This window comes from Thalia democratica, chromosome 3, assembly GCF_965202585.1.
Source record: "Thalia democratica chromosome 3, ktThaDemo2.hap1.1, whole genome shotgun sequence".
Classification (NCBI taxonomy): domain Eukaryota; kingdom Metazoa; phylum Chordata; class Thaliacea; order Salpida; family Salpidae; genus Thalia; species Thalia democratica.
In genome coordinates this window covers 42783032-42922237 of record NC_139167.1, presented here as the reverse complement: position 1 = coordinate 42922237, position 139206 = coordinate 42783032, and the positions used below count along the sequence as shown (strand labels likewise).

Sequence of the window (139206 nt, the reverse complement as noted above, 5' to 3'; positions counted from 1 at the left end):
TTTTTATATTGCTTTACTCTCGTGCAAAATTGACACTTCGTGCAAAAGTGACCCTTCGTGAAAAATTATCTTGGTACATATTTGATTCGTTCTCATTAAAAGCGAGTGTGTTTTGTATTCATGTGAAAGAAAAATGAAAGGTGAGAAAGCGCCAAGGTATTACTTGAAAAAGAATCGTCGGTTTTGTGCACAGTTGTTTGAAATATCATGTCTTTTGTTTAGTAATTCTAACTACCTTCTGCTGCAATTGCCATTAGTTCAAGGTTGTACATTTGGTAGATTTTACTCTCACCACCGATGTTGCTGTTGGTGTGGTAAAGGATGCTCCATTCCATTTATGGTTTGGTAGCACAAATGTCAAAATATAGCCAAACGAAGTCTGACAATATTGTGCTGTTCTTTGTACTTACTTGCTTAAAAGTATATTTTTGTTTAGTGTTCCTATCTTTTAAATGACCTCCCGTCGAACCGATGTAAATTCTGTATTTTTTTATAATTACTTTTATTGTTATCATCACTAACATTACATTTTATAGGGAGCTGATTATTTCTAACCAGATCATTTCTACCCCGATCATTTCTAACCCGATTATTTCTAACCCGATTACTTCTAACCCGATCATTACAAACCCGATCACTTCTAACCCGATCATTTCTGACTCAATCAGAAAAGTTATTTTGGTTTTTAGATTTCTTTATCAAAATTTACTTTTAAAACAAACCAAACTTTACATAAAAGCTCATTTGTTGAAATTTAAGTTTTTTTGTCTTGAACAAAACTTAGTGTTTATTATGTTCTACTTAAAATATACTTTTAATATTAGTTTCATTTCCATTTATTATATTTACAAATTTTTTTTTTAATTTTTACTTTTTTCGTGTTATCTTTTTATATCGAACTTTTGTATTTGAATATAAGATTTACTACACGACAATCAATCTAAAATAAGGTAAAATCAGGGTCTTCATGCTTAAAAATTTTTATCTTAATCTAAACTTAATTACAAATAAAAATAGCTGTGTTAAAGATATTTAAAATGTAGAGCTTTTTTTTGGTATGATACGCAAACTATGAACCACAAAAGGGTCTAAATGTTTTTTTAGTTCCCGTAAAGCTAAAAAAGTTGTATTTAGCTTTTTTTTTCTAGTTTTACTAATATTATCGTGGTTCGTCAGTGAAACTAGATTTTCTTTTTTTTTTGACTAAGTAAGAAGACCCTACATATAAAGACAAAAGATTACAAAACCAAAATTTGCCAACATCCCAATAAATATTAAGTTTATATAAAAACAAAAACACTTACTATTGTAGTTAGTTCACTGAAAAATATTTCAAGGAAAATTAGTAAAAATTTTTATGCATTTTTTAAAATATGCTACTCAGACTAAAAAAGCCAAAATTTCTTACTTTTTCTATGGGCTCATTACCGACCCAATAAACCCGAAATCGAAAAAAGAAAACGTAGTTTCTTTTAGCTGTATCATGTTGCTATTAAGTTCTGAAAAAATATACTTTAAGAACAAAGAAACTGTTGTGTGTTGAAATTTTGAAGTCAAGAAAATAGTTATAATATCTATCTACCTAGCTAGATCTAGAGCAAAAAAAAATCAATGACACTTAAACAGACTTGTTTATTAACACAACAAGTACGAGGATGATCAAATCTCGTCTTGTAAATCTTCTTTAAAATTTTCATATAAGTTTATATAATATATGAAAAGTATTATCATTTGATTCACTTAAATTGTTTTAAGTACAACTAATTTAAAACTTATGTTGATATATTTATTATTTGTTATTTAATTTATTTAAAAGATTTAAAAAACGTAAGCACAAACAAAATAACAACGAAAAAAAAGCACTTTATATAATTAAAAAATTAAAAATACTTGTAGTTAAAATAATTATAATTACAATCAAAAGATCGTAAAAACTCTTTCTATAAAGTTAATGTAATTTAAAAAATTTAAATACATCAAATTAAGTACTAATTCAAGTCGTAATTAAAGTATTTTGGATGTTATATAAACTTAAGTAAACGTTTAATTGAAGACTAACTAGACGAAATTTGATAACCCTCGGACTTTTTACATTAATAAAGAAATCCGTTTAAGTGGTTTTATCTAAAAATAATGAATTTCCATTAAATAAAAAAACGAAAGTGTTTTAAATCGTTTATTGTATGTTTTAGTTACATTACTTAAACAGGTCTTTGCAACAATTTAGTAACTTTTTAAACTTTAAGTGGAAATTTACAGACTATAAAGTGGTGATAAATTAGTCAACTACTAAACAACGCTTACGCTAGGCTTAAAACAAAGCTTATAGACTGTAGTATGAAAATCTTTGTTTCTGAATATTACATTAGTAACAGTTTAATTTTTTAAATTTCTTCTGTTTAAATAATATTCTAGTTATCTAAACTAGACAAACCACTTTGTAAACTTAATTTTGTAAAACAAATGTCATTTAATCAACTTTACCCCTTTTTTAACCTTTGAAACTAAGTATTTGCTAGACATTTCGTGAAAAGTAATAACTATACATACAAAAACTTTTACTTGTTTGTCGCTACCAAAGTTTCTTTAAACCACTGGAGTTCCCATAAATTAAATACTTTTTGCGCAATGTCTCCAAAGAATGAATTATCTAGAATTCTAGATGTTAGAGTTTATTAGGCAATTTTTTTTGTATTTCAAACCATGGTAATCTTTTGATTATCAAAAAATACTTCCCTTCAACTGAAACTCAATAGCCTCATTCTGAAGGTGTTTTGAGACCGGGTGATCGAGCTTAAGTACACTGGTAGGACTATAGCGTATCTGGTGATTTCTTATCAAAGAGTGAAACGCAAGATCAAAAACTTGGTCGATCATAAACCAGTAAAGTAAATCGGTGGAATTTTGTTGATAAATGAAGCTTATGATTTAAATCAGGGTTTCCCAAACTTTTTTGCAAATGGCCCCCTTTAAAGAATTTGAAAAAGCAATGGCCCCATTCAACAAGATTACTCATAAACACATAAGACCTTTTTTTTTTTGCTCGTCATCTGCAACTCAAGAATATCTAGTGTAAGTTTCAAGTTATGGCCTCATGCCCCCCCCCCCCCTGTGGCTCCTTTGCTGCTCATTCCACCTTTGCTGCTCGTGGCCCCCTGAGTATCTGTCATGGCCCCCTAGGGGGCCACTTGGCCCACTTTGGGAAATCCTGATTTAAATGCAATTACTTGAAAATAAGTTGCAAAATAAACAGGTAATGATAAAGCGCTTTAGACCGTGTCTAGATGTATAGAAGAATGTAGTACTTAAAAAAGAAAAATCTTTGTCAACTTATTTTAATTATAATAATTGTTTGTATCTAAGTGAAAGAGTCATGCTCTAAAAGGACAAAGTGATAGTACCCTTTAGTTTTTGGTCCAGTATTCTAAATAAACTGCGTTCTAGGCATCAAGGAGTGTCGCTATTTAAAATCGTGCAGAACAAGTTGCATTTTAGCCGATTATCACACGGTACGAAAAATGTTTTAAAGCTAAATGTCAATCGTGCAATTATAACTCAGTGGCTCTGAAACAAACTCAACGTTAATTAAAATCCGGCGTTAACGGGGAAAGAACCTCGGAAAACAGTAGATGACAAAGTCTATACTCTATAGAATGTTTGAGTAAGCAAAGAAGTTTTCTAATACAGTAATCTTCCTTTTGAGTAACTTTTTTTAGCTTCTTACTTTCCCTAATGTACGCACTTTTAAACCAAAAACGTGATGACAAAAATATTTTTTTTACTAAAATTTTTTTTTTAATTCTATTAGTATAGAAAAATAAGCTTCATGTTTTTTAAAACCAATTTAAAAAATAAATAAAATGAAGAAAATGCTAATAAAGAAGAAGAAGATTCCTAAAAAATTAAGAATAAAGATGTTTACATCTAAGAGGACCATGATTTAATTAAAATCAAAAATAGTTACAGACTTTAAAACTTAGATATATTAGTAAACAACAAACACTTTTTTTCACATTAACATCATTTATGATTGGAATATCAGTATAAAAACTGTCTAGAACGTTATATTTCAACACAAACATTTTATGTTGTTAATAGTTTGTAAAACATTTTGAAAATTAAAAGTAACTTTTATTATTTTTTACCAACAGGACCTTTAACTTCTATTGAATATATCATTCGTTATAAAACCGAAAATTTAGTGTATATGTGAAACTACTAGATTTTATTTACAGTACCAACATCCACTGGTTTAACTTAGTATGATAATTTTTTTAGTTAGCTATCAAGGGCTAGCAATGTTAAAAAAGTTAAAGATAAAATTAGGAATTTGACCATTAAAAGTTAAACCTTAACACGTTTTTATTAAAAAAATTTTTAATCAAACTTACTCAAAAAGTTAAATTGCAAGTTTTCTTGTTCTAAAACTTTTAAATGTTATATACTTAAAGTATTTAAATATAAGCCTTTAACAATTTTAATTTATTTAGTTATTTAAATTCTCTTTTATAAAACTTGAGTTTATATTACATAGTTAACAATATTTTTTTTAATTCTTTAAGTAAATAAATAACTCAACAAATTTAGCCTTAAAAAAACCTCTTATAGACATTTTTAAAATATAATTTTGTTTTGATTATTTTATATGATTTCACAGCGTTAGTGACTTTAAAATTTGTGCAAACTTGTCTTTCATTTAAGAAAAACTCACCAGGACTTCATGAGTACGTACTTTTGGGCTGCTTTCAAAGTGTTTATTTAAGAGGAAGATTACTGTACTAAGTTTTTGTTAAAACTCAACTTTGTTTAGGCTTTTTATAAAAAAGAGTTATTAAAGCTTTTCGAATAAGATTTTGTGTTGAAATTTATAGTCTAATTATGTTAGAATTTTGTCAATATTTCTTGAGTTAATTATGTTTCTTTTTTCACTCGCTGCCTCTAAATAAAATCTTTTTTTAATAAGCTAGGAAATGAACAGTAGGGTTCTTATAAAAAATGGCAATGTTTGAATTTTTAGCTAAAAAAATTTACATTTAAAAATTATCACAAAAACTTTCTGTAATAACTCTGTAAAACTTTTAAATAAGTTGAAGAAACGTTGATAGAAGCTAAATTAATTTTTCTGAAAACAGCCCAAATGTAAAATATATGGGATCTAAAAAATTCAACAAGTACTTGGCTGAAAATTGTTTTACATTTAACAATTATCACAAAAACACAGTTCGCGAAATTTAAGAAGATTTAAAGAAAGTTTCATCGAAGCTTTTTTGATTTTCTGTATTTTTTTTATTTTTCATCAATTTCAAGTTTATTTACTAAGGAGGTACTTTTTTTCCTTGAAATGCTTAAAGGTTGTTTTTTTAAGGTCCCATACAGTTTACATTGGGGTAGTAGAAAACTAAATTAACCTCTATCTACATTTCTTTCATTTATCTAATAGTTTTCACTGAATGTTTTTTTTAACATTTGCTAAATTTATACTTATTTCTAGCTAAAAGTTCGCCCTTTGGTATATGCATCCTAATGAACAATTTTTCTTAAACATTTATAATAACAGATTGATCATTGTTTATAAACAAAATAATTATATTATGATAAGCAGTTGTTATTCAATTTAAGTCTAGATATAGGGCAAACAAATTAGGTTGACCTAATGAAAATAATTCTAACTTGTTTTTTAAATAATTGAAACTAATAAAATAAATAAAAGCTTATATTTTAAACTAGATTACTTTCTTGATATCCAACTGAATTTTGTGTCGTTTTCGGTAAAAAGATTACTAGCTTAACTTAATCATGTTTAATATTGACTAATTTTAGTCACTTTTGATAATTTTTAAGCTATACTTTATTAAAAAAATTATGTTCCTTGATAAAACTGGTGGTAATTAATCTAGATTACTTAAACTACCTAGAAAAGCTCTTTATTTAAAATGATACTATATAAAATGGAAAAGTTGAGGTTGAGACTTGGCAAAAAATATAGCTTATTATAAAAAATTATCTAATGAAACAAAAACAATTAAGCTTTATTAAAAACAATATCAGTATATGTAACTTGAAAAAAAAAAATTTCAAACTAATTTTAAAGTTAGCAAGTTTTAAGTTGTTAAATTGTTTTTAATTAATCTTAACTTTAAGTAAAAAGTACTAAAACAAAAGCTAAATTTTCAGGCTGCGATGTGCAACATTACAACGTTAACTGTAAAACACAGAGAAGCCGGATTTTGAATGACGTTTGCAATAAATCGATAGCTAAATTAGTTCACTTTAACTTTCTTTTCATTTATAAAAACGTTTAATCTCCCGTTGATTTGATTAGCAGTTTTTATTGTCACAGAATTGATCATAAAACTTTTAATAAAAACTTAATGGCATATATTTTATTTTTTTTTACTTTTATATAACTTTTAATTATATATTTTACTTTGTTTATATTTATTAACAACAGATTTATCAGTAAAAAACGTTCCAAAGTTTGTGGTAGAAAACAATTAAGTCTTTTAAAATGCTTCTATTTTTATTTTTTAGAAATTAAAATCTTATAAAATACTTAGCCTTCTTTAGTTGGTAACATATATGTTTAGTGTGAACAAGATTCGATTTGTTTTGAAAAATATAGAACTAGTTGTTCATTTAAAATAGTTTTAAAAATTTGATTTTAATACTTATATAACAACACTATATAGTTTTTTTCAACTGAAATTAGCTTATTTATTTGTATTTATTTTTTTTGATGTAAGAGCAAAACTACAACTCAAATAAAATGAACAATTAAAATTGAAATATTTAGTTATATTTATACTTGTTAAGTTGTGTATACTAAATTTTTTAAAAGACTTCCAGTAGTATAAAAAGATATTCTAAAAGACTAGATAAGAGACTAATCTAGCAAAAAAAAATTAAAATAAGTTGTGCTTCTTTAAATCGATTAAACCGTCGAGTTTAAAAAAATAAATATCGAAAACTAAAAAAGTTTATTCGTAATTTTTTGAAACTATTTAGCAATAAGTTAATTTTCACATTTTATTTAGTTAAGTTCATGTGAATGATCCAATACTTTGTAAAAGTTTTAGATTAAATTTATTTTTGATTAAGTGATCAGATCTTACTTAAAAATATAAAGATAGTTATTTATTGTTGTTAATTTTTTATTACTATACCTTTTGTTTAAAGTTTTGAGTTCCCAAGTAAAATATAAGTTTTTAACTAATGTAGTTTTAAGTACAGCTTATTAAAATTAAACTTTGTTATCTAATAACTTACTATTGCACTAGAAGAGAAGGAAGAATGATTTTACAACAAAAAGGTACTATACTCTTTTACTGAAGTATCACTTATCTTACCTTAAAAAATACAAGTAATAAACACTTTATGTGTATGTAAAAGTTAAATGTTTTTTTTTTTTAAGTTACGTACATTTTACATAAATAAGTCGATTACTTAAAACAAAAAAAAAGTTACTGTTTTACGTTAAAAAAACTTTATGGTACTGTTAATCAAAACTTTTAATTTATCCATTTTTAACCTTTTGAAATTGAAGTATTATAATTATTTTAAGTATTCATATGTATATTACATCAATCTTATAATTTAGGAGAATACGTAAACCTAGAAATAGTATTAACATAATGGTTTATGTAAACTTTTACTTTTTGAATAAGTAACTTGGTAATCTCTAAAAATAAAAAAATCAAGTTTTGATTGCTAATTATCTGTATTATAATTGATCTTTAAACGTTTTTCTATAGTAAGTATAACATTCAAAACAGCACAACTAATTATTGCTAAAATATCGATATTTTAGAAAATAAAAGTTAGGAGCAAATATAGAGAATTCCAGATGCAGTACGTATGTTAGAACATCTTTATGATAAGAACATGTCTTTAAGATTCTAAAAATAAAAGAAGTATCATTTGTATTATGATTTCAACTTATTAGGATAAATACTGTTGAAGATAAACTATGGAATTATTATTTAATTAAAAAAAATTAAATATAATAACTACAATAATAATAACAATATTTCGTTTTTATAATTAAAGAATTAACAGGAGATTATTTTACGTATTAGTTATACAAACACCAAGAAAATATAGTTGAAAAATTTGATAATTAGTAGAATTGTTCTGAAATTAGAGTCGAGTTTTCGTAAAATATTATTTCTTAAGGCACAGGGACGTAGCAAACTCAAAAAAAATCAGGTACGGACACATGGTGACTTCATAGGGAGTACAGAGCAATCTAAACTATTTTAAATATTATTGTATTTTATGTTAAAGTAAGAATTTGTTTTAAAATTTCAAAAATTAATGAATTGTTGAATTAAGAGATATAACTGTATAACAGACAATCTATGTTACTCCGCACCCCCTGTGACTCGTAACGTGTTGCCAGACATTAATTTATTAAAACTAATTTCGCTTTAAATAAAAAAAAATCATATTTTTTTATGAAAGTAGGTCGAGGAGGCTTAGAATTTTCATAAAAATTTAACCGTTTTTTAAGTTATTTTATGAAAATTGTTGCTTTTTTTGGATATAAATGATAAGTTTTCTAGGATGTTAGTACATAATAAATGAATTATCTAAATTAGAGTTCAACATACGTACATATTTAAAAAATCTGAAGATTTTCAGCAAAATTAGCTTAGCTTTTTTTTAGCAAAAATATTTTACTTTTATCAAAAATTATATTGTAAAATGTCTTATTAAGTTTTATTACTAGTTTTTTTGGTTACATAAAAAAAAACGACTGTAAAAATTAAAAATTTACCTGTAAAAACGAAAATAAACTGTTTTTACGAGATCTAATCTATTAAGAGTCCGATAAATAATTAAGAAACCTTTTTTAAAGCAAAGATTGATTAATATCAACACAAAAATGAAAGTAAATAAAAAGGTATAATTATATACTTTCAATTTTAATAACATAAAATATAAAAATAAACCAAAGCTAAAGTTGTTCATGTTAAACTTTATGTAAAAAATGGTAAAGTATAAAAACAAAGAAAGTTTTATACATATTTTCTGCAGAATCTTTTTAATTTATAAAACGACTGGGCGTTCCATATCTCTGTTTAAAATTTTGTAGTATATAATCAAAGTGAAACTTCATATTTAACAAACAATCTTTTAGACACTTTTTTTCAAAAGTTTAATGGGGTCCAGTAGACCCAAAAAACTATAACTTTTTAACTTTTCAAAACTTCTGTTACGAATCAAAAAATAGTTAACAATCAACGTTTTGTACCCTAGTTATTATTTTAAAAGTCCTCACATTTTATAAAGTAGTAAATATTTTGGTAGATTTTTATTGCTAGAATGTTTAAATAAATGTTTCATTAATTGAAATCTTGAAAGAGTTTTAAGATAAAAAAAAACAACTTAAAACTAACTCTTTCGTTTGACACTTCTTTGACACGTTTGTTTTGACATTTAAGACTCTTGTATGAACTAAACGCTTTGTGTTATATTACAACAAATGCACTGCATGTGTTTTAGTTTTCTACTAAGATAAGAAAAAGTATTTTATGGCATAAATAAAAGGAACTTATGTTAAGCTGTTTATTATAGTTATTTTAGTTTATTGAACGACAAAAATAAAAGGTACTGAAAATATTTGGTCCTAGGACCTAGTGCATAAAGAATCTTTTGGTGTATATAAAAGCTAACATTTTGTTAAAGAAAGGACCAAAGGTTTTTACAAAATTATTTATTTAAACCGTTAGTTTTAATATGTTCTTTAATAAAATATTATAAAAACACCATTTATTTTTAATAAAAACATACAACACATACTGTTTTTCACACTATGGTGTTATATTCAAAATAAAATAGATTCTTAAAAAAAATCTTTTATTTAAAACCATATTAAAGTATGAAATCTTGTAGATAATACAATGAACTTAACAACGGAGAAAAACATTATCAATTTCTTAAACACCTGTGGAAGCTTAAAGTGTGATGACATTAAACTCACTGAATGTTGTTACAGTTCAAATCTTTGGCAAGGATACTACAACTTGTATTGTTGTCACAGAGAGCACAAACTAATGTTAGCGGTTTTTTTGTATTTATTAAATGTACTATAACTAACTAAAAATGAAAAATTCGTAGTAACTCTAATATGTCCTTATTCATTTGGTTCTTTTGAAAAACCTAAATAAATTTAATAAAAATCGATTAAAAGTTTTGGTTTTAAATTCAAACTTTAAGATGCTTTGATATAAATAAAAAATACAGCTGATAGAATTATACAATCTTGAATTAAATATCTTATTTGTTATACAACTAAATGTAATTTATAAATAATATTTTCATTCAATATATTAAAACTAAAAGTATTGAGAAAAATACTGAATAAGTTTTACTAAACTTGAAGAAAACTAAACATTCAACAAATAACTAACATTTACTAGTAGTATTGTAATAAGAAACATAACATAAAATTAACAAAAGAGTTGATCATGCCAATTCGATCATCAGACCACAAGTCTCGGTAGACTGAGACCAGTCTACCGAGACTTGTGGTCTGATGATCAAATTGGCATGATCAACTCTTTTGTAAAATTTGAGCTTGTCTCACGGCAAACGAAAATCCGGACTTCAGTTCTGCAGACTTTCGCCGATATTTTTTGTTGATAGTATAAAATTAATTTAGAGCGTTAACTTAGCTCGATAAGCATTTTTTTGCAATTTTTAAAAATGTCCAAACTTTAGATCCAATTATTTTCTTTATATTTAAAGTCAACTAAGAATTTTTTTCTAAAGCACGCTCCTTTGCCTTTAGTTTAAAAATATATATATTTGGGTTGGGGTTGACTTTTTGAATGGGGCCCCTTAGAAAAATTTTTTTTTCGGATGTTTTTCTTTTTTGAGGGATTTCATGTTCAAATAATGATAATTTTAGTAAAACGTGCATGGGTCATGTCTTACATATATCAGTTTAGATATTAAAAAACTCGCACCATTTAAAATAATCTTAATTAAGTGTATTAAAAAAAATAATTTATTTTTTTTGCTTCAGTGACCGTTGGAAAATTGAGGGTCTTTGAAATTTACGTTTGGGCATATTTGTATATTTTATAAAAAAATTAGAAGTTTGAAAAAAAACACCCACCCTCGAAAACACAACAAAGTAAGAATATTAAAAAAAATAAAATAACAATAATATTTTCTGGCTAAAACATCGGTTGGAGTAAAAATATCCGAAAATTTTTTTTTTCTAAATGATGGATCAAAAAAGTCAAACCCAATCCAATGGTTTTTTTAATTAAAGGCAAAAAAGCGTTCTCTAGAATAAAAAAATCTTAGTTAGCTTTAAAGATAAGGAAAATAATTTGATCTAAAGTTTGGACACTTTTTCAAATTTGGAAAATAATGCTAATTGAGCTAAGTTAACACTCGTAATTAATTAAAGGGATGGTATATTTATAGACGATTTAAAACTCATACAACTAGACAATAAAGAAAATTTAGCACTTAAACTTTAAAACAAACGTTTTTATATGTTTTTAACTTTGCAAAAATATCTTACAATAGGCTTGCGAAGCAATTAAAAAAACTTTGTAAATACTTTTTAAGTAAATTGAATTTATTTTAAGAAATATAAATACTAGATATAGTATTAAACTTTTTAAGTTATAGATCTTAAAGAAGAAAAAAATAAATTAAAAAAACGGTAGTTGTTATAAGTTTAAATTAAAAAATTAAACCGAACTAAAATTGAGTAAACATACCAAGTTTATTTGAATAAATTAAAACTAATTATAATACGATGTCTAAAAGCTTCTAAATGTTAAAAAAAAATTAATGTAGTAATATAAACATAACTTTTGTTCATTTAGTTAATAGCGTACAGTAATAATGATTGGTACAAGAACTTTAATCGATATTGTTATTGATTATATATTTTAGAAAAATAGTGATATTTTGTAAAGTTAAAAATATGGGCTATAATAATAAAACATCTATAACACCAAAATTTTTTAAAACAGTTTGAAATAAAATAAAATAAAGCGTTACGCTATATTAGTAGTTCTAATAGAAAAGAGTTATATAGCTAATTTTGAGTGACGATCAGTAGTAAATTCGAAAAGACTAATGCATCAGTTAACCTTTATAGAGGCGATATTTCCTCTTCTCAGAAACCATGAACTAACATTTTTTGATACTTTATAAAGGTTAATGCAGATGACTTCACTAGTGATTGGTTGTTGGATATTTATTATACTTGGTTTTGGACTGTATAAATGTTTCAAGTACAAATGCCGTAAGTTTATTTTTTTGTTTCTAAAATTGCTTTAATGCTAGTTTAGATTTAACTTCTAAAAAACAATTTTTATTAATTTAGATTTATTTCTGTATATTTCTTACAAACTTATATTAAATTGAAAAAGAAAATTTGTTTAAACTAACTAGCAATTAAATGATGAAACAAACTTAAAAAACTATCTACAAAGTTAAGCTTATTGTTAATATTGTAAATATAACATTTAGGTTTGGTTTCATTAAAAAACTCATTTTTAGTAACTAGTTTTTAAATTGTTGATAATATTATAAAAAATCTTACATGTGTTTTTTTACAATTTATATTAGGTTTTGAAAAGTAAGCTAGTTTGCAAATATGATGTAGCTATTCGTTTTTTTTTAAACATAATGCTGTTAAAAATTATACGGACGCATTTAAAATTTATAAAAGTCTACAAAATAAGTATTAAAAGCTAAAAAATAAATATGCTTAAGAAACTATGTAATTCTGAAAAAAAAAAAAAAACAAAGTTTTTTAAAATTAATTTTTAGTTGTAACTTTATTATAGTTATATTAAGAGTTAGAATGTTTTTTTTTTAATTAAAAGTGGTGAGTGCGACGTGTAAGTAATAATTTTCAAAAAAATATTTTATCTCCAGTAAATAGCGAACTAATTGATCTGGGTATCATAAGTTGCTATCTAAAATACTTAGAATTGGCAAACTTATTATTTTTTATGACCAAAAGCATTTACAAGAAACTATATAGCAATTTCAACCTTAAATAATTTTGTTAAAGTAATTGAAAAAAAAACATTTAACCGTTTATATAGATTTTACGAAGTATAACACTTTCAAAGATCTTCAATTTATTTTTGGATAAGACCATTTCACAATGGCTTTTTCTGAGTTTGTTGAAGGAGTTATATCTAAATTTGATAAGGTTAAAGCCATATGTTCGATATTCAAGATATAAGTTATGCTTTTGATGGTGTGAAAGATAAATTTATATACGAAATACAGAATACTATGATATAATAGATTTTCCTTAGTGATTTTCAGAAAACCTTAGTGATTTTCAGGGGAATGAATCCACCTATTGAAGATTTTAAAATAGGTACCACGAAGTTTAACCTTAGACCATTATTGTTTTTGTTACAAACTAATGATTTGCAGTAAATTATTACTTTAGAGTAGGGATAGGCAAACTGCTACCTGCAACGCGAAAATCTCTACGGCTCGCAATATACTTTTTGGCTAAAAACATACTTTTTTAAAACAAAAAAAAATATAAGTACTTACAATTAATGCTTTTAATCTAATATTGAGTAATTACTTGTTACCTGTTGTAGCTTATTTTTTCACTTTTTTTAATTGTATCTTTTTATTGATTAACACATTTTTTTTAAACTTGGGTACGCGAGAGACTTTTTTCAATAAAGAACAACCAACAAGAAAACTTACTAAGAAAAGTTGACCCGTGAATTGTAAAATGCTACCAACTCCTGGTTTAGAGGTTTTTAGTTTTGCGGATGACACAATATTATATACAATATTAAAAAGTTATAAAACATAAGTCTACAAAACATTGCAAACCTTAGTTTAAACTTCAAAAAAAGATTTTTTACTAGATAAAGATATAAAAAATAACTATTTCACGAAAACTTAGAAACAGGATATGAATTAAACTGCGAGTAAACTATGGTGCTAATTAATAATTATATTTAAATTTAAATGTACTAAAACATATTAATGATACTTTTTATGTAAAAGTTTACAAAACTTAAACAGTCAGCAAAAGTTTATGTCAAACAAATCTGACGCGTTATGTTCAAAAAGCTATATACCTTTCCTAAGGACTAAAACAAGTTTAAAAATAGTACACAAAGACTAGTTTATTTAAACCTTCAAAACTTAAACAAATACAAAAAACAAAAACGAAAATTAGTGTGTCATGAAATATGCAAAGTTACAATAAATCAATGAACATGTTTTTATTGATTTTATTAAGCATAAAAACAAAAGTCAATTAAATGCAATTCGAATCTTGTCTTTAGAATTTTCAAAAAAAGTGTTTGTAAAGTTTATAGCAGGGAGAAAACACTTATAAAAGTTTCTAAACCTACAATATACATCGGTTTTGATTTGTAAAATTATCCAATTATGTGGGTTTTTCATGTTAGATATTTCATTGTGTTTTTTCAAGGATAAATGCTTAAGAATTTTAGTTAAGTTGATTATTTTGTTCCAAAATGTATATCAATTTTACTACTTATAAATAATTGGATTAGGATGTGAACCAAAAAGACTAGATCTGACCGAAACCGGTAGACCACTTATGCATAACTAATAAGTTACTATCAACTTCATAGAAACTTTGGTTTTTTAGACGGTGTGGTTTTTCTTAGTTCTTATTTTATAATTAGTTATAACAATACATCATAGCTAGTTATTTTTACAAAACGTAAAAAGAATATTATTAGAATAAAACTAATAAGAGTCAGTAGAATGTTAGAATGTTTTTATTTAGTCTAAATTTATATTAGAATTTAGTATTTCAGATATAACTTGCTGAATAATAAGTTAAAACTATAATCAGTGACAAATAGTTACTGACTAGAGCAGGCGCCGGCAACCTTGTAAACGTCGCGAGTGGGTCGGCTGCAGACTTTGGAAATGTTTACATTCATAACATTATGCAAACTTATGCAAATGAGGTAAGTTGATAATATATCAGAATATAAAGAACATTTATACCCTTATCCCTAAACTACCTTACCCAAAATTTTTAATCTACACCCATATCCCTAACCCACTTTACCCAAACATATAAAAAATATACCAAAAAAAAGTTTTATAACTTAAAACTTAAAATAAAAATAAGTAAAAAACTAGGCAATCAGAAGCGACCTTATAACGGCAGCCGACGCGTCGCGAGTAAATTTTTCTATAAAGATTTGTTCGCAGCTGCACCTTATGTAAAAAAGTCATCCACTGGCCGCAGTTATAGACAATAACTTTAGTAACCGATAAAACATAACTATTTTTAAAATAAAACGTCATGAAGTAAGCTATGATAAATCACAAGTAGTAATGAAAATATTAAATAGTTGATAAATAATATTAACTTACTTAAAAGCCTAAACAGTGAGTTTTTAAATAATTTTTTTTTGTTTTTAAAAAGTATGTTGGTAGCTAAAATACTTCGAGAACCGCAGATTTTTGGCTTGCACACCGTAGTTTGCCGACCCATGGAATACAAAAAAGACAGCAAGGATGCACGACAGTTTAAATTCTGACATTTAAAATCATTTTAATAATAACTTCTGAGTTATTGTAAGTTAATTCTTTAATTTCTTTAATAATTGTCTTATTCGGAATGTTTGTTTTTCATTATAATCTTATTAGCTAGAGCTTCAGGAATATTTTTTATATTTAAAACTTAAACTATTTTTTCAGGGCTAAAAGAAATTTTGTAATTTACTAAAATATGGTTAGTTTTAGTTTTTATAACTATTTTTTAAAGTTATTTTACCATCAATCTTTATTAATATGACCTTTAGGTACATTTTTTTGTAAGAACTTGATTTGTCGGAATTTGAACTGTCTTAATTTGAATTGTCATGTAACCAAAAACAAAGTTGTTAAAGTTTTAGGGTTCAAAACTAATCTTAGAATTTAAAAGTATTTAAAAAGCATAGTTGTATTAAGTTTGTATATAGTGTTTTTTTTTTAATTAAAAAAATAAAATTTAATGTAGCAAAAATTATTTTTTTAACTTTAAGTACTTATTAACAGTTAAGTTGAAAAAAAAAATTTTTAACTAACTATCACAACAAAATCTCAATTATCTAAAAATCAAACATCAAGTTTGTTTCCTAAAATAAAAAATAAAGCTTAATAAAAAAGTTATTTTTATGAAATAAACAAAAAGTTATAACAAAATGAGACTAAGAGTAATGAATTAAGAAGTAGGGCAACTGAACTACAGTAATTAATAAAAAAATGCTTTCTCACATGTTTAACACATGTCAAATTAGTGTATTTGACATATATCATAATCTAAGTCAGGAGTTCGCAGTTTTTTCTTTATTTCAGGCCGGTTAGGTAAAAAAAATTGCAGGCCGCCACATTTAATAAATTTTTTTTTATAAAATATACTAAAAGTTTAACGAAAAACTCTATGGTAAAAATGAAAATTATCTTAATTCATTTAAAAAAACTTTATTTTAAAACAAATTAAAAAAAAACTTTAATCAAAAATATTTTTAGTTTATTTTTGATTTATCGAACTTTTTAAGCTGACTGGTTTATTATTTTATTTGTTATTTATTAATTTGCAGTTTATGTTACTTTTATTGTTTTGGGAAATGAAATTTGTTGTACTTTTAACTGTTTACTGTTAGTACAAAAAAAATCAAATACTTCAAGCTAATAAAAAATAAGGGTTTTATATCAGCTTTCTATATGTACCTATACTTACATGCATTAGTAACATTTTTTATAAAGGTTAAGCTTTAAACGAACTATAAATTCATTGATAGTTTTTTTACCATTTCAAAATATAACTTTTGCATAAATACTTATGTATCTTTCAAAAAAATCAAACTTAACATATAACAATCGTAGCTACAGGTTTGTATAAAGTTAAAAAAACAACGTTAAAAAAATTCTTTACGTTAAACAGTAACACTGCATTCGATAGTTATTTTTATCAAAAGCTATTTCATAATTAATATTGCTACAATTAAATTTCTTGGCTAGAAAATTGACTAAAAATTGTTTTTTCTGAAATTAAAAATATATTCTATCGTAAGTAGTATATGTATATACATTAACTATTATGTTTTTTTTTTACACTAATACAAAATATTAAATACCAATAAGTTCTTCAAGCATTAAACAATATACAATTAACAGGAAATACTTTTAGACGGAGAGAAAGTTCTTCAAGCAATAATGGCGACACATTACACTTAGGTGAACACAAACTACCGACTTATGCAGAGCTTATGGAAAGAGATCAAGAGATATCCCAATTTCCATCTACAAGTGTAAAGAATGAAAAAGAAAAAGTTTTAACTATTCGAAAAAATTGCCAAGAGAAAACTTGTACGTCGTCAGATTATGCATGCGCAACCAATACTAATTTCAATGAGACTTCTTTGTCAGAAAACTCTGCTAAAGTTTACGTTGAAAAATAAAATTATGTTTTTTTTAAGTTTTCAGCTTTGAAATAGACTCTTTTACATATAAAAAAGTTACTTTGATTTTTTGAAGTGTTATATATAATAAAAAAAAAGTTTTTTGTAATTTTAACTTAATCTTTTAATTTAAGAATTTACTATTTAGTAAAAGCTGTAGGTTTTTTAGATTTCAGTTACAATTGTAGCACAAAAAAACTTTCCATATAGTATACAACTATTAAAACACACTATACTTAATGATATTTTGTTTTATTCATAGTTTAACGAAGACTTTAAAGCATAAAGCATTTAGTCGGAAGCATCTATTGTTTTGCTAATACCATTAATGTAAACTATATTTAATATTCTTTAAGCTGAGTTAACTTAATCGTTTTAAAACTGTAAAATCAAAAGGTATTTTATTACAATCAAAACTAATGTATGATAATGTTAATTTTTATTCAGCTAGCTATAGTATGACAAAATAATATATAATCAGCTCTCAATGAATCATTTCAAAATAAAACAACTATCACCGATTTTAAATTGAACTAGTTTCTACAAATAACTATTTTGCATCTGATAAGTTATAATTCTTTTTTTTCTGTTTTAACAAACTTTCAATCACTAAATTTCACAATTTTATGCTATCATATTCTATTTTACTATTAACAGATAACTTTTTAAACTTACAATTTACTTATAAATATATAAACTTAATTTTTTTTTGCAGATTAGCAAACACAGTCAATGTTTCACTCCTATAGTAATATATAATTTAATTTTTATCGAAATTAGTATTTATTATTAAGTTAGAGTTAGAAAAGTAAAAGTTCAAAATTGTTGCAATTAGAACTGATCGGCTCCCCTGGTCAACATCACCTTTAAGGAGTTTTCTCTTAATATTTCTTTTTTCAAAGTCTTCTGCAAAAAACTGAATGAAACAGTTTATAGAAATGAAGAAGCAGTTCGTATATAAGTCTAACACATTTAATTGACATGTAGCACAGTTTTTCAATTGAAAAAAACTTCACTTTAAATATTTAATTTTAAATAAACCTGTATAAAAGTTTATTTCGTTTAAAACTGCACATAGTGTACCAACTTATCAGTAGTAAAACAAAATAAACTAAGAAGTCAATTATAAAAATGTAAGACTAACTGAAAAACGCACAATGATAATTCAAATCTCATATAAATTTTTTTAAACCCGCGGGCCGCAGTTTGCCGACCCCTGAACTACAGTAATCTTTTAATCTGAAATTTTCTAAAAACGACCAGAAGTATTAAGTTTCAGGTTTTTTTTTGCTTTAATTTAAAAATTAGAGGTATTTCCTATTTCAAGATAAACTGGCCACTAGGGTGCATCTGTTGCCCATCCAAAATGAAAATTTTGGAATTTTGCATAGTCCATTATTTTTGTAGGTGGGAAACTACATAAACAGACAGCACAAAAACAAGCTTCCTAGCTTTAAGCCTGTTGGAGCTTATTACTTTTGAAAATTTTGCTTTATATCGGTATATATATTTTTTTTAATTTCGTTATTAAAAAACTTTTAGAATATATTATACTAAATTAAGAAAATAATTTTTTTAATGTGTTCAGATTGTTGTCGCTTAAAAAAATAACCACAAATGTTTGTTGAAAGTTAAACTCTTTTATTTAACTCGAAGTTAAAAAAAATGACAATATTATCTTTCTTGAACTATTCATAATTCTGAGGTTTGGTACTTGCTTCCTATCCTCCTCGATAGATTGTAGATTGTTTTGATACGTGTCTTCATTTCTCGACGAAATTTCAAAATCGCTGGATAATATAACACCTCTTTCGACAGCGTCATTGACTACACTCATGTAATTTACTATTTATTTTTGCCTCTATAGTCTTTGTCGCTAGTCCATTGTTCTAGCGGTTTATTAAGAAATGAATGACTGCAGTCTAGGACTAAAAAAAGAGCATGTAATTACTAAACAGGACAAATAGGTAACTCATTGTTTTTTCTAAATGTTTGGGACCTTTCCTGATTTATTTGATGATTTAAAGTAGGGGTGGGATCAACGTTTTTCAATCAAGGGGCCGGATCAGGAAAAATTAAGTCATTTGCGGGCCGGAGCATTTCGAATAAGTGATTTAACAGATCCAGTATCCAGCCGAAAAGTAACTTTTTAGATCCGAATCCGACTGAATACTAATTTTAAGCCAAGATCCGGACATGGTCGGATTCTAGTTTAAATAAAAGTTTCGAATCCGGCCGGAATCTAGTTTTATGGATACAGTTGATCAATTTTTTGAATCATTCAAACTCACAAAACTTTCACAAGTCTGACAACTTAAGATGTAGATTGAGACGTGTCAGATGTTTAAATAATGTCTATGAATAGAATTGACATTGTAATTGACAAAGGTATGTATGTAAAATATCGTACTTAAAAAACACTTTGCTTGGTATAATTTGACAAAAAGATATTCAAACTAAGTAAAAACAAGACAAGATATTTCGACAAAATGGAGTATTTATTAGTACACATTAATTTATAAAGTATTTTTTAGCATCTTTTTTAAAGTCATAAAAAGAGTGTAATTATGACCCGTAGCGGGCCTGTCACTTCGCTCGCGGGCCGGTAATTTTCATTTGCGAGCCGGATCCTATTAAAGTTTAACAAACGGTCGGGGGCTTGTCATTTTCACTCTGCGGGCCGTACGCTGCCCACCCCTAATTTAAAGCATCAGCAACCTTAGCTTTGACTGGTTAACTGGTATAATCATCAAACAAACTAAAGGAACAAGTTCTTCAACAAGATACCAGACATGGTTTTTCATAGCACCCAACGCAGAGGTTGCACATAATTTATTGTTATTTCTGTATTTTTGAAGTGTGATTAACAGACCAAAGTCATTGCCAGAAGCTGCAGAAGCTACAGTACAGTTGATCCAGTAGGGAAGGTAGCAGTTTATGCAGAAATCAACAAAACTTTTCAGATTTTTTTGACAAGTATAATTTATTGAACGAATAAAATACGTATTACGAATATTTGGTCCTTGGACCTGGTGAACAAAAAAACCTTTCAGTTATCGAGTCGCACACCACGGATACATTTTAACGTCTTGTCCAGGACATAGTGGTGTCTAAATTTGTTTTCAATGAGTTAAGTTGTGAAAACAAAACTATTTTAAGAGCGTAAATTAACTTGCTCATGCATCTAGCTTTAGGAACACCTCGAGGATGATGAAGAGTGATAGGGCTGAAATCTAATGTAAATTAAGGCTAGTTTGACAACCTCTTTATAATCATCCTGCAGACAAGACAATCGAAAACTTTGATATTTTTGACGAATTTTAGAAGAAATTTATAAATTCAAAACCTAAATTCCATCAAAGTATTGCAGGATATTTCGCCAATTTTTCTTAAACTTTTGAAGACTACTATCTCAGATGTTTTTGATTTTTTAATGGCTTAACAACTAAAACTTTATTTAGTAGCAGCTCTAGTACACGATGCCTGCAAGATAGCCAAAATAATGGGTTACCAAGACTCATTCGGAATGTCACACCTGAGTAATTCCCTGTATAAGAGTTAGTAGTGTCAAAAACCATACCATTAATGCTATTTACACAGTTCTACTCTTGAAAAAGACCATCACCTAATTACAAACTTTTTCGCCGTAAATATTTTTCAAGTTTACTCCTAATGAAGAAATTCCTAAAAGCTTATGCTGTTTTCCTGATACAGAAACAGACAAGCGTTTTTCCGTTGAACTACCATCCAATGTTTGAATAGTTTTGTCGTCCCAATGCACCAAAAAGTTTTTTGGAGCAGTCCAGTTTTTCTTAAAAGTGGAAGAATCTTTAAAAATTATTTTGTTATAATTTTTTCCAGTATATAAACAACTTAAACTAACAGAATCTTTATTCCCCGCTCCTATTTCTATTAAAACAGAAGCAATTGTAGATAATTCAGCCGGAGTAATTCTAGTTCTTCTTACAGCTCTAACTGACACGTCGTCTGTAAGAAAGTCTTCAGGTAAAAATAGTGATGTACCTTTTTTGAAAATATCTTTTGCGATCGTTTCTTAGGATGCTGGTTAATTGATTCCACTTCCAATTCTCAAATGCAAGAATCATCATCATGGGAAATGTCAGAAGTTTCTTGACCTTGCAGCACCACTGATGAGATGGAGCAAGATGGTTCTGAGATTTTCTTGGCTACTTTCTCCTTGCGTTTCTCAATTCTCTTAAAGCTTGATTTTTCTAAACAACTATAATAAGCTTTTCTGTCAGTTTTCATGCTTTGAAGAAACTGCAAGTCGATTTCGATGTTGTTTTTTTCTTCTTGAGATAGAAAAGGATTTGTAGCTTTTGTTTTATTTTTTTCTCATAATCTTTTGTCTATAGGGTTTTGTTGATTTCTATTCCTTTGCCTTAAGTACCTTAGTTAATGACGAGTGGTGTGATAGTATCTTTTCAAAATTATAACAAAATGCACCAAAATTTTTTGCATCAAAATTAGCCTTTTTATAATGTTCTGTTTTCTTCTTCTTAAACAATTTTAAAAGCTTGATGTTTTAAAGCATAGAATTTTGAGCTTTTCATTTTATATCTCAGTAGTTGTTTATTTGATTCATAACAAAGCAGTAATTGCAAATAAATTGGCAATTTTTAACCAGTTATACTTAGATAGGGCTGACTTGATGATGTACCATACAATGTTGGTATGTATTCCTGTGTCTTAAACTCATCATTGCTAACTTATAATAAAAAACCTAAAATGAACTGTCCTGAGTTATCTTGAGTATACTAAGTATGTGGAAACCCTGTACTGAAGTGTTACAATAAATAACTAACTTAGAGTGAATTAACTTTTTTTTTGATGGTATATTTTCATAGGTCCTTTTTCAAGAAACCGTTATTACTACTTTTTCATATTTTAAAAGGAAAATGTTGAGCTATTTTTTTCATTTCGACATTCAGCCAAATAAAATGCACTTGCACGCAAACAAGGAGTTTGCAACTATTTACTTCACAAAAATTAAATTTCATATATCTTGTAGGAGAAGATAAATTTTATACTAAGTAGTCTTTTTATTGCTGTTTTAGTTTGCTTCTAACCAATGAAAAACCAATGAAATTACATTCTTTAATGGTTTATATTTTGAAAATAAACTTGTTATTAAAAAACTGTAATAAGTAACGTATAGTTCGGATAAAGTTCTATAAAATAAAGCTAACTTAAAAAAAAGTGACCCCCTTGTTTATCTTCGAAAATAATGGCATAAAGCAAAATTTTCAAAAGTACTTAGCTCCAATAGGCTTAAAGCTAAGAAGCGATTTTTTTTGTACTGTCTATTTATGTGATTTCCCACCTTAAAAAAATTGACTATGCGAAATTCCAAGGTTTGGGCAATAGATGCACCCTACTGGCCACCCTGATTTTATAAAAAAAACTTCTATGTACGGTTATGTTTTTAAATTTAGTTATAAAATTCTTTTCAATTTAAAACAGATTGAACTAGAATTTTTTTAATGTAAGAAACACTTTTTGAAAATTCTAGGTTAATTGCTTAAAAAATGAAGGAGAACCTAGATCTTTAATTTATAGTTTAAAATTATGGAAAAATCATGAAACAGAATAAGAAAAAATATTAAACAAACTATAACTTATAAGTCATTAAAATTTTTTATGTTATTAGAAAGGCATTTAAAAACTATAATCTTAACTTTCAAGTAAGGGTTAAAGTAAATTTTTGTAAAAAAAGAAATTGGACCATGTTAACGTTACACAAACCAAACTTTTACATTAGCCAAATAAAACTACTATATTCTTTTTAAATTCAAGTCTGATATTCGTATACTATTTCTGAGTATAAAAATTATTAAAAAAAAAACACAAAGTTTAATCAAACTAATATTATTGTTTATTGAACGATAAAAAAAAGCGCTCAAAAGTTTGGTCTAAGGACCTGATGTACAAAGGAACCTTTCGGTTATCGAGTCGTACACCACATGCTTATAAAGTTTCTTACAAGGTATTACACATAGTTTTTTTATCATTTAAATATTTAAATCTTTACTAATAAAACAATCAGTTAAACGAAAAGAAAAATGAAGGAAAATAAAACCAAACGAAAATTAACTGAATTTTGTGTTTAATAATGTACTATGAATCTTGTTTAGTAACATATGAACTAAAAAACATATATAAAACTTTAAATAACTTTTAAAAGTATATAAACAACTTTAATAACAAACGTGTGAATACTTGAATTATAGGTTACAAAATCTTTAATAAAAGTAAAATGTTATACGCTGAAATTTTATACAAAATATTTTTTTTATAAGTATTTTGTTAAAAAGGTAATATTTATTTTATTTAATAATTTAACTTGAACAGTTAAAACAATTTTACATTTGAATAGTTAAATAAACTATTGTAAATTTTTTTTTAAAAATTTTAAAGTAGTGATTTTTACAATAACTGAAGTTAACTTTTATAAAATATGAAGATAAATACTGAAAATTTATGCTTTTAATAAGAAAAAAAAAAACTTTAATAATTTTAACAATTATGATATTAACAAAAACAAATTTCTTTCTATTTTGAAATATTCTTACTTTTTACTTTTTTTTTGAATACTTGTCCAAGTCTAAAACTGTAACAATAGAAAGCAAGAAAAATTTGCAAACATAAAAAAGAATATTTTTTTCTTTAGTTTCCTCACAAAAAAATAACTTAAGATTGCTTGGAACAGTTATCTTAGCTTACTATTTAAATACTTTATTTTCTGCTAAAGTAAAAACATCTATAACTACTTTTTTACATTTGCATAATAAAAAAGAATAAAAAAATTGTAAGCATAACAGATTTTTTTTTCTGTATTCTAAACTTAATTCAAAATAGTAATCTTAAAGAATAATCTTAAAATATAACCAGATAGAAAATGCTAAAACCTAGACTAAACCAATGTTAATATAACCAAACAAATCAACTTTTGAACAAAAAAAAATAAAAGTATGAAAGAATAAATAAAATTTTGAATATTAAATGACAAACACTATTAACTCCTTAAACAAAGTAAACAGACGAGTAGGAATGATCAATATTGACCTTGAGAATCACTATTTAAAAGATAATTTTTAAGTTCATACTGGAACTTTCCAAAATGACTTATATTTTTTAAACATAATGATAGCTTAGTCCATAACTCACTACCTTGGAAGGATAGTGATTTATGACCTATTTTGCTGTTGAGTCTAGGTAGGAAAAAAATTGTTTCTGAAGACCTGGTATGATAATTATGGACATTTTTACACTTTTACAGTAATTTTTAAAGTTATCTGGTAACAAGCTATTGTTAAACTTAAACAGACTTATTTCATATAGATACAGACTTTCAACATCTAATATTTTTTTTCTGAGTTGTTAATTCTCTTACACTACATCATATTTCTTATAATGTTACATTGATATCATTTATACATTTTTTATTTGCTCTTCCCCTGCACAACAAGCCATATCTAAAATTGCTGATAAGTAAAGAACTAAAGACTAAATACAATGCTTTTTGTTTAAGAAATGTCTTGTTTTATATAATACGCCTACTGTTTTTTGTAATTTAACTTTATTTAACAAATACATAGTTTTTGAAGGAAAGTTTAAAATAAAAACTAGTTTTAAATTCAATATAAAATATCAGTCTTATAAAAATAAAGTTCAAATTGTAGCGTTTTTAGTTTTGTTTATCAATGCTTGATCTTGAGCCATTTGCTCAGTGCTACAAGTTCTTAGTGTGTAATTTTTCTAATATTATACCTTACAATTTATATATTTAATTTTTCTTCATAACACTTCAAAATTCACATCATCAATTTTTGAAAAAAATTATATCTTTCTTATTTAAAAGTTAATGTTTATTTTGTAATAAAACTTTGAACTTTAGCCACTTTGAAAGTCAAGTTGCTGTAAAAATTACTTTAAAATTGTCTTATTACATAAGAAATTTTATTCTTTTGTAACTCAAAATTAAGGTAAATCTTTAAAATATAATTAAGAATGAGTTGTTACTTCAATAGTAAAACAATTAGTCTCTCTCTTTCCTTGTTTTTTTCTTTTCTCTCATTTTATAAAATTAAAGACTTTTGTGGACTTTTTTCAAAGAAATACTTTTTAGTTCGGAAGATCCATTAGGTTTATATAACTTATCTAGATAAAAATTAGAAGGATCTTATTCGTGGACACTTAAATACGCTTAAAATGATAAAGATAAAACTTATAGATAGTAAATGATAGTAAACTTATATATTGAAGTTATTCTCTATCAGTGAAAAACCAAGTACAAATGAATACTAAAAACTAAGAAAGCAAAGTCTTTTAAAGCTAAAGAACTGAAAAAAAGCGCTTTTATTGGAAAAAAATATGCGTTGTAGTTTTCTTTAAAAACATATTTTAATTTGAATAAAATTTGAGCAAACAACTTATTAACTTTTAACTTTTTAAATAAGTTTCATTAATTATGTTATAATAGACCCAATAGTATTTTTGTTATTTTAAGATTGCTTTCATAAATTTCTTTTGTCGATAATGTGTTGCAGGTTGTATACCTTGTTTATTTTAAAACTACCTCATAACAAAGAAAGCAGTTTGTATAGTTTTTGATTATAATTTCTAGTTAAAATGTAGACCTAACAATTTTAAAAGTCTATTAAGATTACAAACTAGTATAAAAAATTTCAAAAAAAATTGTAGTTGGGTATGCTAAAATTTAATAAGTTTAAAACCATATAACATAAAAAAAGAGTTTTGCTAATTAATCTAGCAGATTCAGATCTTTTGTAAAATCGAAACCTGGATTTACATATCTTTAAATTTTTTAATTAACTAATACTAAATTACACATTCGATATACTTTTTTTTGTTGTTTATACCTAATACTATGTTCTAGCTGGTAATTGAAATGATTTATATAAACAAATTTTGTTTTTTAAATCAATATTTTTACTATCTTATAGTGTAGGGTTGGACAACGTACGACCTGCTAGTAGGATCTAGCCAACAACTTATTTTATCAATTATTAAAACTGTACTAAAGAAATTAATTGAAAAAATTGTTAAAGAAAGTTACGCGTATGATATAAAGAAAATTTAGATTAAACTGTACTGCTAAATATTTAGTTTTACAGTTATAATTTGGTGCTTAAACAAATTAGGAGTTTACTTTTAGTACAACTTTACAGAAGTAAATTTACAGATGTAAAGTTACCCCGGAAAGTCTAATAAATAAATCATGTTTAAAAGAGTGCCTCATTTTTACCACCAACCAAAAAGTTTACTCGGCCTTATTAAAGATCTTTGAATAGTTTACAAAGATTAATATCTTTAACAATAAAAAAACTCAAAATTTAGAACAGAACGAAAAATAAAAGAATTAAACATTATTTGTCATAAAAAGGCGCAAACAAAATTATTATGAATCAATCAATCATGCTTTTGTATACACAACTATGAATAAAATGGCATAAACTGAAAGATGATAATATAACTATGTGTTTTTTATTTAATATCTTTGTAACTTTTATATCAACAAGATAATATTTATAAGCTTGTAAACTTACAATGTACAGTAGTAAAAAATCGTAAAAGTACCTTATACTGCGTATTTTTTTATGCTCAGTGGTTTACTTGTATCTTTTCAAGTTTTCATTGTAACAAATCTATTTTGATGGTTTTTTCTTTAAATAGGCGTACTGTTTTTTAAAGTTTTTTTTTTGCTTTATTTAATTAGTTTAGATCCGTTTCTACCTTCGAAACAAAAATCCGGACGGTTCAAAATAAAAAATCATGCTTTCTTCGTTAAGATCTCACCGGATCTGGCAGATTAAAACAAAGTAAAAATCAAATAAAAGTTATTTTCTTATTAAAAAAGAAAATAGGGACTATGGGTTTCGTTGTTTTTTAGGTAGAAACTTGGAAGCTCAATGTCTAAAACAAGGGTCAGCAGCATTTTGTAACTCGCGGCCCGCATTTTCTAGAAAAATCTTCGCAGGCCGTTGTTATAAAAAAAAATATTAATCAAACTAAATATACTGTTTTTAAGCAAAAATGTGATGAAGTAAGCAATAATAGGACACTAGTAGGATAAACTTAAGAGTCTATTTGTAATTTTTATTACCACAAATAAATTAATTTTTTTATTATGTATATTTTTAGCGGAAAAGTACCTTGCGGGCAGCAGATTGCTGACCACTGGTCTGAGTCATTGTAAGAATAGTCCACGCTCGTTTGACATGTTTTAAACAGTAGTTAGAGGTAGATTGTCTCGGGCCCTGATGGTCGTATGGTGAAGTTCATTGATTACTATTGACGGTGCGAAACATCTCAACTTTGTTATGATGGTTGAAATAAATACTGGTTTTTATATATTATATATTCAATTAGACTAAGTTATTGAAAACTTGGTAAAGAAAATGAGATTTTAATAATGCTTATTTTAAAACTAAAAATAAACCAAGGATTTTTTGTGCAACCGGATGTTAGTAGCTAGTTATGTCTGCCAACTTAAATTTGTTTGTTAGTTTATTATAAATTCTTGTTGTTATCACTCGTTGTAAAGCGGACTTACATGTGATTTTAAGAAATTTGTTTTATTTATGTTGTTTACTGAACGATAAAAAAGCCTCAACGTATTTGGTTTAAGGAGCTTGTGTACGGTAAAACATTTCGGTTGTAGAGTTTTTCACCACTTGGATACGGATTAAGGTCTTGTAAGCAGTTATAAACGAGCAAACTATTATAAGTCTAAGAGACATGGAATGGTACATTTGAGAATGCTTTATACGACTGACCCTATCTTTTTTAAGTCTAATTTATAAAACACATAAAATCATCTAGATTACTTTGAATTATGCTGTGAAATAATATTCAAATAAGAATCGAATGACTACGAAATTTAAGTTTTATGACCTTGAATATTTAATATTACTATTATCCACAGTTGTTTTAAGACTTTAAAAGTACCAAGTACATTATAAAATTGAAACAGTATATATATTGATGTCTATCAAATATGTTATTGAATTTAATCTACTTTTTTGGAGTGAAGTGAATTTAAACATTCTTTAATTTAAAATCTTGATAAAATTCTAAACAAGATTCAAGTAAGCATATTTAGTTTTCCTTACTATCTAAAACTTTTCTGTTGTCGGTGAAGCTTTCTGTAAACATAGTTCTAAGCACATTTTAAGAAACTCTTCACAGCTTAAGAATAATCCCAAGTATTTATAGACGAATTTGTAGGTGATTAAGAATCCGATAACAATTGTGTATTTAAACTTTTTGAAATTTATTATAAATTTATTTATTTACGAGGTATAAACTTACGTAATTTATGGATTTACTATCATTTAGATCAGTGGTCTCCACAAAGTGCACAGAAATTATTTACTGTACAAAAACATTTAGTAGATAAAAAAAAAATAATTATGTTTGTTTTTCTATTGAAAAGCTAACAATAAAATAAACTAATTATATTAACACGATATTGACTTATTAAAACACTAAAAACTTAAAAAAAAGTTAAAAAATATTTTAATATTTATAGTCAAGTGTGCACAGAATTATTTTTCAGTAATTTAGTGTGAACAGCTTTTAAAAGGTTCAAAACTACTGAAATAGATTGCAGTTAGTATAACTTTAAAAAAAACTACCTACGATTTAAACAGTAAATTTTATTTAGTTCACAAAAGTTAAACTCACAAGTATTTTTATCTTACGTTAACTATCCTTACAAGGTAAAAACCAAGGTAAGAAGCAAAAGCAAATTCTTCGTTTTCAAACACAAAATAATACTTATGTAGTTTCGCGACTGCTCATAATTTACAAACAAAAACTGTATTTGATAAATACAACTTTTACTGTGAAATATAAGCTCTTCTAAATGAATAATTAGTTCATAAACTATCATTCTAAAGAGGCAGTCAAAATATACTTTTGAAATTTTATTAGTATAAAATTACCAAGGTGCTATGTAGTTTTAAGTTTTAAAACTCTTATATGTTTCAACATTGATAATAAAAAATTAAAATGTAAAAAGAAAAATTAACTGTATGATCGAAAACATGACTTGCACGAAAACTAAAGTATTTCATAGTTTACAATTGCTTAACCTTAACTTTATTTATCTAAATACTTGTAAAAAAAACTCTTCCAAGTAAAAACATTATCTAAAAGTTTTTTATTATAACTTTTTTAAAGAAACACAGACACTTATTAAAAAACCAAGCTTTGGAATGAATTTATCAAGCAGCAGGTGTTCAGTGATAACAACTTAGATATAAATTAGGAAGAAATAACAGAAACAGCAGTTGGTTGCTGTTGGTTATTCTGGTTCCCTGCTGACATGGATTGGGTCTTTGTAGCAGATATTTGTTGTGGTTGTTGATCGAATCCACCGATAGCTGCAGATGTAGGTACATACTGCTGACAACTTTGTGCTACAGACTCGAACAGTCTGTAAAGCAAAAATATACATGATTGATGAGCTTATGCATAAAAAAACAATAACAAAAAAAAAACAAACTTTGTAATTTCAGGAGCACACTTAACAAAATCATGCTGCCAAAAGTTGAAGGTTGGGTTTTTAATAAGCTCAATGAACGTTATGAGAAGACCCCATGGATGAGGTCGGTTGACAATCAATCTTTCCAGGAGTACCCTTGATACAAAAATAATTCATCTTAATTAATAAATTACGTTCAAACTGGTACTACTAGCTTTCTTGGAGCATTTATTTTTCATAGATAGTAATTGTTGTTTAAAATAAAATCCATTTTAAATTAAAAAATAAACAAATTTTTAAATCGTAAAAAATAATATTAATAAGAATACCAAAGTTGCTTTCACTTTTAATTTCGAATGATAAAAAAATAGCCAGAACAATGTTTTAAACAAGAACAATAAAAAAAAACCTGGTTATTTGTTCTTGTATAACTTGAGAATTTGCTTCAGCAAACAAATACAAAAGCACACAGCTGAAATAGTGAGTGTGGGAGTTGGGATATCTTAACTGGTTCGCGATTGCATTTAAAAACAAATACCTACAAAAATTATTATTATAAGTACTTATATCACTACAATTTTTCTGTCTACCTTTTGAAAAACTTTCGGGAAAAATATTAATAAATGTTAAAATATTTTAAGAAAATTCGTTTTAGTTTAATGTAAATTTTATATTTGTCTTTTTTTTAAGGCTTAGAAACTGTTACAAATACTTATGATAAAAAAACATGAAATAGTAAGTTAATTATATAGGTTTTTTCAAACTAAATATTTACCTTCCTTCGTTGTCAAGGTCAACTGATAAAGACTGAAAAATGTCCATGTACGGAGTATGTGATATGTTACCTATGTTGGAAGCGATTCCTTTTGTACGAAGATCATCAAGTGCTTTAGTACCAACATATAGTACAAGGGCATTCATTAAAGGTAAGTTGTAACGTTCATTACCACTCGGTGACAACTGTTAAGTTTTTCGAGCTATTTAAAATATATAACAGAAATAAAAACAAATTATACAATAATCTTCCTTTATTCTACCAACATATGTTTCTGTGTGTCAACGAATCAACACACTTCACTAGGATCTTTTGTTAGCAAACAATTAAAACTATATTTTGAACAGTTATAACAGAAATAAAAATTTAGCTTTTTTATTCAAGTCAATTTTTAACTTGCCGAGTAGTAAGAAATATTTAACATGAGAACTATAGTAATAAAATAGAATACTATTTCTAATATGCACGTCAATTTAAAATCTGCTAAAACAGTGATCATTTAATTTTTAATTTGATTAAATATCAAGAATAACGATAACTGCTATAGATAAATTGTTTAAAAGTACATACTTGAAAAAAAAAAGTAGATTTTGCTTTTGCGTAAAACTCTTGAAGATAAATGCTAAAAAAATCCATAAGCTGATATTGCTTTACAAATTAACAGCTTAAATTTTAATTACAGCAATTAACTATAATTAAATCTTTTAATACTATTTTTAATTAGTTGTCAATAATATTTCAAGGTCCGAAAAAAACAGAAAATCAATTTTGTAAACAATCTAGTGCATATTAAAACTACCGGATCCTATTTTTTTTTTAAATCCAGATCCGGCCAAATCATAGCTGAGATTTGGCCAGATCCGGATCCAGTTAGTTTGGAAAGACTTTGTTTTCCGCGATCAGAAAAGCTTCTTTCAGTTTTATATACTTAGATTATTGTGTTTAGAATATTTAATATCTATAAAAATAGTCAAGCGAAACAGACTAATTAAAGTTTAGTTAAATCAATCATTTGTTGAAAACATACAAGTACAGACATCCATTAAAGTAAAAATACTGAATTGTTAATTTTCAGTATTACTTGAAGATTAGATACTTTTACCGACTCTATAATTTAGATCTATTTATAAACTTAAAATACTTTTTATTTTTTACTATAAAACATATATTTAAAATTGAATGTATTCAGGGTTGCCATGTTTTTTTTTTTTTTTTGGTTGCCATGTTTTTGGTAAATTTTCTCCAGTTTTATATAAGTAAAACTGTTTGGGTCTATTTTTAATTTAAAATTAAGTTTAAGGTAAGAAACTGTATTAATTAGTATCAAAACATTGAAAAGATACTGTTAAGCTACTTTAGATGTAATTGTTAATAAAAAAAATTTTGATGATGACAATTTTTTTATGTATATGATATATTTTTGTCTTTACAGTCTAATTTAACTATTTTATTCTCATTTAAATATATTAAATAATTTAAAAACTCTACAAATATAGATCATTTACTATTTGGTAACTATAACTTTAAATTAGAGTAATTGTTCAACAAATTTTTTTATTTTACAATTATTCATTTTACAAAATAAATTTCTTATTAGTCCTGGTTTAGATGAAAAATAGTATATAGTGGTATAAAATATTTCTGTGAAAAGTTTAAAACTCTATATAAAGTTATGAATATGATTGCTATGGACAACCAACCATTTTCAATTACTAGCGATCAATGCTTCATAGACCTGTTGGTGGCTTTATAGCTAAGTTACTTGATTCCGAGTACTAAGTACTTCACTGATATAATTAGTGCTTTTCATTGATAAAAATACAAACTGAGTTATCAGAAGCTTTGTTTTTGTCTTTTACAAACGTGACATATGGACAAATTCCAAGACAAAGATATCATATCTTTCTTTGACAGCGCATTAGTTAAATGAAAGCTTTCAGTACAAACACAGAATTTTGCACTGTAAGGAAATAGAAGGTTCTCACACTGGCTTTAATATTTGTGAAAACATAAAGGAGATGTTTGAAAATTGGGGTATCAATATAAATGTATGTAAACAGTTGCTTAAGAAGTTTTTGTTCATCTTATAGTTCAATTTTAAATAAAGGTATAATGTGAAGGTTATCATTAGAAAAAAAGTTCGTTATTTTTTAAGGATTGTAACATTTAATTTACTTCTCTTTTACGTCGTACAAGGTACAAAATTCAACTTAAGCCGTATTAAGTATCTTGAAATTTAACGTTTAAACTAAGATTGCATATAGGTAGTTTTTTTTACAATGTTATTTTATTAGTGTTCAAATAAAGTATTTAGACAATAACTTAAATTTTTTTGAAATTTTTTTTTTTAAACAATTTTTACTAATTAATGGTATTAAGATAACTAAATGTTATAAGTTTGTCCTCTATGGAACTACATAAGACTTAAAACATTTAGGATCCTAATCTAAAATTAAGATCCGAATCCGGTTTCAGTCGGATCTTAAATTAAAAAAAGATCCGGATAATAAATAGTGGATCCGGTGGATCACTAATTAAAACAACGTTCCTAAATTACAAAAAAAAAAGAAGTTTCCTTGTATTTTGATAACTAAGTTTTTATTTATATACATTTACCATTAATAAATAATTAAAAACTACTATTGTAAATACTCAAAAAAACGTAAAATAATGCGCTTTTTGTTCAAATCTGAACTACTAAATAAATCAACCAAGATGTATTTGTCATGAAATAAATTTGTTTAAAAATGCTTTTTTTTTTGGAATAATAAGTGTAAAAACATAAGCAATGTCTTCTAATGTTAGAATAAATACAAAATCTGCTAGCTAAGTTAATCATGCATTTAACAACCTGAAGTTGCGAAGTAATTTCTGGTGGAAAAGAAACAGGTGATCTTTTATCGAGGTAGTTTTGTAATTTGCTTTGAAACTCAGGAGTCATTGGAGCAGTGATAGATGTCAAGATGCGAGGAGGTTGCGTTATTTCGGGTAACATATTTACCTGATTAGTTTTTTAAAATTACAAATCATAAAACATAGTGCTATATTAAAATTATTTCAAGGGTAAGAGAGGTAGGTGTCTTGAAAACAACCTTAGTCACAGTTTTGTCTGTGAAGATCTTTAAAATAATATCAATGATTTATATTATTAACTCTACAAGTTATAAATCAAATACTTTAGGATTTTTGAAACTTTTCTTAATTAATTAATAAAACATACTTTCTAAGGTACTTGCAAAAAACTTGATAAAATGTGTTTAACTTTACTTGCTTAAAAATAAAAAAAATACATATATATAGATTTAAAACATTTGATCAAAAAGACTTCTTTTTTTTTCAATAAAAACCACATAATATAAATTTATATATAAAATAATTGTAACTTAACTATGAAAAAGTTAAGTTACAATTTATCACTTAATTTAATTGCAAATACTTGAAGAGCTATATTAAAATATAATTAATTTCAATCAAACCTACAATTAGAAAATGACTGGGAAATAAACAAGGAATTTTGTTTACTTAGTCATCAAAATGCTAAAATTATTAAGAAAAATTAAAAGTAAACATACAAAAAAAAAAAAGGAACACTTGGTTGTAATACTTTTACTACCTAATAATAAATAAAACAAAGCAATAAAAAGCTAAGTATTCTTATTAAAAAAAACTAATAAACTTTTAAATTTGGTGTAAAGGGGTCAGGAAGACGCATATGACGTGGAAAGGCGCTCAGTACCAAATTTCTAAGTTGCACGCAGTTTGCTGGTATGAAGTCACATAAAGAAAAGTGGTAGTCACACAAAAACTCAGGAAAGTCGTGCAACAAAATCAAAATAAGTCTTAGGCAACCCTGTAACAAAAGTAAACTATAAATATATATGAAACAACAAAACTAATTTTGATAAGCTAAAATATTTAATTTCGTTTAGTTATTTTGTTGGAAAAATAACAATTTTTACTTTTTTTTATCGTATTAATGCAGTGATATTCTGTATGAGACTGTAATAAAATAAATACACAGCTTAAATTTTGTGTAATATTTAGTTATTTCCTTTTATAAAACTAGTTTATATAGAATTTAGACTACATTTTTCAAAATTTTTATAATAAGTCAATTTATTATCAACTTTTAATGTTTACGTTTAACTACTAACAATTTTATTAGAGTTAAGGCCGTAGGGTGTTTAACTTTATTCTTCTACAATAATTTACATTAGCCCTTATATTCAATATACAACTATATGCTATAAGATACTTTTCACAGATTAAAAATATAACTTAACTTTTGAGATTTAGTCAGCTGCGTAAAAAGTTTCCAATACAAAGGTATGAAAAAACATTTTTTATTGCTAATTTACTAAGAATTTTTTTTTATCTACTTAGATATATATTCTTTATTTTTTGATCAATTAACCTTAAGTTTTACGAAATGTTTCTTGGACTAATAGAAAAATATTGTTGTACAACCTATAAATACATATAATAACCAAAAAAACTACAATAGAAATTTTTATCATTTAGTTAAGATTTAACTGAGAAAGTTTCAGAACGATTGCTTGAAAATTGTAAGAGAAGATATATTTTTAATTAATTGGTCTTTTTTCGCCATTTTACTTTGGTCCTTCCATAAGGAACCTATTGAGCTCTCCGTCTTTGTACCCTTAAATCTCAAAAAATACTTTGAATTTCACAAAACAGTAAAAAGCAACTGCTAGCTAAATTAACGATCTTAAATATAAGATCAAATGTTGAAAAATTCCTTAGCAACCTATGGCTTAAATTTTTTTGATACACTTTTAACTTGGCAGGTGTCAATTTAAATAACTAATAAAAAGCTATGCAGCCAAAGAAACAGCTGTTTACTTAGCTACATAAAACTTCAACAATTTTTTACACTGAAACATGTATCTTCGAAATATTAACATAAGTTGTATATATATATATATATATTTATCTTATTATATAAAAACTATAATTTATACATCTGTTTCATACACGAAATAAAAAGTTTCATGTACTCCTCAGTAAGCTAATAATTGTCTGCATGACTAATTTGTCGAGCACTATCAACCAGAACTTTTCATAAAACCTTTAATATATATATATAAAATAAGGTTAATGTTTAAACTTAAACACTTTCAACTGAGCCCACTTGAAGGGCTTTTAAATAATTTATTCAAATGGCGATTTTAAAAATTCTGGAACATATGTTTCACAAAGCTTTAATTTTTCATAAAGCTTTGATCAAGCTATATATATATATATATATATATGTATATAAAGGTTTATTTAAAGATGCAAAACTCAAAGGACTCGAGTTTCGTGCCTATGCACTCACCAGCTTCAAATAATATTAATAAAGCCCTTAAGGTGGGCTCAGTGTGAAAGATTTAATTTATCAAGTTAAATATCTTAATTCTATATATATATATATATATATTTATTAGTTGCGACACGTGGTATTTTTTTGAGGGTTGCAGAAAATTTAAGAGTTTTTAAAAGATCTTTAATTTGAAATTGTTTAAAAATAATTTAGTAAGACAAAAACATTACAATTACAATAAACCGATTGTAAACATAAGATTATGTTAAGGGCATAGGGGGGGGGGGGATAAGCACCCTTTTTTGGTTTTTGATCTTATTTTATATAGTTTTTACTAAGCTACAAGATGCTTTTTACAGATTTATAAAATTCAAAATAATTTTTGAGATATAGCCGGTCAAAGTCGGAGCCAACAATAGGTTTCTTATGGGAGGCGCAAACCAAAACGGCAAAAATTGACTATTTCACTAAAAATCTATCTTCTCCTACGTTTTTTGAGAAAACTACCTCAAAATTTCAGGAAGTGTTCCTTAATATATTTAGAAAATTATGTCGGAAGGAATTTAAAAAAAAATAAAAATCAAAAAAATTATATAAAAAAAAAACAGTTTTTTTATTATAAAATTTTTTTTTAATAATTTTTTTTAAATTCCTTCCGACAGAATTTTCTAAATACTGCAAGGAACATTTCCTGAAAATTTGAGGTAGTTATCTCAAAAAACGTAGGAGGAGATAGACTTTTAGTGATTTCTAGTTATTTGCCGTTTTAGTTTGCGCCTCCCATAAGGATCCTATTGTTGCCTCCGACTTTGACCGGCTATATCTCAAAAATTATTTTGAATTTTTTAAATCTGTAAAAAGCATGTTGTAGCTTAGTAAAAACTATATAAAATAAGATCAAAAACCAAAAAAGGGTGTTTACCCCCCCCCCTATGCCCTTAAATATAAAAACTAGATCAGTTTTATAAAACTATGACACGTTTTTTAGGTGGAGCATCTGCTCCACTCACGCGACGCCCATGATATTTATACATTTTTAAAGTATAGTAGTTAAGCGCTTAATTTTACTTTAAAAAATGACAACAGGGTTGCCAAATGTATTTTGGCAAACTTTCTTCAGGTTTCCAAAATATCTTCCAGGTTTATAAAATTACATGTTTTAGGGTCTATTTTTAGTTTAAAACTAAATTAAAGGTAAAAAATTGTGTTAAATAGTGTAACAACATTGAAAAGATATCTTTAAGCTTCTGTAAAAAATATATTTTCGATGATGACAAAATTTTTTATCTACATGATAGATTTTTCGTGTCAAATCGAAATTTTACTACTTAACATACAAAAGTTTTTTTTAGTTCCAAGTTCTTTAGTGATTTTTGTTCAAAATTCCAGATTTTTTTCAAAATTTCTCAAACTCCAGATTTTTTGGCAACCCTGTGACAATTAAGAAGGTTAAAAAATAATTTTGACATATTCTTTAGAATTAACACTAACTAGTTTAGATAGCTGTTTGCTATTTTACTGTAAAAGAGATTAATGTTTAGGGTAAAGCCAGTGAAACATCCATGTCTCGCTCTACTCACAAAATGGTTTACCTATACTTTATGTGAGTAGAGAAATAATATATTTACTTACAAATTGTGTACTTAGTAAATAAAGATGAGTATTTAAGTATTTTTAAGTCTACTCAAGACTTTATAAAATAGAAACACAAACTAATAAAAAACTAACTCGGTATAAACATTCAAAAGATCTTGGAATAGTGACATTTCTTAAAAATGGACCTATAAATTTAAACAAATCCAACAAAACTTGTGAGTACATTCCTCTCAGCTGAATCTATTAGATAAAAGATATCAAATTAAAATTTAAATATACTATAAGTTATAAATTGAAGGATATAGAATAATAACCCTAAGTAGCTTATGTAAAAGTTTTTTAGAGTTTTTACCTTTGGTCGGTTGTTTAAGATATCAAAAATTTAGTAAAAGTAAAAAATTCTAAGTTAATATGTGACAGAAATTTTTAATTATTTTCCAGTATTACAGCTGCTTTTGGTTAATTTTCTTATAGTTTAAAATACAGATTGTTTATAGTTGTATATTGTAAATAGATGGAAATTCTTAAAAAACAAATAGCTGACTATATTGTTATTAACTCCTTGTGCATTGTGTTCGTCGCCTCCAAGCATTTTTGATAGAAACCCGCGGTAGGATACTAATTCAAGCCAAGCAAACGCAAAACCTGGTAGCTTTTCAGGCCTCAATAGATGAAAAGCGTTTCTATAAAAATTTTTAGAAATTATCAATATTTTTTAACTAAAATGAATTTTTAACTTTCTTTTTTAACGTGTAGGTTAAACATTAGAATTCTTAGAACTTAATACTTTTTAACTACAAGAAATAAACTTACACAAAAGAAACCAAATATTGAAATGTTAGTGAGTCAATACCGCTGTTATTAGGTATTAATTTTATAAACAATATTTGAATAATTCTTTGATAAGGCATTTGATGAAAATCTGGTCCCTTAACTTCCTGATCTTGGTGCATGACTCCGATAATAACTCCTAAAATCTGTATAAAATTCAAACATGTAAGTACAAATACACATAATTGAAGTTTTTAATCTTAGTAGACAGTTAAGCTGAAGTAAACGTGGAAAGTAAAATTGTATAAAAACTTTTAATTCTAACAACTTACATAAAACTTCTATAAGAATTAAAAATTAATGTTATTTTATTTTTTACCTGATTTAAGCATGTTATACTTCTTTGATTGGTGTCTCCACCTGGAGGGTATTTAATAATCATAAAAATAAGTTCTACATAAGCATCAAGGAAATGGTAGCATTTATTGCGAGTCATTGATGGATTTATCATTGTATGGTTATTTGCCATTTCCTATTTAAAAAAGTAAATTAATTTTTTTTTTAGTTTTAATGATATTTATATATTATATTTAAAGTATCTAAGTTAATAATACGAACTAAATAATTTTATCTTAGCTTGTTTGATAACGTAACTTCAAAATATTTTTACAGTTTAAGGTTCAAACTTACAGGAAATTTAATTTTTTAAAGACTTTATCCAGTCTTGTACAAATTTATAATATCGCTTGTGTCTTAGTAAAGGTATTCATAATAATTCATAAATTTTAGTAACTAACTTGTAAAGTTTTGCATGCGTTAGAAACGAGATATTCTGTGCAAAATCTAAAAAACATAGTTATGTTGTCGTCGCTATCAAAAACTTTGTAAAGTTGAAGCTGTCTGACAAATCCTATGTATGCCTTCTGTAAATTTTCTTGCCCATAAACAATGTTTGACCACTCACTTATTTTACTCTCAACTATCCTGGAAAACCCAGGGCGATCGTCCATCTTTTTAGCCTGTAACAATTTAGCTTCAAGTAAGTAACGATAAACTTTTATACTTTATATTTAAGATATACATATGTATACATAAGATGTAACGTTAAAAGGCATTAAATCCTGGAGATCCTGATAAGCTAAGCTTATCGGAATATGTACCACAGATGTTTTTGTGTTAAAACTTTATTCCGACTAACGGCGTTTTTTTTTCTAAACTTTTAAACCATAAAGTTCGTTTTTAGTTACTAGTCACATAAACATTATACATAATTATACATGTATTTTTTTTTTTTGTTAACATTTTATAGACTCCGTATATCTGTTCTTAAATTTATTTGAGAGCAGTGAAACGCCGTTAGTCGGAATAAAGTTTTATCACAAAAACATCTGTGGTATGTATATATAATTAAAACTTCTACCTGATTTCTTGTAAAAAACTCTTTTATGCTGTTTCATTGCATTTACTTCTAAAACATCAGATTTTAAATCATAAATAACAATAAATTATTATAATTATTATCAACATGTTTTCTGATATACATGGTTTTCGTTTATTCATTAATCCATTGCTATTGTTTAATAAAAAATGTAACTTATGCTTTATAAGATAGTTTTTTATGAAATGACCTTTTTTTAATTTTTCGTGTTTTTTGTTTAAGTTACACTGGTTTTAATGCTTCTGTCGAGCTTTAGGCAATAAACAATTACAAGGTATACTTTAAATAGGAGCGGGTCTAATATTCTTGAAGGGACACACCAGAGTAGAAAATTGTAAAAAAAAATTGTAAAAAAAATGTTGTTTTAAAGAAAGAAAAAAGTTACCGACCGAGGGTAAGGGGTAACCGTGATAGGAAAACTTCATTAAATATACCTATCAAAATTTAGTTATAGAAAAAAAACAAGAAAAAAAATTCGACCAAGGGTTAGGGGCAATAGTGATTTAAAAAAAAGTTAAGTTGCAAAAGTGACCCTTCGATTATTTTTTCCATATTAGACTCATACCCACTTTAAATATTATATTTTATATAAGTTTACTTTATATGATCAATAAATTTACTTTTGCTCGGTCTAAACCAAGAAAACTGTGAAATTGGCTAACTCTACTTTCATGAGCTAAAATTTTATGGAGAGAGTTATGCATAACACGAGTGTAGATTTGTTTGCTTTCATTAATTTGTTGCGCTTCCAAAAACTTGCTTTTAATGCTTTCCATTAACTGATTAATTGTGGTCTTTGTCCTGTTAAATAATATTACGATCAACAATCGAGATCAAGTTGTCAAAGCAAAACGAACTGCATGCATAAACCAAAAGAGAAAATACAAAAATTATTTTATAGTATGTGTACAGTACATACACTTAACTAAATCTAGAACAGGATTTCCCTTTTTTTTTTTTTCAAAAAGCCCCTTTAAAAAAGCTATGGCCCCTCCAACAAAACTTCTCAATAAAATAAACATTAAAACTACCTAAGACCTTTTTTTTTGCTTTTCATCATTATTTCCAGAATATTTAGTGTAAGTTCCAAATAATGACCTCATGGCCCCCTAAATTTCTGTAACGGCCCACAAGGGGGCCACTTGGCACATTTGGGAAACCCTGTTCTAAAATGTTCCTTTAGTAGTTAACATTTTAGTAACCCAAAAAACTTGACTGTGTAAATCTAAAAATTCTTTATGTTACAATCTTTTAACATATATAGTCGAAAAAAATAGAAAAGTATTTGTTTCATTTAAATTTCATCAGAACAATTGTCTCAATTTCCGTCATTTACAATTTCAACAAGCTATAAATGTTTTAAGTATTGAAAACTGCCTTTAAAATAACTCATTAAGTTATTTACAAAATTTAGCACAATAACAAAATTTTATTTTTGCAAATAGTAAACAATACTAACTGTACATTTAGAATTCCTTCAACATTTATCAAGTTATTTAGAACTTCAATAGTGTGAGTAAAACTCATTTCACTAGGATTAGAAGGATTTGTAGTTTCTTCTAAAACAATAGAACTTAAAATCTTGATGGCTAATAATAAAAGTCTAATATTACTCTGCAAAATTCCTTGATCTACTGCAACTTTTATTTTCTGTAAGTAAGGTTAAAAGTATAGTCTTTTTGTCACTTTTTGTACTTAGACTAAAATCTAACTTAGTTTACGTAAATAGTATAATTTTTACTTTCTTGACAGAATTTCATGTCTTAAATAAAAGGTGTAGAAAATATACTTAACTTAACATTACCATAATTTTATTTTTTTATGTTAAGTATTAGGATTAATTTTGTAAACTAATTTAACTAATTGTTTGTTAACCTGTGCGATCAGTTGGTCTAAAGTTTTAGAATTTATTAAACGACACCGGACGATCAACAAGATAGTTTCAGTTGTAGCGTGATGAACTACTTGGTCAAAATGAATGACCAAATTTTTAGTTATTTCAGATTGAACAGTCTCTTCCCCGCATAACCGATCATCTTGTAACATTCTTAGCACATTGATGTAAGCCAACTTAAACTTGTGAACCACAGCCTTTAACAATATTAAACTTTCATTTAAAATCATATTTAGAGTGACACTCACTTTTAAGTATTGCAATTTAGAACAATTTTTTGTTAAAAACTTCTAGGAATCAATGAATCAATTTTGAGTTATACTTTTATGTTTTAATCAAGATAAAAAATAAACTTCAAAAACAACAAACACTTATTTTAAAATTTTTGTTTAATCAAACTTAATTATCTACAAAATATATACACAGCTATAAGTATAGTAGTAAAAAATTACCTCTGCCTCTTGTAAGTTTATAACCAAACCATCAAAACAAAAACTGAAAAACTCAGAGTATGCTGATATGTCTGTATAATTTCTGACTAATTTATTTAGATGTTCATATAATTGGTTAACTTTATAGGAAGCCGAACTATTTGAAATCAGCAAATTCTGTAATAATATTATTTAATTTAAATTCTTAACTTATTTGTTGTTACAATTTCAATTAAATGAAGTAAAATGTAAACTCAAGATATAGTAACAGTTTAATCTTTGAAATACATATAATCGAACAAATTTATTAAAACTTTGTAGACTTTAATAAACCTAATTTAACCAAAAATCTAATTTTAGATTTAGAATACGTTTTTAGTTAGTTAAAGTTTCAGTTATGCGCGGTACATAAGTTCATGTTTAATATTTTTCAAGTAAATCTTAATTTCGTTAAAATCAAGAAGTACATTTTAACATGAATATATAATTATATCAGAGATATGAAAAAAAAATTGTGAATTGCTTTCAGATTTTTTGAACTTCTTTCATTTAAAAAAAAACAAGTTTTTTGGTAGAAAATTTAATGCAAGTTAACGAACTGTCTTGAATATTGTATTAAAAAATTACTGTAAAGCTACTTTTAATGCTTTTTTTAAATAAAAAGTCAAATGATACACTTTTTTAATTTTTTCTGATAGATTTTTTTGTATTTCATCGAAATTTTGTTACTTTACATGTAAAAATAGTTTAGTTTTCCAGGTTTTTAAGTCTTTTAGTAAATTTGTTCAAAATTTCACACACTCCAGGTTTTTTCAAACTTTTTTTGTTAAAATTGTCAAATTCCAGGTGTTTCGGCAGCCGTTTTATACATTCTAAATCAAGTAAAAAAAGTCTACTTTAGACAAATTATGTAACTTTATGAATAAAAGAAATTTAAAACAAATTTTTGGTATATTTATCAATTAATAGATGTAAAAAAAGATACAGAATGAAATCTTAATACGGTTGTAAATGTTCCTTATCAATTTTTATAAACTATATAAGTATAAATTAAACTCATGAGCTTTACATCGTACAAAAGACTAGAGTTAAAATATATATTTTTGTAAAAAAAAAAACGCTCGATGTTAAGTTACTTATCGTTAAAAATTATGTTTAAGAACTAACCTGTTTAGTTGAATCCAATTCTGCAAACATCTGTTTAAACAAGTGGATAACTTCTTCGTTAACCTTTAAAATTTTTTAATTTTATACAGAGTTCTCAAAACTTGTACTAAGATTTATTTTCTATATATAATAGTCAAAATAAACTTATAATTTAAGAAAATTTTTATGTTTAATAAATTATTTTGGCAAATTAATTTACAATTTTCTATTCAAGTATATACAATACTTGCATTAAAACTGATTTAAACAGACAAAACAAGAACTTAAGGTTGCCATACATAAAAAAAATTGAATGCTTATCAAAATTTAATAAGGAAAAAATCTGACTTTTTCTCGGTTGATACTTTGTTATTATTTAGGTACATGTATTTTACTTAAGGAGAATTTAAGTTGTATAAAACACGCTAATGACTTTTTTATGGCTCAGGTCTGGGTTGTTTGCTCTTGCTATAAATTGTAACCAGTAAAATATATGTCCCTACTTTTATGTGTACTACATTTTTGATAAAAAAAAAAACGTTAAATTTTAAAAAGGTTTAAAAACAATGGCACATAGGCAAAAGTTTTGCAAAAATTTTGAAATAATAGACAATTTTACTTGTTATTCTATAATTTACTCACCTCTGCAAAACAAAAATATCAATATTTTGTATATATAAAAACAATAATTTTTAATGAATATATATTCTTAATAACTTAAACAACCTTAAAGTTAAACAACATACATTTTATTAAGATAAGATTTGAATGTTTTTAAGTCAATATTTGATATCAAAAAAGTATTCTAAAATCAATTTGTAAGTTCTTATTTTTACAAAGGAAAGGTTTAATATTGATTAAGTATTTTGCAATTTGAAAAATGTTTTTCTATAAGCTAACAGGAAAATATTTTATAAGAAGATTACTTTATTTAACGAAAAAACTTGTTAAGTTATTATTCTTTCAGTAAGTAAAAGAATATCTACAAAAAATACTTATGTAGATATAGAAAATTGTCAATATTAATTTGGCTAACCTACTAACTTATTAAAATTGAATATTTATGTCTTATATTTATCTTATACATAATTTCAATTTTGCTTTTTAAAAAATTTACAATTGCAATACTACCAGTGTTGCCATACTCTGTATTTAAGGCCATAGGGGAGGGGGTAATCCATGTTTTTTACAAGTTGATCATTTTTTATAGAGTTTTTTCTAAGCTTCAAGATGCTTTTTGTCGTTTTAAAAAATTCGAATTATATTTTTAGATATGACTAGTCAAAGTCGGACCGCATAAGAGGTTCCCTATAGGAAGGGAAAACTAAAACAGAGAAAAAAGACTACTTCATTTAAAATCTATCTACTCCTACATTTTTCAAGCAGTCTTCTTCAAACTTTCACAATCTAATCTTCATAAAATAACAAAAAAACGTTACTTTGGAATTAAAAAAATTGTAAAAATATTATTTATTTGAAAAAAAAAAACACTTTTTATTTTTTTATTTTTGTGATAAAATTTCTATTTTTTCAAATTATTAAAATTCATAAGTAATTTTTTTCCCTTTAATATAAGGAATATTTCCTGAAAATTTGAAAAAGATTGCTTGAAAAATGAAGGAAGAGATAGATTTTTAGTGAATTTTAAAATTTCCGAGAAAATTGACCCCGAAAAATTTGCTGTCCAAACGTTTGTATTGGAAACTTTAAAAAAAAATAAAATATCTCATAAGTTAAATGATATTTTTGAATTCTATAAAGACTGTCTTGTAGCTTGTATTTAAAGCTTTCATATAAAAGCCTAAGTTAATTTTTGTAAAAAAAGTGTTGGACCCCCCCCCCATATGGCCTTAAAATATAATACTAGCCTGCGTTAGCTTGAGTATGTGGCAACCCCAATAACAGTGATAAAATAATTATCGATACTGTTTTAGAATATTTAAAACGAAATGTAACATGATTAAAAAAAATTTCAAAACAATTCACAATTTAGTTGTAAATTTCATAAACTTTAAGCAAACTATTTCAAAATTTAGTATATTTTACTTAATGTTTATATGATGCTTAACTGAATTCAATTTTTTTCTGTTTTTTAACTTTTGGTGAAACTTAACCTAAAATTTCCGTTCAACGTTGAAGCTATTAAACTAAAAAACAAAGGAAAGACAAAAAATTTATATAGTTAGTACAAAATTATTATAAATTAAAATAAAGTTAATTTAACTTAAAAATTAAAACTAATTCTATAGTTAAAAGAAATAAATATTTCCGTGTTTTAGTTAAAAAAAACATATTTAGTTAAAGTTTATTTATAAATGTATGCTAGAATTCGACTTAAAATGTGAAATAATTGTACTAATTAAACAACACAGAGCTTTTGTATAAATAAAAAATATTTTAACGTAATTAACAGATAACTTCAACTTTAAGATTTTTTTATGTACTTTGAAAGGCAAAACAAAATCATTATATTTACATTAGAATTTAAATTAATGTTCAACCATCACTAATTTAGTTTAATTTACACTTTTATACTGTCGGTTTCATTCACTTATTAGGAAATTTTTTTTAATCATACAAATATATTTTTTATTTCATAATTAGTTAACTGTTATTAAGTAAGTACAATTTGAGTATGTACTATTAAGATATAAAAATTAACTCTGTACCTGTGGAATTGGTTTAATTGGGTTAACTTCAGGATTCGGAAAGTGCATACGCCGAACAGGATTAATAAAACCAGGAATTTGATTGAAAAATTGTTCGTACACTTTCTTTTGCTGGTTTGTTGGTCCACCAACCTTTAAGTATTAGGCTAAGTTTTTTTGTTTTTAATTCAACTAGCTCTAGGCTTACATTATACTAATGTTTATGTTTTTTATTTAAAATAACTACTCTAATTATTGACTGAAAAAATACGAGCATTTAAAAACTTTATAGAAATAGAAGTAAATATTTCAAACTTTACTTACACAACTTGACTAATAGTGTATATAGTTCAAGCTTCCTAGAAGTTTTTTGAAATTTTTCCAGGTTTTTAAAATCATGATTTTTTTTTCATATTTTTAGTATAAATTTTAATTAAAAAACTGTCTTACATATAAGTATTGAAAAGATACTGTAATGCTACTTTAAAAAAAAAACTAAAATAAAAATTTTTTTTAATGATACCCTAAAAAATTGTTGTGTATGATAGATTTTTAGTATCTAATAACATTTTTAAAACTTTACATGCAAAATTTGTTTTAAGTTCAAGGTTATTTTTGCCTATATTGCTAAATTCAAGGTTTTTCCAGGATTCCAGGTTTTTTTAAAACCCTGATATTTAGAAAACAAACAATAAAGCTGATTTTCACGACAATTTTTTCATGTGCTTATATTTTATTTACTAGATACAGAATTGCCATTCTTTGAAGCAAAAAAAAGCTAGCCAAAGTGACTAAAAACTAGCCTGACTTAAAAAATATTTTTGAAGTTTTGCGCCTCCACGGTAGTTGTTTTTTTTTTTGTTGTTACACTTATGTTTAATTTTTTCAAGATCGTGACTGTAAATACTTGATTTTTTACTCTTCGTTTATAAAAACTGTGAACAGTTTTTTTAAGACACATATACTTTATAAAACAAATATTTAATGTTTACAAAAATACATTTGCGGGTATAAGAATAAGTATTTATATTTCTAATTTTGTCTTACAAAAACACTCCGTTTAAAAAGGACTAAACCATTAATTAAAAAATATATTTATGTGTACAAATAACTTGAAAGAACTTAAATATGTTTTATAAATAAAATTGAAACTAGTAACACTAAGATATGGTAGCTTCGTATATTCAAACTAAATTTATCATCATGAATGTTAATTTCAGCACTCAAATAAGGTTTCAAACTAAAAATAGTCAGTGTAAAGATTTCCTTATAATAGAAATGGACGTTATAAATATAAATTGTAGCGACAAATTAACTAAAAAATAACAGATAATGTAAATTGGATCAACCTGATCTCATTTAAGCTTTAATGGAAAACAAGTTGTAGTTTTTCAAAAAACTCAAAAATCTTCAACTACCCTGGGTGTGGCAAGCCTGTTGACACTAGTAATAACACTACATAAAATGAGTAAATATTAAAATAAACATGTATAAACAATTATTTTTCAAATTAATCGTTATTTTAAACATAAGTCGTAAATACTTCACTGAAAATACTTTTGAAATAATAATTCAGTACAAATTTTTGAGTACCTGAAGTTTTATCGGATCATACATATTAGCTGCTTGATATGTAAGAACTTCATGGTTTGTGTACCTACGGCCTTCTTGTTTAGCGCGTTTTCTTAAAAGTATATCCTGAAGAATATAAATGTTTTATCGGTTTCCACCCAAAAAACCATTATTTAAGAAAATATTTATTATAAAACTTTATGACATAGTACTATTTCTTACTAGAAATCATAAACCCTTACTTGTTTGAGAACATCGTTTATGTATTTATCTGACTGGACTATTGCTCCTTTTTGTACAATGTTACAGGCAAGATCAATGTTATCTTTGGCGACTTCTTCAATTGTGTGTTCAAGTATCTGTCTGTACTCAGGAGGCGAACTGGTAGTCATTTTTAAAACTGTCATGAGATTGTTGCGTAGATTACTGACAATGCTCTGGTGCAAAGCATCCCTACAGTATGTCAAGGCCATTCCTGCAGCTAAATTCCGAACCTGAGTTGTTTTTGAAATATTTATTTTTTTGATATAAAAGGCTATACAGAAAAACCTATAACATAGATAGATTCATTAAAAAAAATTAAAATTAAAAAAAAAGTATTTTATTTAAGTCAAAATACGTTAATTATGAATTATAGATAAACCAAGCTGACCATATAAGTTGCACATTTAAGTAGTCTATCTTCATCAGGGTCTAATGAAAAGTCTTTACGAGCTATTTGTTCTGTTGCTTTAACTGCAAGAGTTCTAGCTTTATCGATACTTTGTGGCATAATTTCAGCAATGGCCTGTTGAATACCTACTAAAACCGCTTGCATGATTTGGGAACTGGCTGACTTAAACAAAGCGTTCTGTATTTATGAAAAATCAATAATTATATAAAATGCATACTTTTGTCAAACGTTTTCTAAGTTTTTCCTAGATTCATTAATATAAAAACACTTACTTCTAAATTGATTTGGACAAGTCTACTAAGGGTGGAAATTAAATTGTTTCCGTCAATTTCTTCAAGTGTATACTTAGCAGTTGGAAGCTGGGGTGAAGGTAACTTTTGAGGGTTGGGATTGACAGGATTTCTGAATATTGTAAACCAGTTTAGAATAAGAAATGTATTTTTGATAAAATTAAGCTTTGAAAAAACTGACTTGTTCGGCTCTGGCACTTGAGGATTAAGTTGAGAACCTTGTATTTCGGATGGCGTAGACGGTTTGCTGTGTTTGTTTGAACGTTTCTTTCTTATGGATAATTTCTACATAAAAAAATATTTAGCATCGTATAGAAAGAAAAACAATATAGTTATATATCTAAAAGTAAAAAAACATACGTTGAATGGAATCTTTTTCTTGAGTTCTTCATTTGAAATGTAATGCGAAGCAGGATGAGAAAGTAAGTCATACTCTAATGTTTTGAAAAGAACTTCAACTTCAAAACTTAAATTTTCCTGGTAGGTAATATATAAATAAATAATATTTTAGTGTATAAAACTTTGGAAATTTAACATAAGATTTTACATCCAACTGACATTGCTATTAATAAAAAAAAACTTACTTAACAATTAATAAAAATCAAGCTGATTAGACGATTATTTTTAGTATTTTTTTAATTATTTTAAAGACACCCCTTCTTTAGTAAAAAAATATATTTACTTGTTATATTATTAGTTATAAAATAAAACAATTACAAAACATTCTTATTATAAAATTATTACAAATTAATTTAATACATGTAAACATAATTGAATATAAAAGTTACATTTAAAAAAAGTTCCTACGTGAACACATTACTTTATTACTTTTTTTTTTGGGTGAGTCCAAATTTCTTTTAAATTAGAGAGTATAACATATGTATAAGGATTTGGGAGCTTAAAAACATCACTTTTCTTAACCGACTCAAATATTTTTGCAACAAATGGAATGACGTAGAAAGACTCCCCATGTCCTTTATGCCATGCTTCATATAGTAGAGCTCTAATGTCTAAATGCTATTAAAAATAGAATCATTTTATTTAGTTATTAGAAATGGCATTGCAATTATAGAATTTATGTTATCGTTTTAATTTTTACTCTTCATTCAAGATTTTAATCTATTCTATTTTACTAATTTAAACATTTACTTTGGCTTGTATTGGCTTATTTTTCGCAATAGTAATAACTCCAAGGAAATGACCTAAGTTTTTTAAAAGTAATCGATCAGAAAAACTTTCCTTCTCATCTTTCGGTTTTTCAAATTGCAGCAAAGACTGTTTAATTGAAAATATAATATAAAGACTTTAAATTTGAAGCAATATATTATCTAAAATATAAAAACTCATTAATTTATCACATAGTTATAAAACTAATTAAACGTTTAAGTTTTTTGGACGATAACACATTTACAAGATTTTCTAAACAAAACGTTGAAAAAAAAAGTATATTATTTTAACTATAAAAATTTAATTTATTATGAAGAATTAAAACGTATCTATGTTTATAATATTTTTTTTACTTTAGCTATCTTAAGTCTGAGTTTAATTGTACAATGCCTACCTGTATATTTCGGTAAAGCTCTTTGAAAACAAGCTTAGTAAAATTAGACAAGTTAATTTCATCAAGAAAGGTAGAATAAACCCCATGAAACTTTGGTTCAGCTCCTACTCTTTTAACAACCATATAATTTGCAAGCCACAACGGATTGTTTTCTACTATAGTTTTCAGCTCAGCAGCCTATTATAAACAGTAATTATTGATAGCTATACATTATTTTCGTTTAGTCTAAATTTTTGAATTAAAATATCGATTTTTTAGGAGAAATATCACCAAGTAGGTTTGTTTAAAAAAAAACAACCTTTTGAACCATAGTGTTTTGGCTCAGGTTGTTAAAAATAAATGCAACGCGCTTTTGAACAGCATCTTCAGGCTGGGGCAAGTCTTGTCTTTCTGGGTCTTGAACACTGGTATTCAGTAAAGTATCAATGTTGTCCTCATGAACTCTATTTAAAGACGGCTGAATGGTAGGCTCATGTGCCTCCTGTGTTTTTAGTTAAATTTAGCGTTCAACAATTATATAATTTAACTTTATTATTTATGAATAACAAAAATTATAAGCAAAGACAAAACTAATGAATTACACGAGAAGAAAACAAAGTCTCTTTTGGATTTATAAGTCACTTTCAAAAACACATAATGATATATCTTAACCAGCTTGAAAAAAAGGTGTATGTTTTCTTAAGGTATTTTTACCTTTCTTCTTTTTATCTAATACTGTAACGTTTTTATTATTTATTATACCAGGCACAAATAAAACACTTTAAATTATTACTTATGTTTCATTGATTCTTGGTATTTGATTCTGTTGTAACACATTACAATGCTTATTGTGCTTTTTTTGAGGGTAGCAAGTTTTTAAAACTTAAACAAATCAGTTTATTTCAATCACCAAATGTTTATAAATAAAAAACTCAAGTCAAAAAAACTAATAAGAGATTCGATAAAAAAAATCTGGTTTAGATAGTTCATTTGGTGCTTTTTCAAATTCTTTTTAAATTTGTGAAAAATATTTGCAGGTACCTTGTAGATCAAACGTGATCAATCAAGTCGAATAAAAGGTATGCAAAACAAAATTATTTTTTTAAATTGTAGGAAAAAGTGATAAATAGTATCAGTTAAAATATGAAATTAATTAATCAGGAAAGATTTATTGACATATAACTATTTTAACAACATAATTCAACATACTTTATCTTATTTTTAAAATGTTATAATTATTTTAGTAACTTAACTTCCTTAGATTTATTATGTTTTTCAATGATTAAAATACTATGTTTTTTATAATTTGACCTGCAAAGCACAAACTTGACTATTGAAAAAGATCTTTATATAAAACAGTATATCAAAAAGTCAAGTTTATGCTGACAGTTTTATGTCTCAGTATTTTTCAGGTTCTTCTTAAGTGTAAAATATACTACGGATCTTTTAATCGAATGTAATTTCGAATAATCTAACTGTGCTTTTAACATATGGCCCAAATTTTTATGGTGTCAATTTTTTTTAAACAAAACCAAGTTTATGCTCTGCCTTTTAACACAATAAGTATTTACCAATTCAGCATGCTTGTCTTGTAATTCAGCAGGCATGTATAGACTGAGAAAATCCCAAATGGAAAAAACTCAAGTGCCTCAAACTATTCTATGTACTGTCTGTCTTTATTCAATATAGTAGTTTTGACCACTATATAAATTAAAATTATCTATAAACCTAAAACATGATAGATGTTAGTTAGTAAACAAATACAAATTCAAGTATTAACAAAACAAAAAAATGTTTGCTTTTATTTAAGTTTTTATTTAACAAAAACTTTGTTGAATAAATCCATTTTTTGCTCTCTTATTTTTATTACAAAATATTTTATTGTTAGTTGAGTTAAGAAATATAACACTATTTATAAATAAAAACTTTAAATTTTTTTATTATTACAAAGAACAATTATAATTAAAATCTTTTAATTTACTTACTAATTTATCGGAAATATAAGGAAACATAAACTAACACAGTTTGTCAAAAATTACTATGTTTTAATTTCTATAAAACTAACATAAGTTAGACTTAGAATTAGGATAGCTTCATTGAAATTTATGTTTAGTTTACTTACAATTACTCATTTATCTAATTTACCGTAATTTATAAAATAATACATTTTTGTGTTACAACGTGTAACATAATTTATAATAAATAAGTTAAGAAATATATCAATTTTTAATTTCCTTACATTGAAAACAAATAGTATCCTTTTTTTAAGTTTTTTGTCTTGGTAACATCAAGATTATTTGTGTTATGTCTTGATAAAAAAAAAAGCTAAATCTTTTTTAATAAAAGATAAAAACTATTTAAGTTGAAAAAGTACATTGACTTAACTTTTTATTTTTAAAATAATTTATAATATTTAATTCTACAAATCTTATTATTTGTTAACATAACGCTTTATAAAACTTTTGTTTAACATGCAAGGTTAAATATACAAAAACTACTTTTAGCTAGAAATGAACTAATGCTATATTTAATTTATTTAAAAAAATTGTATGCTAAAAAACTATTACTTATATATATACATTTACTTTAATAAGTTGACATTAGGGCTGCAAAAATTTAAAAAGTTTAAAAAAAAAAACTTTCTAAATTATGAAAAATAGGAATATTGTGAATATATAACTATTTATGTGAATATAACTCTTAACCAAAAATTAAATAATTAATGCATTTGAAAAATAATTGATTTTTTGACAGTATTTACTTATTAAATATACTTTTAGAGTGAAAACTATAATTTATAAATTAATCATAATCTAATAAAACTTTATAAAGTTTCTTAATAAACTGGTTCAAGTTTATCTAAATCCAACAAACTTAAATTTAGTTATAAGTTACTTATCTCAAAAAATTAAACACTAACAAGTTTCTTACTCAAACTGTCTTATTTACTATTTAATAACAACTAACCTTCACAAAAATGTGTTTGCAATGCTATATATGCAGATCAATAAGTAAACAAATTGCAATCTAAGAAACTATCAGCTACAATAAATAAAATAAAAGTTGTATTAATTTATGCCTGAAGTAAATAAGTTTCAAAAAACTAAAAAGCTTTATTGCACATATTTATTTTTAATATCTTTTGTAGAATTTTTTAACAACCTCAACTACTTTGTCTTATGATTAATAAAATTTTAACTAGCTTTATTTAATTTACTTTTAATTTACTACTCTGACCCTGAGTTTTTTTTCTAGAATAAACTTTAATTTGTCAGTTAAAAATAGGAGTTTATAATTTTACCTTATTTCTACAAAACAAACAAAACTGGGCAAGAAAGCCAACAGCTTATTTTTCAACTATCATATTTAGTATGTAACTAGCTTTTGCACTGCATCTACGCAGAACTATATTAATGAAAACATTATTTCCATGTTTTTATGTGAAACGTTTTTCTTTAGTTATAAACTCTCTTATTTTTAAGCTATTTTTAACAAAAGTAATTCGAAACGAAGCTATGTTAGGATAAAGAAAGAGAAAAGCGTAGCAAACGAGAGAAAATAAGTATACCCAGACAAAAAAAGATCTTTTTTTGACTAAGCTATAAAGCTATAATATTTTAGATATTTTTATAATCATAAAAATTAAAAACAGTTAAAGTATTGTAGATTATTCTTGAAACCTTTAACTTTGTTTTATAATATGTTACATATTATTTTATTTGCATAAATTTAGACATTCTTTTACGGTTTCAAAAGTAAAAATATATAACTATTTAATTTTCCATCGAGAAAACTATAAGATAAATATAGTTTTAGAAAACTAATCATTTTGCGTTTCTATAACAATTTTAAGCGTTTAATTCTTAATTTTCATATGTTTTTATTTAAAAATTAGTTTTTATTTAGTTTCCATCGAAAATATACAAATCAGGCTTATATATGTAAATTAAAACAGAAATATAAATTATTATTTTATTGTGCAATGTTGAACTCAGGTATCAAAATCTAGAGACACTTAAACAAGACACACAAGAAGAAAAAGAAAAAATGAAATGATGTTAAATCATATTTAACAATTTAAAATCAAAAGCAATCACTTATTAAACAGAAAAATTATTGATTCATTTCAAAGTAAATACATATTAGAATAAATACTTACAACATAAGTACAATTTTCTAGAATCATTATTTATAAAACGAAACATAATTGTACAAAATTAATAAACATAAATAAATAGTTTGTAGGGGGAGGCCTATGGATTATTAATTAGACTATATGAGATAAAATTAATACATAAACATATAAAACGAAATATGTATAACTTAAGTGAGCAATAAACAAAACAGATCATGTATTTAAGAAACTCAGTTCAAATTAACACACATTATCATAAGTACATATCAACATTTACATATGCTTTACCGCAATTACAGTCTGTCATTAAAATTATATGTGAAAAGTTTGATTCTATTTTTAAATATGTTCAAGAATAGACTTACTTATTTAAAATGTGCATTCGATTTCACAAATTAGAATAAACACTATTACTTGTTTAAGTTAAGAAGTGCAGTCCTTTTAAATAACTAAATTTAGAATTTTAAAAAAGTAGTTCTCAAACTAAGAGGGCGATATCACCAACTTTAAGTAATCATTGATTTTGTATGAAAGTCTGGGTATATTAATAACTTTATTCACATTTGGTTTATCAAGGAATTATTCAAACTAATTGAAACTTAATAATGAATATTTTGTTACAGACCACAAAAACATACAAAAACTTAATTAGTAAATTAAAATTTTACTAATGTTCTAAAATTTTTTTAATTCAACGGATATTCACTAAAAATTTTAGCTCAATTTGCTCGTGTTTTCGATTTTTTTAATCATATTTAATAAAATATATTTTGATGTTATATCACCTAAACTTAATATTTTTACTAAACTAACAGAAATAAATATATATTATCAACTGTTAAGCAAATTATTTTTTTCAATTTGTACATTTTCTTTTTCAAGTTTTGTGTATAGAATCTGTTGAGTTAAGAGCACATGTTCATTGTAGTATTTTCTCAATGTATCGGGGTCTTACTTGTTAACAGGTTGGTTTTATTTTTTCAATCTTTATCTCAGTACCAAAAATCTTATACAACTTAATAAAATTCGGAAGTAATATTGAGATGTAAGGAATTAAAGTTGGTGAGTTCAAAAGATTCTATAAAAAAAGTTGCATATTAAAAAACACAAATTTAACTATTTCGTTCAAAAACTTCGCATAAAATTTTAAGCCAACACTTTTAAAAATTATACAGTTTCTTGTTTACTTTTTCGTTTCTTATAATGTTGATACTCAAAAAAAAAAATTAAGTCTCAAAGCTTTGATAGGGAAATCAAATATTTTCAAATCAAACGTATGCACTATTACAGTAATAAAGCCTGAAAAATAAAAATTTCAAGCTCCAATATAAAATAATACTTTAGTGAATTTATATGTTTTCAAGAAATTTGAAGGAAGAGTTTGCAGCATTTAGTATTATAAGTGTTTTTTTACAAAATTACCTCTATTTTAAAACTCAAGTGATTTTTGTATAAACACAACTTGATTTTTTTTACTTTAATTTTTTATTTAAGAGTGCATTTCAACTTTTCTAAAAAAAAACTATTTGACCCCTCCTTCATAAACAATACATTAAAACTGTTAGTTAATAAACTAGCAAAACAAAAATTATTAAAGCTTTTTACATAATCAAAGACTGTGGATAAAATACTCCAATTTGTCATACATAAAACTAACTTTAATTTTTTAATATCACATTTTTTAATATATTTTTTAATAAACAGTTAAATAAAAAAGGATAGAGCACATTTTATTTAGAAAAAATGCTACATACTCTAAAAGTATATATTTTAGGTGTCAAGTAAAATTTTCAAACGGTTTGTTTATGAACTGCTAGGTAGAGTTTAATGAGTGAAACTTAATTAATTAATAAAAACGAACTGGTAGTTTGACACCTTCATTAACTCTTTTTCTTAAACCCTAGTTTACTAAATATATCGAAGAGATGACAGCATTATTTATTGTTTAAACCAGGGTTGACAAGTCTTTAGGTGGGAAAGGCAAGATAAGATTTACTGAAAAAAGTTTTCTACGGCCACAATAAAAGATGGTAGCTTTTCACGGACTTCAACATTATTCAAAAGTTTTACTTTCAAACAAAACATATAACAATGAATCTTTAATGAACATCAAGTAGTCAGCACAGTTCACCGACAAGCAAAAAAAAATAATTGGAAACTTGTATTCGAAAAAGCTTAATAGTATTTCTTCTCATGAATTAGTTGTTTTTTGACTAAAAGCACGTGGCAAGCCATTTTTTTTGGCGGTCAAAATTTGTCGACCTCTGGTTTAAACGATCATTAGAAATGTTGCTGATGATTTTAACTGTCAGAAAATTTCTAAAATTAAGTTAAAATATTATATAAGGTCAGTACATGAATTTGAATTTGTATTAAAAATTTTTTTAATAATAAAGGACCGTATAATAACGTTCGAACTCATATGTTTTTAATTTGCAAGGTTTATATGTACTTTCATTATTTCCTCTAGTTATTGTAAATACTTCGAAATATTAAGGTTCCATGGGTAGTTAGTTTTGTTCATTATGATTGTTGTCTACTTTCAAAGTTTTGCTTGTGACTATATACTATTTTTAAGCGTGGTACATACATATTCGATATTTACTTTTACTTTGAAATTGGTGAAAAATGTATCCTAATAAATTTATGTAATTTTAGGCATTTTTTTATATTTCTTAGGTTCATCCCTGTAGTTACAAACATGTTCATGCTGTTTTTGTGTTGATCAAAATTTAGTTTTTAAAACCAAACCAGCTATTGAATAATTTTGTTGGGATATGGATATTTTTTCAAAAATAAAATTTTGTCTAAGTGTTAATAACTTTTGGTAATAACAGTTGTAATGACTAGTGTGGGTAAAAATATAAGTAACTAACTTCGAAAGAGTTCAAAGGTTAATTGATTACCACAATGAAAAAGCAAACTTGGACCCCGGATAAAAATTTAAAATTGTATTTTTTTTCTATCAATTATATTTACTAAAAACTACATAATAACAATCAACTTTGACATAAAACATTCATTGGTGTTTATATGTAGTATTTAATTAATTCCAGTAACTAATATTTTGATTAGTCTTGTGTAATTGACTTTGTATGTAATTAATATTTGTTTATGATGATTACTACTGTTACTAAATAGATTAAATTTATCTTTTATTTATTGCTATGTGTCAACTGATCAAAATAGCGCGAAACATATCTGGATTTTTGCACTGAGTGTCTTTTGTATACTGTTTAAATATCAAACATTCAAAGGATTTTATTAATTTAGACATTAATAACCTTTATACTTAAGTTTCACTAAAATAAGCGATCGAAGACATATCAACAAAAATTTACGACACTAATCCATATCATTTAAATTATAAGAAACCAAAATTACTAAAAAATTACTTTATGAAAATTTTTACAGTTATTCTCCCGAAAAGTATTTCTTTACGGAAAAAATATACAAGTAAATAGACGGTGTTGTTATGGACAGCCCATTACCCCAAATTCTAACCAAATAGATTGTATCACCAATGGAAAACTAATAATTACAAACTAATTTTAAAACAAGTCTTTTATTTAACACAAGATATGAAGATATGTTTGTACCCATGGAAAACAACACTGATTTAAACAACTTCTATCATTAGATGATTACACTACACTTAAACTTAGAATTCACTCTAGAAAGATTTGTTGACGGCAAACTACCATTTCTAGACATTAAAGTAAAACAGCTATCAAACCAAATTCACACAAAAGTTTACAGAAAACTAACAGAATCTAGCCTAATAATGCAACACACTAGCGTCTTACTAAAATCTTGGAAATTTAATTTGATTAACTTTTATTTATACAGAGCGCTAAATACATGCTCTAGTTTAATCGCCTCTCAAGAAAAACTATCAAAAACTAAAATCTTATTACTTTAAAATCTACTTATATCAACAAAATCTTTTAGAGTCTAAAATCAAGAAATTCCTCGAACTTATAAAATCGGCAACAGTTTACGTGGGTAAAAGTTCATTACGATTCCAAAAAAGTATATCATCTAACTTCAGCAACAAAGCAACGTTTGGAAATATTTGACAACTATGTTACTTATAAATACACTTGCTCTGTAGATCATAGCATCTCTTACAGGAAAGACATCGATACAAGTTTTGCGGCAGATTGCAGACCACTGTGGAATAGACAAATACAGCACAATATTCGATCACCTATTTGATTGCACACATTGTCAAAACTCTGATACCTTTCAACCTTTTTAAACGGTGTAAGAAGAGTCAACAGTCTAGGTTCGATATGAATCGAAGAACAAAAGCTTAAGTTAAACACTCAACAACATCAAATGGTAAAGCTAAGTCATTAACAATTTACTAATTAGCATATCTTAATTTTAAATTTATTCATTACATCAAAGTTAAAACATTTTCTGTTTAAATATTAAATTTATTCGTAATACTACCTTAAACTTACTTTTTAAACTGATTGCCCAGTAAATAACTTTACAATCATTTTCACTTTATATGAAAATTTCGAAACTTCAAAAATGTGTGTGAAAATTGAAAATTAAATTGAGTAATTTAAATGTATGTATTTAATGTTAAACTAGTATCATAATAACAATATATTTTCAAATTAAAATTGTTTTTATTCAATAGCCTATTTTTTAAGTTATTTCTTTAATCTTTAAGAGGTTGCTAAAATCAGGAGAATTATTTTGTTAACTTTTAGAGAAGTATTTTCTTAGTTAATTAAAGTTAATAATTCATTGCAATGTGATTCAAAATTTTTAAAAAAAATTAAGATTTTAAAATAATTATTACAATAAACAAAAATTAATCTTAGAAATGCTCTTAAGTATAACGATAGTTGTATATTCTAGTTAACTTCAATGATCGAAAAAAGTAGGTTTGTTTTCTTAAATTTAACTTTATTTATTATTTCAAACTTACTAGTTTCAAAAGGAACTTCGTTTTACCTTGAACAAATTAAATAGTAAATTTATAAGGTGAAAAACAGTTCTATAAAACACTGTTTGAAACTATTACAGGGTTGCCAAAGGCTTTTTGAAAACTTTTTCCAGGTTTTAAAAGCTTAAATTATTAATTCGTCTTTAGTACAAATTCATATTTTAAGTACAAAAAAGGTCTGAAATACTAAAAAAAAATTACTGAAAAGATACTGTAATGCTACTTTAATTTTGTTTCATAATAAATAAAAAGTTATAAAATACAAAAAATAATTGGATGTTATAAACTTTTCGTTTCTTTTAAAATTTTCATCATTTTACATATAGAACTTGTTTAAAATGCAAAGTTTGTCCAGCTTTTTTGTGACTTTTGTCCAAAATATCTTAAGTTCTAGGTCTTTCAAGATTTTCTTTTGCCTAAGTTGTCAAATTAGGTTTTTCTAGAATTCCAGGCTTTTTGGCAACCCTGCTCTTACTTTTTATAACACAAAAAAAAAGTAGTGCGAATTTAATTTTATGCTCACTTGTTGCTCTACTTCTTTGGTTTTACGTTGTGTCAAAACATTTCCCTTGAAAATATTTGGACTTTTATCATTCGGAATATTTGGACTTGCATTCTTATCTGCAGAAGAAGTCTCTACCTTCAGTTTAATAGCTTGTATTTGCTGAAACATAAATTTGATTATTTAAAAATTTGTTTTAAACAGTTGTTATCATTTACTAATTTAAGACAGTAGAGTCTTAAGTTTTATTTTTTATGACCACTGTTTATATAAAATAAATTAAAATAATTTGAAAAATTTTTGTTTGCAGCATTAAACAGTATATAAACTCATATCTAACTTTAAATCTTTTCTTAATAAAAACTATTGATGGTTTTGATTTTAAACGGCACAGAAATATTGAAATACATCTAGAAACTTAAAATTAACAACATTGATTATAAAACAGACTAGGAAATAATCCACCATATTGGCAAAGCAAAAACCAACTAAGTATTTGCAGTACTTGCATGCTAGAAAAAGTCGCGATTACCAAAGCGGACAGAAGGGATAACTTATATAAACGATACGAACTCTTCTATTTCTGCCCCCACTTCAAAAAAAACTCACTTCAAAACTCAAGTCTTAAGTTATCCGTAATATTGGTTTTATGCATGTTTTTTTATGTATATAATATTTTCTAGAAACTTCAAGTTTTTAAAAAACATTCAAGCAAAATTTAAAAACTTCATAGTTATTATAAGCATATAATTCTTTAAATTTTCGATAGCTACATTAGAATGTATTTTAACTTTAAGCACTTTTACTACTAATAACTACATTTTTTTTAATAATGTTTGTTTTGAAAACTAACTAAAAGAAATAAAGAAGCCTACATCTAGGTTCTTATTATTTTAGATATCGAAACTTAACAAAATTTAAACTTTACCATAAATTCAACCTTATGATTAAAATTTCATTTGTTTTTTATTATTGTTTAACTTCTATCTTACATGACTGTTATTATCTTTTTAGATTTTTTATTTAAGCACTGACGAGGTCTTTTACTGAAACTTAGTTTTCATAATCAAGACTTGAATGAATACTAATATATAATAATTTAAGATACACTAGTACTAAGAATATTATGTTTACTTATCTACGCTAAACCGATGACACAAAAAACTAGCTATTCAGCTCTCAAAATTTATTTTACAACATAACAAATAAAGTGATAGAATAAACGGCTCACAGTCGTGCAAGTCAGAGCTCGACGATTTTCTTGCACAGCACATTTAACTAGATTTATTACCAATTGCTTTTGTTTCTCAGTGACTCTTATTGGAATTAGAGCAAAGCTAGGACTTAAAGCTTTGAAAATTCTAAAAGTCCGCTTTGATTAATTTACAATAGGAGTTTCTACTTGAGAAAGAGTCTTTACAACAAAACATCAAAAGCTAAAAAGCAAACAAAATACACTTGTTTCCTTTTCTCAGCGGCTCTAACTGAAATTGGAGCAAAACTAGGACTTTGAGTGTATGAAACATCTTAAAGTCCGCTTTAATTGATCTACAATAGAAGTGCAATGCAGTTTTTTAAATGAACGAAAGCTGAAAAGCGTATAGAAACTTAAAACAATCTAGGCGGCTTTGACAACTAAACAAAACCAACGTTGTTGTAAACTTTTTCAAAAATTTTGTTTGACATTAAGCCAACAAATACACGATTCTAACAAGTGAAGATTTGTTCACAGAAAAAATCTTCAAGTGCCTACTAAAAAAATACACCTGCTTAAACGTAGAGTAACTTATTTAAAACGCGCACTTGCTCAGCGATCTTTAACTGCTGCACTGAATTTTTTACCTATATTTAAGAACCTTCAAACTACCACTTTCAAGCCGCGCTAGGCTTTATAGAGTTTGCTACAGTAAAAAAAACTTTTTTTTTAAGTTTCTCGGCGAGCAAACAGATAATGCTAACACATTAAGAAAATGATTTTTGAGTTCTTAAGCTTCAATTTATATAATCTTGAGCTACATTAAATAAATTTTTGCAATTAAATTTAACATAACTGATTTTATACTAAATTTCATTTGATATTTCCATTTAATTACGATTTAAGTTTACTGTGTCATGTATTATGAAAACTTTATAAAAGCAGGTTTAAAACACATAAAAAGTAGTACATCATACGTTTAGTATTTAACCTTTCTCAAACCGTAAAATAATGGATAACAGCTCTTAAAACATTAGTGGTAGCCTAAAATCATATATTGGAGATGATATTTATCAAAATTACAAAACTTAAAATAGTTAAGAGCTAAGTTAGAAAAAAAAACTAACTACTATAATAAACTTTTTCTAGAACTAGTTATTGTTTGTTTTCATAGGGACTTTAAGCAACATCATTACTTAAAAACTCCTTTAGTTACTCTATAAGATATTATCAAACTAAATCACTTACTATACCATTTGTTAGCATTTTAGAATAAATGTTTGTTTTATATCTCATCAAACTTACAACTACTCTTTTTTAAGTGCGATTAAAATTAAAATTACATAAGATAATTTAAACAAAAAACAAAAAAATTACATAGAAATAATAAAAACCTGTTTAATAGAATCAGGAAACATTTCATAACTTGGGATACTTGCTAGATAACGAGTATAGTCTGGTAGTTCAATAAGCTTGTGTTTGAAACTTTCTAGAGCTACTATACCAAACTTGAAGAGTTTACTTGTTGATGGTTTTCTTAAAGCTTCTAAGACGTATCTCATGGCAAGTCCTATTGCTATTTTTTTGTTTTAAACATTTTAAATTTCTCAAGCATACTTAACTTTAATCAATAAGTTTAATATTACTTATAGTTTAATTTAGTTTTGAAAGTGTTACTTAATTAAGGCCATTTAATGAGTAAGTTAATTTCAAAATGCGCAATTTTAAAATGGTACATACTACATACAGGGTTGCCACTCGTTTTTTCAAAATTTTTTCCAGATTTTCCAAATTTCTTCCAGGTTTTTCAAAAGTAGAAATTTTTGGGTCTATTTGAAGTTTCAAGTTAATTTATACATAAGAAACTATGTTAAATAGTATAAAAACATTGAAAAGATCATGTAAAGTTACTTTAAATGTGTTTTTTAATAAAAAAAAATTTTGATGATTACAAAAAAACCTTAAACATACGATAGATATTTTGTGTCAAATCGAAACTTTACTACTGAAAATGTTAAAATTATTAAAAATTCCAGGTTTTTCCAGGTTTTTTTCAAAATTTCTCAAATTCCAGGTTTTTAAGGTTTTTCCAGGTTTCCAGGTAAAGTGGCAACCCTGTACATATATTTCATACGAAGCAACATTCAGCTATTTGAGTTACAATTTACATTCAAACATACAAATTACACAAAACAAAAATGTTTATAAAACGTATTGCGGTAAAATTTGTTTGTTTGTATGTAAATTTTAAATCAAACGGCTGAAGACTGCGTTGCATGAAACATATGTAGCATTTTTAAATTTCGTATTTTGAAAAAAACTTACTATTGATGTTCCCTTTCAAATAGGGCTCAGTGAAATTTAATTTTCATCATATATATTCATTTTATAAATTAGTGGAAGTAGAATATTAGTTTTCAACATAAGAAAGAATACAGTTTACTTTACTCTATATTAATTTCAAACATACGAATAGTGCCGACGAGATCTCGAGCTATGATTCCACCAAAAAGTTTTGCAGTTATATGTAACTCTTTTTCTGGATACTGTAAACATTAATAATTTACATTTGATGCTTGAGTTAAATTATTGAAATAGTAATTAACATTGAGCTAATTAGAATTAATACCAATGAAAACTTAGAAAAAACACAGTTAAGCAAAATGGTTAAAACAGAAGTTCTAAATTTAAAACTTTAGAACTAACTTTATCTAAAAAGTTGTATTCTTTAAAAAGATGATTCATAAAGCATTCAAAAGTTTTACTGCCAATATAGTCTCCGTTCTTTAAATGCTCTAATGTTACCAGCATCTGCAAATAAACAAACATTTTTATAAAAACAACTACATTACTTAAACCTTTATTAATAAATGGTTTAAGCAACATTTTAATCGCATACAAAGTTTAAAATCAATAGTATTTAAGTTTTAAAAATATTTTAAGGTCTGTCTTACTTAGAGGCAACATAAGTAGCCTTAATGACGGCAAATTAGGTTGAGTAGGCCTAATTTTAAGTCAGAATGAAATGTGCCTTGTTAAAAGTAGTGTATATATGGTATCTTTTAGCATGGACAGGGAAATTTTTGAGGTAAAAAATATGTTTAAATATAATAATAACACAGAGAAACGTGCGTCATTTGTTGTAAGTACTGTGCAAATTTTTGTTATTATTGTATACTACAAAAAACTTGCTTCGTTAAGATCTAATATAGCAAACTATTAGCACATATGTTCAAAAAAAAAATTTCGACTTTTCAACCGATTTTTTATAGATGTTAACAAGCTTTATTTTGTCATATTATACTATTAAGACAACTAAATATTAAAAAGTTTTTTCTTATAAATAAAAATAAGAACTATCTTATACTTAGAATAAAAAAACTAACTTCTTGGAAAATTAATTTATATTTTATAGAGGGCTGAAATCATTGACAGCTGAAAAAATTTAATTAAACTTTACACTATTTATCTTAAGATTGAAAAAACTAGTAAAGTTTGAAATTTATGATTTTTTGTTACTTACTTGATTTATACCGCTTTGTGAATCCTTAGGACTTAGATTATACAAATCACCAAAGTATTTGTTAATTTTGCTGTCCATTTTCTTTGAAAAATCATCATCTGGTGATATCATAGCCGGGTTTGAACTTACATCAACTGTGATAAAAACAACTTTAGCTATATCAGTTTTACTGTTTTTTGGAATGAAAAACTTAGGCTACTTAAGTACTTAAATTTAGTTATCTACTGGATCCCTATTGTTATAGACCCGGTAGATACTTAATTTTCTTAACTCGTTTCAGCTCCTTCAGTTATTATTATACTGCTTAACAAATTCTATATCAGTGGTCTTCACCAAGTGCTTTAAAGTAAAAAATTATTAAGGTAGTTTTGAAACTAACACTAGATGTTATAGATTTTTTTTAATTACACTAGATTTTAAGAAAAATCTGAAACTTAAACTAGACATTCTGAAGTTTATGATCAAGAGCAAAAGCGTATTTACGGGAGTTTTGAAATTTAAAGGATCCAGATCCTTAATATAAGTAAAATCTGGATTTTGATCCGACAGGTTACTAGTTTTAAAAAAGTTTCCGATAAGACCAGATCCGAATCCTAAAATAAGATCTGGATACGGTGATAACTTTTAAGTAAAAGTTCTAGTTATTTTTTTTAGTTGTTAAAAACACTACTTTAAAGAAAAAAGCAAGCCTGAGTGACTAAATCTAGCCTGGGACACATATGACTAGTCCGAGTTTACGAAAAAACTGACTAAATACAGTAGTAAGAGTCAATAGCTGAAAAATATAACTATCAATCAAGCTTGATTGCCCTAAAAAATTATAAAAATATCAAAATAATTTAATGTCTTGAAAGGATAAAAATAAAACATTAAGAAATTTTTTTTTTCTAAGTCATAAAACTAGCCTCAGATTTAAGGAAAATATATAACTAGTCAGAGTTTTGCAAAAAAAAACTTCATTAAAGCCGGAGTTTTTGAAAACTGAGAGTTGCCACTCTTTATGACAAAAAAGTTTGAGTTACATCAAAATAGCGGAGTCAACTTAAGCTTATGAAAAAATAGAAGATATATGTTGCAAAAATAGAAAAAAGTTTCTGTTATCAAGCTCAAATAACTATTTACCTAAATAAAACAACAAGACAATTATTAGAAAACAAATTAAAGCCTAGTAAATACTCAAGATTTAACGAAACTTATCCAACTAGCAGAGCTTTAAAAATAAATCGAAATAGCCAGACTTGGTCAGAGTTTTTTAAAAACACAATCTAGCTTGAGTTATTATGAGTATATAAGTGTGTGTCAACCATGAAACTTTCAAAACAGCATGAGTTACCCTAGATTGGTTCCAAACAGACTGTTTATCATTTAAATTATCAGTAAATCACTAATGTTACCATATTTCTTGATACAAAAACAATGCAGCATATGAAAAACACTTAATTTGTTAAGTATAAGATTATATACTAAAATAAAAAAACAAAATCTATCTGAAACTATCTTTTGCTGGTTTTTATTAGTATACCAGATCATCAGTCGGTTTTTAACAAAATACACATGACAAACTTAGAGGGTTATATAAATCAACGATGTATACAACGATCGGGGCTGCTGCATTTTGAGTCACAAAAACTAGTTTTAAAGCATTGGGGTGAATCACTTTTGTTACAACTTGATTTTAATTTGTAGAATTTTAAGCCAAGGATTAAGTTGTTTTTTAAAACTTTTAAAGCTTAATTTCAGCCCTCAAATAATCAATTTAAATGTTTATTGAAATAAAGCTAGCCACAAGGCGATTACTTTAATTAAATATAGAAAGCATCACTATATATTTTTTTTAATATATGATAGAACTTAAGTAGAAATATATAAACTAATTTAAGTCTTATCAACTCAGCTGAAGTAAGTTTTAACAAAATACAGCCTTGAGTTTCTCAAAATTTAAACCATAGCTAACCTGAATGTGAGTCAACCCTTAATAATATAATTATTGTTTTGTAAATCAGTTTTTAAATATTCAAAAATCTTACCTGACGATAAGTTTTCAGGATAACCAATAATGTTAGAAAGATCCTTTGACTTAATAGGTGCAACACCTAATGGTGAAATCATGTCTGAAAATTAACGTTGTACCAATTTGTATACACATAAACTTTATTACAAATTTTTAGCAATAAAAATTGAAAACAATGGTTTAGTATTTTTTTTAACTTATAACTTTATTGTACTATTTAAGAATAATTTTAGTTACAAGGTTTCAAAAAGTTATGTTGTGGAAAATAATCCAAAGTAAAAAATATTGAGTTTTTCTTGTTGTCTTTATTCCCTATACTTATTGTTCTGATTTATTTCAGATCGGTGATGAAAATTCATAAAGGTCTATATAAAAAAATTAAAACATATACAATTAAACTTTTGTTCAAAATTTTATTAGGTTAAGGTTTTTATAACATAGAAATTTTTTTTTTTCAAAAACAAATATTTTTTGAACACTTATGTACAGTACGGTCACCTTCCTTTTTGAGTTCGCACTTCGAACGAAACAAAAAAGTTTGAACAAAATGGTATCACAAACTCAAGAAATACTTTTTTTTAAATGGCTTATTTCAATATGTTTAAAACTAAATATGTTATTAATATATATAAAATGAGGCTAATGTAAATCACACGGACTGTTTTTTTAGTATAAACTATAGAAAAGATTTTATACAATTTAATTTGTCTTAAACATGAGATTTTAGATGTTAACTGCACTGTTTTTTGTTAACATCAACTTTTTTTAGGCTTTATAACATTTTTACCTGTATTTAAGATTTTTTTTTTGTTTTGTAATTTTCTAAGTTGATTTAACTATTTCAAACTTACACTTTAATACAACATATCGGATAAAAAATGCTAATTCAACGTGAAGTGTTAACTCAAGAGGAAGGTGAATTACCCTAGATTAATACAAGTGTTATGACTGTACTATAATTATTTCAACACCTGCACTATTTCAAACAAAATTATTAGATTACATTTTTTAGAAACTTATTGATATTGAATTACACTATTTTTACTGCCTTTATAATTTAAATCCAAGCTTTAACTTTATATCTACATATCATATCATTTTCAAACTTTTACTCATCATATTTTCCAATTAAAACTTTAATTTAAGTAATCTTTTCAATTTTTAAAATTACCATTAGTTGTCTAAGTATTAATATGTGCATTTTAAAATTTAGAAAATAATTTTAAAAAACCTTACATATTATCGTTTAGAAGAAAATAATTCTTTACAATTGTTCTATGATACTAAATATATTTTTGGAGTTAAAAAGTAACTTTACTTAGTTCGGTAAAAAATTTATGCGAAATATGTCTCTACAAACATCATAACTACAAAACTTTTTTTGTATAAAAAAAACTTTTTAAATTATTTTGAATAAACTTAGAAAAAAAATTTAACATAATAAAAATATAACATATTAAGTTTAGAAATATTTTATACCTGTAAGAGGATGAGGAATCTCTCTTGGTTAAAGTGAACTGCCTAAATCTTGAAAATCGATCTTTTTGTTCATTGGTAAATGTTGATTCAATGGATTCAATCGTGGATTCCTATAATCAGACGACACAGTTGGTAGTGCCGGCTCGCCAATATACCTGTGTGGTAAACTAGGCTGAAATCGTAGAGGAGGGCCGATGGGAGGTTGATTGGGGTTCGTTATTATTTGTTTTGGATTAGACGGTCTTACTGTCATTAAAGCTTCATTTGGTTTTGAATTGCATTTAGATGCATCTGCTAACTGCTGAGATGGATTGTGCTGTATCGTCTTTTTAGGCACTTTAATTTCAGGTTTAAACGAAGCATTGATTGGTTGAATATTACCTGGTTGCAGACGCTTAGGTGTAGGGGTAACTTTAGGAGATGGAGCTGTTATTGTTGGAGCGGTTGCTGGTCTTACTGGTTTTAGGTAAACATTGCAAACTTTTTGAATATAACTTTTTACCTCTTCACTTAATAACTCTTTAACTCGCCTAAAAAAATTAACCACTGTTAACAAAGTACAGTTGAATTTATTTTAGTACTACGTATTTTGTTACAAATAAGTATACCTTGCAGTTCAGTGGCCTTTTAAGTAGGCCAAATTTACAATACTATAAGGCAGTGCTTCTGAAATGGGGTTCCGCGGAACCCTAGGGTTCCGCGACGCCTCTCAGGGGTTCCGCGAAGCCTTTCGAAATTTAAAAAAGAAATTTGAAAGAAAAAAAACATAAATCATAAAATTTCAAAAAAAATGGAGCACATAAAATGGAAAACATATATAATTATAGCATTCATTGATCTGCTTAGTGTGTATCTAGCAGTAGGACTTTTAATGGGTATTCATTATTAATAGCAGTCCTGGTTGCCCAAATTTTTTGAATTTCTATTTTTAGTGAAGTCATGAAAATGCTTGTATTATCACTTAAGCAAACAAGGTAGGAGCAATCATAACAAATTCTAGATGTTTACACAATAAAACTATATAAAACATCTTTATTAGAAACTTATTTCTGGTATATTATATTGTTTCAAATACTCTAAATATGTTTAAAAAGATGTCTATTAGCTTGATTTAAAATTTAGTATGTATAAAAGCTTATTTTTTACTTAAAAAATGCTACTATAATTTTCAAAAAATCTGGCTAGGTCTATAAAATTTTTAACAGAAATTGAATTTTAAATAGTTTTTTAAACTTACATGATAAAAAATGATACTCTAATTTTTAAAAGTTGTGGCCAGGTATTTAAAATTTTAACAGAAATTGAGTTTGAAATAATTTTTAAGATTTACATGATAAAAATGTTTAAATGTCTGTGTGTTAGCAAAGTTTTAAAGTTTGTTATTTAAGTAATTGCTTTTTCTGTTTAATTATTATAACTCAATGATATTTTTTTTGATATTCATTTATATTGTATATATATATATTTATATCTGTTGAAGTTATGAAAAGTGTCGAAAATTATTTCATCAGCAAGGGTTTAGAGTGGAATAAATGTGTCGGTATTTGTACTGACGGTGCAGCGTCTATGACTGGGTCCAAAAATGATGTAGTGAGGAAAATGAATGATAAAGCAGTTGAAGCTAAATAAATACATTGTTTTTTACATAGAGAAAATTTGGCAACAAATCATCTTCCTTCTTGTTTACAAAAAGTTCTCTCAGCGTCGATTAAAACTGTTTATTTTATAAAGAAAAGGACACAAAGGCCAGATGTCTCAAAGACCTATGTGAAAGTTAGATGCTGACCATCTGCGACTTCTTTATCACAACGAAGTTCGCTGGCTGTCGAAGGAGCGGACACTGGTTTGTCTCGTTGAATTAAAGAAGCAGGTTTTCACCTTTCTTAAAGATGAAGGCTCAGAATTAGTGAAGTTCTTTGAAGATGATGTTTTTTTGGCCAGGCTAGCTTATCTCACCGATATTTTCGAAGAATTGAACGCTTTGAACTTAAGCATGCAAGGGAAGCAAAATTCTATTTTTTTTATGACAGACAAGATTGAGGCGTTAAAAAATAGAATTAATTTTTGGAAGAAAAAGGTTAGCAATGGTAATTTTGCGATGTTTCATCGGTTTGATGAGGCCCATGAAAAATGCATAGAATTTAACTTCTCTGACGAAATATACAACAATCTTGATCTTTTGTCTTTAAAGTTTCAACATTATTTTCCTGAAGATGTTCGCATCGGAAATTTATGGATTTTAAATATGTGTGATATTGCTTCAGAAGAAGTGTATCTTCCTACAGATACAGAAAACGAATTGCTGCAACTATCTGAAGAAAGAAATTTAAAATTGAGTTTCAAAGGGAAGGAGCTTTTAGATTTTTGGATATGTGCAATTTCAGAGTACCCCTTCTTAGCAAAGCGTGCAGTAAAATTTCTTTTATCATTCATCTTTGCAAGTCCGGCTTTTCGCATGTAACAAACATTAAAACGAAGCAAAGGAACTGTATGCAGTCTCCAACCTTATCTGCCTGTCTCCATCTCAGTCTATCTAAAATCCAGCCGCGCATTGACATGCTTGCTGCAAAAAGACAAGTTCAAGTTTCGCACTAAATGTTTTTTATTTATTTTTCGTTAGGCATCTTACCCGTTTATTACGGTAATCTGTGAACTTGAATAGGCTCATGTTCATTTAGTTATTTATTGTAGCTCTCATTTTGTTTTTATTATGCAAGGAAATATTTTTATGACGTTGCGATTAATCATGTTTGTTTTCGTTTATTTATTATACAATCATAAAATACCTATTGCCTCTGGCGCACTTTGAGTTTGAATCGGCTTAATACTATTACAATTGGTATGATTTCTAACAATGATATAGTATTTTGCTAAAAAACTCGTTTTTCACTGAAATTCTTTTGTTTTTGCAGGAAATATTATATTTTACATTTTATGTAAAATTAAATTAGGGGTTCCGCGGAAAAGTTAAACTTTGGAAAAGGGTTCCGCCACTAGAAAAAGGTTCAGAAGCACTGCTATAAGGTGTTACATTTTCTTAGTATTTATTTAAATATCTTGAACTTTTGTCTTAAAGCAACTCATTAACTTTTTTTCATTAACTATCTAATAGTTTTTTTATCATTCTTTTTACTTCTTTCACATAAAGATTCAACCTCAATACAACTATAACTTGAATGTTTAGCCTTTTAATTGTTGCTCTCAAGACTTTTAACTTCATTTTTCAATCTTATGTATTTTTATCTCAGGAGCATTAACATTATTACTATCTATAAAACTAAGTATTGAGCAAAAAATATTGATTAAATATTAAAATTTAACTTACGAGTTTGAAGCCAAGGACGTATGCAAGACTTTTAAAATTGTATCAATTTCAGACGGCACATCAGCATCTGGTATGGAACCTGATTTAGAATGTGCATAATATTTAAAAAAAATATTTTTACTACGTAAGTTTTTACATATGTATTGCATCAATTTTTTAACAAGTAATAATCAGAATACATACATCATTTAAAATTTCATTATATCTACAATTAATATAGGTTCTGAAACTTTAAAAGATTATTTTTTTAATTAAGTTTTGATAAACAATGTTTAATAAAACTTCAGTTTAAACAACAGTAAACATGTTATCATTGCTGTTTTTACAGTACTTACTGTTTTACCAAAAGTCAAAGATTGTGTTAAATCTCTGTTCTCTTAAAGTTTCTAGTTGTTAGGTAAGTACGTTTTAGATTAAGCAAATGGGTTATTTTGATTGATAAATACCAATAATTTATATTGTGTGTTTTATTTAATTTTTTTAATGTATGTTGTATATACTGTGTACTAACTCGTATTATCTGCTACCGAATGCTTAACCATTATGTACTTACAATAAGTTGACTTGCATTTTATTGTTAAACAGTATTTAAGTCATAGCAAACAATAAGTTAAGAATGGATGAACAAGCTATATTTTTACTATGTGTAAAATACTATTAGCTTAATCTTGAATCATACGTAGAGCGCAAGTCGTAAACCGACACACGACAATTTATATTACAAACTCACACCAAAAATAATACTAACATTAACATTCACAGTTGCCACAGATCAAGTTAAAAAAATTCCTGACTTTTCCTGGCTTTTTACTAGAATTTTCCTGACTCTCTAATAAACTCTTAATTTAACTTATTCTAAAATACATAATCTAACACTTAAAAATATATAAAGCTTTCAATCTTATTTTTATACAGGTTAAAACAACAGTTTTTCTGCTGAGTCCAATTTTAGTTCTATTACATCACTTGAACCATTTGTGTATGATTGATGTATTTGCAATAAACAACTCTATCAGCAAATTATAATCAGACTTAGCATTAATAAGTTGTAAAACAACCTAAAAGGTAAAAATTTATAATAATATTAAATATTCATTAAAAACATGTATTACTTATATTAACTGTTCACTTAGTTTAATAAAATACTACCTTAAGCATTCAATATACAAAAACAAATAAAAAAATACGTAAAATAGTAAACTATATAAAATATTCAATTTATCATTTAGTATAAGTTTTGTAACAAATAGATCTACTCTTATATATCTAAAAAACTAAAGTTATTCTACAAAAAGTTACAAACGAGGAAACATAATTTATTTGTCAAATTTAAACAACTTTGAAAAAATTATAGAGGCAAGTATACACATTAACTTGTTACATAATTAACTAAATTTAGTTCTCAATTATAAAGAACTTAGTTATTTACTTAAATAAAAAACACTTTGATTCTAAAATTCTGCAAGATAAACTTATGTGTATATATCACAGTTTCACTATGGAAGTGTCCTTGCCACAGATCATCAATATTAAAAGCATACAAAAGCTGCTTGTTTAAGTAGGGTAGTTGTTCAATATGTTAATAAATGAAAATTTACAGTTTTATAAAAGAAATTTAACTTTTTTTACCAGATGAAGGCATTGGAAACCAATTAATTTTTAAAATTTCTAAGAAAATTTTGCAATTTTAGCCTGACTTTAAAAGATTTATATTTAATTCTTAACCATTTGAAGGTTTTAAAAAATAAGGAATTTAGTAAATTTGAAATGATAATATCTGACGTTTTTTCAAATTTTGTCAAACTTCCTGACTTTTTTTCAAAAACACCAATTTTTTCCTGACTTTTGTCATTTTTTTTGCTCATCCTGACTTTCTTGACCTTGTGGCAGCCCTGAACATTAAAAGCATTTAAATAGAATGAAACTGTTTAACGTTCTTCACTTAATTATTGTTGTGGTTTTTTATAACATTTATATTTTATCAATTCCTGAGTATGCCAAATTGCTTGCTTAATAAAAAAAGAGATAATAAAATTTCTTATTGTTAGTTACAAATTGAAAAAATTAATTAATTTACTCACTTACAAATAACTTTATCTTAATATGTTAAATGCAAATAAAAACCAACTTGTTTAATTTTAATTAAGTTATAATAAATAGTTTAAAGAAAGTAAAAAAAAAATTAACTATAAACAGTTCAACATGATTCTTAAAACTTCGAAATATACTACTTAAGAATATTATATACTATGGTACTTTGCAGCATTAACTTATTTACTCTTTTATTTTTTTGGTATTTCAGCTCTATTACTGATTATTCAAGAACTCTAGGAAATTAATAAATGAAAAATTACTTACTAAAAGAATTTGTCATTTCAGGAAGGCGGTCTTTTAAAAAGTACACACAAGCATCTACAAATTCTGCACCATTTTCTTCGACTTTCTTGCTTATCCACAAATCAAGAGCAAGAAATTGTTTATTAAATGCCAACACAGCAAGTTTTATTACCATACCAAGGGGACGTTCATCCAAAAGACTCAGAAGTGCCTAGAAATATTAAGCATTTAATCTAGTTTTTAGTTATTTATTTAGTCGTTAATAAAAAAAAATAAAACTTACATTTGTTTCCTGGGCAAGTGCGAGAACATCGTATTTATTCTGACATAGAGTAAACCACTCAGCCATACACCTTGTTACCAGCTTTTTAGCATGACCCTCTCTATCAGGTGTAGTCTATCAAAATTATAAAATAAACTAGTTTTTTTCTTCTTTTTTTTTATTTGCAATTTTAACTCGAAATACTAACACACCTATACTTTTTATAATTAAGGGGGTAAAAGATTTTAAGTCTTATTTTTTATCAAAAACTAAGCTATCAGTTTATTTTCGCTAATATAATATTCTTTAAGTAACTTGTGATTGAAGTTTAAGAAATTCATATGTTCCTTATTGTAGGTTTAAACTAAAAAGGTTAGAAAAACTATTTCACTAAAAATCTGTTTATTACATTTCTTGAGCAATCGTTCTTAACTTTCTCAGTTAATTTTTTGAACAAATTTATTTTCCTTTTTTTTTTAACAATCGACTTTTTATCATTTTTTGGTAACAAAGATAATTATTTTCAAGTTCGTTTGCTATTAATTATTGTTTAATTATATAGTTATATAGGTTTTGTGATTATTTAAAGTTAATGTAGAAAATTTAAGATATCTAGGTTATATTTAACAGGGTTCGTGCGCGAATTTTTTTTCATTTAGCCTGACTGAGACCAATTTAGCCTGACATTTTTTCAAAGTAAGGAAAATCCTCTTTAGAAGTCGTTTTAGGTATTGGGGGTACTTGATTAGTACTATTTTAGTCTCTGACTTCAACCAGCTTTATCTTTAAAAAATATTTCAAGCTTTTAAAATCTGCAGAAAGCAACTCATAGCTTAGTTACAACTCAATAAAATAAGACTTAATTGTGAAAAAGGTGATTGACCTCCCTTATGCCCTTAACATAACAAATTCAGTGATAAGTTTTAAAATAAGTGTTATATCTAATCTATTACTAGTGTAAAAATTTAATATATATTACTTAACGTAATTGTTCAATTTAATTAAGCACTAAGTAAAAACATTATAACCAGTAGATTTATAATAAAACAGGGTTGCCACTCGTTTTTTCAAAATTTTTTCCAGGTTTTCCAAATTTCTTCTATGTTTTTGAAAGTACACATTTTTGGGTCTATTTTTAGTTTAAAGTTAAGTTTAGGGTAAGAAACTGTGTTAAATATTAAAAAAACATTGAAAAGATACTGTAAAGCTTCTTTAAATATGTTTTTTAATAATAAAAAAATTTGATGATGAAAAATTTTATTTATTTATATGATATAATTTTTGTGTCAAATCGAAATTTTACTAGTGAACGTTGAACTACTAGTGAACTACTATAGTGAACTACTAGTGATTTTTGTTCAAAATTCCAGAATTTTTCGAAATCTCCCAAATTACATGTTTTTCCAGGCTTCCAGGTAAAGTTGCAACCCTGATAAAACGACGTGTCGTGTTTTATTAGAATTTAAAATTAAACGCTTACACGATTAAAAAAATAAGTAAAATATGTTTATTATAGTATTTTGACTAATACTTAAAATTAATACATAATTATAAATCCTAAACTTTAAGTAAATACAGTGATTGTTGATGTCGTATCAGATTTAAATAGAATAAAAAATCTTTAACATTTTGTTTTGTGAAGAAAAACTAATTGTATCTAAAATTTGTACTCCCACAAAACTTATTACTTATATCTTAAAGCCAAGTTTTAGTATTGTAAATATCTCTAATAAATTTAAGCAAACAGTAAAACATATGAATAAACTGCTAAGAGATTTAATCTAAAAAGTATTTGGTATAAAGCCTCTAAATTAGAAATTAAAACAGTTCAACCAACTAAGCTCTGAAAAACATAGCTGGTGTCAACAAATTCAAACAAACAGCTAAGTTGTTGAACTAAACTGCAATGTTTAAACTATATTTCTTTCATGATTTTTCATAATTATGACATATATAATCTACTCAAAACAAAACAATGAAGATTTTTAATTTTTTTTAAATGATTCTACAAAAGGTTTTCAGCATTTATTTTTACAAATACTGACTGTTTTTTTCTTTGATAACTAATTTTTTATTTGGAAATAAATTCACGTATCAATTTGGTCTTAAAAGGGTTTCTCAATTTTTTTTTTAATTTTCAAGCATTTGAACTGAGAAAAACTGAGAGCCTCAAATTTTTAAATAAAATAACTGATTTAGCCTAACGTTTTTCAACTTTTTTCAAAAAAACTGATTTAGCCTGACTTAGCCTGATTTAGCCTGACGCGCACGAACCCTGATTTAAGTTATTATATATTTTAATATTACAAAATACTTCATCTCAAAGTTTTATTGAACTTTATTATTACATAAAATATAATTACTAGTTTGTACTTTAAACTTTCGTTTAAGAGCAAATATTAACTTTAGTAAAAAAATGCTGGACTCCCCCCTATGCTCTAAACCAGCGATTCTTAACCTGGGGTAAATTCCCCTGTTTTATGGGTAAACTTTCTTTATAACAAGTTATATTAATAAATGTTTATTAGATGTCTTTTTAATTCATAAGTTAGTTTTTAACTGTAATTTTTAGATTTAAATAACTTATGAAATTTTACGATTTTTTATATTTAATAAGCTTTAAGTTCAAAAAGTACTGTTTTTCTTCTTTAAAATTAAACACATTATAGAATACTGTGGGTAAATTTGGTAATTACCATTTAAAAAAGGGGTAAATTTGGTAATAACTTTAGTGTCTTTATGTCTTAGGTTTTACATACTTAACATTTTGTTTTATATGTTATTTTCTACAATAGTAATAAATTCAATTTTAATTATTTTCCATTTTTAAGTTTAGGCTTTGATGTAAAAAACAAAAAAAAATAAGACTTCTTTTTTTTAAGATTGTTTGCTTTGTTTTTTAAGTCTGTTTTGTTTATTCTTTAAACTTATCTATAAAATTCTACTTGATGTTGTAATTTGTTTCAAATTATTAAAGTTCTTAACTTAAGAATCTTCAAGGAGACAAATTATTTTTTTGTCTTACAGATTATTATAAAGAAAACAGTATTTCACTCTTATATCAAATTATAAGAGGTCATCAATTGTTTAATAGATTTGAATAAATAAACGGAAGGTAACATCAGCTAAAAGTAAGTAAAATAAAACCAAACAAAACAATATGTAGTTTTTATATACTTTTTGTTTTGTTGGTTTTTTACTTATTTTTAGCTAGTAATACCTTACATTTATTTGTTCAAATCTATTCAAAATTAACTGTACGAATTTGTAAATTAAAAAAATTATTCAAAATATTTTGTTTATAGTATTATGTTATGTAGAAAAACTTATTAAGTTTATTTAATTGGTTAATTTCAATTTTTACAAATTTTAAATAAACCATACTACAAAAGTTAGATAATAAAGACTAAATGTGTTTTAATTATTTTTAAGAGAAATTCAAAAAAAGACTTTGAGGTCTTAAAAAATTATTATTAAGAGTAAGTAGTAATACCAATATTTTTATTACCTTAGAGTTCCATACTGCAGTACAAATTTTTGCTGCTTTGTTAGCTTCCGATATGCACGCTTGTAATAATTTTAAAACGCAATCCGATTTCAATGTGGGCCAGGATTCAGTTGACTGTAATTCATGTTTTTATTTATAAAAAAACTTTGTAGTAAGTATATATTTTTGTAAATAACGATGCCAAAATAAGTAAACATTATTCTTCTTTAAATTTACACTAATACTTGAATACCAAAAACAATGAAAAGTTAAATTAAAATATTTTAATAACCTGGAGAAGAGCCATTACAAATATATCCGGACACTTTTTCATAGGCAAACTGAATTTTTCAGCTACTTCTGAGCGAAGTTGGTCCTTTTCAGAAAGTTCCAACAGGCACTTAACTAAGTTCAAGTTTGTCCTGAAAAATTTAAAAATATTTTGTATTAAGTTATGAAAAAAAATTTATTTATTCTTTAAACATTCAAACTTTTGGTTGTATTTTGATTTTTCAATTGAAGCTTTTAGGTACCTAAAGGGGTAGCAGGTAAAATATGCACAAAAGGTCAAATATGCATAAAGGGACACTTTTGCACGGAAGTACTTTCGCACGAAGACACTTTTGCACGAAGAGTAAAAACAAATATATAATGATAAGAAAAGAAAGCAAAAAAAAAAAAAATTATTAGTATTACAAAAAAAGTTACCGTCCGAAGTTAAGGGTTAGGGGTAACAGTGATAGTAAAAATAAAAAACTAAAATAAATAAATGATTATAATTATTTTAAAAAAATTTCAATCCGTGCAAAATTGACGCCGTGCAAAAATTTCTTCGTGAAAAAGTGACCCTTAGTGCATATTTGACACCTACCCACCTTTAGGATACCCCTTAAACTCATATTATTTAAACATTAATTATAAATTCTATCAAATTACAAATGATTTACTAGTTACTGATTTCACCGCAGAACAGGTTTTTAAATAAAAAAGCTTATTCAGATAGAACATAAATTGAACCATAAGAAAAATTAACCATTTCTCCAAGTCTTACTCACTACCTTAAATCAGACAAGTTCTAAACAGACACAAAAAATTAACTTATGTTTAGGATGAATATTTTACTAGTCTAGAATTAATAACATAAGTTCCAAACTAATAAATAAATTTGTTTTAATACTTACGTTTTTAATCAAAAGTTTAGGACCAATCAAAATAAATTTGACAGCTTAAATAAGTTTCTATAGAATAGTCAAATATTTTGTTGTTTAGTTTATACTGGTGATATATTGGATTCGGCCTTTTTTGCTGATATCTGGACCCAAATAATTGGGAAAAGCATTGTGTTTTAAATATAATAAATCACATAAAATTTATTACAAAAAATCCACTGTAAATTACACATGTTATAAGAAATGTAATTAAACCTATCTCAGGGTTGCCTAAGGTTTTTCAGAAATTTCATCCAGTTTTTGAATGTAGAGTTTTCTTTTGACGTTAAATTTAAGGTAAAAAAACTGTCTTAAGTAGTAAAAAAATATTAAAATATACTGCAATGCTACTTTATAATCAAATACATTATCAAGTATTTTATAAATAAAAGAAAATAATTGATACAAATAAATTTACTGTATATGATAGATTTTTTGAACCAAATAAAAATTTCATTATTTTTTCATGTAAAAAATGTTTTAAATTTCAGCTTTTTCCAAGTTTTTTAGTAATTTTTGTTCAAAATTCCAGGTTATTTTTGTTTTAATTGTCAAATTACAGGTTTTTCCAGGATTCTAAGTTTTTTGGCAACCCTGCCATCCTGTCATGTATAGCTCGGTTAATTACAGCCCGCGAACTAAATAAAATTACAAGCCAAAATCTAGATCACAACGTTCTTTTTAGCTAATTACAACTCACGTAGAAAAGCCAACTGCAAGCTTTTTTATAACATAAGTATATAAGTTAACCCTTTTTTACTTGTGAAAAACTGTGAAATCTTTTTTTTATGTATACATAACTCAACAGTTTATAAATTATTTTTAATTACCAAGTTATGATACTCGAAAATAACATAGTTCGAAAGAGACTTTTTTCATAAAAATTCTCATAATAGGCTGCTTATTCCCTTTTACGTGATTTACAAACTTTTTTGTAAAATTACTTAGTTTTAAATAAAAACTTTAAGGTAAAATTTCAACTAGTATCGTGGAACACTTTGTCCTTATTGGACAATTAAAAGAAAATATTTATAGTTGTTTTGATTTTTTCTTTGTATGACACATTAACTTTTTTTTTGTAATTTTAATGGAATATCTTATTTTTAAATCAGTTAAGCTTGGTATAATATATTATATATTCTATAACGAACTAGATTAATTTGAAAATAAATAAAGCAGATATACTAACTAGTTTTATTTAAACATTAGCTAGAACATAAAAATACGTAATGAACAAACATCAAAGGTATATAGAGTGTTTAAACACTAAATTTATATTTTGAGTTGAAATAATCCGTTGAATTAAGCATATTATGACAAAAATTTTAACATTGTTATTTTAGTTGAAATGCATTTGTGAAACTTAAAAAATTAGTTACAATACATACCACAACTTTATATCTCTTTGCTCATCTTCACTGGTCAGTGTTTTACCAAGAGGAGCCACGTCAACAACTCTTTCGATCTTTTCAATGAAGTAATTGCACTCGTCAGTTTCAATACATAGTTTTATGACAGAAAACTATAAAGGTAGAAAAAATAGTTTAATTAAAAGAAAAAAATTATATATACGTTTAATGTAAAAATTGACTATTAATCACAAATAGTGAAAATTTAAAACTATGCTTCAACTACTTGTTCAAAGAGTAAATAAAAGTTTAACAATTTTTTTTTATGTAACTTGCTAGTAGGGCTACTGAACTTATACTTGAAATGGATCAAGTAAGGACCTTTATCTTAAAAATATTAATCATAACGTTGTGTTTAACAATTAAATAAAGCTTACCATAAAGAGCTATTTGTATTTTAATACCTAATTAAAATAATGGCAAAAACCGTTAAAATTGGGCAATATTTTAATTTAAACATAACAAAATTGGTAAGCAAAGTACATTAAGGGTTTTTGTTGTAAGCACAGTAATCTGAAACTGAAAAAAAATACTTTTTTTTAAAGGATAATTGGTTATTCATTAGTAACTTTTCTAACAGCTATATTTTCAAGCATTAGAGTTATAAAAAAATTGCTCAAAATTGTCTAGATAGTGTCAACATTAATTAGTTCATTCTTTATTACCAAATAAATTTAAGTTTTTAAAACTTCAAATGCAAACAAAATACTGAAATCTCATTCTCAAAAATTTTAAATCGGCTATATAGTATACTTTAAGGTCATTCTGAGTCATAAAAAAAGCATATTCGCTCGGGGGACCTGCTAATGTTGAGAAAACAGGTACTGCCTTAGAATCACCTGCAACTCTAGCAGTTGCAGCGCGTTGGCTAGTACCTTTTTCTTCGAACCTCCAGCAATAACACCTCTCACTCATTTTACTTATCTTTTTAGTGCCCTACCTTATAACACTGAATTTGGCACCGAAATTTCAATATATATTAATAACCTAATAATTTACTGTCTTACTCTACTTTGAAAGGCCAATATTTTGTGGCCAGAATATCTTAAATTTTTAACTTTAAACCCTTTTTAACTTACAATCAACTTTAGGAAATAATACATATTAACTTAATAGCTAATTTGTTTTTTTATTAAAAATTGATAAAAACTATAAACTCACTAAGTTGCTATTTTCTATAATAATTAATTTGTTTATCTATTGGCCACTTAAAATATTTAAAAACTATAGAATTGCTTGTGAGTTTAAACGTTTAATACAACAATGAAAGAAAAAACTTTAAGTAATAAAGAATTAGACTTATAAGACAATTCCAAGTTATTTGTGAAAAATGGTGACAGTTTAACTAACTTTAAATAAAGCAGCAGACTCTAAAAAACTTGCAGAAACTCTATCTCACCAACCACCGTTTATGTTTTCAAAAACTTAGCTTGTTTACTGTGACATTAACCAATTTATAAACTTAAAAGGTGGCAGAATTAACCATTTTACTTTCTAAGGAAAACAAGTCTAACATTACAAGCTTTTTTCATGTTATTTTTTATTTTAACTATTTAATACTTTTTTTGATTAATTTTAATATGTTTGGGTAAGTTGGGTTAGGGAATAAGGTTAAAATAATAAATAATAAAAGTAAACTTTCACAAAAAAAAATTGACTCCGCAAATATGCAAATCATACTGACCTTTAAGTATACTTTCCGTTTAAATCTTTTAAGTTGTAATATTATATTATAAAAAATATTTCTGCTTATTTTAACATTAACAAATTAGAGTAACAGTTGAATAATTTCAAATTAATACAGCTTATCTTATTTGTTCAGCTTTCAGCTTTCCTTATAGTACAACATTTCGCTCGTCAGAGCTATTCAGTTATAGATATATACTAAAAAATATGATCTTAATCAACAAAATGGAAGATATAAAAAATTTAAAACAAGACAGTAAAGACTTTTTTCATAAGAATTAAAAGCGATTTGTTTTAAATATTAGATTCAATTTCAATTAACGGTATTTTGCTTCAGTTTGTTTTACTTTATAAGATAATAATTTTAGTCTTCTGTTTGGTTTTTGTTTAAAAATATCTACATTCATTTGTTTTAAAGAATTTTTCAGAAAAAAGTTATGACTGAAGAGCCCCACTAGGCGAAACATTGCATTATAAACCAAATACATAAAAAATCGAAAATTGTCTTCTTGTATCTACATAAGTTGACAACTATGATTGTTCAAACTAGGATTTTAAGCTTATATTAAAGTTTTAAGATACAATATTAAATATATATATATATATATAGAACTCATACTTGAAAAAAATAATATTTCCAAGGTTTTAATAAAAACTCTGAAAAATTTTCTCCACTGCATTTCTTTTGCAAAATTGTCACAGCATCACATAGGACTTCTACTCCACTAAAATTAGAAATTCGCTGAAAACTACACCCGAGTTGGTCCTTCAACTCGCTCAGTACATCATTGAATTTCAACTGAGGACTCTTAAAGATGTTTTAGTTTAAGTTTCGTTCAAATAATTCTTAACGTTTTAATTCCTATTACGACAACTACGAAACTGATGTTATACATTAGATTAAGTGTATTTAATATTTTCCAACAAAAACATTGGTGAAAGTCTGCAGAGCAGAAGCCTGGATTTTCGTTTGCCGTGAGACAAGCTCAAGTTTAACAAAGGGTGGATCATACCAATTCGATCATCAGATCACAAGCCTTCGGTAGACTGAGACCGGTTAAGTCCTTATTAGGACTCATCAGTCAGTCACAACCAAAAAACTTGCAGTCGTCAATCTACAAACGGTTTATCATGCTATATATAATATTTTCCACAGTAAATCCGAAAAACTTAAAAACAATGGTTGTAGTAGAATTTGTTTTTTTCTTACTTTTTCAAAAACAACTTCTAGAAAAACTTTAACATTCCATTTTGAAAAGTTATCCTCTTGAACGTGTTTTCCTTTTTTTGCTTGGTCTTTCTTTACTGGTTTATTATCATCAATAGCATCACCCAACATCTTTATATTTTAAAGGATTTTAAAATAAATTTACAACTTAAATAAGCTAACATCAAAAAAAGCTTACAATAAAAATTATTTTACTTACTGTTAAAAAAAAAATTTAAGAAACTATGTTTTAGTACTTAGGATATAAGCATAATGATAAACTTACAGCTTGGGTTAAGATAATTCTACATTCTTTGCATTAACAGATCTTGAGTAAATTTTAAGTGCATATTATTACTTCAAATCTTAAATTTAAAAGATCTTATTATCATTTATACCATGGTTTCCCAAAGTGGACAATATTGAATCCTTAGGAGAAAAGGTTGTTTCCCCTATGGTCTTTAATATTTAGTCAGGGGCAAAAAAGTAAATTGGTAATTAACTAGTTGAGGGATTTTTTTTAACTTCTACCAAGTGGGAGATTGGGAATTGAGTTTAGGATACTAACATTTATATAATTTATTTTAAGCTAAACTAGAAGGTTCTTTTTTATTTAAACTTGATTGTCTTCGGGTATATTAAATCTAACTATAAAGCAGTACAATCAATTGTTTACAATAAAAAAAACCGCAGTTACTTTTATTTTAAATAACACATTGACTAAGTTAGGAAAATAAAAAAAATATCTAAAATATAGCATTACTAACTTTATAGCTAGGAATACTAATTAATTTTAACAACTGAGTTTCAGCCATCATTGAAATACACTTGCAAACTTCAGTTTCCTTCAGGTTTTTTAGGTTGTATTGCTCAAAAAGTAGTTTTAGCTCTGGTTTCCTGCACATTTACATCAACTTAGATTAGTTCATGAATACCAGTATTTAAAACATAGATTCTAACTATATAGCTTAACTAGAAATATATAAAATACAAATTTATTATTAGAATTTACTAGTATCAGGTTACATAACAATCATTTTGTTTTTAAATTGTAATAACTTCATAATATGAGGTTGTTTTGTGGAAATTAATAGTTATTGAGTTTTTTAGTACTTAAATTTATTTTTCTTTATTTAGCTAATTTTAAACAAAGTTTAAAACTAAAACTAATTTATCTTTAGTATTTCAGCAATAATTTTATGAGACTAAAAAACTGTCTTATTAAAAATTTTCATTTATAAATTTATTACATTAATAAACAACCAAAATTTTTACTGAAAGAAAAACAGAAAAATATTAGAGCTTTTTTTTTAGTATAAGTAAATAAAAAAAGTTTCAAAAAGTTTTTTTTATCTTCCTCATAATAATAAAAAAACTAATTTGACAATTCTTTATAGAATGATATAGTTGGATAACACTAATTTATATATAAAAGTTAGTAATTACCGCAAAACTTGTATAATTTTCGGTAGACAATATGACTTAAAATTTACTTGTTACATGAAAGATATCCATGATCAAACAAAACATCAGCAAATGATATATCAGGTAAGGTTGGCATAGTAGCATCACTCAACAACTTGTCTCTGTTCAAATCATCATAACTACAAAGTGGGTGGATTGAAATGTGAGTCTTATCTTTTTCATCTTTATCTGTTTCAGAAAATATTTTTTCAGTTAAATATATTATTTAGTTAACTAGTTTCGTATGGTAAAATTAAATTGTTTGCTTTTTTAATTACCATAAAATTGTTTTTCAGAGTACACAAATATTATCTACAATATTATAAATATGTACACAGTTTACTTTTCCATAAAACAAATATAATAAATAGTAGTGATTATTTTACGAAGCAAATGTTTATACTTTACCACCTACTATTAAAAGCTAAAATATCAATAGATGAGCAAACCTTTATAATACAAAGAAAAAAATCTGCTCATCTTTTCTTCAGTTATTACCGAATTTTGCATAATTTCAGATAACAAAAGATGCAAACCATCTGCATGCAAGTCTGACAGTTTACTTTCCTGTGATAATTTCAACATATTTTTGCTAGTCACTTAAAATGTTTGTTACACTTCAAAAGTACTGCCACTGTTCACAACAAAAACATTTAGTCTGGTTTGCTAAAAATTATTTAGATCACCAAGTGATTTTAATTAAATTTAGTAAATTTTTGCAACTTTGACACTATTTACTTATATATGTGGTAAAAGCAGATTTAAGTCATGTATTAGTTCAAATTGAAATTTCATATATTAATAAAAATATTATATTACAAAATTTACTGTTACTCAGTTTCACCGTTAGGTGGATTTTCAAACTGTGACTCTACAAAAAAATAAAAAGTTAATGACAAACGGTTTATTTTATACTATTTTTTATTCAGAATAACAGTTTGAAAATCCGTTAAGCGGTGAAATTGAGTAACTATAAGATTTGTAATAAATGATTTAATTTTGCCATTTTTTTTTTTGATTTTTAGACTATAATACAAGTAGAAGCATAAAAATGACAAATATTAGACCTTTTTAACAAAGCAGTCAGAAACTTAACTGCGTACAAATTGAAAAGCTTGAAACGAAGGTTAACTTGAATATTTAACTACAGCCAGTGTCAGACGAGTATATTTATTCTTATTTATGAAACTTACGTTTAGATTATATTTAAAACTTTAAAACTGGGTCCCTAAACTACGGCCTGCTTTATTTGACTGTTCTAAAATTATAGTAATAAAAAAACTAAGTTAGCAACAATTTTATTTAGGGCAATCCATCTTGTAGGTTTATATAAAAAAAGTATCAACTACTTTTTTTATACCCTGGTTGTTTAAAAAAATGAATTAAATTAGTTAATAATATTCAGTTACTGAATAAGATGTACCGAAAAGTATTTGATAATAAAATTTGAGACTTACTCAAAAGAAGCTGTTGACCCTTACTAAAAAAACCAACTAAATAATACAATTTAAATAACTAAGAGAAACTAAAAGCCATTTGAAATCTCAACCAATTAGATTTAAGAAAAACTTAGTTGTCTTTAATTAGTCGTATATCCCTTTTCTAAGATTTAAAAATTCTTTAAACAATATGTTTCTTTTTACAAAAACTAAAAAATTAAACTTTTTCTTTTAAATAAATAATCAACAATAACTGATGAATAGTTGTATTATTTATCTAATTTAACTTTCTTACATTAAATTTTATTATAAGTTTAATTGAGCTAACACTTATGGATCTTTTAGAACTTATCCTATTTGGTTCTTAGTAGTCCAATTTTTAATGGTAATCTTATTATTATTCTGTAATTTGCTGAAAAGGTACTATTATTTTTTTAATTATAATTCACTGCATTTTTTTTTATTTGTACTGTACATTTTGTTTTAATTTAATATTAATAAATAGTTAGCTTTAAAGCTTTAAATTATATTAGTAACTAAAGACTATATTTTAAATTAGATAGGATGTCAATTGATAGTTTTATAACAAAAACCAACATCATCTTTTTTCTCCGAGTTCTTTTCTTTCTTTCTTTCATGTTCAATAATAAAGGCAGAAACAAAATCAGGTAACTTCTTCAAAATGAATTCCTTTGCTATAGTTTAATATTACAGTTTATTGTGTATTTTCTAAGGTTTTATTTTTAAGACGTTTACGCCGCATAGTTTAGTTACATTAATTTACTTAGAAAATAAATGCTTCTAGTTTAAGGAAAAGCACTGAAAATATTGTATATACAACTAAATTTTCTCAAAATATTTAACTGTTATAGAAACTAAACAGTACTTATTTTATTATTTAATTTATGTAACTAAACTTTCATGTATTTTAGTGTTTACAAAAGTATAACTAACATGCTAAATAACACAGTTTTAGACCAATACTCGTCTTGTAAAATAAATTTATATTTTATAAAGCTAACAAACCTTGATCTCTAATTTTCTGCTTTTGACTCTTTTTTAATGCTATAGCAACCAAGAGCTCAAAAGACTTAGATAGAGAAAGTATCTTTGAAATACTTTCAACGAGATCTTTTGTTGGAAAAACCTGCTCATTTAACGGATGATCGATTGCAGTACAAACAGTTGTACAAAAATTAGCTTTTGCTGTCAAATCTTTAAGTCCTTGTTTTAGTAGGCTGATTTGCTGCATTTAAATAAAAAAATTCTAGACAAGTGTTCTTTTTTTTTCTTTATAAAATTAACAAAGAATTTGATAACCTTTTAATAGTTAACAAATTTATTCAAGAATTTATAAGAAGTATGTTCTAGAAGTTTTAGGTTTGGTGCTGCCACTCTTAAAAAATTATTTAGAAAATAGAATTCAAAAATTTATCAAACTACTTGAAGTTTATAATACTTTTTTGGTTGTTATTATGTACCTGCGTATAGTTACACTTTTGCCTATCACTAGGAGAGAAGTCAACTTGAGAGAAAAGGTACCTTATTAGATGCCTTTCACAATCATTTCCGTATTTGTCCAAAAGCTAAAAAATATAACTGAGCATTAAGAAAAGCTTTTATTTTGTAACTTGTATTGCAATTGAAATTTAACAAAGATTTATTACCCAATAAAAAACATATGTATAAACGTTATTATATTGTTAAAAATTATATTTCGATTAATTAAAATTATTATTACGACTAACAATAATTGAAGCATTCCATATGTAACATAAAATTTTTAAGTTAGTTGTTAATTCTATTTGAAAATATTGATTCTGACAAGCCTATAGATCAGTTAACTACGACCTGCCAAACATAAATATCTGGCCAGCAATTTTTTTGACTTTAAGTGACTTGTGAAAAACTAATAATTTATCAAGCTTTATTATAATAAATATTTACAAAGTATTATTTTACTTAGATTTTTAATAAACATAACTCAATAAGTTTTTAGTTTTTCTTGTCCAAATTGCTGTAGGACAAAACTAATTTTTTCTAACAACCTGGCCCACGAATGACTTTTTCTAGACAATCTGGTTAATTACTTATGAAAAGCTGGTAACCCCTAAACTAGCAATTAATTATAACAAAAAAGTACTTTTTGATAATGGTGGTTTGAAGTTAAAGAGATAGATTGTTAAGTCAACATCATTATTTGTAAAAAAATAATTTGAATGGTCTTAAAACATCATATATTAATTTTAAGAAATTCACTAAAACATAATCTATCAGACAAGAGAACAAAAACTTTTGTATTAATAAAAAGCAAATTACTGTATTACTAGTCGAAAAAAAATAGAAATTAGAATTTTTTTAAATTTTCTTTGTTGTTAATCCTCAAGTATTTCACATGTACTAGGTTTTTAAAGATAAGTAAATAGAAAATAAATTATTTTAACTGAATGTTGTGATGTTGCACAGATAGAAATTAAATATTATATGGTTGATACAACAACACAAAAGATTTTTTATAAGATATCTAATATGTAATATATCTTATACATTTAATAATTTTTATTACTACTTAAAACACCGAATTATTTATTTTGTTAACAAATTGTTTGCAAAAAAGGTTAACTATAATAAGTGCTAATAAAAAAATCAGCTTTCTTGTCTCTTTAAAAACAAATTAAAATTTTTATTTAGTTTAAATAGTCTTTAACAATTATCTAAAAACAAAAAACATTTACTTGAATACATTTCTAATATTAGCTATTTAATAATTATTACTAAAAAACTAACATTGTTTAAATCTTTTTTATTTTTTTTATTTGATAATACTAGAATATTTGACTGTGATAAAGAGCTTGACAGCGAATCCACATTCATATCTGAGAAAATGAACAAATTTATCATCTTATAAGCATAAACAGAACATATTTAACAACTTTTAAACAAAAACAACGTAGATAAAGCTAACTATTTTTAAATAATAAATAATAACATTTAACTTTAATTCCGTAGATTCATTTAAAATAATAAAACAACTCAAAATAAGTTAATACAAATTCTAAAACATTTATTTACAGATCGTATAATTCACTACATTTATAATTTTAAAACAAGTTAAAAATACATATAGAACATTGATCAGTATCAATTAACTGTCAATTAAAAAAAAAAAATTTATGCTTCAGTATTTACCTAATTAGTAGCAGAATTTGGCTTTGTACTTGAATATTATAGATAGCAAGAAATCTGTTTACAAAAATTAAAATTTTCTTAAATTTTAAGTTTAATTTGTGAAGTTTTATCTGACATAATTTCAAAACAATATCAAGTTGTTAAATACAAGGCTCCCACTCAAATAAAAAATAATAATAATGGATCGAAAAATACTGTGTAAACATTTTATAATTATATTTTATCTCATAGAAGGCTCTACTTTTATATCTGAATTTAAATATTATATTTATTAACAATCAGACATGCACAGAAAATTTATTCAAGTTATCAACTATGCACAGGTTTTTAAGAGTTATAAGCAACTAATCATCTTTTTTCTATATATATTCACATACTTTTAATTGCACTAACATTATAATTAGTAGCATTATTATTGTAATTTTTTTCATAGATTTGAAATTTTCTCTTAACAAGTTTTTGTGAACAATTTATAAAGTTTATAGTATGTACAATACAGAATCAATGATAAGTATTTGCTATGGACAGTGTTAAGCTTAATGCAGGAGCAGTATGCTAGTAGATCAATAAAAATTCTTAGTTCTAATAAAAATTATTTTTTATGATAATGAGACTTTTGTGAAACTCTGTACTATCTAAGGGGTTTCAGACCAAAGCATTTCAATTTTATTTAATTCACAAAAACTACTCAAATATTCAATTCTTTTTGACAAAATATAATTTTATGCAACTTTTTTCTCCTGTATCAAGTGTAAGTTCAAACCTCCTGAAAAATTGGACGCAATACCTAGTCAAGTTTCAAATTTTGGTTTAACAGGCCAGATGCTTGTGGGCAGTAGTTTTACCTTATGCCAGCCTAACTTCACTTGAATTTAGTTAACATTAACAGTCAGTCATTTTCCTTTTGTACCTTGTCCAACCCTTAACTATATTTTTTTTATTACGAAGTTGTAAACTATCTTCTTAAATATATTTTTGTTAAAAATCTTTTTTTTTTGCTTTAAAAAATATAACATTAATAATACAACAAGTATTAGTGTACTAAATTAAACAAAAATTTATAATTTTTATTGTGAATATACAATATTAGTATATAAACACACATGTTTCTGTTATTTTTTGTTTTTGTAAAAAAATTTAGACTGTTATTTTACATGGTTTTATTAAACCGATCTTATTAAATGTAGATCACAATGTTTAAAGCTGTCTAGTCTCTACTATAAAAAAGGTCAGACTGTCTTCAAGCAATTCATTTGAAGTATATAAAAATAAGATACAGTAGAGCACTATGCAAACCAAGTAAGTCTAGAGAATTCCAGTGTATTCTATAATTTTTATAATTTTATCCATAGTTTTCCATTTTAGTTGGAATCCTAATTAGAGCAACAAATTTAGAATGCTAGATTGTGCTAATTGAGTTATTTTCATTGAATCAAGTGGAAAGATTAGAATTAACTTTAATTTATAACAAAAAACACAACTTGACAAGCAAACAAAATATATGCCAAATTGTGTTTTTTTAAAAACAGAACTTATTACAATTTGTAACTTAGCTAGTTTAAATAAAAAACTGTAGGAAAGAGGATCATGATCCTGTAAACCGTGCACACTAGGATGCTTATTTTTACAGTTACTTTTGCTTTTCCAGCTGGAAAAAATTTATGTTTTGGAAATATCATAATAACACTCTGTACAAAAATTTTTATAAATTAAAGAAGTTTTCACCTTGGCACCAACCGATTTTATAAAAACAACCTACCTCAATGCAAAATGTATGGGATCTAAAAATTGTGACCTTGGAGTTTTAAGCTCAATTTTTTTACATGTGGCTAATTGTCACCAAACACAATGTAAACAATTTCAAACGAGTTAAAGAAAGTTTTATGGTGTAACTTCTTGTTTCTAGAAAGAAAAAAACTGGAAATTCAAAAAATTTTAAAAAAGTGATAAAATATAACACTAAGGGCATGGGGGGTTAAACACTTTTTTCACGATTTGATCTCATTTTATAGAGTTTTTACTAAGCTACAAGATGCTTTTACTGATTTTATAAGTTCAAAATATTTTTTGAGATATGGCAGGTCAAAGTTGGGGACAACAATAGGTTATTTATGGGAGACGCAAACTAAAACAGCAAAAATAGACTATTTCACTAAATATCTATCTTCTCCTCCGTTTTTTGAGATAACTACTTCAAAACTTCAGAAAGTGTTCCTTGATATATTTAGAAAAATTATGTTGGAAAGAAGTTTTTGTTTTATTGAAATTTTTTTTTAAAGGGTGGTATGATAACTTTGAATTAGAATAAGCACAATAAAAATTTAAAACATTAATTTATAATAGAAATAAATCTTCACAAAACAGTTTATTTTCTTCATGCATCACTTTTTAATAACATAACTTAAAACAAAATTGTCAGTATTAGTATGAGTAGGATTTATACAGAATTTTGCGACTATAGCCTGACATTTTCTCTCATCTTTGTCAGTTGGCGCCCAAAAGGCTTACTTACCATGAGATAAAACAACATAGCATATTACAAGTTTATTTGTAGCAGAGTAGACTACTAATAATTGAGCTTGTTGGCACATTTTTCATTTTTTAGATTGTTATTTGTTTTTTCTTAATATGGCCATGTACTAACCTGGTGTATACAAATCCATATAACTGTATATTATTAAAATGGCTACAGCTAGGTAAAAATAAATAAAACTCATGTTTTTTTTTTTCCTTATTCAACTTTATCTTGGTCTAAATAAAAAATGAATGTGTTTCTGGGTTTTCCAAGTCTCCTATGTTGTTGAGAACCATGTTGTTGAGAACTGATTTTAAATGTTTTTTTTAATATAATTCAACTATCTTTATCACTACTGCAATTGCAGACCAATACAAATTAGATTACTGTTTTATCTTTTTCCTCCACTGTAGAAAAAAAACTTTTAATTTAAACAGTTTTGATAAAGCATTTGTTCTGCCTAAAATCAAAAATAATTAGGAAATTTACTTAATTAGAGCTTATAGGGGTAAAAGCATTTTTTCTAAACTAATATTAGTTGTTTAATAAAAGCTAACTATTAGTAAGTTTTTCAATCTGAAAAATCTAAATTAACTTTTATGATTTAGTCGTTTTTGTAAAAAGTTTACAATACAAACATATAGACCACAATGTTTCAATAATCAATTCATATAAGAATTTCAAAATTCACTATAAATTTACTTTTGTCATTTTTAAGCTATTGACCTTAAATTTTCAGGAAATGCTCCTTAGATTAATTGATTGTTTTGTATTAGTTAAACAAAACTAAAAAAAAAAATTATTACTTGAAAAATAATTCTAATCATGTTTTTTTCTTTAGTAAAATGGTTTATTATTAGTTAAGGTTATATTCATAAAATTTGAGAAAGACTGCTTAAAAAGAATGTAAAAGAATTGCAAATATAGCAGTGAAACATAGTTTTGTTAGTTAAACTGTTAAAATAAATAATAGTTAAAAATAGTTATAATTTTTAAAATTATTTTAAATTCTTTTAAATATGTATATTTTTCAACTATTTTCAATTCTTTTAAGTATGTATTTTTTTTAAATATAGCTAAGAATATTTGCTAAAAATATGAGTTTTTACCTAAAAAATAAAAAGAAAATAAATTTTTAGTGAAATTTTAAGGTTTTGAGAAAATTTAATTTACAATAAAAATATTGCAATCTAAAGGATTTTATTGGAAATTTCAAAAAAATTGACAATATCTCAAATGATAATTTAACTTTTTTAAAGCTTTAAAACTATATAGACTTTCATATTTCAAGCTTTCATTTAGCTGTGAATGTAATTTTGTGTTAAAAAATGTTGGACCCCTTATGAAATTTAAAAAGTTTGCAATTTTCCAGTTTTCTATAAATCTTTGAATTTATTTTTTGTTTCTAATTTTAATTTGAATTCCCACACATTTCTCAAGCTTCTGTGGCAATTAAAATATTGATTTAATATTTTCTAAACAAAGTTTAAAAACGAAAACTACTTAACATAATTAAAAATGTTATCTATATTCATGTTGGTACCTTATTCACCTAGGTAAATTCTTTTTAGGAAATATTTAGAGGTTTTTTTATCCTTAAAAAAGTTTTTCACCTCTGGTGCAAACTACTTATACCTTGTGTACAAACTTATGAATACTTAAAAATAACAAGCTGAGTTAAAATCAAAATTTGGACATAAAATATTTTTTTTAATGATCAAGAACTATATCAAGAAGCCAAAGAAAAGTTAATAAAAACTAAATTTAAAGTTTTTTGAAAATACATCTTGTTAAAGAGCTAAGATAGAGTTAGAAAATTTACTGGTTGCTAATGGACAGATATTATGGAACAATTTTGTAATTATCAATTCATTTTGATGTGTGTTTCTACCTGATCTTCAAGAATTAACATCAAGGGCATAGGGTAAAACACTTTTTTTTACAATTTGATCTTATTTTATATAGTTTTTACTAAGCTTCAAGATGCTTTTTACAAATTTAAAAAATTCAAAATAATTTTTGAGACATAGAAGGTCAAATTTGCAGGCAACAATAGGTTTCTTATGGGAGGCAAAAACTAAAACGGCAAAAATAGACTATTTTACTAAAGATCTATCTTCTTCTACAGTTTTTATTTTACTTTTTGTTATAAAATTTTTGTTTTAATTTTTTTTGTTCCATTGAATTTTTTTTAATATTGCAAGGAACATTTCATGAAAATTTGAATTTATTACCTTAAATAACATAGGAGAAGGTAGATTTTTAGTGATTTGCCTTTTAGTTTGTGCCTCCCATAAGGAACCTATTTTTGCCTCCAACTTTAACCAGCTATATATCAAAAATTATTTTGATTTATTAAAATCTGTAAAAATCATTTTGTAGCTTAGTAAAAACTTTATAAAATGAGATCAAATTGTGAAAAAAGTGTTTTATCCCCCCTATGCCCTTAATTCAACTAAAAACTATAAAGATTCTTATTACAAAAAAAAACTTAGGTGACAAGTTTTTGGCAACTACTCAGAGATGTAACCTAACAAAATAAGCAAAATCATGAAGCTCAAATCACCAAGGAAATATCTGCCAATGTGGCCTAATGGCATAAGGGTCCAAATGACAGTTTTAAAAACTCTCTTAGCTGAATGTTTTAAGATTGAAACCCAATGGATATTCTAAAAAAGAGTAACACAAAATACATTAAAAACCTAATTATGTAATCAATGACACTATAGTGAACCTCTAAACAGTAGTAACCATTTTTTTTAGATTTATTTTCCATGGGTTTTGATCTTGCAACGTTAAACTTAAACTGCTTTCAAAGCTGTTTTCAAAACCCCTACCCAATTAGACCATACATTTTTTTTGAAATAGAAAGTGAAATCATAAATTTCTAAAATGCATACACAAACTTTTTTTTTTGGTAGAACTAATACTAAAAACTAATTTGTTTAACTTTCACTAGTAACAATTTAATATAAAAGTTTACTTATAGCTGAGGTTATAATTTGAACAAAAATATTTCTCAACTTATTTAAAAATAATAGAATTCTATTTGAATAAGATTTAAATTGTAACTGAAGTCAAACCTTAAAGGGTGAAACTTGGTTTTGCAAGTAAAAATATTGTATAAAAGTTTAAAATAAATCAAACCTAATATATTATCTTAACTAGTAATAAACAGAACCTTTATCTTAAAAACCAACTTTACAATATCAAGTTTATATTGATACCTATATCAACATGCTATTAAAATGGTATTACATCAGTTATAATAATATAATAGTCAAAAAGTCTCTAATTTAGATTTGATTGATACATTTTAACAAAAACTAAGAAAAAATGAAGCTTTATTTACACATTATTTATAATAACTACTATTCTTTAAATCAAACAAACATCTTAAATAAAAAATAAAACCAACGCTTAAACAATGTACACAATATTCAGCAAACTACAGAATGAATAAAACATACAATGGAAATGCTCTAAATTTATGTATTGTAACAGTTTGTTGAAAAAAATTATAACAGAAGTTTATTTTTTCAAGTTTTTTTTTCTATCATTCTGCAATACTGGATCAAAACGCGGGTCCAAAATATTTAAGTACTTATTTTCGGATAAGATTGGCTTGTTTAAAAGAAACTACTATATTTACAGAAGACACAGTACCTTGTTGCATTTCTACAACTTTCATTTGTAAATTTTTAATTTTTAAGTGTTGATTAGCAAATTCCATTTACAGATACTGTCATTATAGGTTTTTTAAGTATTTTATCAGGGATTAAATTACCCTTAAATACACTTAAAAGGTCAAAATTTGTAATTTAATTTTAGTGATATAGAACATACACACACTTAAAAGTAAAAAAATTAAATACAGGCGTAACTTCTATAAACTCAGCTTAAAATAAAAGTTTTACCTGTTGAAGGTGCAAAGAAGGATTTCTAAATTTCTGGAAAAAATAAATAAGAATATCTAACAAACATTTATTTGTTTTTTATTAAAATGTAAAACTTAAGAAAATTTTGGCGTAGACTTTTTGCCATAGCTCAAAATTCATATAAAAATCTTGATAAACTTAAGGTTTAACATTAAGTTGATAAAAAAGATTCACTTATAATTTATTTAACGTACGTAATACAGCATCACTTAGTACAAAATTACAATCAGTAATAGTTTTAGAGTAATTTTTTAAAATTAAAAAAACGTGGTTTGATAATGAGAAGTAATAGAATTTTAATTTTTAAGAGATTAATAAAATAAGAGAACATCAAAAAAAAAAAAATTTATTCTAAAGGGATCATTAATGTACTAATATAATGTAATTCTATTAATATCCAGCGTCTTAGAAAAAATTAAATAGTAAAACAACCAAGTATTTTATGAAAAAATAGTTTTATACATAGAGACTTAAAAAATTAAGATTATTTTTTTTGTAATTTTTTTCTTCGATTCAAAGTCCTCGGAAATGTATACTATATAAGTATACAATGGTAGAGTAGGTGTCAATTATGCACGATAGGACATTTTTGCACGGTTTGATTTTTTTTGACTACCACACTTACTCCTAACCCTAACCCTTGGTCGGTAGCTATTTTTGTTTTTATTTTTTAATTTTTTATGTATTCTTTTTTATTTATTTTTATTGATAACTTCTATTTAATTTGATTCTTTTTTTTTTTTTTTTTTTTTATATTTTTTCTACTCTCTTGCAAAAATGACCCTTTGTACAAAAGTGACTTTTCGTACAAAAGTATTTTCGTGCATATTTGACCCGTCCCAACGGTGTAGGTATAAGATACTGTAGTTTATTGAACAATTAAAAAAAAACGCTTAAAAAGTTTAGTCCTACGACCTAGTGCACGAGTAACCTTTTGGTTATCGAGTCGCACACCACGGATCAGACATGTTAAAAAGCTCTGCTTTGTTTACTCAAGCGTGAAATTACTAACTTAAAACAAACCAAAAATAAAACACTTCATTGCTGAATTACCATAGTAACTTTTAGCATTTTAACATCTCTGCCACGGATACCTTTTAATGTTTTTTAATGTCTTTTTATGTATTTTATCTTTGACAAACAGTACAAATGGTATTTGGCAACTTTCAGTAAACTAAGACTTTAAACATTTTTTCACCTTAAAACATACCTATTTAAAACTAATAAAATATAATCATTCGGCATTTTCAGTTAACTACTACAACTGTTGTTATTAACTGAGGTTCGCAAAAGACCTTTTCTTTACAGTTCGGCCTGCAAGCAATTTTTTTCTTAAAACTGACATGCAACTTATAAAAGGCTTTCGAACTCTGGTATAAAGTATACCGGGTTTAAAATGGCGGTTATGGTATACTAATAATAAAATTTTGGATTTAACTTGTGAAAACGAACTACTTTAATTACTAGAAAACAAATATTTTTTTTAAACCAAACAAGGTTTTTCACACTTTAGTGCGCAACTGGCATTGTAACACCTAGCATTTCAATTCCAGATCACTTTCCATCCAAATTGATCCGGTCTGGTCAAAGTCATTTGATAAGCCCTATCTAATGAGTTTTAACATAATTTCTTGTAATAAATTCCCTTTTAAATGGTATTATATTTATAACTTACAAATATGATTTTCATTTCATTTCTTAAATTTTTAGTAACTTACTTTTTAACAATAAAATTACTATCTAAATTTATACTTAGAAAATTTACAAGTTACAAAAAAAATAAAGCCATACATTTAGACATCAACAAACAATTTATGGTTTAAAGTAGTAAAGATTGGTTTCTATTTAATTCACAGTTAAAGTGAGTTATACTAAATAACTATTTTATAAGCATTTATTTTCAATTAAAACTTGATTTATATCGTTAATCAATAGTATTATAAGCTATAATCCTGAACAAGACGTTAAAAGGTATCCGTGGTGTAGGACTCGATAACCGAAAGGTTCTTCGTGCACCAAGTCCTAGGACCAAATATTTTTAGCGCTTTTTTTTCGTACAGTAAACTATATATATATATATATATAGGTTTATTTCAAGATGTAAAACTTGAAGGATTTGAGTTTCGTGCTTATGCGCTCATCAGCTTCAAAACAAGTTCAAAATAAAGCACAAAACAAAACACACAAATGAAAGTAAAAAAAAAAATTTCATAAATAGATTGTGACGTAATTTTAAAACTATCAAAAATCATGCAAAACGGCTTGTGCAAAAATTAATTTACCACATGTTTTTTAATTTTATATATATACATAAAGGTTTATTTCAAGATTTAAAACTTGAAGGACTCGAGTTTCGTGCTTATGCACTCATCAGCTTCAAAACATGACTTCCTAGATATGAAACTCAACTTGAATGATATCTCTTTTGTGCCTTATAAAAAACAAAACGCTAAAGTTATGTATGCTACTAAACAATCAAGCCATCCTAAAAATAATATAAAAGAAATTCCTAACATAATAAATCAACGCTTAAACAAACGATCTAGTAAAGAAGAAAATTTTCTAAAGATTAAAGATAAATATGAAACAATAATGAAAAAATGCGGATACGATAATAAACTTAAATTTGAAAAACTTGAGCAACAAAATTAAAATAATCAAAAGCATAAAAGAACAAGAAATGTAATTTGGTACAACCCTTCTTTTATAATTTAGTAAAAACTAATATTGGAAGAAAATTTATAAATCTAGTCCAAAAACACTTCAATAAACAAAATCCGCTAACAAAAATTTTTAACAAACATAATACGTAAATAAGTTATTCGTGTCCGGCAAATTTAGAGAATATCATTAAGGCACACAACAAAAAAACTTTAAATCAAAACTCAGGAATTAGAAGTCAATGTGGCTGCGCTGGTAGCTGTAAATATAATTTGAAAGGGGGAAATTGCCGTTCAGAGAACATCGTTTACAAGGCAACAGTTAACTCTGGCGTTGAGAAGAGGTTCTATGTCGGCTTGTGCTCGACTCAGTTTAGATTCAGGTATGCTAATCATAAAAAAATCTTTTAAAGGCGGCATGTATGAAAATGACACTAAGCTTTCGAAGTGTGTATGTGGCTTAAAGCGCAGCGGTATTGACTTTGAAATATCCTGGGAAGTTATAAAAAGAGCACAGCCTATAGCTGACGGCAATAGCCCAATATGTAGGCTGTGTCTCAAAGAAGCAACAGCCGTTGTATATGCACGGAAAGGCAAGAGATGCCTAAATAAACGAAGCGAGTTTGTATCGTCTTGTAGACATATAAAAAAATCGCTTTTAAAATTTAACAAGTTTTAATTTCATCTTACAACAATTTAAATTTCAATATTTATTTAACTTTTTATCTTAATTTTATCTTTTTTTCTTTCAATTATCTTTCCTAATATATAGTTACTCACTGAAGTTTTATGAATTTTTTCCAGTTTATTGTCGATTGGTAAGTTAATTTTTGCACAAGCCGTTTTGCATGATTTTCGATAGTTTCAAAATTACGTCATAATCTATTTACGCTAATTTTTTTAAAAACTTTCATTTGTTTGTTTTGTATTGTGCTTTATTTTGAACTTATTTTGAAGCTGATGAGTGCATAAGCACGAAACTCGAGTACTTCAAGTTTTGCATCTTGAAATAAACCTTTTTATTAATAAAGCCCTTAAGGTGGGCTCAGTGTAAAAGATTTGATTTATCAAGTTAAATAACTTAATTCTATATATATACATATATGTATATATAACGACTTAAAGTACTACAAAACGTTAGCAATTTTTAAGCAACAGTTGTTTAGTCTAAGAATAAAAAATCTCATTATGTTTAACAATGTGTTTGTTTTTTGATATATGGAAAACACAATTAGTATAAAAAAATAATAAAAATAAATTGTCAAATAAAACAGTTAGAGAACATTTTGTTTTAAGGAAACAATTTATAACTTTAAATTTGAGTTTTAAAAATAGCTTATAGTGTTTAAATACTATTTTTAACTTAATATGTAAAAACTTTCGATAAAATAAAAAAACTTAAAGCTTTTCCTATCTACTTTATTCTTTTTCAAAATTAAAGTGAAATGTGAAACAGTTTTGCAGAATGATAACAAAAAAATTTTATCTTTATATGACGTAGGTATACAAAGTTATAAAAAACATGCTATTTAAACTATAATCAATAATCAACTATACCACACGACCATCAAAATCAGTGAACGAGACAACCTACGACCTGGTTTGTCCTGATTAGGACTCATTTGGACACTGTTGTTGATGGTCGTGTGGTATAATTCATTATTCATTATTGATAGCGCGAAGCATCTCAATTTTGTTGATGATGGCCGTAACAGATAATGGTTATTACTAAAATAAAATATTACAAACTAAAATTATTAATAAAAATTTAGTTAATATGTTGTAAGTATGAGTTTTGACATTGTATACAACGATTCAAATGATCAAAAAAAAGCACTGCGTTTATGATCAGCAACTCTTTTAAACATTCGACGCGGTGTCTCCCCAATATTGAGATGCTCTGGTCTATTTATATTGGTCTGGAGAGCTTATTATGCATTTTAACAAAAGTTGATTTTACAAAAACCGAAACCCGTTTCCTTTCCTACATTACAAAGTATTTACAAATATAAATTTTATGTTAAAAAATATACACATTTTACCTGTATTAAAATTTAATTGTATTTTGTAAAAAATTTAAATATAAAGTTTTTTTTAACATACAAAATATTTTTATGTTTTTGTAAAAGAATTAATTTTTTTCGAAAAATCCTTAACTAAATCAAAGTAAATGCAAATAAAAAACTTTAGCTTTATTGATATGAAAATTATTTTAAAAATATTGCAGGAGTTTAAATGAAAGCAAAGACTAAGCAGCAGGGCGTATTTAGATTTGTTTACTGGAGCGTGTTTTACCCCAGAAAAATGAAAAAAAAAATCAATAAAAACGTTGTTTAATCAGAAACTTTATTTGTTTAAGTAAAGTCACTAGTGCCTTCTTACTAAAATACAAAAAATAAATACAAACACAATAAAGCAATTGAAATCAAGGTTATATTATAGCAATTTACAAAATGTAAATATTTTCTTCGAAGTTCATTATTTATTATTAAATGGTGTAAAATATCTCAGTTTTGTTTTTGATGCCGAAATAAATAATGGTTTTAAAAAGATGTCATATTTCTCAACGATACAAATGATACAACTATAAAATTTTTCATAGTAACATTTCGAACGTTATTAGTTAAGTTGTTTAAAACTTTGCAACTAGTTTCAAATTATTTCCAAAATATTATATCTACTTATTTATTACTTTAGTTTGTTAAGCGACAAAAAAGACGCTAAAAATAATTGGCCCTAGGACCTGGTGCACGAAGAATATTTCAGTTATTGAGTCGCACACCATTTGGATACCTTTTAACGTCTTGTCCAGGAAAATTTTATAATTATCTGGTGAATTTTAATTCTTGTTTCAAACTTTGTTTTTTGTTCAAAAACGTTTAACCAACAGCGAATATTTACTAAAAACATCTGTACAATAAACAAATACTAACTAATTTAATAAAATTCTCTATTTTTTAATTTACAACTAGTTTTGTGTTATATTAAATTCTTAGCCAACTTTCAATGTTTACTTACTTAATGGACAAAATAAAATTAGTTTAAAAAGATAATGGTCAGAAAGCTATAAATCTAGCACTATTAGAGCTACAAGCCTAATTTAAAGTTTCCATTTACAACAAAAACTATGCCAGCTGGCGCAACGCGGTAGGAAAAGTTTGTTGCAAATATCAAACTCTATTGTCTTAAAAAAAGAAAAAAAAAACTTTTTTATTAAAACAGAGTTATTGCATTTTTGAATTTTCTTTATCGTTAACCTTCAAAAGTTTTAGTAACTTGTGGACAAACAAAACTAAAGACAGTTAATAAGTTTAAAAACCGTAGACTTTGTAAATCTTAAAAACTGTCATAAGTGCATTAACTGTTTTAAGTGGAGTTTTTGTTATTTTTGTTTTAGTGACGCAGTTAAATTAGTAAATTACATTTTTAATTTAATATTTTTCCTAAGTGTACGAATATAAATATAATAACAGAAGGAAAGTTAAAACTTAGAATTTATAATCAGCTATCATATCTTTTATTATTTTGGCACAACGATAAATTAGGAAAGATGCAGTCTTACAAAAAGAGAAGAGTTTTTGAATACAGTAGTCTTTCTCTTAATTTCGCACATCAAAATCCAAGAATGCAAACTCAACCGGAAAAACGAGCTCAAGAAATCATGACCTTTTTTTTACAAAATGGATAATTTTAATTTATTTAAAGCCATTACTTTCATCAAAAGATATAAAATTACCTAAAACATCAAATAAAAATTCATTATAAACATTCTTTATATTGTAGCTATTAAGTATGTGTAAATATTGATAAATATAATTTAATTCTATAAACGATTTGTATTATTTTTTTGACTACTAAACTTAAATTAAGTAAACGATATTTAGCTTTAGTATTTTACAGTATATTCGTATTTCAATTATAAATTATGTCTATATAAACTACACCAATCGTTTTTTTAAAGAAGGGCTTTTTAAAGGTTTTATATTTACATTTAATTATAAGATTTTTAAATGTAAATCGCATATATGTATTCTCTTTGCTTTTTTTATATATTTTACTGCGTTTTTATAAGTAATTTTGAACACTTTCTTATGTTTTTTGTTTGATGTTATAAAATATGAAAGACCTTAAACAAAAAAATGTTTTTTCATTAATACTTTGATAGTTTGGAATTTTATAAGGTAAATTCAAAAAGTACAAATTTGCATTTTGAACAGAAAGGTTTTTGGGTAAAAAAACTTAAAAAAAAATACTGTATTAGATAAACAATACTCGTATATTGGATTTTTTTTCTGTAGAGTGAGATTAGTATAAATGTTTTTATTTGACATTTCAAAAATTAACTTGATTAATATTAAAACAGTGATTAACAGGGTTTTTTTAATAAAAATAAAACATGATGGATTTAAATGCTTGTATACAGAAAAAAGAACTCTAAACAATAACAACTAGATAGTCTGTAATTAATTTTAACAGCTAATTAAAACTTTAAAATTAAATTGTGTTGATTAGGAATTAAAACTGTTTGAGAAGTATTAGAATAATTCATAGTGTTTAAAATTAGTACCTAATTCACTTACTTAACTTATAAAAAACATAAATGGAAAAGTATCGAGCTTAAACGTAATAATGTGTTAATATTTTCAGATATTAACTAACGTCTTTTTTTGAAGCTTCTACTAGGAATAATTTATAATATAAACCAACATAAATTACGATTTTTACGATTATTAGAATGTACTTACCTACTAAATTAATTTTATTTTTAATGATTGTGTTAAAAACAAAATTTAAAAGTAATTAACTGTATTTATTAAATTATTTCAAAATATTTTAAAGCAGACTCAGTTTTGGTCAAAGACCTCTCCAGTGCTTATTGAAAAAATCTAGAAAGATATTTATCTCTAAAAGTTGAGATCTTTTTATTAGCTTTCAAAAAATCAAAACATATAGTACTAATTAACTATAATGATTTGCTTAGTGAGACATTACCTAAACAACATAAAAAAAGTAAAATGATTTTTTTTTTCATAAACTCATGTAATATGTAGTTACATATGACGTAGTGTCTGAAGTTTTTAGGTTATTAACTAGCATACAAATTAAACAAACAAAAAGTTCTTAGTTTACATAACTATGCAGTTGTTTTTCATACTTATTTTCTTACGGTTCGTTCCAAACTTATGCTCAAAATTAAGTTTTCTTTTTTTCTTAAATACTACTTGAGAATGATTAGAATTTGATTGTGTCTTCATTGAGCTAAAATGATTTTTTGGTTAGTAAACTAAATATCTTTAATATTTCAAACAAGTAACAGAATACTTTGTTCTTCAATGAAATTATTAATTAGAAAAAACAGTTTAAATATTTTCCAAGCATTTTTAAACTACTTCATAAGTTTGCCATCTAAGCAGTAATTAGTATTCTAAAATATTAAGCTATTTAGTTTTACTAGCAGTTATAAAGTTTAATTTCAAAAAAAAAAAGAAATATATTGTACAAACTTTCAAACTAACAATTATAACTATTTTATGTAAATTTTACAATAATATAACACATAACTTTTTTTTACAAGTTTATTTACCTTTTTTTGTGTAACTAAACTTTTGAATACTTGCTAAGATTAAAATCTGCTCAGCATAAAGTATAACATTTCTCGTTGTTTTTTGTTTAAAGAAACTTAGTTACTTTAATTTTATTAAACTCTTTTTAATTATTTTTTTATAAAAATCGACTAGCTGCTTTTCCTAGTATATATTAAACTATAAAAATTGTTTTAAAACCTTCAGTTATATGAAAACTTACTTTAGAAAATTTATATGAAAAAGAAAGTAAACTTTTTGAACATTTATAACGAAACCGTGACTTGTAAAATTATTTTTGTATAGGAAAGAATAAAGTGTACATAAGTAACTAAACGGGTAAGTCGTATATTTAAGTAATTATGTTTACTTTAAAAAAATAAGTTTTTGTGTGTATTGGGCTTTATTTTTCGAATTGAAATATTACAAATAAAACTGTACCTGTCTTATAATACAAAAGTACCCTTTATATACTTTTAAAAATATGTGTTATGGCATAATGTTTCTAAAGCTTCAGTGTTATTCCTATGCACTTTAAGTCAAAACTTACTTATATACAAAACTTAAAATAAAGTTAAACTCTACAATTAGTTTTAATTTATAAAGCTTTAAAAATTACAATAAAAAAGACTATATGCTAAAGTAAACAAGTAAAAAAAAATTACTTTGATTTTATTGATTGAAATAATAACAAGAACAAGCGATCTTATACATATTATAAAATAAAATTTTGTAGTTTTTAGGGTTTAGCATACATTAATTGTTATTTATTTACTAATAAATGAATCTTGTAGTAAAAACTTAACATTTGAAGTAATACAAAACTATTTTTTTAGATAAACATGTCTTCTATAAAAAACTTATTTTAACATTAAATGCTTTATACTTTTCTTTAAATAATATGTAAGACACAACGTTATAGAAATATTTCAGAATTTTGGTTCGTAGAGCTGTAAGTATTTTATGAGCAGCGAAATATCGTAACTAAATAAAGAATTGTGAACAAAAACTGTTGTTTTATGACGTAAGGACAAAAAACTAATTATTAGTAAATATTTTTCTTGTTATTACACTCTGTATTCTACTATTTCAGTTTTTACAATGCTTACTTATTGGTAGATAACCAGTTATCCCATCTTTCGTAACTTTCATCAGAAGAAATGCTTGTGCCGGAACTGTAGTCGTCATCATTATATTGTTTTTGGAAAATATTTTTTGTCAGTATTTTTGTATGCACAAATGCGTTATCACTATCATCTGTAGATTCAGAAATAGAATCATTTGATAACTTTTTGATAAACCCAAATGAATTTTGGTTATCTAAAGAATTAAAAGATTTCGTTCTGCGTATTTCTTCATTGCTACTCTTTTTGTTTGTCCAAAACTCTCTAAAATAGAACGTACTAATACTTACTTACAACGATTTAGATCATTAAAACTTCATTTAAAATAGTTTTAGACTTTTTTACTTGGTGAAAGTTAAGTTTTATATAAAAAATCTTAAATTGATAACTTAAAGATAAATAAATATCTAATTGTTGTTATCTTATTTAGAAAGCTTTTTAAAAAGCTATTGCCTTATTTTTAAATCAAAGCTCCTAGTTTTTAATATGATTAAAGTCATAAAGTCAAAGTAAAATTTAAATAAAAAAGTTTAATACTGTCTGTAACTTAATTTGATCGTATTTTCGATGGATGGTAACAGTGGCGAAACGTGCTTACTTTGTTAGGGGTCCGAAAAATTTACAAGAGTTTAAAGACCTCTTAATTTAATATTTAAAAAGTAATTTAATAAGATAAAGTTACTACAATTACAATAAACCATTTGTAGACAAAACATTTTTGAAAAGCTAAAAAAACTAATAGTTTTATAATGTTGTTATAAGTTTTTTTTTTGGGTGTAGCATTTTCTTCAACCCTTCACCCCACGCAACGACCCAGGATGGTAATAAATGCTTTTATAATTTTTATTTCGCTCTTTTTAGACTTTTCTAACTTTAATTTGTTATAATTTAAACTATTGTATTTTTTTTTGTCCATCCGTCTACTAAAAGGCTTTTGTAATAATTATATTATTAAAAAGTTATTAATTACCTGTTAAGTTTTTTTTGCTGTGCCTCAAAACTACTTAAATTAATTGTACTATGAGAATGGAAACGATTTTTGTTTTCATCAAAATCGTTCAGAATTAGATTAGGATTGGAAATGAAGTTTGAAAGCGTGTTTCTGTAATTTAAATTTTTAAATTCAAGTCTCAGTATCACTCAAAAAATTATTTTTTTAAAATTATAGTAAAAAGTTCTCTAAAAATTAAGTAAGTGAAAAATATTATACAATTAAGAGTAACAAAGTAAGAAAAACAGTTATAATTAAAGAAGACCATAGGTAAAGTGGCTTAAAATGCAACTAATGTTATAATAGTTACTGGTAAACTTCATCTTATCTGATTAAAAAGTATTTAAAAGTCAAAAAAAGTTTAGCACTTTTTTTTATGTAAAATGAAGTATTGTTGGCTTGAGGAAGACTTTATAGTTATATAACATCACTTACTTAACAAAAGCCAAGACGTTTACTGTTTAAACAGTTGTAAGTTATACTTAAGCCCTTTTTTTGTATTTAAAATTAAAAGAGATTAAGTAGAATCTCATATAACATTTATAACTTATAACATACGAACTTTTTTTACCTTATTGTATGTTTTTTACTATATCTTTCCTAGTGTGTTAATTTTAAAATTCACTGCAAAGCTTTTATTCAATTAACAATTATGATCGCTCGTTTATGAAGTTTACATGATATTTTAATACTTTGTAATTGTACCGAAAAGTAATAGTCTATATCGATGTTTAACTTTATTGGTTTTTAGTTTTGCGAGGACTGCCAATCATTTTTTAAAATTAAGTTCAAATATATATTTTATTTTAGTTTTATAGCTTACATATATTGTTATTTGTTGTAAAGTTATACACTAAATAACAAAAATTTTTATCATACTAATACAAAGTATAATTTTACCAATTTATGCCGGAATTGTTCCAAATACCTCTATGTATTTTTATAAGTAACTTTTATATGATCCATTTTTTTTGATAAATTTCTACCTTAAAATTAATCTTAATACTTAACTAATTAAACTAAAAATATAAAATATTTTTTATAATAGCTTTTAAAATTTAGACTATGAGCTTTATATATTTCATACAATAAAAAATATTTTTTTTATGTACTATTTTGTAGACTTAGTTTACTTTGTTACTAAGTTTGATCAGATAACATTGTTAGCGGTATAAGCTAGAGTATTTTCACGTATGACAAACGTAGAGTCTTAAAATCTTTTTTTGTTTACAGAAATTTTTCAAATGTAAAATGCAAAACTATTATTAACAAACTAAAGTTTTAAATGAGTTTTTCTTATAATCGTTAACTAAAGTTGATAGAAAAATATTTTTTTTGTAACAACAAGTTTTAAAAGTAATTTTTTTGAAAAGAATAAACAGAAAACTCACTGTGGTTTGAAACTTCTTTTAAGTTGGTATTTTTGTATATTATGATAGTTTAATGTACTTTTTTTACAGCATATCATACCTCTGTTGTTGTTTTGTAAAAAATCTGAGAACAATTTTTTAAACAGTTATATACATTACATAGTAATTTTTTAAAAAGCAAAGTTAATATAACACTTTAAATAAATATGGTTTATATCATTATTTTTTAAAAACTAAACTATTTTTTTAAATATTTTATTGAAAACTTTAGCTTAAAGTATGCGATAACCGTAATCTAGTACTCGACAAGTATATCTAGTTTACTAGTATATCTAAAACTCTTAATTTTGTATGTAAGAGAAATAACTTAAAGTTATAGTTTGTTAGAATTTTCAACGTTTCTTTGTGCTTTTTTAATGACACAATTCTATTAAATCTTATAAACTAAAGTATCTAAAAGTGTAGATTTATGTGGAGATGTTGTATGTTATTATAAAATTTATAAATATAATTAGAAACAAATAAAACTATACATAAGAAACAGCACAATACTAAGATAAAAACATTAAATAAATACTAACATAAATAAATAATAACGTTTTGCAAGTTACTAAACTTAAGTAAGGTTATTAGATACAAGTAAATAGATGACCATTAAAAAACTTAAGACAACAACATAGATGATAAAACTATTTCTTTGTTATGAATCTAGTAAAATAGTACTAGTTTAGAAATATATAGTTTTAAAATACAACAGACAACAAACTTTTAAGCATACAAACTTTTTAAACATACTTTGGAGTTTATGGTTCGTGTTTGTATAAATAACATATTTTTTTATTAGTATAATCTGTAGTTTTATAATTACCTTAATAACTTAAAAGTTATTTTTACTATACATAAAACCCTAGAGCTATTGTTTATCTTCGCCAACAAAGAAGTTTAAAATCGTACAAATTGTGCATAAAAATATTTTTTAAATGTACTTGATAGAAGTTTAGCTGTGACTTAGTTTTAACTGTAATAAAAAATTACTTTTAACTTAGTTTATACGCAGGGAAAACAAAAAAAGACATGGTTTAATTATTATTTTGTTACAGGCTTCTTAACATATTTAAATTAAACATACAAGTTAAAAAGATACACAAGTGGTTTTCCTACAGAAAACTATTTTTTAAATGAAAATAGAAAAAGATAAAAGCAGACTATTAATTTTTACTGCATTTGAAGCTGTTGTTTATGTCTGTCTGAATAGAAAGCATTTGATGTACAGTTTAAAAAAAGCATTAATGTTTGCAGCTACATTTTATATCTTTTATTGAGTAAATTTTTTAGTTTTTAGTTTTAATTGATAACTGTTTTAGATTGCCGAGGAACAAAGTTTTCTCGTTTACATAGGTATGTTACTTCATGCCTTCTCTCTTTTATATACAACAACCTGGTAAAATATTGCTAGAAAGATTTTAGGTCGTCTTTTATTTTAATAATAAATTAATTGAGTTTATGTTTTAACCAGGTAAAAGATCTTTCTTTATAATTACTCCTCTGTGAAAGACTATAGTTTTTTTAGTATAGTTATACTTTGTTTAAGCAAAATAAATATATTTGTTTATTTAATAATCAATATCAAACAATGCAAACATTTGAGGTCCAAATAGTTTATAAACAGTGTATATATAGAGAATAAATATTTTTTCAATAAAACAATAAACCAAGTATATTTTAAGCTATTTTCTTCAGTGGATACATACAATATATAAAGGATAAATTTGAACTTATATAGTAATAGTAGTAATCATAATAAACATATCTTAATAACATACAAAGTATATTAACTACACAAAATTAATCGAAGTATTAATTATGGTTAGTTAGATAAAAGTATATAAACACCAAAAAAATAGTTACGTAAATAAAGCAACACTATAATGAAATTCCTTTTGCTTACAATGGGTAGCTTTTTATTTTAAATACGAATAGCCTCAATTTTAATTAAATAAAAATATGATGCAACTAATAGGTACTACATTTCTGCTGCCAAACCTAGAGTACTTTTTAACTCAAGTCCTTTATTGACTTCTAACTATAAAGAAAAAATATCTAACTTTGGTAAAAGCATGGTTATAAACCAATTTAATTGCTGTTGGGACAAAAGTTATATTGCTCTAATAACAAGATAGCTTGAGAAAAGGGTCAATGACGGATACATGCTTGTATGGAGAGGTTTCTGACTTCTTCTGAGAAAAAATAAGAAAATAAACCCGATAAAATTATGAATGTTTTGAATATGTTTCGAGTAATGTTTTGAATAGTGTTATGAATAGTTTTGAGGCTGATGTTTTTTTACCATTAAAAAAATGCGGTACAAATATCTTCCATTGCTGAATATTAAGTGAATAATCAGAGTTGTGCGAAAAAAAATAAGTTTGAATAGACTTAAAATAACTACAAGTTGTTGTAAGATTTTTGAATTAATTAAAACTGAGGCTATCTGCATTTTAAACATAAAACCTGCCCTTTGTAGACAAGGGGAACTTAGTTGTAGTGTTGCTTTTTTTACTTAATACTTTTTTTGGTATCTATTTGCTTGTATTTTATTAACTTTACCCGTAATTAGTATTTCAATTAGTTTTGTATATTCTTTGTATGTTATTAAGATATATATATTTTGATTACTACAATTACTATGTAAACTTAAATTTATCTGTTATTTATTGCTATGTATCCACCGACGAGAATAGCTTGAAATATGTTCGGTTCATTGCATTAAGTGTCTCTTTTATATAATGTTTAATAAACAGTTAAATTTCCAAAACCTACCAAAATTATAGTTGTTGTGTTTATTTAGATTACTGCTTAAAGATTGACTTACTAAATAATAAAGTTTATATGTAAAGGCTTTTATTGATATTTTTACTCTTATTTTTGTAACCAGGCTTACTTTTGTAACTGTTATTTAAAATATTGTTACATAGCTTTACATTTTATAAACAGATCACGAAAGTTGCGGCATTATGAAGGGTAAAAAAGCGGCCCACCATTATGTTTTTAATATAAATTGGAAGCAGCTCGCGAAAGATAAAATGCGGCCCGCAATTATGTTAAATTTTGAAAATTACACTAGCTATTCTGGGATCTAAAATAAAAAGCAAAAAAATTAAACCAGATAATCTGGAGTATGAAATGAAGAATAAAAAAGCTCATAGTTCTAATTGAAGGTAGATTTGAAAAAAAGTGACATTTGTATCAAAAACTACAATTGCAGCCCGCGAAGATTTTTATTTTTTTTAATTTTGCTTATAACTACCAAAAGTCTGCCGACCCATGTACTAGGCTGTTGATAGTTTTTTTTTTAGTTTTTTAGTTATCAGTGTTTTATTGATGGTACTACTTTCGTTAATAATTTTTATATTATTGATCTATTAATAGTGAACTTGCACTTTTAGATGTACAAATTAAACGAGAAGAAAATAGATTTTTAACTTCGGTGTACAGAAAGAAAAACTTTACCAGATTTTATTTGAATTTTCAACCAAACTGTAGTTTAAAGAGAAAAGTAAATCTAATCAGAACTTTGTGTCATCGTGAACACAAAATTTGTTCCCAAGAGTTGCTACTAAGTGAGATCAAGCAGATCAAGTTACTATTAAACAAAAACGGTTACCCATAAGAGTTAGTTAACAAAACAATTCATTTACATTTAAAAAATTTGGATAGAATAAATACAATAGGACCAAAAAAAAAAGTGTAGCTACTTTAAAAATTCAATTCATTAATAAAAGCTCAGAAATGTTAGAAAAAAAAGAAAATTAATAAGAAATACTTATTATGCAGCAAAACCTAGAATTTTCTTCATCTCTAAGCCACTATTAACACTAGATGATAATGATCCAATATCAAACTATTATATTATATTAAACTAAAAGTATGGTAATTTAACAATATAGTTGCTGTTGTAAAGCAAGCTGCATTGGATTAACAACAAGACATCTAAGGAAAAGGATAAAAGAGCATGTACCAAAAAATGTAGAGAATTTTTTCTTTTCAGATAAGAAAGATGATATACCGGTCAAGGTTTTAAATACATCTAAACGTTCATCTATCGCAGAACATTTGGTTAATAATTCAACTTGTGCAAACAGTTAAAATCTAAATAGATTTGAAATTAATAAAACTTGTAGTAATGTTTTCGATTTGATTAAATTAGAAGCCTTTTGTATTTTGTTAAGAAAACCTGTTTAATTTAAGCAAAAATATTTTGACTATACTGTTTCTTTGTTTTCGAAATACTTTATAAGGGTTGTTTTAATTTTATTTTTGTTTAGTTTTACTGTAGATCAATTATAACGTAAGTAAACTAAAATGATTTTAACTGTTATTAATTGCTTTCGTCTTTTATTAATCTCTTGATTACTTGTTTGCTATATAAGTTTGTAAAATCTTATTAGTTGTTAGCTTTGTACTGTACTGATGAGAGTTGCTCGAAATATATTTAGTTTTACTGAAATTGTGTGTCTTGTATATCTTACTGCAGTGCTTCTGAAATGGGGTTCCGCAAAGCCTTTCGAAATTTAAAAAAGAACATTTATTTAAATAAACATTTTATGTAAAATTAAAATTAGGGGTTCCGCGGAAAAGTTGAACTTTGGAAAAGGGTTCCGCCACTAGAAAAAGGTTCAGAAGCACTGTCTTACTGTATAGTCACTTTCCACTTCTGTTCCAATGTTTTATATACAATTAAATAAATATTTAGCTCCAACTCAAATTGTCAAACGTTATCGACCAAAACTTTAAAAAATTATTAATATACATATTGTTCAAAATATAAATTCAATCGTTTGCTAGCAAAAGATCCTAGTGTAACAAGTTCACTGGAACATAAATGAAAACAAGTTATACAGTAATCTTCCTTTATTTACCAACATATGTTTCTGTGTCTTAACGAATCAACACACTTCAACTGGGTTCTGTAAAAAATAATTACTGTAATGAGAGTATAGAAGCATAGAATAAAGTAGGTGTATACATGTGTTCATTAAACTTAAAATAAAATAGTTTCTACAGATTTTTACAAGCTAATAGTTAATAATATACAAAATACTTAATATTAAATCTGTAAAAATCTGTAAAAACTAATTTACCTATTATTAACTATTAAATTGTAAAAATCTGTAAAAACTATTTTATTTTAATTTTAATGAACACAAGTATACACCTACTTTATTATATGCTTATATTCTTTCATTACAGTAACTATTTTTTTACAGAACCCAGTTGAAGTGTGTTGATTCGTTAAGACACAGAAACATATGTTGGTACAAAAAAGGAAGATTACTGTATAATTTTTTTTTATCAATATATATATGTATATAAATATATATCCATGTAAAACAAATGTACAGCAATTATAATTTACTTATTTTTTCCGTATCTTGAAATGGAACTGAATTTATTTCTTTATGATAGCTTGTATATGTTTTTGAAAAAGCCTTTTCGTTTTTAATTTTTTGGTTTAAAACGTCTTGGTTATTTTTTTCTAATGCAGAATCAGTTTTTCGATAGCCACTCAAAACTATTTCATTTTTTTCTTTTAAAGCAGGTTTGTTAAGCATATAAATTGCTCTTGGGGCTAGTATTTGTTCTTCATCTTGAAGTTTCGAACATATTTGAATTGGTTCTTGTAGTTGTTTTTTAGACTTATCTGTAATTACAATTTTTTTTGTTTTGTTTTTGTGGCATTTGTTTCCTAAGTTTAATAAATATTCATCTTGAAACTAAAAGTTGTTCAAAGTGTTGCTACTGTAAACGTTGCCTGCGTTTATTAAGCATTGTTCCATTTAAATACTTTTCTTTAGGTGTAGTAAGTTTAAATAAGGATTTTTCTAGTTATTATATATTATTTTTTTGTTAAGTTTTTTTTTACGTGAATAGGTTTTATTTAAAGCTTTACAATTGCTTTTTAAATTATTCAAACTATAAGCCATCTTACTTTTATTAAGCGATTGCTTATCTGCACCTTTATTTCCATTACGTACCTGTAAACATTTTATATTACTTACTCAAGAGTAGTTTTATTAAGTTAATACACTACATAAATTTTAAGTTATATAAATAATTTTTTTTTAAATAATTAGTTTTAGTTTATTTTTTTATACCAAGGAAATTTAATGAAATTCTTCTGAAAGTAAAATAAAAAAAAAAAAAAAAATTCTGAATAAGTTTTATTTATTTTATTTTGTTTTAACAATCGCCGAACTAATTTTTAATAAGCTGTTTTATAAAATTAAATTTGTAGTATCGTTATTTTATTCTTAAGAGCTATTTAAAAGTCTTTATAGTCAGCATGAAGTATCTTTAATAAGCTGAAATTAATGTTGATTTCCAAATAAAAAATACTGTTTGATCGTTTTCAAAGTTTTTTTTTATCAGCTCTAAAGTTTTAATAAAATAATAAATTATTTGTAGAATATTTGCTAAGCTGCTCTGTACGATATTGATAGTTAGATATAAAAAAGTACAATAGTTGTTTCTTAAAATTTTGGTTTGCGATAGTTTTCAAAATTAGTTTTGTAGTAAAAAAAATATCACATTGTTTTTTGTTTTGGATATTTATAGTATTTTTTAACAAGTTTAAAATTCATTCTCCCTCTGCTTACAGGTTTTACAACAACTGTCATCAAAAAAGTTTTATACTTTGATTAGTAGCTAAATTACACTTCGTTTGTAAAACTAGCTTCAAATTTTTCTTTGTAAGTTCTTTGGTTGCAACAACCTTTGCTGCAGAAAACTTGGCCATTTTTTGGTAAAAACCTTTTACCAACTAAAGATATTTTGCACTCGTGGCAGAAAAAACATTTTTCATCAGCGTGCCAGTGTTGACCATCGTGCTGTAGTTGATTTTCTTTTAAACCTGTCCCATTTACATTTTTGGTATATTTTCTTTCTAAATAACATTTTTAATTAAAAACTACATATTCAAAAAACTAAGTTAAAAGCATAAGATACAAAAAATATTGTATATAATTTTTTGTAGTTAATATAATTAATTTCATGAGTGTTAAAAAAAACTATAAATTTAAGTTGTAAGGTTAAGCTAAATTTTTTAGTAATAAAAGTTGTAAAAGCTTAGTATTAAACTATTCTTATACTTTGTTAATTTCATATAAAAAATGTAATTAGTGTAACTTTTTAATAAACAAATTAACAATTATATTTCAATTAATTATTTGTTAATGCGATAATATCAAATTTGCTTTCTGTTAGTTCTTTTGTTAGTTTTTTAGTAATATAATACAAGGCTTTTTTTTTGTATTTAACGTAGTAATAGTTCTAAAATTATTTGAATTAACAGTTTAGCATATTCTAAATTAGCTTTCTTTTTTATTAAAGTTTATAAGGAGCGAGTCCGAAATATTTGGCATATTTTGCACGAGTCATCATTTTTGAAAAAGTAACTTTTTCGGTCTTTTAACAAATTAGGTTTACATACACACGTTTAAGCGTTTAAGACATAATGGTTGTTGGATATAGAAACTAGTGATGTACCGCTCCCGGATCCGGACTTCTTTTTTAAAATTAGGATCTGGCCGGAACCGGACCCGGATACTTTTTAAAAATTAAAATCCGGCCGGAACCGGGTTCTTAATACTCTAAGTCAGTGCTTCTGAACCTTTTTTTAGTGGCGGAACCCTTTTCCAAAGTTCAACTTTTCCGCGGAACCCCTAATTTTAATTTTACATAAAGAGTATAATTAAATAAATGTTCTTTTTTAAATTTCGAAAGGCTTCGCGGAACCCCTAAGAGGCTTCGCTGAACCCTAGGGTTCCGCGGAACCTCATTTCAGAAGCACTGCTCTAAGTTATTTGTATTGTAATGTAAATAGTATAAAAACTACTATGTAAGATGATGCAATTTTATATAACTAACTACTAACTCAGTATAATTGTGTGATCTTTTACTAACTACTAACTAAGTATCTTTTATGTGTTATATCTAACTATATCCTTTTGAATTTTGAAAATCTATAGTTTAAAAAAATTTAGACTAAAAAATATTAATGTGCTGCTAAAATAATTAAATAATAAGAAAGTTTATGATATGTTATTAAAGTCTAGTTAAGATTAACAGTTAAAAATAGTAGCTGGTATGTTTGCTAATTTTCTGAACAATATTTACATTCAAATTTTATCAAAAGAACAAAAGAAAAACTTGAAATTGAAAGAACAGTAAAAAAGCTTCAAATTGAAAGAACAATAAAAAACACTAAAGTATCTATTTTGATAAGTTGTAAGAAGTAAAAGTTTTACCCCGGTATTTGGAAGTAAGTAACAAGTTGATAATAAGTAGAACAGCTAGTCACAAGGTTGACAATTTTAGGTAATATTTACAATTGACAATCTGAAATCAAGTTCTTGAACAAAATTAACTAGAAACTCAAAAACTATTGAAAACTGGATCAGCTCAAACTCATTCGAAATCTAAAAGAAAACTAGCCTGAGTTTTTCAAAAAATCTTAAAACTAGCCTGAATTTTTATAAAAAAGTAATCTAGCCTGAGGCAGCCTAAGATTTTAAAAAAATCCCAAACATTTTTAAACTAGCAGGGTTGCCACTATTTAAGTCAAAAAAAAAAAAACTAGCTAGAGTGAGTATAAACTAGCCTAAGTAAAAATGAGGTTTTTAAAAACTGAAAAAAATATTTTAATCTAATAATCAGTAGAAAAGCTAACCATAAGGTTGACAGTTTGGTAGTAAAGTTTTTAATTTTACAACATAGGTAAAGAGTTGCATTTCTAAAATGTTTATTTCATAGTTTTAGGGTAAACAATTATTAGGGTAAACATTTAGTGCAAACATTAGGGTAAAGTTACATTAGGGTAAACAAATGTAAATTAGTTACGTGTACAAAATGAGCCAATCACGGTAGATGTTTAATTTTAACTGACGAAAATGACTCTTTTTAATTTACAAAGGGTTTGTTTTTGAAAAAAATACTTTTCTGTATGCTCTTTTTTACTAACTAGGTCCGAATCGGCCGGATCTCTGTTAGAATCAAGATCCAGCCGGAACCGAATCCGTATCTTTTTTTTTAAATCGAGATCCGGCCGGAACTGGATCCGGATCTTTTTTTCATATCAAGATCCGGCCGGATCTGGATATCAGACAAAAATGGCAATATCCGGCCGGATCCGGACCCGGATAGTGAGTCCGGTACATCACTAATAGAAACCAAGTTATAAATGTAGACAAGATGATAGTTGGTATCATTTAAGTATTAAGAGCTTGCATTGTAAGATAAGGGAAAAGTTAGTCTAAGTTAAGGATATAAGTTAAGAAAACGGGTCAAATATGCACGAAGACTTATTTTGCGCGAAGGGTTATTTTTGCACGAAGGCACTTTTGCACGGAAAGTCACTTTTGCACAAAGGGTCATTTTTGCTTGAAAGTAAAAAAAAAACAACTAAAATAAAAAGAAAAACAATCCAATAAAAAAACAAGAAAACGAAATAAAAAGATTACTTTAAAAAAAAAAATAAGTTACCGACCGAGGGTAAGGGTTAGGGGTAACAGTGATAGTTAAAATTAGAATGAAAAAAGAAAAATAGCAACAAAGAATATTAAAAAGAAAACTAGAAAAAAAAAACTAATTGAAAAAAAGTTAACAATCGAGGGTAATGGCTAGGGGTAACAGTGATAGAAAAAAAAATATATACCTTATAAAAATTGTTTATCAAGAAAAAAATAAAAATAAAAAAAATACCGACCGAGGATAAGGGTTAGAGGTAAAAGCGGTAAAATTGATTAAAAAAAAAACTAAAGATAAAAGAAAAAAGAAATTTCAACACAGGCAAAAAAGTCTTCGTGCATATTTGACTCTTCGTGGAAAAATGCCCCTTCGTGCATATTAGACACCTACCCATAAGTTAAAGCGGAAGAATCTATGCAGAGTATTAAGTTTAAAACTATTGATATATGATTAAAGCTAAGGATTTAAACTGAATGTTAGTATTAAAATATTTTGGTTTAATTTTAAGTGTTAACAGTTTGGGGTTACTCGTCCATAACGCTACTTTGTTTCAATATGATATTTACGTTAAATTTTAGTTTTAAGTTTGTTTTTTATAGAACATTTACTGTATCGTATATTATTCGTCATCACATCAAATTATTTACTTGATGCTACTAACTTGAAAATTACAAATTATATTCAATTTTAAAAGGAATAAAACAGTTTATACATAAAAAAGACCAACAAATAAATCAATTTACAGTATTCTGCGGCTTAAGTACACATTTTTAACACAGCGCGAAAGTGCGTACATAGTAAATCCTGGTCTTAGAAATATAAACTAAACCTACAACAGACATATTAATAACCACTTTAGTTCACAAACGAATATTAATCAAGCTATCATTACACATGATAATATTAACACAAAGTCTGTTATTCTACAAGGAGAGCTGTCTTTATCAGATATGCAAGTTGATTTTGGTAAAACATCTATGGAATGTTCAATCATCTTTTGAAAATTTACAAAATGTTTTGAAAAGTACTTGCGAAGAACAACAATGTCTGTTTGACCTAAACGATAAGTTACACTAGCAGACATGTTTTCAATAGTATGTGTCAAAAATTCACGGAGCGTCACTTTTGCACAAACTGACAATTTTTTATCATAAAAGGAGAAATTTATAATGGATTTTTAAATGTTTATTGAAATTTTCGTTATTACGTAAAATAATTAAACTATAAAAAATTAAAAGACATACTTTAAAGCAAATCTGTTTTTTTATTTAGTTTTATAAATTTTTTTTTTCTACATTTTAAACAAAAAGTATCAAAAAAGTAATGAAAAATTATTATAAAATTCTATCTAAAAAACATACCAATTATTTCACCACAAGTATCACAGTAGTGTGCTAATGTGGATTTAAAACACTTTATGCAATTTGGTCCTTTACTAGTTAAAATGAACTTTTCATCACTCAAAGCAGTATCACATTGTACACATACAAAATGCCTTGAATGGTAATAATGGTTGTCATCTGTTTGCATGTAATCTTCTTTAAATATCAGCTGTTTAAAGAAAAATAGTGTTCAAAATTATTTTGATATTTCTAATGTCGGTAGCTTGATCAAATAAACTAATAAGTTGTTCAAAAGTTGTTTGATAACCTATTTTAACTATATATAGTAAATAAATAAAAATAACTCTTATTATAATAAAAAAAAACAATCTTTAATTTATTTTTTTTCTTGTTATTATCTTTATTAAATAGGAAATTTACAAAAACTATCGTTAAATTAGAAAATTTGACTTATAGATTAGTAATAAATAAAATATCAAAAAGTGTTTCGTAGGTTTCTGAATATTTAGTTGTCATTTCTATACGTTTTTAACAAATGTTATATTTTGTATTAAATTATAATTACGTGTAATATTTTCAAATTAGTGTTAAGTTTTTCGTTGAAAGTTTATTCTTTATTATTTTGTACAAAAAATTAAGTTTTTCCTGATTTGAATACTTATAAATAGTTTCAAAGACTATTTTTGTGTAAGGTAATTCAAACTACAAGGTATCTTGTTCCCATTTTTGAAATAATTAAATTTAATTTAAACTTAAAACTTAAGTTATTAGTTGAAATGTAAATGGTAAAATTTGAAAAGTTACAAACCTCATCGCATGCTGCGCACCTCGGTTTCATTGTTTCGGCATGGTGTCTTCCACAGTAGACATCTCCACCCTGAAGACGACTTACTTAAAATTAAATAATATTTAATTTATTAACTTTGTTTTTAAAACTATTTATTTTTCTATCATAACTTTTGCTATTTGGACCAATTTGAACATTTTTAATTATTTTTAATTTCAAGTTATTTTTGGTTTTGATCACTTCAAAATGTCAAAGAGTTTTAATTTTTTTAATTTAACTCTCCCTCTTTTTGAATTCTACATACCAAAAAAATGTTATTAAATAAATAAATTGTTAAAGTAGTGTGTATTTAAAGATAAACTAAACTTCACAACTACTAATCATTGATAAACCTTACTAAAAACTACATAAAATAAAAAAGTTTACTACGAGATTAACTTATCCAAGTTAGATTACTGAAGAACAAAATTAACCTTAGACATTGTTTAAAAAATATGTTTATTGTGTCAAGCTGAAGTTAAAAGCCCTAACAACCATAACAAAATTTTATTCAGAAATGTTTTAAGCTTAATGATGCAACACTAAACTTAATTAAAAAAAAATATTGGCACTTATAGACTATTTTTTGAGTGTTAAGTTTTTATACTATTTTTTTTAATCACAAAAAAAAAACTTTTATTTTCAAGTTGATAATTCAAAGAAAAATAAGAATTAAGACTAAAACTATATTATTAAACTAAATCAAAACAGCATTAACTAACTTTTAAACAGTAAATAAGATCGACTAGTAACTCATCACAATGATAGCAAGTAAAACATTCAGGGTGCCAAGCTTGCATTTGAACTGATCGAGATGCAACAACAGCGACACTATATTGGTCAAACTTTACCTTACACTAAAAATGAATAAACAAACTAAGTAAAGAAGAAAGTTAAATTAGCTGAGCATTTTAGTTCTGATTAAAAAATACTAACTATTTTTCACTCTGTTCAAAATATTTTGAATCGCATAGATATAAACAAGTTTTATTGAAAACTTTATATCATTATAGGGAACGGGTCACTTTTGCACGGCGTCACTTTTGCACGAGGGGACACTTTTGCAAGGCGACTCTTTTGCACGAGGGGACACTTTTGCAAGGCGACTCTTTTGCACGACGTCGCTTTTGCACGGTCGTCACTTGAGCACGAAGGGGCAATTTTGCACGGAGGGTCTTTTTTGCACGAGTATTAGTAAAGCTTCAATCCGGTACAAATTGCATCAACAAAAGAACGGAATTAATGAACTCATGCAGACACAGAAACAGATTTTTATTGATAAATTGGAAAGCAGACAAAACCTAAACCAAATCATAATTAAAGTAAAAAATGGGTTATTTTTCTTGATTTTTTTATTGAGTTTTTGTTGACATTTGGCTTAAATTGAAGAAAATTGTTTTTAGACAGTTCTTAATTCAACTTAGATAAATTAAAATATTTTTTTTAGATAGTTCTTAAATCCGTTTAAATTTTGACTGTTATGTTAACTTAACACAAATTAGATTTTGAAATCTTCAGCGATTTTGAGTTTTATTAATGTTTTTTTTGACTCTTGGCTTAAAACCACAATTTTAGACAATTCGTAATTTCATTTAGATAAATTTCAAGGTATAAATATTTTATTATTATAATTTTTTTTTAAAAAGCTCTGGATTCAGTTTTTTTTTTTATTTGACTCATTATATTAATATTAATTCAATCCGTTTTTTAAAAACTAGTACCAATTTTACCTAAATATACTCTGAAATACTTGAATTTTTGAATATGCAACATTTTTGTTTATATTCTTCACGCATGAATAAGTTTTTAAACAACAGTATAATTAACTAACATTGTTATATGCAGTTTCATATTTTATTTTTGCTTGAAAAGGTCGCAATCTCTTGCCACCGAAACCGGTCGCGAATAAAATATACAATTTGCATAAATCTATTTAAAGTATTCAAATTTGTTTAAATTAAAAATTAAAAAAACTGTATTCATCTAGTTTATTTAAGTTAAGATTATAAATATAAATTAATGAATTGTAGTACGTTATTATATTGTTCTACGTAAAACTTCGAATAAAAACGTTACATTAAAAAACTACCACATTTTATTCATTAAAAACAACTTGCGTTTAAAAGCGAATATTATTTAAGTTGACAAAAAAAAAATTTAACTTAATAAAATTTTTTTTTGAGAATATAAAAAATAGAAGCGTGAAAAGTGAAGCTCCGTTCAAAATTGACTGATATTTTTAAATTTTTGCAATTCATAAGAATATCCGTGAAAATGAAACGCCGTGCGAAAGTGACGCTTTGCAAAAATGTCACCATGCAAAAGTTTTGACGTGTAAAAATGTCGCCGTGCAAAAATGACCCTGCATGCAAAAGTGTCCCCTCGTGTAAAAGTGACCCTTCGTGCAAAAGTGTCACCTCGTGTAAAAGTGACCCTTCGTGCAAAAGTGTCCCCTTGTGCAAAAGTGACGCTCGTGCAAAAGTGACACCCACCCATAGTTATAAACCTCTGATAATATCAAATAACTTTAAAAGTATCTTTAATTAGGTCGAAGTCGTTTTTTATCTTTTTGACTATTAATACTATTTTACATAATTTTTTTTTCTATTATTACGAAAAAAACATAAATCTAACTCACTTTACTACATTTAAGATCATTAGGTAGTTTACTGCATGACACAACTTGACCAAAACCAAAAGCTTCATGACGTCTAACGTAAGAAAACACTTGAAGTTTTTTAAACTCTTCGCTTGTTAGTTTTTGACAGTATTGAGGCTTAACCAAACATTTAAAAAGTAAGTTAAATGCTGTTTAAAGAGTACGAACTATTATGAAAAATACTATTAAACTAAACATAACTATTATCTGTTTTTATGAAAGTATTTTAAACTAAAATAGATTTCGCGGCTAGTGGTTACAACTTTTGATTAATACCTGTTTAAATATAGATTTATTTTATACAAATAAATTATTATTCAAAGGACCACTTCTTTATGTAATGATATTCATATTTTATAAACACTTAGATCATCCTAGAAAAAGCGGTAAAAATATAAGAACAAAAACACCCCTAATTAATAAAAAATATATTTTATAAACTTTAAGTTTAGAACAGTGGTCGACAAGTGGTTAACAAGTAAAATGCCAGTTTTCATAGATAAATTTGCTCAAGGGCCGTAGCTAATAGACAAACGTCTTTTGCGGGCTGCAGTTGAAAATATTGTAGTAATGAATAAAAAAGTACTATTTTAAACCAATAATATGATTAAATGTCTAATAATAAAGTAGGCACTAGTAATTACTAGTTAATAAGTCAAGGGCCTAATTGTAAGTTTTTGATACAAAAGCTTATTTTATATTGTGTTTGAAAGTATTTTTTTTAGCTAGATTGTACATTGCGGGCAAAATTTTGCCTGTGGGTTTCATTTTGTCGACGCCTGATTTAGAAATATCTACCGTACTGAACTTAAATACAATTTTTTTATTCATACATATATTATATTTAAACTTAATTAAAATAACTAGTTTTGAGTTATTCCTTTTCAAATTTGTTTTGCGTAATACATAAAATATTTAGAACACTCAAACTAACGACAGAAAAAGTAATAACAAAGAAACAAAAAAAATCGATACAAATGTAATTTTAAATTTTAGTGCAATGACACCAATTAAATGGAAAGGGATTAAATACTATGGTTTTTGAATAGAGCAAAAATTAAAGCTTTTACTGATACAATTTACAAACAAGAAATCACAAACTTCAAAGAAAAGTTCATAAAAAATAGTTATACAGACAAATTTTTTGATGACGTAAGTGAAAGATCTATCAAGAACAATAAAGAGTGAACTAATGAAAAACTAAGTAGTTAAAATTTCAAAAACATTCTAAAAGTACCTTACATATGAAAACCAAGTAGTGATTATAAAAAGAAACTATAAAAACTATTAAAAGACTTCAAAGTATTTTTACTGTAAGCAAAGTAGGTAATTATTTCATCAACAAAGACAAGACATCTCACGAATTGAAATCTAACGTGATCTACGAATATAAGTGCTCTAACGATAAGAGCATCCAATATATTGGATTTACTTCGAAACCACTAATAGAAAGAATCAAAGAACATTTAAAAAGTAAAACAGCTGTATCTGACCACATTAGTAATTGTAATAACTTAAATTTAAGTTTGAACTAGTACTCTGAATTCAGACTATTCGAGATATGGCTAAAATAAGTTTAAACAGTATTTTTTAGTATTTTAAATTTTTTTATTAATAAATATTTGTTTTTGTAGTTTTTTATAGATATTATAATATTATCATATAGCTCTATAAGCATAAAAAAAAATTGTCAGACTTAAAGTTTTCATGTCACTAATTTTTCATGATACTTTTGCCCGTGTGCTTTTCTATATGAAAAAGAAGTCTTCTGCGGCCCGCATTTACTTAAAGTAAATTTTTTACTCAATAAAAATACTATTTTTAACCAAAACTATGATTAAAAAAGCATTAAAAAGGTACTAGTGGTTACTAATTATTAATTTAAGAGTGTAACTGTAAGTTTTGAACACATAAAGTGTTTATTTTTTTTTAGCTGAAAAGTATAAAGTGGGCCGCAGTTTGCTGACCCGTGTTTAAGTTGAAGAAGAGTTCAAGAAAACATTAATAGATTTTCAACTGTTTAATACTAGTGACTTATGTTTAAATTTAAAACAAACATTGGTACCAAACCAATATTTAAAAAAATAAGATTTGATTCAGTAAGTGGCTAATATAACTTAGTTACTTATTCAAAATAATGCATTAAGTCGGTGATTAAATTTTAAAGTCTTAGTAAAAATTTATTCAATAATTTGCTTATTTGAAATCGGATTGCACTTTTTAATCAACATTGCTTACTTTATACAGATTTCTGATTTACTACAACAGACCATTAGACTATAAGAGTCACATAAAGTTAACAATTAGTCTCGTATAATTGGACAGAAAACTATAATGCTCCAACACTTATGGTGAGCAAGAGTAATACAGGTTTCAGTTACGTTTATTAGTACGACTTAAGTTTCACTACCGAAAAAAAGATCGTCAGGTAAAATAAATAAATAACAATCTAAAACACTTTATATACATATAGATAGTTTGGTAATTAGAAGTTATTAGCAATAATATTATTTAAAAAGTATTGATAAGTATAGTAAGCGTTATGACGAAAATCAATTAAATTAAGCATTTACAACAAAGTCAGACAAATACAAAAAGTTAAAAAATGCGTATTTAAACATCTGATTATACTTTTTTCAATTGATCTTTTAATTCTAAAAACCAAAAAGTTTAAAATCAAATTTGTTGTTTACAATTATAGAACAAGTATTTACAATTAAAGTAAATTTTTAAGTTACCCACATTTTCGTCGTACAACGGAAGTTGAAATAGAAGCTGACTTAAACGATAGTTGTCTCCTTTACTGCCCACTAGCGGAACTTTATCTGGATGAAGTTGAGAAAAATAAGCTTGAATCTAAAAAAAGCTTTTACTTACCTTTTTTTAAAGCTAATATTTATGTGGTTTAAACTATTTTCATAAACTATTTCTAAGTATTAATGCAATCACATGATCATAACTTAATAAAGTATCTAGTATTAGTTCGATTTTAAGTTCTATCAAGTTTCAAATTAAAACGAGTATAATATGTCTAAATTTACTTACCTTAATAAATTATTTACTCTTTCAAAGTCAAAAATTATTTAGTTAAAAAAAATTTCTCAATGTTACTATGACTTAGTTTTTCAGTACAAAAACACAAATTTCAAAATCGAAATGATTAATTTCGTTAAAAATATTTTACTAAAATTGTAAACATAAATGTTTAAATGAATGTTACAAATATCTCAATTATTAACGAGTTATTTGACTTGAATTAAATTTAAAAATATGAATTATCTAATTTTTTTCAATTTATAGGTTTATTTTAAGTTAGCTAGAATAATTTACTTTTTTTTCAAAAATTTCAGATAAAAAACATATGCTGTAAACTAGTTTCAAACTTAGTAAAGTACTAATAAATTTAAATACTTTCTTAAAAAGTTAATGTTAACTGTTATAGTAACGATTCTTCGCTAATAATTTAGAACTAAAAGCTATTTTGTAAAACCAGCATAAAAAAAACTAAAAAAAAAACAGTATTAAAATGTTTTAAACCTAGCTCTTTTCATTATGTATCCAAATGATTGCTTTTATTTTCTAATTCAAAATTAGTTTAGGTGTAAAACTAAAGTTAAGATGTTTAAATGGACTTTATCTGTTATGTTTATACAAAAGTTTTTGAAAAAAAACTATTATTTTGTTTACTTTTGAATTCAAGACGTCTAGAAAAGTTAGATGAGTTTATAAATAGACAAAATCGTAGTTGTTTTTTGAAAATATTCCGTATAGACAGAACAAATAAATTCTAATAAAAATATTAACTTTAGTTTTACACCTAGACTAACTGTAAATTAAAAAGTAAAAACGATCAGTTTAGTAAATTATTAAAAGAGCTAGGTTCAAAATATTAAAATGATATGTTTTAATAAAAATGTTATCAGAAAAGCTTATTGATGAACTTTAATTATATAAATATACTGAATTAAAATAAGCAGTAAAGTTAAAACATTTATTTTATGCTCTGTTTTCTGTATCTGTAAAAGTTAAAAAGACATAAATATTCATTAAAATATCCTTGTAGTAATGTTCATGTTTATTTTAGTACAACAATAAAGTTTGTGTCTTTTAATAGTTATGTTTTATTAGAATTAAAAATATATAAAAACATAGTTAGTGTAGACTCTAATTCTTCAAAAAAAAAAAACTGAAGTACTTTAAAAAATTACTTGGTAGTTGTTAAGGTTTGGAGGAGTCCAACTGTAATTATATATTGTTTCAGTAGTATTGCTTTGGCTTAACTTTATCGAGTTTGGTTTAGTTTTAGTTCTAAAACAAAGCTCGAAAGTTTTAGGCTGGCAGCTTATCCGATTATCAATTAGTGTTCTGGTAACATGTTTAGACATTGCACACTTACAATGTTTACAAGTTTTCCTGTGGTTATATGTTTTTATAAGTAGTAAAAAAATGTTTATATGTAACAGAACTTGAAAAAAGTTTTAGAAACAAACTTAACTATAATAGAAAAATACAAAGCTTACTTTATTTAGACAGTTTTAACTCATAACAATTTTTTACTTAGGTTTGTAATTTTTACTAATATTACTAATTTTATAATAGTTAGGTACAAACAGAATAAACTAGTTAACATTTATGCTATTTTTTAAGAGAATTAAAGATGTATGTCAAAAATCTTATAAAATTGAACACAATCTTTAGTTAAATAACGTTAAGTATTTAAATTAGATAGACATACTGTTTTAGCTGTGTAACTGCATCTATTAATAAATGGTTATAGTATATTTTTACACGTTTTTACTAAAATAAATTTTCTCGTAAAAAATCACTATATCTTTGCAAGATCGTAAGTAAATTTAATTTAAAATGAATTATAAAACGTACTTACTTTGTATTTTAAAATAAATATTAGTTGCAAACTTGACTTTAACTTAAATTTCTGATTTGTAGATTTATTAAAATTAAGATCGGTTTAGTCTAACAAATCTAGTCTTCTTTATTCACACATCAACTGTTACATTTAAAACTGAAAACTTGCATTTATTTTTTTTTATACGTAGAACTTCTAAAAATATAAAACAAAATGGGCTGTACAAAATAAAAATAATACTCTAAACAAGCAAATTTGCAATTATTGTTTATATAAAAAGTTACAATATTTTTACAAATAAGTTGAAGAGTTAAAAAGCACAAATAGCTAATTAAGTAAGAACGATAAAATTTGAAAAAAAAACTAACTACTTTTGGTTGCATTCAATACAATATGGTGAATAATTTTAGAAATATCTTGTCATTTTTACCAATAACTATTTATTTTGTGTGTACTTTGAAAAAAATTATAAAATTGCATTTAGAACAGATTAAGTTTAATTTACTACACTTATAGTCAAACAAACAGACACTTAAAACTGAAAAAATACAACTACTGGCTCAGTACTTTTATATATGGTTTTTTTAAATTACTTAAATATCTGCACTCTAGTTCAAATAAGTGTTCAACTAAAGTCAAAACTTCAAAGTAATTTCAAAATATGTTTTCAACTTTTACAATTTACTTTTATTTCGTTTGCACATAGAGTTTTTAATTAGAAGTCTTTGTCGAAAGCATTATAGATTTTAACAAATTTATCCTATTATTAAATTACATTTAAGTTTTAGCCATTTTTGTCATTTTGCGGTTGATGTTTTCATTGTTTTTGAGTTGTTGTTAATGTATTTTGAATTTAAGAATTTGAAATTTGCAGTTTGATAAGTTATTCATTTTGGTGTTGTATTTCAAAAAATATTAAACTGTCTTAAAAATTTAAAACTAGTTGTTTTGAATTTATATAGTTTCACACTTAATTTAAAATTATAAAATAAAGTTTTGAAGACTATTTATCTATATAACATTTCCTGTTTATCTATATAACATATTTTAATTATTAGATATGGATCAGGGAAATGTAGGTCAGGCCCCCAGCACCAAACACTCTAAGCGTTTGGCTGTAAAAAAAATAATAATAAAAATAAGAGGAGCTTTAGCTCTCTGTCTAAAAGTAGCCCATCCATACAGGCCAGGGTTACAAGATAAGTTTTTTTTTGATACACAGTGCTCTATGTTTTGTTCAAGAATAATATTTGGTCAGTCCATAAAAAAGTTTTATTATTTGAAACTACTGATTTTTATAATTTATATACTGCTAAGATGTTCCATATGTTAAAAACTTTAAACACAGTTTTCAGTCGGTAGTTTTTAATTTATTACTTTATCAAAATTTATGTTTTCTCTGACTAGCTCATCTGAAAAAACTGGCTGTATTGAGTTTATGTCTGTAAGTATTTCTTTAAGGTTAAAAGTAATTTAGACGATAATTTAGTAATTTTTAAACAAAGTGTTCTTTTTTTACTAGAGTTTATTTGTGTTTAACATTTTATTTGTAACATTTGTTAATAAAGACTTGAATAAAAAGTTTTGTTTAAAAACTTATAATTTTAGAAGTATAAATAAAAGAAGAAATATAATAAACTCAAAAATAAATTCTAACTACCTCCAAGAATGTAGTTGAAATCCAGGACAATCAAAAAGACAAACTTCACATTTGTTTCCAATCACGAAGTCCACCAAACTTTCAAACTATAATGTTTTAAATTGTGTTTATGCATGTAAATTTTATCATAGAACTTTTTATAGTTTCTTGCCTTTTTACAAACTAAAAAGTTCGAAGTTAAAAAAAATATCTTAAAAAAAACCTTGAAACAAAAAAAGGGTAAATAAGACAAATGTATTTTAAATAGGATTTAAATATCAAATCATTTTATTTTGTTAATACTAAATTTTGATGTGATTTAAGAAAACATTAATAAACTTCATAAAATTTTTTTGCCTGCTTTTTAATACATTTTTTGGTCTTTAAGAACGTACAAGTATCATACTGCTATTTTAGATTTAAAATTAATGCTTACAATGCTTTTTAAGAGATTTAAAAAATATATTTCTTAATTTAAAAATATATTGCATAATAAAAGAACAATGATGCTTTAAACACATGTTAAAGGGGATAATTTTGATAAAAATGCTTTTAATCAAAAAACATTTTATCTGCGTTAGTAAATAATAAACAATTTAATAATGTATAAATTAGCATATAAAAAAAACAGATTTAATACATTTTGGTAGGAATTTATCAACGAGTTCCAAAACAAAAAACTTCAGTTATCTTATGCATTTAAGAATACTTATTTTCTTTGCTTGGTGGTATCTGTTAGTGATCTAAAATGTCCACAAAACTAATATCTAGCCAGAACCGGATTGGAATCCGTTTATTTAAACTAGGATCTGGCTGGAACTGGTTCCAGATTAATTTTATAAAACTAGGATCCGGCCAGATCCAAATATTAGTGAAAAAAAGCCGGATCCGGATCTCGTTTTAAAATCTTTCGCAAAAAATAACATTATAAGTTATGAATAAATAATGTATAATGACGAAGTATTATTAAAAATAGTTATTCTATAAGTTAAAAAGTTTTGTTTTGTATAGATTTTTATTTAAAACCTCGCCATTTGCTTAAAACAGTGTATGTTCTAATAAACTTTAAGTCTATATATTTTGTTATCTTTTGGCTTCTATTGTTAGAACTTTCTCTGTACATAACTTATAAAGTTGCTAGTTTAAACTAAAGTGAAGCGTATTGAAAAAATCTGTATCGAATAAATCCGGCCTGTTATGTACAAAACACAACCATGTTAGGTCCAACGACAAAAGAAGTTGCCTAACTCTATTATAGAACATTAAAAAATTATTTATTTAGGAATAAAAATACTAAAATTAAGAATACTACATAGAAAAAAGTATTGGTGTGTCATGTTAAGAAGAAAACAAAATTGCTTTTAAACAATCAATTAACATTCTTTTATTGATACAGTTATGGTAGACTTTTTTATTTTTTGTAAAATTAAATGTAAGTAGTTTTGTGATTTTTAATAAAAGTATTTTTTTTTTCAATTCTTTGATGTTAATTTCTTTAGTGTATAACCTAAACAATGCTTAGTGGAGAGGTTGAAATGCGAGTTAATAAGTTTAATTATAATTTTTGATAAGTCTCCATGTGTAAAACTTTATTAGTAAAATCATTTTAAACTCTCGATAAAAAGTACGTATACGCAATTTTATGTAAGACATTAAAAGTGTTTTTATCTATTCAAAATTCGATAAACAATTTGAGAAAATTCAATATAGTTTTGTAAAAATATTTTCCACTTTAAAAGATAACTTTTTATCATTTTTTACATTTTGCAAGTAAATAACTTACTTATACGTTAAAAAACCTAATAACTTTAACGCAATACTAGGCTTGTCGTTTATATTGTTGTATCGATTGTTAAATTCTTGGTACTAAAACTATATATTCTTAAAACTATTACATAAACCAGGGATTGGCAAACTGCGGTAAAAAGACCACATGATGCCTGTGAAAGGTAAAATATGGCTTGCAAGCGTGTAAATTTTCAAAACTTATACAAAATACTCTGGGTCTGGGGTTTGAAATGGTATGTGAAACAAAAAAGTCATAGTTATAATTGACATGAGGTTTGAAAAAAAGGTGACGTTGTAACTAAACCTGCGGCCGGAGAATATTTTTATGTTTGAAATTTGGCTCTTATACTATTTATCTGCCGACCCTTGGTATAAACTATTAAAGAAAAAAACATATACACTAGAGTTAGTTTTAAATAAAAACAAGAACAAAATTTAGATAAACATCTTTAATATATAATGTAACAATTATTTTTAACGAAACGAACTAATGTATTTGAGTTTTTTACAAACAGCATATTAAAAAGTATTTTTGAAAGAATGCAGCTTTTGTTTAATTATTAATGATCAAATAAATTTAAATTAGAAATTTTAGGTAAAATTTTAATTAAAATAACTTTACAGCAGATTAAAACTTTAACTATTTAAAGCGTTTTTTATGATTAAGTTATAATATTATTTTAAAATAACTGCACTTTAATCGAATAAAGCCGTGTTTTAATTTAATATAAAAGAGCTATTACATGTACGTTGTTAGGAAAACTTAATATTAATCAACTTAAATTTCAATTTTATTAAATTTCACCAGCTTAAGTAATCAATGCGTGACTTAAATGAAAACACTTAAATGTAATAAAATAATAAAAGAACCTATATAAGTGCTTGTTTTGTTAAACATAAGTAAATTCGATCAGTTATATTATAAATTCATGATGATTAGTATAAGTTATCAGATTATTATTATAAATTTGATCAGAATACTCTATTAGTACAGTCAATTTATAACTATATAACTAGTTTATGACATAAATAAAGCTTGTCAAACCATCAGTACTATTTTATAAATTGTCAGTTTTTTGATAGTTGAACATTATATTATACATTAGTATTTTACCAACTGATAGTTTTTGATAATTAATCAATACTTAGAGATAATGGTTAAAACTAGAATAATTGTGGTTTAAAATAAATTAGTTTTAAACTTTAAAGACCGATATTGATAACATAGTTTTTTTCTTTGTGGTTTAACTTTAAATTTAGTTTCTGCATCAACTAACTAAGTTACTTAAATCCAAACTGAAATAAAAATTTATAAAAAGTTCCCTTTTTAAAGTGTTGCTATTATTTATTATATAAGCTTTACCTTACATGGTACTAATTCATTTTATCCTTTAAATGTTTTAGTTTTGTAAACATGTTATTGTCAGTTTAAGCATTCGATATTGTTATTGTTGCTTCAGATAATAATATGCCTTTTTTTGTCATTAGCGCTTTTTAAGTTTTAACTAAATAGTTAATAAACAGCGTATATTTAAAAGCAGTGTTTAACTTTAATCAGAAATAGATTATTGCTTTACAAAAAATATAAACTATAAGCCAATATCATGAATCAATAACTGCAACACATTTAAAAATTGCTAAATACTTAAAAACTACATTAAATGTTTATATAAAAAAATAAAAAAAATATTTTATAGAATTTTTTTCAAACAAATTATTACAATTTTTTACATCTCTAGAAAATCAAAAACTCACTGAATTTAAAGTACTCATCAAAGAAAATATTTTACAAAGTCTGTTTTGTAGTGGTAGCTTATTTAAAAATTGTCTAACAAAAAAGTAAGTTCACAACTAAGTATTACCACGACACTTGTCACAAACATGAACAAAAAAAGTTGATATTTAAAATCTCTCATTGTTGTTTGGTTCTCTTCAACAAAAGTGTAAGCAAACTACTTATGTTTGATTAGCTACAAAAAAGAAGTTGAGTAAAACATTTATTACTTTGAATATTCAATAGTATTTGTTGTTTTATTACTCCACATACAATTGCTCTTAATTAATGCCTCTAAGAAATACTGCTTAGAATAAAGAAACATAAGTCCAATATAAAGTTATGACTTGTTTATATTTGTTGTACGTTGCTACCACAGTAAAACAATTGATAAGTGGCACACCTTAAACACATTACCATTCAAAAAAATTTTACTATTTGATCTTTTTCAAATGTTTAATCATTTTTTTACGTAGTATATTAAGATTGTTCTTTTACTATCCAAGTAAACTAGCATTTTCTTCTTAAATTTTGTTCGTTTATTTGTCATATTAGAAAATTTTTTGTTAACTTATAGACAATATATTGAACATTTTTACATCCGTTATCGTCTATTTCAAACTAAAAAATATAGAATTTTGTGAATAAAAATATATTTACTCGAGAAACTTTTCAAAGTATGTACTTAAAAAAAGCACTTGTAAAAAATTATCAAGCTCGTACTTTTCCAACTTTCCAACTTTCCAATAGAAACTATATAGTAAGTAAAACTTTACTACTTAATTTTCTAAAAACACACTGGTACTTGAAGCAATTGAAATAATAGTAAACAATATTTATATTTTTAAATAATGATGTAATTGGAATATTTTATTTACTTAGATTTTAGGCTAAAAGTTAAGTAATGTTTTTTCAGATGCTAATTTTTATTTAGTTCTTTTTTTATAGTTTTTCAAGTTAAAATTAATTTAAAGTCAAATTTTAGGTTTTATATTGTGCTTTTATTGGTTTAAACTTTATTAACACTTGCTTTATATCTATCTCAAAACTTGAAAACAAAAAATAAAAATTCTCTGTAGCAAAGTTTAATTTTATACAATGAAAAACTTTAAGTTTAGTCAAATATTGATAATTTAATCAGTTATTTAAAAACTGCTACTTAAGCTTAATAACTAACAAACAAAAATAATTAGTCTGGACTTAGTGGCAATCTAACAATTTAATATATTAGAAAGCTGCAAAATAATCTGTTTTAAAATTTTCTTTTGTTAGTTACTAATATAAGGCTGCAACTATGACAAAGTTAAAAAGAAAGACTATTTATTTTTAGTCACTAACTTAGTGCATTTATTTCAAAAAAGTAGATTTTAGATGTAGTATGAATTATGTATTTAAATTATAAAAAAAAACATGCAGAAAAATATATAGTATTACTTAAATTACACAAAAAAAATATACTTTTATATGACTACTATGTCTCAAAACTATAAAAGGTTTTTTATTACTATTCTTTTATATATAAGTTTAAAAATACGTTTATCAAAAACTAAAATAAATATCGAGAACTTTTATCAAATATTTAAACTAGGTATGTCTCGTTTGTTTTCATTGTAAAAGTAACATTGTTTAAAACTGTAGAGAAAGATGATGATACAAACACGTTTCAAGTGTAACAACTATTTTTAAAAATAGTTCGTCTAAAGCAGGGGTCGGCAGGCAGTTGGTGGTCGCGGGCCAAATTTCAAGTTAACAAAGTCTTGGCGGGCCGCAGTTTTAGTTTTAGTGACATTTGAATAATCCTTTGGTTTTAGTTTTAGTAACACTAGAGAAAAGTTTTACTTTTATTAACCTTATCATTTTAAATAACTTTTAGCTATACATAGAATGAAAATTTAAATTAAATTAAATAAAATTAGAACAAAGTTTACATTGACTAATATACTTAAAAACTAATAAACTATGTACTTTCAGAAGCACTTACTAAGTTATTTTAATACTTTTGTAACTTTACATAGAATTTAACTCTCTATAAAAACCAAACTTGAAAGACAATTTATTAGTTACTTTTATATATTTGTTATATTATCTACCCCTTTTTTCATACTTCTAAGAATATTAACTACAAAAAAAAGTTTTTGCGTGTTAAATAGTTTACATTCATTAAAAAATTTAGTAATTATTTAATTTAATAAAATTGATACCTGTTTGCATTATAGAAAGCTAGAACAAATTATTTAACATAATTAATTCTCGAATACTTAAATAAAAAATCTTATTAGTAACTAGTCTTTTACATGGTTGTCACTTAAAAAGCAAAAATGTCTGAGTTGTATCAAACCAGCCTAAGTTCATTAAAAGTTTTAAAAGCTAGTAAATCGTTGTAAATCAAGCTCAAGTACCTAGTAAAAATATCATCATCATTAAAAAGTAAACAAAGTGTAAAAAAACAAGAAAAAACTTCAATTAGTAAACTACACTACAGTCATAAAAACTATTCTGGGAATTCTAAGATTTATTTAAAGTGTTTAAAATAAAAGTTTCACACACATCTGACTTTTCAAGCTTTTAAAGTAGCCTGTTTGTGAAGCAACCCAGTTAAAACAAAGTTCGCAACATAAAGAAATAACGAAACTTATTAACAGTAAACAAATTACATGCCAAAAAATATAAGTCAGCTGGAATGGACAATTAACTTTCTTAAATATTTTTAACAAAAGTATAAAACTTAATTGAGTCCTTAGCGAAGAGAAAACCTCTTTTTTATTAAGCATTACAGTAATTCTTTATCTGCAATAAAAATTTAGAAATATTAGTTGTAAAATAAAAGAAGAGCAACCAAAAAAAAAACGTTAGTTAAGAGTTATTGCGAGAAACGATAAAAAAACAAATTACTAAAGTCAGTTCCAACAAAGCACATGATTATCTTCAGTAACTACAGAATTATCAGAAAAAAGTTGTTAAGGCAAGTTATAAAGTGGCAAAATTTATTATTAATAATGATATACCGTTTATAATTGAAAACTTTTTTAAAGATTTTTTGTTGGCAGTAATGAAAAACTTTTGTTTATTTCTTCAATGACAACAAAAAGTCCTATTTAGGAAATGCATTAAGGTTATAAAGTCGCATAAATCAAATTATGACTTTCATAATATGTTAAGATGAGAGCACTGATAGAAAAACTATTGCTCATCTGAGAATTTTTATTTGAGATGTTTTTTTAACTTTGACACTTTAGTATAGTTTCTTGGTTTAGTTCAAAAACGAAGCACAACAATCGGTGAAATTTTACAAGTAAAGGTGCAATGCACCAAAAGTTTTTAGAAGTACAACTCCTTCTTTTATTTTTAGTATAAAGTTTAATTAAAGTTTTAAAAGTGTCTTATAAAGTATATCAGTATTAAAAAAAACTGTTAAGCTACTTTAGTATATTTTTTAATAAAGAAATGTTTATTTGCTAAATTTTTTGTGTCAAATCGAAATTTCACTACTTTACATGTAAAAATTGTTTGAAACTCCAGGCTTTTTCAAAAATTCTCAAATTCAAGTTTTTTCCAAAACTTTTAAGCATAAATTTTCAAGTTCAAAGCTTGAACTTGATATATTATAACATATATTATAACTAAAACTAACATTTTGGGTTGAGCAAAACTTACATCATAAGTTTAATTTGCCACTCTTTTAAGCAAAAAAGCCAGCCTGAATTAACAAAAACATTCCTGATATTTTTGTATACAAAAAACAATTCTAGCCAAAAACTTATAAAATGACTTAGTTTGCCTGAGACTTGAAGTCTTCAAATAGTGATAGTCTGAGTGTGTGTCAATGTTTATAAACTATCCCTAAGTCTAGTTTATATTAAATAGGTAGCTCCAAAAAACAGCAAATGTGTGTATTGATATGCAAAGCATAAACGTTAACTTAGTTTGACGAAATCAATGTTTGACAAATGAAAATGTATACCTAACAAAAACTATATTAGTTTATGTCATATATAATGTTTTAATTGTATCTGTAAAAATTTACATATTACATGTAGAAAAAACAAACTTAGAAAATTATGCATAAACTAAACTTAAACTAACTAAAGTATTTTATAAAAAGTGGTTTAAAATATGAGCATTTTTTTAAGTTGTTGTGCATATAAATTAATTCAAGTGCAAAGAAAACTTCTAAAAATTTAAAATGTGTCAAAACAAAACTTAAATAAACCTTTTTTTCTTATTACTATGTTATTTTAAATGTTTTTACACTAAAACATAACATTTACAAATAAAAAATATATAAAAAAAACTTAGGTATAAAAAATATTGGGAAAAATGTCTAAGCTATAAAGAAATGACACTTTAGTTAATTACTGTGCATTACTTTTGTACAAAATGGAAAACATTTACATTTAGTTTATTTGAAAAATAGGTATAATATAACTAACTTATTAAATTCAAGCACTCTTTTTTCAGATAATTACTTGCTGTTGTAAAATAGAAGTTATTATGAAACTCAGAAAAATATCCTGTTAGAATGCTAATCTGTCTTTTTAACATTTTTAAATTAAAGTAGCAACTTCTTCTAATTATTTTTAAATGTTATACAGAGACTTAAAACGAAACTAAACAAATTTAATCGAATTACCGAAAAAAAAATTTACTTGAAACATATTTTTGCTCAGCGGGCCACTTTTACATGCTCGCGGGCCACAAAATTTTCTTTCGCGGGCCGCATTCCATTCAAAAAAATAACGTGCTCGCGGGCCGCAGATTTACCCTTCGCGGGCCGCAATTGGCCCGCGGGCCGCAGTTTGCCGACCCCTGGTCTAAAGCCTATACATGTTAGATTTTAAATATTACTTACAAAAAAATCTATATACCTTGTTGTGTAATTTCATAACTTTATTTTGAAAAATATGAAGCTTATTTCATTGGTTTAAAAATATTTGTCTACTAGGCATGTATTTTTACACAAGTCACTTTTCAATATCTGTAGTGAATGTATAAAAACAAGTTTTGTGCTATTGCCAATGCTACCAGAAACATTTGTTTATAAAACAAAGAGCATACTATTATATGTTAACTAATAATTAAAATCCATTTCTTATCGACTGATCTAGCATTTTATAAATGTGTTAGAAAATGTTTATTGTACGCATAAATTGATCAGTAAACAGAGTTTTTGGGTTACTTTTCCACTGTCGCATATAAAAACAAGACTTTTATTTTTGAATGAATAAACAACTAATGAACTTCTTTTAAGCCTACAGTTTCTAAGTGAACTAAACTAAAGAAATGATGTTTTCCTTAAAGGTTGTTACAAAGTATTTTTTTAAATAGAGTCAATGCATTTTGACAAACGGCTTCTACTATAAAGGACTATTGCAGGGATTCCAAAGCTCATTTCCATAAACATTTTAATCTGCTGAAATTAAAGTAAAAGTTACCTAAATTTGTTGGATATCATTCGTTTATTACTAAACGCCACTAAAAGGGGGATATTGTTTACTTTTGGAAACCCTAGACCATAAGTACTGATGTTTTAAATAAATTAGCTAGGCAACCTCTGAGAGCTGATAATTTTGGTTTTAAAAGTTTAACATGTGGGTCTAATGTAAAACTTGGATGTTAGAAACAGTGTCTTCAATAGATTTAGCTTGTTCTAAAATTAAGATAATTAACCTTAAAATAAAATTTTGTTACAGATGTATACAAACTTTATGTTGTTTTAAAACATTTAAAATCGCTTCGAACAAATTAAGTACAGTCTTTTTAATGTAAAGAAGAGTTATTTATTTAATTTACCTTTAAAATAAACTTTATCACCATTTAAAGAAATAAATAATGTTCCTTTCTAAATGTAAAAAAAATGTAATACATTTGTTATTAGCTTTTAAAAGTAAATTTGGTCAACAACTACAGTTGTTGAAGATACTAAAAAGCTTTATTAACAACTTAAAATATTATTTTAACAAGTCGTGGACAAGACATTAAAATGTATCCGTGATGTGCGACTCGATAACCGAAAGGTTTTTTGTGCACCAGGTCCGAGGATCAAATATTTTGAGCGTGTTTTTTGTCGTTCAATAAACTTTTAACTTGTTTAATTTCGTCGAAGTGCTGATTTATTGTTTTTGTGCATTACAATAAAGTTTTATGAACAGCCTAGTATTTTATTTCAGATAAATGAAAGAGTTTAAAGAACTGTATTAAAAGTTTTATTTTAATCCTAAATAGTTCGAGAAACTTTAAGTATAAAACAATCATTAAAGTTTAAAATAAATTACAACAAAAATTTTGCTCTAGTAAAGGAATTGGTAACTTTTTATAGTCGGCGGGCTAAATTTAAAGAGTTTTTCGCATGCAAGACTTGTTGAAAATGTCTTAGTCTGCCTTGTGATTTCGATGAAATTAAGTATCTTGTAAAAACCAAAACATATTAATAATAAGGTAAGAACTACACTGTGTACCTTAAAAAAAAAACAAATTTAATTGTTTTGCAATAACTGTTTTCGAGAAGTAGTGGACCAAAATGTATGTTTTAATTTAAAATATTCAGCCCGCATCTACTCAGTACAAAGGTTTTCTAGTTCGAGGACTTATTTTAAACATAACAGGGTTGACAAAGGTTTTTTTTAAATATTTGTTTCAGGTAGAAATTTTTTTTCTCCAGTTTTAGTATAATACTATATTTAAGGTAAAAAAACTGCCCTTTAAGCTAAATAGTATAAAAATAATACTTTAAAGGTGTTTTGAACAAAATTTTAAATGATACAAATCAATATTAAATGTAACAGACAGGGTTGCCACTCGTTTTTTCAAATTTCTTCCAGGTTTTTAAAAGTATACATTTTTGGGTCCATTAATAGTTTTAAGGTTATTTCTATATAAGGTTATAATATAAGAAACTGTGTTAAATAGTATAAAAATAATGAAAAGTTACTTTAAATGTGTTTTTTAATAAAAATTTTTTTGATTACGACAAAAATCTTATTATAGGTAGATTTTTTGTGTCAATTCAAAATTTTACTACTGAAAATGTTAAAAGTATTAAAAATTCCAGGTTTTTTTAAAATTTCTCAAATTCCAGGTTATTTTAGCCTAAACTGTCAAATTTCAGGTAAAGTGGCAACCCTGAACATATTCTTCGTGTCTAATCAAAATCGTTTTACATATAAAAAACTGTTTAAAAATTCAATTTTTTCTCAAAATTTCTTACCTCAACTCTATTTTTGCCTAATCTATCTAATTCCAGGTTTTTTGGGAACCCCGATAGATGTAAAAATAAGTAAGTAAACTGCTAAAACTCTGCAGCAATATAAAACATTTTCTTTAAGCTTTTAACATAGATCGTTTTGTTACATATAATATTGTTCAACTTTATAAGTGTTAATAAATTTAGGTTTAATGTTTAGGAGAGTAGTTATTACTGTCTTCTAACTAAATATCTCAACAAAAAAAGTTCCTTTATATATAATAACATTATTGAAAAAATACTTAATTTATTAAAACTAATGACTCTTTTCTATGTTAAATTTTTAACTCAGATCGACGGAGTCTAAAAAATTCAAGGTGCAGAAAATATCAAGAGACCTTATGTATAAGTTTGTTTTATAATTATAAATTAAAACATATGTAACTTATATAAACAATAATATCATATTAAGGAGACATATTATATTAGAATAAGCTACGTAATAAGGAAAAGTTT

The 139206-nt window shown here is 25.5% G+C and overlaps 2 protein-coding genes across 2 annotated transcripts; both read right to left on the bottom strand.

Moving 5' to 3' along the window:
- Window positions 1-29149: 29149 nt before the first annotated feature.
- On the bottom strand, window positions 29150-88965 carry LOC145832309 (CCR4-NOT transcription complex subunit 1-like). The gene is made up of 50 exons (XM_082939627.1): window positions 88910-88965; window positions 88508-88596; window positions 87202-87306; window positions 86747-86966; window positions 86318-86415; window positions 84731-84848; window positions 84311-84470; window positions 83585-83714; window positions 82821-82949; window positions 82230-82418; window positions 79904-80037; window positions 77600-77729; window positions 77329-77442; window positions 73842-73955; window positions 73580-73769; window positions 71222-71300; window positions 67936-68426; window positions 66434-66517; window positions 64407-64540; window positions 63590-63694; window positions 63354-63429; window positions 62278-62459; window positions 59710-59850; window positions 50405-50587; window positions 50107-50283; window positions 49695-49820; window positions 49374-49562; window positions 48906-49022; window positions 48727-48830; window positions 48528-48657; window positions 48235-48432; window positions 47819-48076; window positions 47604-47708; window positions 46032-46163; window positions 43384-43446; window positions 42238-42393; window positions 41767-41982; window positions 41351-41541; window positions 40512-40692; window positions 39251-39472; window positions 38833-38985; window positions 38496-38659; window positions 38251-38365; window positions 37815-37922; window positions 34440-34613; window positions 33615-33764; window positions 30764-30948; window positions 30398-30526; window positions 30010-30144; window positions 29150-29940 (listed from the first exon to the last, which is right to left on the bottom strand). The coding sequence occupies exons 2-50, from the start codon at window positions 88592-88594 to the stop codon at window positions 29769-29771; spliced, it is 7443 nt and encodes a 2480-aa protein (XP_082795753.1). The 5' UTR covers window positions 88595-88596; window positions 88910-88965; the 3' UTR covers window positions 29150-29768.
- A 14177-nt stretch (window positions 88966-103142) lies between these two features.
- On the bottom strand, window positions 103143-131617 carry LOC145832308 (prickle planar cell polarity protein 3-B-like). Its single transcript, XM_082939625.1, has 15 exons — window positions 131492-131617; window positions 127970-128055; window positions 125651-125855; window positions 124185-124298; window positions 121422-121559; window positions 119506-119640; window positions 118766-118834; window positions 117976-118165; window positions 113824-113999; window positions 113079-113124; window positions 112506-112790; window positions 107111-107213; window positions 105699-105830; window positions 104714-104992; window positions 103143-103281 (listed from the first exon to the last, which is right to left on the bottom strand). Exons 1-15 carry the CDS (start codon window positions 131507-131509, stop codon window positions 103149-103151), a joined length of 2109 nt encoding a protein of 702 aa, XP_082795751.1. The 5' UTR covers window positions 131510-131617; the 3' UTR covers window positions 103143-103148.
- Window positions 131618-139206: the final 7589 nt, after the last annotated feature.

Excerpts from the sequence above, each read along its gene's own strand:
- LOC145832308 (XM_082939625.1), bottom strand. Across the intron at positions 125,856-127,969 it reads TTTCAACTACATTCTTGGAG|GAAAACTTGTAAACATTGTA; the intron begins GTAGTTAGAATT and ends ATATAACCACAG. Across the intron at positions 105,831-107,110 it reads AAAAGAAGTTTCAAACCACA|AAACACGCTTTCAAACTTCA; the intron begins GTGAGTTTTCTG and ends TTTAAATTACAG.
- LOC145832309 (XM_082939627.1), bottom strand. The coding sequence starts at position 88,594 with ATGAATGTGGATTCGCTGTCAAGCTCTTTATCACAGTCAAATATTCTA. Across the intron at positions 86,416-86,746 it reads GCAGAAAATTAGAGATCAAG|CAAAGGAATTCATTTTGAAG; the intron begins GTTTGTTAGCTT and ends ATTAAACTATAG. Across the intron at positions 33,765-34,439 it reads CCTTTACACCAAATTTAAAA|GTAAATATGTTACCCGAAAT; the intron begins GTTTATTAGTTT and ends AAAACTAATCAG.